We start from the raw sequence: 114,545 nt of genomic DNA on the forward strand, positions 1-114,545 counted from the left end.
ACCTAATCAGTTCAGTGGGAAAGAAGGACAGTTTGTTTAAAGTGGCAGCCTGTCTGAAGAAAGCAGTAGCACTAACAGCTAGGCCTGGTTAGGCCAACGTGCCCAGACCTGAAGTTTCACCTTTGGCTGTTTGTTCATGGAACGTTTGGTTCACAAAAGTACATCTGAAGGGAAGGGAAGGGCGTCTTCCTGAAATATGTTGTTGTCCATCTCCTTTGTCAGCTGTGCAAGAGGGGAAAAAGCAAATAATTTGAAACATAGCTCAGTAGGCAGCTGAGAGGGTTAGTGTGCCTTAAAACCGCTTTGGGCAAAGGCCTGCCTGGCAAAAACAGGCTGAGCATGTCTTTAAAGCACAAACGCAGGTGTCAACAAACCCATGTGGACAAGCTGAGAGCCTAGTGACCCTTTTGGCCTTCCACCATCTAACTGCCCTCCCAGATGGCTTTGCACACTAATTCATTGTAATAGGTGCCTGCAAGCTGAACGAGGGATGTTGCAGACCACGGCTTTATCAAATTCCCAGTCATCGCTCTCCTGCTCCGTGAATCCAACCTGCTGTTGCCTGGTCTCTGGCTAGGTGCATAACTTCCTGTTGCACATCCCTGCCTTTGCAGCCCCATCTGAAAAAGTAAATCTGCTGTACCTGTTCCACTGGAAGACGACCAAGCTTCCTCGCATGGTGACAATACCTACAGAACCCAGCCCTTTCCTGGATTTGTGGTTTCTAGAACAAATGTGTTTCAAGTCAAGAGGAAAATGCACTTACTGCAATATAGCTTCCTGAAACTTTGTACTACAGGGATGTCAGCTAGTGGCCCTCCAGCTCCCCTGTTGATGGGAACTGGAGCCTAAAAACAAAGAAACCAAGCCTTATGAGGAACGGTTTAGGGAATTGGGTATGTTTAACCTGGAAAAGAGGAGACTCAGAGGAGATATGATAGCCATCTTCAAATATCTCAAGCGCTGTCACATGGAAGAGGAAACAGGCTTGTATTCTTCTGCTCTGGAGGGTAGGACCCAAGGGTCCAAGTCACATGAACGGAGATTCTGACTAAGGAAGAATGTTTTGACAGTAAGAGCAGTTCAACAGTGGAACGGGCTCCCTCAAGAGGTGGTGGACTCTCCTTCCTTGGAGGTTTTTAAGCAGAGGTTGGATGGTCATCTGTCATGGATGCTTTGGTTGAGATTCCTACATTGCAGGGGGTTGGATTAGAGGATCCTTGGGGTCTCTTCCAACTCATTTTATGATTCTGTGAACATCTGGAGGGCTCCAGCTCTGCCTTAGCAGGACGTGTGAGAAACAGCCCTTTCCTAGCTGAAGTGGCTACTTGGGTCACTTGGTGGAACCTTCTATCTCCATCAATGAGTCACATAATCAATGGCAACCAACCCTGATGGCTTTGTCCTGCATCTACCATTGGAGGCAGAATGCTCCTGAATACCAGGACCTGCAGGTGTGCAGAGTCCTGTTGTGCTCAGGTCCCATTTGCAGACTTCCTAGAAGAACAGGAAAAGATGGATCGCTGGCCTGATCCCACAGGCTCCTTCTTGTTTCGTATGTCATGCTTCAGCTGCATTTTCCATGGGTTCCCCTCCTCCCAGTCAGAACACAACGAAGCAGAGCACACCCTAAAAGGCAGTGTGCTTTTTGACAAAATCTCTCCCGCTATAAATCTGGAAGCCTTCTTGGTACACGGCACGGCCGTCCACTTGAAAAAGCCACACACGCTTGTTGTGCTGAAATTTTTTAATAGCCCCGCAGTTCTTGCCAGGCCTGTCAGTGAAGCAGCAAGTTTTACAACTCTGTTGCTGTGCAACCAGATAGATGTCAGCTTGCTAGTGTGCTCTGTTTTGTCTGAACCAGAATTCTTGGCAGAGGCTGTCTGGCCGCCCCATCCCAAATTCAGCCTTGAGCGCAGGAAGGACCTCATAGGAAGTGGGGGGATGGGAAGTGCCAGTAAAGAGGTCCAGAGTATCTGGGTTTCCACAAGAGCTGCTCTGTGCCAGCATGTGGAACATCAGCCTAGTCGACATCTGGCCTGCAGGTGCCAGGCACCTCTGAAAACAGAATCACTTGATAAACCAAACAGCTGGAAGTCTCCCTAGAAAAACATCTGCATCTCCAAACACAGTCAGATCTCTCCCCCCTCCCTTAATAGTTATGTTAAAACCCAATTCAAATGCAGCAAAGGAAGTCAGGAATGCAGAAGAGAGAGCATCTCACATTTTTCTTTTAAAAGTTACAAATTCTGTGCCTATAATTCATTGTGCTATGTCATTTGCATACATGTAGTTATCATATAGTTCTTATTCATAATTTGAAGCCACGGGGAAGAATGGGAGGGGGGATGAGGAAACGGATCCCATGTGGAAATATTTTTTTAACTTCTTTCTCAATTGCTTTTCAAGGCTGGAAACTTCCCAAGGCAGTTTTCAATAATAAAAGCAAACATACCATTTCGTAGAATAGTAGAATTGCAGAGTTGGAAGGAATCTCAGCTAAAACAACCATGACAGGTGGGCACCCAACCTCTGCTTATAAAAGCATTCCAAATACCGTATATTGTTGTTATTGCTATATTTAGATTAATACAATATAATACAATGCCAGACACTGAACATTTGAAGTGAAATAGCCTGTTTAAAAGGTAAGGTAGCTACTGAAAAATGCATTTACGAACGTAGCCAAGCCCCCCAAATGTAGGAAGATAGGAAGCTGCCTTACACTGTTGGTTCACCTGTCTCATGATTTTCTACACTGGCTAGAAACCAGAGTTTGAGAAGTCCTGATTGAGATTGACAGGCAACGGCCCTGCAGGGTTTCAGGCAGGGGTCTCTCCTAGTCCTATATGGAGTTAAGTTAAACCAGGATGAACCCAGGAGAAGCATGTGAAATTAACAGCCAGATAAAACAAATAGGTCACAACTGATGGAGCCAGTTGTATAATACCTCTAGATATGACAAATAAAAACAGAACAATAAATGCTTGCAGAAACCTTACAGGACAGACATTACTCAGGGCACATCCTAAGTGATTATGTAGCACAAGTAATGCTTCTGAGCTGGGCATCTCTAAAACTGCCCACAGGAGCAAGAGCAGAGGTATTCCTTTTGCTACAGATGTGTTTACTTTGAGATTTCAAATGGGGGTGTGGTCAACAGACTAAGGACTTGGGAGAGGCACTTTTTTCATGTTGCTTCTTATTCCAAGTTAATGAAAACAAATGTCACCATAATCTAGGGTGTTAGTCATGCAATTGTCGACAGTTTTATTTAGCCCCGATAAGGTTTCAAATTATTTAGGGCCTTCCTGCAACTCAGCTGAATGTCCCGCTCCCCTCAAAAAACACACCAATAGCAAGGCTGATGTCATAAACGTGATGGTCAACCACGTAAGGTTTCAATATGACAAATTCTGGAAAGAAAAAAATAGAATCTTAGAGAGATCTTAGAGATTGTCTAATCTAACGGTCTCCGAGAGCTGGAAATCCACTGCAGCAACATCCCTAAAAGGCAGACATCCAACCTTTGCTTAAAAAAAATCTCTAAAGGCGGTGGCAGTCAGTCCTACTATTGAAGCAGCACATACTGTCAAGAAGTTGTTCTTCGCAGTACTGAAGAGTTGGAAGGGACCCTGTCTAATTCCTTTTTATTGTAAAAGTTACTGCTCACAATGCTGGAAAATTGGGCAGGGTGGGAGTGGGGGAATCCTCATACTGGAAAAGGCCCAAAACAGGCGCTGCACAGGAGATGGTCCATGTTTGTAGCTGCAGGTGGTGGTCTGCTCTGCAGTCCGTGGTCCAAGGAGACAAAACAAGCCAGCTCCACAATGCATTGGGCTGCAGGCTTGCACACAAACCATATGCCTGGCTGCCTGCGGCAGGTAAGGATTCCCCCAGCAAGGATGAGAGGAAACTTTTCGAACCGCTGGCTACTCTTTTCTGGTAATAAAGAGCTAACCCAAGTGGATTGTGTTTTGGTCAAAGGCAAGGTGCCAGTTCCTGAAAACTGAAGGCGTGGGGAGAGGGGTCTTGTACTCAGGTCTTGCTCATGGGTTTTCCACGGGCATCTAGTTGACCACTGTGCGAACAGGCTGCTAGACTAGAAGGGCCACTGGCCTGATCCTGCAAACCTCTTCTTACATTCTTATTTGCAAAGCTACTTGGAGCTATGTAGCATTGAGGGCTTCACATGGGCTGTAGCACACCACTTCAAGGATCCCGTCATGTACCACTAAGCATATGAACATATTATATATAATATTCAAAAGAACTGCAAGATTGAAGTGGGGAATAATTTAATACTACAAGTATTTAAGTATTATACACACACACACACACACACACACTTAAATTGTTGTAACCGGCCCTGGGGCTTTCTGATGAAGGGCAGGTAAGAACTCAAAATAATTATGATTATCAGCCTTCCTGGATCAAGCCGTCTAGTCCAGGACTACATTCCTACAGTAGTCAGCCAGATGCCAATGGGAAACCAGAAAGCAACACGTGAGTGTAACTGTCCTCTCCAGACTTGCGAGTCCGTCAGCAACCGGTATTCAGAGTAAACCACCAATATGAGAAAATACAGTGGACGCTCGGGTTGTGAACATGATCTGTGCGGGAAGCACGTTCGCAACTTGCAGCGCCATGTCTGCGCACGCACGGGTTGCGATTCTGCACAAGCGTCGAAACCCGGAAGTAACCCATTCCGGTACTTCCAGGTTTGGCACAGTGCGCAACCTGAAATCGCGCAATGACTGGATACATGTGTCCCAGGTATTAAGCGTTCTGAGGAACACTGACACAGACTGAGAATTGGTAATTAAAAAGGGAACACTAGACTGCCCATGCTTGAAGATCTGAAGTCTTCCTCCAAAACCATTCCCTATTGGAACTATGTAATGCAATAAAGGAGAGGACTTATTCAGTGGTGGTGACCTGCTTTCCAGCTGCTTCCCCTTATTAATTTCAGTAGTGCAGTTTTAGAGCTTTTCGTTGTTTAGTGCCATGGAATCTATTGAATTTAAAGCATGATATAAAAAAATACAAGCAAAACTGGGAAACGCACTAAACATTGTTTAGCGCCCCCCCCCCAACAATGTTACGAACATCGTAACCCTTGGACTGAAATATGGTCTTCTGCTGACTTTGCTGGTATCTGCTGTTCACACCACACGGTATGAGAAAAATTCCGAACACGGCACATATGCGCTGCTAGACGAGGATGGTTTCTGGTGGAAAAAATCTTAATTTTCTTTCCCTCTCCCCCCAATAAAATACCTTTATTTGTTGCAAAGTTGATTTCTGCCACCTGTGGAGAAAACATTGGCATAAAGGCCAGAGTTCTACTTGTCCTTGGTCAAAGAGACCTTATCCAAAGACTTGCATGTGTGCATGTACTGCTCTCCCCCCCCCCCCAAGCCAATGAGGCTGGGCTGGCTGATTGTACAATATAAAAATGGTGACTGCCAGCAAACAGTTTATAGAATTTGACAAACATGGATATGTAAAATTTGATTGCTTTTTTTATTAAAAAAAGTATTAAACGTCTAAGGATTCTGCATTAGCTGTAAAGGCCTGGTACAAAATTCCTCGTGCCTCTGCATTACGGTATGTTTAAATGTGGAAAAACCAAACAAGACACTGTAAGCGCAAAGTATATATTTATATCATGTAAAACAAAAAAGCAATGGGGGAAAAAAAACGTATTACATAAAAGAAAATGTAACAGAATTTACTATGGTACCTAACAGAGGCATGCTCTATAAAGAAAATATAACATTCATAACTTTATATATATTTGCAAAAGTTGAGTTTCAGAGTTGTCTAATAGAAAACATTTTAAAATATGGAAGTTTTTCACCCTAAAGTGTCGTTTTAGACACACACACGCACACCTGCATCTTGTATAAAAAAAATCCCACTATGATTGCAAGTGAAGTCGTTTTAATATGGATTCTCCAGATGTGCAAAAACTAAGTTACCGTTAATCACTCCAAAATTGTCTTTTCACCTTTTGCATTGCTTGAGCTCCAACACTGATTGGTACAATTTTTGATCCATATGATTTATAGAAACAGTACACATTCCAAAGAAGATATGCTGTCAGACATACACAAGAATTCATAAGCTTCCATTGCAATCTGAACATAACTGTACTTTAAAAAAATCTCGAAGCTATAAAGTTAGGACAGTGATCTGTTTAAATATATACACCAATCAATACAAAATACTACTCATAACACTTTTCTTCCTTCCTTTCTCTTTCTTTCTTTCTTTCTGCATTTCAATACACACACAAAAGCTAAGCCACTCTGTCAAGTGATCAATCTGAATAAAAATCTAGACTGGCTTGTTTTTCTTCTCCTGTTAACGGTACAAATAATCTCTAAGGCACATTTCCCATCGAATGAAGAGGCTTATAAGGTAACTTGCGTTAAGTACTACATAAACGGTTTAGTGTTAAGAGAAATTCAAGAATTCCCAGTTTTATGTCGGTACCTCTCCAGCAGTGCTACTCGAATACAGTATAAGCTGTGTAGTGTATGTACAGCAAGGAAAAAAATAATAATTAAAAAGTTCCAACCTTAAAGCTGTGACCAAGAAAAGCAAACAGAAACTGTTTCTGTGCACTTCTATGCAATACCCAGGATAGGAATTCAGCAATTTCTACTTGAGGCTCAAAACAGATATGAGTGGTCCTCCAATATCTGGATATAAATGAGCTCACCGAAAAGCAGGAACGCTCAATGTCCAACTTCTCTTCATTTATACAACTGCTAAAGTCCAATTATATTTTGTGTCAGTTTGCCTTTTGAAAGGATCTTTGGAAAAATGTGGGGAGACTAGGAATAAAGGAATCCTCTTAATGGGAGTGTGATGTGTTCTTACAACTATGTCACAAGTAATGACTTGGGAGTTAACATGATGTTGCGGAAGGGAGCCATTGAGCCTCTTGGCCAAAGCTTCGCTTTTAGGTTTCATCCCACACGTCAGCTAGGGAGTGGGGTATAATGAACCTAGGAGATATTGCTGACATTAAAACTTAACACGCAAAGTTTCAGCCTGAACGGTCTTTTGATGGCCAGGTTATAAACCCTTGAAAATAAGGACAATGAATGAATGGGAATGTTGAAAGATCCAGATGGTACTAGCTGGTGCCAACGCATTACGGAAAAAACCAAAACTTCATAGCTTATACTGTAACATTGATTCATGCTCATTTTGTTCACTTAAAAATACTCTTTGGAAAACGTCACAATTCCTACAATCAACTTCGAGGACAATCATTTATGGTAAAAATAGTTCATGGTTTCAAGATGTACTCGGCTCCTCGACTTCAGTGCTAATCTCTACTACTAAGATACACTACTACTTGCTCACGTTACAATCTAACACATATCTTTACAATCTTCTATATGCACCATGGGCTTATTCGTCAGTATGCTTCTGAATGCACCTTAACTTTTAGTGTTCATGTTGCTAGTGTTGTAAACTCAAGATGACAGTGCAGGTGATATCATAAAACTAACTATACGAAAGCATCTCAGTTTTTATCCATCAGGGACTTTAGAATCTCAAGCCACCAATTTCATCAATATTTTAAAAAGGTCTCTCAAAAATGGCAAGAGCTGTCCCGTGATGAAGAACCATAGTATACTTTTTTTTTGCTGTGTTTAAAACTCATGATATAAAAGCCATACAGGTTGGTCACTTTTAAGCGGTAGTCCTAAAAACATTTTGATGGATGTAAATTCCTCTGAAATTATTGGCATGAATAAGCGTATTTAGGAATAGTGTTCAGTAGGAGTTCCAACTTTTAAAATTTGCTTTGAATTCTGGTACAGGCACAAAAGATAAGCCACCGGTCCTTTAGTCTAATAATACATTCAAAGCTATCTTTTAAAAAGTTATAAGCAAAACATAGAACTATAGATATTCACTGGCTATCTGGCTATACTAGTTAGGTATAAAAAAAAAGTCAACCATTTCAGACTTAAATAAGACTAGGTGAAGTCAGGAAATTTAGTTTTCATTATTTAAAAATATGAAACAAAAACCACAAAACTGAAAACAGTTAACTTCTTAACCTACTGCTATATATATATATTTAAAAAGAAGGCCTAGAATTTGAAAAAAAAGCTAAAATAAGAGGCAACAATCAAGATTCTAATGATTTTTTGTGTAAAATGAATCAATTATGGTGCCATAAAATGTGAACAAGCTAATAAAGAGAACTTTTAAGTAGATAATGATGGGCTTAATCCAATAGAAAAATCACTGCTGTGCATATTTCATTCCTTTCAACGTTGATCAAGCAGCCATAGTGTCTGATGGACTGTGCCCAATAGTAAGATCTCGGCCTTCTTCTGATCCTTATCTCCAAATCCGTATTGACTTCTATTCCATCAGATACATCATTTTTGGCTTACTGGACCAGTAAGTCATTTTTTTTATTTTTTTTTGCAGCTTGCCACAGGCAAAAGAGCAAAACTCCAAGCAAAGCATAGCCAGCTACAAGAAGGGATGTGCAGAGTTGAATTCATAAAACATCTGCATTATTAGATAAAAGGGCATACAAAACAGATAGCAGGACAAAAGGAATGGCAGTCATCATCCAAAACAGGGCCCTCGCCACTTTCCCATCCTTCCCTCTCTCCATTATGACTATGTGGAACAGTAGTTGCAACAGCAAAAAAAAAAAAAGGATAAAACAAAACATCTAATTCTTCAGAGTCAACTGTGAAAGAGGTCAGCAGTAAAACAGCAGCGTTTGGACAAGGAGGAACAAAACATTGGATGAAAAAGAATCTGGAGTATTTTGTTCATTTACTTGTTTTCCTCTCTGATCATAAGCCAAGAAGCCGTTGCCGTACAGGCTTGTTTTCAACATCAGGTACGTGTCTTATCTCCTTAGATCCTTCCAAGATTTCAAACTCCATCTCCCTGAGGCCCCTATAACCAGGTAAGAAAACTTTCTTTATCTAGCTTGGTGGCTGCCAATACGGATTCCATGTCATTAAGGATGTCAGAACTCAAAGCCTCCTGTAGGCTTGGCATCAGTTCCTCTCCTTCTATATTCATTGCATCTCCTTCCAGCGTCCCAAGGTCCACGTTTGTCCCTGGAATGGCTTCAAGGTAATCTGGAAAGCGGTTCTGGTGGGAGGGTATGTTGCTTTGGTTGATAGTGTCACCTGGATGCAGAACGAATGCAAAACAGGAACATCACATTCACCGAAAGAAGAAGAAGAAGAGAAGAGGTTGGATTTGATATCCCGCTTTATCACTAGCCGAAGGAGTCTCAAAGCAGCTAACATTCTCCTTTCCCTTCCTCCCCCACAACAAACACTCTGTGAGGTGAGTGGGGCTGAGAGACTTCAAAGAAGTGTGACTGGCCCAAGGTCACCCAGCAGCTGCATGTGGAGGAATGGGGAATCAAACCCGGTTCACCAGATTACGAGTCCACCACTCCTAATCACTACACCACACTGGAGATCATCTAACGTCATATGAGCTAGAGAAATTTGAGGACTTGGTCCCAACACGGAAGCCAGCGAGCTGCATCACATCTCCAAAGACTCTTGACTGACCCTTTCTCTTCATTAACCTTTGCACTCGACATATGGGCAACATAGGTTTTAAGAAAGATTAAAAAAAACAACCTCCAGTGGCCAGTCCTGGAGAAAAGGTAGTGGTGGACAACCTTTCCGGAAAGCAGCTTGTAAGAAAAGATTAAACTACAAGACAGCATGCTAATCCAGTACATAAGTGTGTGCCACCCTCCCCTAATTTATTGTGATTTTGCCACTAGTCTACAGCAGTATGTGCGAGTCCACCGCAGCCAGGCCATGGGCCTCCAGGCTGCTGTGGACAAATGCCACACATCCCTGCTATCTTGTAGCACCAAGGGGCAGGCCATCTGCGCATCTGGCAGCAAATGCATAGGACAGATATTTCTCACAGGGATGGTGGGAACCACTCTATGAGTAACAGACTCATATTCACAATTCAAAGAGTCGCATCAACCTTAATATTAAATTATATATGATGCATTGCTTAAAAAATATTTTAAAAATATTTAAGCAAACAAAAGCTAGAAGCAAGATTACCTACTGTAAACCTCCAGCAAAGGGTCAACCCACCTCCCTCCAAGGCAACTGCTAATTAATTAAACTGCTCTTATCATTAAAAACCTTTACATGTTCAACCGAAGCCCACCCTCCTGTAACTTCAACCCATTGGATCTTGTCCCCTGGAACAGGGCAGGGCAACGGCATAAGAGAATTCTGACATTACCTAGAAGTGCAGTTTTTTTTCTCTCTCTTTCTCTGTTACTAGTCAGGCAAGCTACCAAAATTGGGAAAAAAAATCTCAACATTTCGATTAGAAGGAAAGGATGCAAACCTGTATCCATTTCATCGACACTGTTGAGGAAGTCATCTGGAGTTCTGGGGACGCTGTAACTGCTCATGCTAAGGCCACTGTCTGTGCTCTCATCTCTCGAGTGGTAAGTTCCACTGTAAAGGGGAAATCATCTTAGTTTTAACCAAGAACACTGAAGCACTCATTACCCCAAAGCATAAAGGCAAGTTTAATTCTTCTCACGTTTTTAAAAAAAGACATTAGAAAAACAAAAAAGAAGTTTCTTTGGCTTCTCGGTTCTACACATAATATTCAATCCTGCAACAACAAAAGCACATGTATCCATGCCTAAATCTAACCCTGAGATGGGTTCTTGTTACAGGTAGGTAGCCATGTTGGTCTGCTGCAGTTGAAACAAAATTAAAAAATTCCTTCCGGTGGCACCTTAGAGACCAACTAAGTTTGTTATTGGTATGAGCTTTCGTGTGCATGCACACTTCTTCAGATACACTGAAGCAGAAGTCAGCAGACCCTTATATATAGTGAGAGGGTGGGGAGGGATATTACTCAGAAGGGTGGTGGGAATGGGTGATTGGCTGATAGGTATGGTAAACCTGTTGACGACTGTTAACAACTGCAATTGGTCTTACAGGAAAAAGCAAGGGGTGAGATGGCTAAAAATAGCTTTATCATGTATAATGAGATAAGAATCCAATGTCTCTATTCAGACCAGGTCTCTCCATGGTTTTAAGTTTGTTAATAAGTTGCAATTCAGCAACTTCTCTTTCCAGTCTATTTCTGAAATTCTTTTGTAACAAGGCAGCTACTTTGAGATCTTGTATAGAATGTCCTGGGAGATTGAAGTGTTCTCCTACTAGTTTCTCTGTCTTGTGAATCCTGATGTCAGATTTATGTCCATTTTTCCTTGGGCAGGTTTGGCCTGTTTGTCCAATATAGAGAGCTGAAGGGCACTGTTGGCATTTGATGGCATACACAATGTTAGAAGATGAGCAATTAAATAGTCCTGAGGTGGTATGTTTGATGTAGTTGGAGCCAGTAATGGTGTTGTCCGGGTGTATGTGGCAGCAAAGTTGGCATCTGGGTTTATTGCAGGCTCTGGTACCAGTGTCCATGTTAAGTCTGGTTGTTGTTGTATTGTGGGTGAGGAGTTGTTTAAGATTGGGTGGCTGTCTGTAGGCAATGAAAGGTCTTCCTCCCAGAGAAGGGGAAATGTGGCTGGTAATTGGTGTGGGGACACAGGTCTCTTCCTGGGATCCTTAGGATATGCCAGCGCTTTATGTATTTCCCTAAAAAATAATTGATATTTCACATATTCCAGACCTAAGTAGCACCCCCTCCAATTAAAAAAAAAAAGGTTCCCAAATGTATGTATAACACACTTGAGACATGCGGGACACAGATTTCAAGTAACAAAAAGGCACGTCCCTACAGGCCTGCACCAGACTCTCAGAATGCTCAGGCTTCAGGATGCTGTAGCAGAAGGGAAATGAGACCAAGTCAGTGTGGCTTGGGAGTTATTTAACAAAGTGATTCTACTAGTGCAAGGACTTTAGGCTCCCCTTCCCTCTCATTTCCCATTCTTCCCCTAAATCTGTTCTGGGTTCCTCCCGCTTTCTGGTGCAGATTGGGGGACATGCGCGGAGAAGATGGACGGGAAGTTCTGTTGTGCATCCGAACGTCCTTGCACTGGTGGAAGCATTTGGTCGGATGCCAGCCGAGAAGTGGGGAATGTGCTTGCTTTTGCTGCATAGAGGGGACAGAGAGCCAGTCTGCTGTGATCACCCCCTCCCACGGGACCCTAAGGAACATATTGTGAGGCTGCCGCAACTCAGTGTAGCCCCACTTACAGTGATGGAATGTGAAAAGCTGCCCAAAAGCCAAGCGGGAGAAGGAAGCAGTAGGAGAAAAGCATCCCATTCCCTCCTACATCTCCCAACTCTCAAATCCTTGCTTAGAGCCACCTGACAAGAGGGAGGGAGGGAGGGAAAGGAGGTGGCAGAAAGAGAGAGAGAAAAGGGAAGACTCAACATCTCTTCGTAGAAAAAAAGGTCTGCTATCCCTGAACTAAATAATGCAAAAATGGCTTGTAGACCTTTCAACACACACATGAAATGCTGTAAGCTACAATATCCACATTTATGCTCTGGAGTTATTGACCATAGCAGGAGTACAATGTAACATAGACCAGCGACGGAAAGTCTGCATATTCAGTCGTAATGAATATAATCTGCACATCCTTTGTGTGGGAAGGAAGATTAAGGCAACAATTTACACTGTCCTGGCATCTGGTACTGCCAACGTCCTATAGTCAATGAAATCGATTAGGCTGTTGACACCAGGAAGTTCTACTGAAATATATGCAAATATGGTTATGACTGAGAAAACTTAAATCAGGCCTGTGAATGTCATGTCCTCGGTGTAAGACGTCAGGAGAAAACTTATATACATATATTCCCAGTTTTTCTGAGCTCCTGAAATCTATATATTTACCGTTTTCAAGCATATCTTTGCAACAATGAGGGTTAGGAACATTTTTTAAAAATTAGATGCACAAAACAGTTCACAAGGATCTATCTGAACAGGCTGCACAAATGAATGCCCAAAAAAACCCTGTTAGCCTGTAAGCTCTGCAACTTGATATGTAAAAACCTTATCACTGTTTCCTCTGTAAATGCTACAAAGGATAAAAATAGAACCAGGGCTGCTGCAGAAACTCCTTAAAGTGAGCCCAACGTTAGATCTCATTGCTAAACTTTTGAAAAGCTTTTCTGAGTCAGTAATTCTAAAACGTCTGTTCATCAATTGACTTGCGCCGGGGCAAACATGTTATGACTTTGAAGACGAACCCTTCCTACAAGTCTGAACAGTTGACTTCCTCCCGCAGGAGACAGCTTTTAATCCTCAACTTAAAAAACAAAGCAAAACAAAACAAAATCTGGACTTTCCATTTAAGGAAAGATTCATTTACAGCTGTGGTTCTTGGAAAAGACAGATGTTCCAAACAGACAATTACATGCACCAAACAGAATCTTCTCTCTCTCTCTCTCTCTCTCTCTCTCTCTCTCTCTCTCTCTCTTTTTTTTTGCAAAGCAAAACCACCAATTGTAGTTACAGCTACTAACCTGTTAAGAAAAGGATCCGAACTATTTGTGGTCATTGTTCTCAGTTCTTGAGACATTCCAGGAGAGGACACTGGATTTTGCGGAACTCCATCCTGTTCCATGCTGGGAAGCTGACTGCGAAGAGCCAATTCCTGCCGACCAAGTTGTAGCCGCGTTAGTATATTCTGTGTACAAAGTTCAAAATCCATCGGCACCACTAAAGAACAGGCAAGAACAGGCATCCACACTACGCACAACCAGAAGGGTGCCCATTTCACCTTTGTTTCACATTGTCCCAGCACACATTTTAATGCAAATTCTGCAATAACAATAACAATTATGATTTTATTAATTATATGCCGCCCATCTGACTGGGTTGCCCCAGTCACGCTGGGCATACCTATGTAAGACTACAAATACGATTCCTCCCTCTAGTCTAGAATTCTGCATCTTGTCTCAGAGCTGCATTTGGTTCAGAGCTACACATACATATTCCAAGTAAATCTGATGCAAATTGCCAAGGGAAGGCAAGGAAGGTGAGCCTGAGATGGAACTGTGGAGTCAACAGGTTCGAACGACACGAAATACGGTTTAGCAGTGGAGGCACAGATTCATTGTGATTTATTCACTTCCATAGGCATGTCTGCCTATTTAGCCAATGGCAGGCAGGCAGGCTGCGGCACTAGCACAACCCTTTCCCTTAAAGAGGAGATATTTCCAGGGGGGCTCTGAGTAATTTTTTTCTCTGAAAAAAAATTTGGTAGGCCATGTAAGTTTGAGAACCTCAGCCCTAGCCACTCATTGAACGGCTATGTTATAGGAGCCTGGAAGTTAAAATTGCTGGGGTTCTGGTTTAATAATTCCCACTTGAAACAAACATAGAAAATTTCAAGAGCAGCAGCAGTAGCTTCAGATGTTGCTCAGTGATTTTCTAACACCAATTCCTAATGTGTACAATATCCTCTGTTTTTAGTATTTTCGGGAAGGGGTCAGATCTTAGGCCGCAGTACTCATTATTCTGGGAGAAACTGAACTCAGTGGGGCTTACTTCTGAGTAGACATATATAGAATTGCACTGCTGGGAAATGTATGGTACGTTTTTATTTCAATACAGTACTTCAAAAGCATATTGGAAAGGTTCAGATTTTTGTCCTTGTTTCAAAAATATATACTATTCTATATATAAAAAGAACTGGAAAAAAACCTGGCTGAAAACTATTTTTATTTCTTCATTGCTTAAAAAAAAACAACAACACTATGTCAAACTTTTCTAATGGCCCTTGGGAAAGAAAGAGACTTAACACTCATTGTTAGTACAAAATTCTAATTTTGGATATTGAAAAATGAGCCAAAACAATCCATCAACCCCTTAGAGAAGCTACTCTAAAAATGAGGTTAGCTTTTTGAATACTATCCAGTTGGTCTCTTAAAGGCATTTAGCTGTCTGTTTTCCTCTCTCTAAAGAGTCAGAAGGTCTACATAACTTCACTGCTAGTCCCTAAATGTGAAATCCTTAGCTTGGTTTTAAAAAAGGAGGGGAATCAAGCGTCTTCTAAACATTTCCTTCACTCAAAATTTCATTATCTGGCATTCCACAGTTCTGGCTTCTTGTACATTCATTAATAGATGCTACAAAAATCTGCACAAATGTCACAAGTAAAATACTTCACAGGATCAAATCCCCATGCTTTCCTCAAGCTCAGCCATTAAATAAGCAAGTGTTTGGCAGTGGGCAATGATAAAGCCCCATGTGAGCCACACCAGGAACCAAATTAGAACTCTGGGAAAAAATCTACCCCAACAGCGAAGAAGTGAGCCTTCAAAATATGACTTGCTGTTTGTTTTTGGGGTAGCTGACAAATCCAATTCAAACCCTCCCCCCTTCATATTTGCTTTAAAGGGTGGAATGCATTGCATATATAACAACTGCTATTTTTTTAAAGTACCTATCTTAGTAATTAATATGTGCGATTCCATTAAACTACTGTACTGTATCTTCCTCAGTTTGTTGGTGTCTAGTTTCACTCAGTTTTTCCAGTTCAATTTAATCAAAGGTTTTTCTATAGCCACTTCTGCATAGAAAGAAGGTAGGCGAAGTCAAATTTCCAAATAATGTGTCTGAAAGATTTTGGCTGCTGGAACATTTGCTAAAAGGGTTCTCTATTACAGTAACTCTGGATTCTTTAATGGTGCTGTTGTATATAAACGAACAAATCATTTACAGCGCAGCCAAAAACCAGGATTAACCATTCCCAAAATAGTTTTCCAATATTGGTTGTGCTTTTTACATGCTCCACCACAGGTGGAGAGGAAAAATCACATTGGGCAGCCTGACATTTCCAGCATCAGAAAACAGTGGTATGATGTAGCCTATTAAGTTTTGATGGCATCGGATACCATCTATATAACACTTTTATATTTAACTTCTCTCGTAGTGAAAGAGACATTCTATCCAAAGCATTTATGGCAATGAACACATAATTTATATCATTCCCATAAATGCTCTGGAATCACAATTCTTAAATCTTTGTAGCACTGGATATTAAAAATTACTGCTCATGTTTGCAAATTCATAAACATACTTTCTAGGACTTAAGCAAGCTCCTTACATTTCCATTCCTAGTAACTTTTCACAATGGGGCACTGGACACAACCCATAGTGAGTTTTGCAGGAAGTGATCTCAAAAGCTGGCAGGAACCTCTTATATGGTTCTATTGCCATATTCTCTGCAGGAACAAGGATGCAAAAACCAAATGCAAAACATTTTTCTATCAGCATATAGCAACATATAAATTCTCACCATCAAGACAAATAACAGGTGATATTAGACGGGCTTTAACAATAAGCTGTCTTCGCAAAACTTAATAAAAACATCATCAACAACAATTTCCCTTGCTTATCCTTCACCATAGGGTCCCAGGGCGAGTTACAAAAACAACACAGAAATGCAAGTTTAAAATCAGTTAAAACAATTTACAACCAGAAGGAGAGATCCTAAAATCTCTGTTGTCATAGACCAGGATCAAGTCATGCATCTTAGAATCATGCAACAAAAGCTGTACAATGAAGTTGCCAGACGTACCTTTGAGGGGAGAGATCTCCACTCCTTGTGGGCTTCTACAGAGAATGCCCTGGGCTACCAACCCCTCTACTTCGAGGGAACTCAGCGGAAGAGGTGGTCTTTCAAATATTTGGGAGCTATGTCTTTAGGCTTTGCAACACTAATTAATTTGAGGATGTTGAACTGGACCCAGAAACAAACTGGTAAACTATTATAGATGTTTTGAAACAAATTATAATAACAATAACAATAATTTATTATTTATATCCCGCCCATCTGGCTGGGTTTCCCCAGCCACTCTGGGCGGCTTCCAACAAAATATTAAAAATACAATAAAACATTGGACATTAAAAACTTCCCTAAAGAGTTATGCAAGTTCTAAATGGGGTCCGAGCTCATAATCTCGAATTTTGGATCAGCTGAAATTTCCGAGTCATTGTCCTGGGCAGCCTCAAAGGGAGTGTGCTGCAACAATCTGATGTGGAAGTTGCCATTGCATGGAATACTGTGGCCAAGTCACTTATGTCCAAAGACAACCTAGCTAGTGAACCAGCTGTAGATGGAAATAGGCACCCCCAACTAGTGACAATGTTCGAACGATACAAGTCCCTTCATGCTAGTAGGAACCTGTTCCTTCAAGGGGAGCGCAACCCTATCCAGAACAAGCAGTCTACCCAACCTTTCAGACTCAAGAACGTGGAAAACATAACAACCTCTTCCTTATCAAGATTCAGATTCAATCTGCTCTATTCAATAATTATCCAACCGGTGTGCAGGAAGGGAGCTTTTCCTCTCAGAAATAGCCTCTGCAGAGGGGGGAAAGTGCTGAAAGCCTACTTCTCAACAGGAAGTGATCTAGATTCCACCTTGGTTGAAGGACTGGCCAAATGCGTGTTCTAGAGAAGTTTATACTCTATTTTGTCAAAGGAATCGTGAGATCACACAACAGAATAAAGAAATTGCATATGGAATTGCTTTACAGCTATGTTTATCACGGCATACAGAATGCTAACCAATTCTATAAATAAGCCAACTCTAGGTATGTATCAAACTTTATTTTACTTTTTATGTGTCTGAATGCCGCAAGGAATAGTTGCCAAAAATGAATGGAATCTTCCAAATTACTTTCAGCAGAACTGCAGAAGACTCTCATTTCCCATAGAATTGGATTATTTAAATTTGATCCAAAATAAATTCACCCCACTAATGGCCCTAAATTTCTTTAATGCTTTTTTCTAAGCCAGGCACCCCAAAACTTGGCCCTCCAGATGTTTTGGGACTACAACTCCCATCATCCCTAGCTAACAGGACAGCGGTCAGGGATGATGGGAACTGTAGTCCCAAAACATCTGGAGGGCCGAGTTTGGGAATGCCTGTTCTAAGCAGTGGCTCCTCTCTCATACTGGTGGCCTATTTGCCCTGAAAGCAGCTGAACAGAGTTTCAGGGTTTGTCTGCATTTGAAAACTAGCAGATTATTTCAGAGAAGGACTGAGGTTCAAGATATGAGGCCTGGATTCTACAGGATCATGTTCAGCCACACCCTTTTCCAGCATCACTGGGCTAGTTCCCAAGTCTTAAGACAACAAGCCAGTGATGGGCTAGTGCTAAAAAAACTGCTCATACCAATAGTCTACTCACATGGCCAGTAAAAGCACTTTTCATTTGAAAGAAGCTCTGACCTCACAAGCCAGTTTGCAGCTTCCATGTTTACACACTGCTCATGCCAGGTAGTTTAGCACATGTCAGCCACGGGCATTTTCTCTACATCTTCATCCATGCAGACAGAATGCTAACAACTTCTTGCAAAACTACAATCAGTTGTGAAGTCCTAAGACTTTCTCCTGAAACAAAGAGGGTGACCCACTTCGGTGTCATGGTGCAAATACTTCACAGATGCGGAGTATATACTTGAAGCTAAATTTCCACTTAAACACACAGCTGCTCCCTTGAAGCCCAGTTTTTCATTCAAACAAAAAAAGTGCTCCTGGCTTTTGAAAATATTTTTAATAAATCAAGTGTTTCAGATTTAAACACGAGGGACTGAACATAACTTATGGACAGAAAAATAAAAGAACACGGCAAAAGCTAAAGAATCCCACAACAGTATCAGTTCCTAAATTCTCTTGATTTCATCATACCACATGTATTCAAAACCCTAGACACGTTTCCTCTATGTTTTAATTTACTCCATATCACACACCTTACCTGTTCCATTGTAATTTGTTACTGGCATGTTTCCTGTTTTCCATCACAAGAGAATCAATAAAAAACACATATATGTGAAAAATTAATAGCCACAATAGCTACAACAATTAGGGTGGATTTGCTTTTCCAGTGAAAGCTAACCAAACTCGGAGCTGGTGCAGAATCTCGACTTAGTCATAGCACCAAACTATGTTTATGCTTTGAGGAGCTGAGTGCTCCTTCACGTCCCCCCCTCCTGGCAAACACATAATTCAAGCGTTTAGAAAAAATGCCAACCTATGGTTTGCCTCAAGCCAGGCCAGGAGCACGGAGTCACCACACGCAAGCAAAGGAAGCGTGAGGCTTCTCAAAAGATTGCACACATACCACCAAATTATGGTTTGGCAGCACATGAGAACAATATGAAGCTTGCTTACCCATGAAAATAGCTGCTTATGTGAATGGACTAACATGGCAGGAGGGGATTCATGAAACAGCGCAGCTTCTCTTGAGCAGTTAGAAAATACATTGCCTGCAAATAATTGCTCACACAAGTGATCTGCTCTGTGTGTTTTTCCAGTCATAGGAGGAGGAATAACAATCTACCAGGAGTCTTTCTGTAGTTATACTATTCACATGAATGGACCATTCACATGAAACAGGCCGTAGTTAACTTCTGCCCATTTCACAATGTATACATGCTTGTGTCAGTCAACATCCTGCTTTGAAGCTACCTACATAGGACTCACTTTCTCCCTGGGGGAAAAAGAGAGAAGAGAGCCTTGTTTATTTTTCTGAAGCACTACCTGTACGTAGCCATTTCTCTCTCTCCCTCCAGAAAATAACTTCTTAGTGTTAGATTGCATCAAGCAACTCCTTCATCAGTTCTGAACAGCCTAAAAACTGCTCAGCAACCCGGAATGAATAGTATGTGCTTCTGAGGTCTGGCAAAGGCTTTGAGCCACATTGGGAGAAGATGGAACACCATGACATCTGACTCATAATCACTCACTCACACACTTATTAAAGCTTTATTATTATTATTTCACCGGGAAACTGAACACAGAAGGACTCAGTTTTGAACTGAAGTCCTGAGTGAACACACAACCTCACTATTCACAACACCACATGCAATATATGCAAACACATTGGGTGGAATATGGATAGACTTCAGGTCTGGGCTTTGGCGCATTTGCTCCAGGTCCATGGTTTTAGTAACAAGTAAAATTTGCCTACTCTGCCAGGCCCACAGCCAGATGCAGGCAAGCAAACAGCATTTCAATAAAAAGGTTGTCAGAAAGAAGTCCAAACACTTTAAGATAGATGTCTACCCATACTGGTTTTTACAAATGTGAATTCCTCCTTTCAACTAACCTTGGTTAAAAGCGTCAGCTACTTGACAACAGGAGAGACAAAAGGGAATTACTTTTTCACACAGCACATTAGATTATGAGTGGCTGTGTGTTATGATGATTTTGCTATGAGAGGCAGTTGGTGGGGAACGTGACCAAAATACTACTATTGCACTTGTGGGCTTCCCACAGGCTCCCAAATTGCCACACTAGGAACAGAATGCATGGCTAGACGGGCCTTTGAATTCATCCCAGAACAGCTGTCACCTTCCATTTGAAGCACATTATTACAGGGCAGGCGATGGCGTCAATGTCCTTTAGTCCAAGAGCTAAGCTACATATTATGCAAATCGATGTGGTGGAGTCCTTCCCGGATTGTACTACTATATAGACTGCAGGTAGGATATCGTATTTTACAGCTTTAAATGAGCTGCCGCTGAATTGCCCATTACATCCAAACTGGCCAACTGGTTTATTCTTGGGAGTACATACCAAGATACGAAAAAAGGATCAGGTAGGGTCTGTTGCTGATCTGCATCTCCAGCAATAAACATATTTTAGACCATACACTTTCTTAAAAGTGGTGTGAATTTAACACAACTGTTATATAACACTGGGCAACAATTTTTTACTTTTTGAATGTTGTCTAGATTTCTACAACTGATTTAGGGTATTTTTGCACTGCTGAATCAGGAAATGGCATCCGTTTCTCTCCATCAGGTCAGGTTTTTATGCTATGTTGATTTGAAAAAAATCAGATCTTGTGACAAAATCAATTACATTTTTGTGGCATTATCAGCTGATTTTTGTCAACACATATCATCCTAAATATGTTTTTAAGAGAAAAAAATGTTTTTCCAACAACATATATTGATTACCTGATAGAAACATCGATTCCTGTAAACTGAATGGTGGGCATTCATAAAGGTAAGTACATGTAAATTGCATGTTGCTTCACCATTTTTCAAACTTCAGGGCTTGAATTTCTGTTTCTTGGAACTCCTGGAATGCTCAGCGGCAGGGAGGTCTCTCTTCAGAGTCCAACAGTAGTCAGCCATCATGACTGCGTCCCAGCAACCCTGATACCTGGTCTCCATCTCTTTCATGTCCTGATGGAATCTCTCCCCCTGCTCGTCACTCATTGAACCCAGGTTCTCAGGAAACCGGTCCATATGTGAAAATAGGTAGTGCATCTTGATGCTCATGTTGCAGCCCAGGTTTCTGAAAGCAGTCAGCATGTTGTTGACAATTTCTGCATAGTTTCTGGCCTTATTGTTGCCAAGAAAGTTCTTCACTACCAGAACAAATGCCTTCCACACTTTCAGTTCCACTTCGTTCATTGAGTTTCCAAACTCTGGATCTCTGATGAGCTGACGGATCTGAGGACCGTCAAAGATGCCAGCTTTCAACTTCTCCATGGTCAATCCTCAAAAAGCCTGGCACAAGTAAGTGAAGCAGTCACCATCCTTGTCCAGAGCCTTGGAGAACTGCTTGATTAAGCCGAGCTTGATGTGCAGCGGTGGGAAGAGTATTCTGTCTCTGTCCACCAGAGGGTCGTTGATGGCGTTCCTTTTTCTGCAAGGCACCAATTCCTCCCGCACAGGCCAGTCCTTCTTCGTGTAATGCTGAGCACGGTCCCTACTTTCCCACATGCACAGAAAACATGGGTACTTGGTGAAGCCAGACTGTTGTCCCAACAAAAGGTTCACCATCTTCAGGTCAACACAAATAAACCTCTTATGCTGATCATAACCAATTTTCTCCAGCACATACTTCACCCCTTCATAGTTCTCCTTCAGTGTACTCAAGTGAGCCAGGGGTTTTGATCCCCCAACTTTATGCTGTGCCGCACCAATTTATGGAAGATTTCGAGGTTTTATGACTTCAAACTGATCCCTTTTCGACATAATCACCCAGAACTATCGAACCTGAATACTTCTTGTCATTAAAATAATCATTTCCAATCAAAACAATTATTCGACATGGCATTTTACCCCCACCAACTTCTTCTAAAATGCTCCACACAAGCGTACATGTGAACGAAAATGTAAAAAAAGACATGTGGCCATAACTCAAAAACTTGACCTGATTGAGCAAAACCAATGTGATTTTTGGATTCAGCGCATCAGATTTGACCTAAATCACCTGAAAAAACGCAGACAACAAATTTGTTGTTGACCAGTGTAATCTTTCTGTATTGCATTGTTTTCCTTGATAGCTATTTTCAGTCATATGGAAGAGCCTGTTTTACACACATTATTATTATTCCCCTCCCCAAAAGGACCGTCCTCTTAAGGGCACATTTTAGCCATTTTGTTTCAAGGCTCAGTAGCAAGCACAAAAAGCTGCAAGCAAGGCAGCATGCAAATGTAATAGTATGATAGTAAGCCCTGCTTAGATCCTGATCGCTGCATCACCTTGCTTGTATAGACTGACAAAACACGGACTAAAATGCAATCCCACTGATGATGTACAATCCAGGACAGACTAGCATAGATTAGCAGAATGCATAATGGTCCTCAGCTAATACATTTGGATTCCTCTCAATCCACTGCATGTTACAAGCATTTTAATACGGTAGACTGTAAAAAAAAAGTGGGGGGTGAGGCTTATATTGGAGATAACTTGAGAGCTATTAAGGTAAGCAGGCCAAGCAACTGCAAGTAGAGCACAAAAACTTCAGGTCACTAACCAAACTGATGTAAGGGGCGGGGGCCCTCCTTCAGAGAGGGTGGCAAGGAGTGAGTTTACTTTCACTGTAAAAACAACCACCACTCTACACGATGACTTCCATTTTAAGATTTGATACTGTGTGCTGCAATCCAGATTCTATCCCAGGCAGGTATTTTTACTGGGGTGCAAAACTGACTTCACTCTTCTAGCTGTGGCAGCCCTCAGAGTAAATGTGTGCCAAGCCTACACCAGCCCATTTCCATTCATTTCAGGTCAATGTGCACGAGCCCAATAGCTTAAAAAGGAATACATTTTATTTCTGCAAATTAACGTGGGAGGGGAAGTGAATCACCGATTTTATAACACTAGGCAAGGACAGGCACCATCAAAACAGGCTGCTGCAGAAACTTAAAGCAAAAGAGAGAGGTGGTGCTCTGTTTCAACGTTTTAAAGAATCAGCATTGGGTTATTTTGCTCATCTGCTTGCCCTAAGGTAGGATATCTTACTTACCTAAGCATTCAGCAGACACCTGCCAGCTCAGCCTGTTTTTTCTTTAAAACTTTCAAGGAAAGGTGCTTCCTCCAGCTTACCTGGGCAATTAATTTTGTCGCCGCCCCCACCCAGCTTTTGTTTGAACCTTTAAAAAATCTATCCCCCTACAGTTTCAAAGTTACTTCTTGACCCATACGACCAGTAGAATGGATTAACAGTTGTTTTAGAGTTGTCTAACCTTAAAAAAAAATTTAAACAAACAAACCCTGTCAACATGCTTCTTTAAGACTTCTTTATGGAAAATATTTGCTGGAACTCATAACTTGCCAAAACCTCTGTATGCTGCTTGTGGGTTTCCTCTGCGTTCTTTCAAACAACTTTCTTCGATTAGCCAGAATGGGTCATACAAGAACCAAGTACTTACAGCAGTATTACTTTCCTGTTGATCCAGGTAAGAAGATATAAGGAGCACTAAGAGGGAGAAGGGATTGGACCACTTTGGCTCCCGACATATGAAGCTGGGTAGGGAAACTCATGACTAACTTATTAAAATGGGTAATCATTTGTGTAAGATTACGTACCGTATTTTTTGTCCCATAGGACGCTCCGTCCCATAGGACGCACCTAGTTTTTTTGGGGGGAAATAAAGGGGGAAAAATTTCCCTTTATTTCCCCCCCAAAACCAGGTCGGGGAAACCGAACCAGGACGAGGAACAGTGGGATGGCAGCGCTGCGCCCCCCTGCTGTCCCCCGAGCTTGTGGGGCTGGCCGATGTCTGCCCGGCGCAAGGGGCGCTCTGCTTCAGGGCGCCTCTCGCGCCGGGCGGCAGGCTGCTATCCACAGCATGGGGAGCCCTGCGGGGAACTCTTGCAGGGCTCCCCACGCTGCAGATGTCTGCCCGGCGCGGCAGGCTGCTATCCACAGCGTGGCTGCCTAGGCTGCGGATGTGTTCCCGAAGCGCCGGGCGCTCTGCTTTCAGCGCACCCGGCGCTCCAGGAAGCAGGCTGCGGATGTCTTCCTGATGCCTGGAGACCGAGAGGGGTCGGTGCGCACCGACCCCTCTCGCTCTCCAAGCTTCAGTGAAAGCCTGGGACGCACCCAGATTTCCCCTCATTTTTGGAGGGGGGAAAGTGCGTCCTATAGGGCGAAAAATACGGTAACTTGAGGGGTAGTCATTGTGGTGCCTCCCTTTCCCGATTTTGCTGGACTACAACTCCCATCATCCCTGATGGGACTTATGATCAATCAACACATTGAGGGTTGTCAGAGATTACTTATGCCCAGCCAATAAGATCTCCTGAGACTTGTTCCCACATTGCACCAGTAATGTATGGGGGGGGGGTGTTAGATAACCTAAGTCAGTGGTTTGTGCACACACACCCCTCTGTGGAACACTTGCAAACTGCTAAGCACTTAATGATTTTTCTGCCTGCTGTAGAAAGTGTAATGTAGATGCTGTGTTATTTTTAATTTTATTGCTACATGTATCGCATTTTATTGTATTCCAGAGATTTCAAGATATAATACAATAACAGTGAAAATGCTATTAAAATCATTATATGGATGTGCCATTTCCTGTCTTCAAATTCACAGACACCTGAATGAAGCTTATGGATCACTGGTGGCCCAGGGTTCAAGATTTCAGAACCTCTGACCTATTTTTTCCCCATGCAATATGCTTCCTCCCCTTCCCATGGACAGATGATGAAGACTATCCTGTGACATGAGAACTAGACTTGTTGTGTTGACATAGTAGAAGAGGATGGCTTGACTTGATTTTGTGGCAGTTTGAATAAAGCACACGGCAGAATTCCTACCTTTCCAAGGAAAATATAATATAAGCAGTTAAGTTAAAAAATAAATAAATCTTGGGTTTATGGTAAAGCTTGGATCCAACAGCTTTGATTCTCACACACATTCTGAAAAGGATGCCAAAATGTGCAAACCGCAGGAGTTGAAAGCCCTGACAAATGTATTCGAAGGCAAGCAATTTGCTCATGAAGCCAAACTTGAGAAGATGGAAGAAATTACAGAGCCACTAAAAGGTACAGAAATGAGAATGGAGGTGGCAAGGACAGAACACAGCAGACAACACAGTGTAGTTTTGCTTTGGTTTCTGTCACTTGTCTGTTACACCAAAGAGAGGAATTTATCAAAAGGTTCTCTCAAACAATTTCAAGCTCACCTTTAAATATAAAAGCTGAAAGTTTCATTAGCTAGGACCAATATATGGAACATACAGCCTACTGGGATCAATGTTTCATGTCTTGCAGCTTTAAAAACAACTGCAAATATGAAAGGTATATTTGATATTAAGAGTTCTGCTAAAAAGGAATACTTTGCAGGAGAAAGAACTCACGTGGATCAAATTTTCTTTTCCAATCACGATTTAATCAATCACTCTACGGAGCTAGGAAGTATTTCTTCTCAGATGAGACAATTTTGGATGTTGTGATCTTCCTTTCTTCTATATCACCTTGTTCACAATCTTATCAAGAACTTAGCAGGATTCTAAACATATCTCTAACTTCTGGTACCGCTTACAGCACACAGAGAGATAACCTATCAATTCTATGATTCTATCATGGCCATTATTGCATAGTGGATCTTGTACTAAATAGCTTAATATGTGAATTCCAACAGGAGAGGAAGCTGCGCTTTAGATCTTGAAGTGGCTCTGAAAATGTTAGACCAAAATCTTTTTAAACACAAAATGCTAAATCAACAGGATCTCACTAAAATGTAGAAATTGGAGTCAGCACCACTAAGAATTGGAGTCACAAACAGAAGCAATGCTGAGCAAAACATAGCTCTAAAACCAACAGAAATATTAGGCTGATTCTAATAAAAGCAAAAAACCTGATAAAGGGTATCAGCGTTGCTATGTTTTTATGTGAAACAACTTTGTCCCAATTCTCACAGTGAAAGAAGGAAGAAAATATCGTGCACTTTGCTTAGTGATGCTCCTAAACTTTACAAGAGCCTGCCATAGGAAGTTTAAATTGGCCAAATCCAACAGCTTGCCCTGACAAAGCAAATGAATGACAGTCAGTCATGAGTTTCTGATAGAAGGCAGCTCTGAATGTACAAGCTCTGGTGGTAACAACTTCTAAGCAATAAAGGCCTTGGTAGATTCTCCAGAGCTACCAGATGAATTTATTGAGCCAGATTCAACTATTTACTAGAATCGGATTATTAAAAACAGCATGGGGTGAGTAAAGAATAGTACTGAGGTTGAGTATGTTGTTCTGCACACAGAAAAACAAAACTTCATTGCCTGACGGCAGAGCAAAGCCCATAAACTGATGAGATAAAAACAAACTACTGGGTTGAAGCAGCAAGCCAAACTGAGTTGGAATGCCATGTGATGACACATACAAGTTCATGAAGACAAAACCAGTGTGCTGTAGCAGATGGAATGTTGGCCTGGGCCAAGGAGATCAGAGTTTAAAACCCAGCTCAACTATGAAGCAAAGCAAATGACGTTGGTGAAGCCACTAACTCTCAGCTCCATATTTCTGACAATTTTTTGTTTAAGGGACAACCACATCTATGTCATCCTGAGCTCCTTAGAACGAGGGCACTTCTATGATGAACAGGAACAAAGTTTTCAAGAGTTCAGCTTGCATGATGTTGTGTCACCTTGCTCCTGCTGTAGCCTATAAAAAATAGCTTTACTCAAAGCTCTGCGGCCACCGCAAGAAGGTAAAAGAATCCAGGTCTGCATCAAGCTGATGTTATACCCTTTTCACTGAACAGCTAAATTATGAGGCATCTCAGCTGCCACAAAGGATTTTTGAGAGATATCAGATTTGTATAGCAAATCTAAAAATGAGGGGAAAGGCTGTTAAAATAAAAGCACCTACCAATCTTGATATTTAGTTCAGCTTACTCAATAACTGAAGTTTTATGGCTGTGTGTCAATGTTGAGGTGAAAGGAGCTAGAACACTGTTAGAGGAGGAAGATTTGCAAGACTGACTGGGAGTCATATTGAATAGTACTGATGCAACATAGACTCTTGAAGTTGGAACAGAAATCTTGTCTTTTCTTCCTACTGGAACATTTTAAGAGTGCTGAGGTCTCAAGTACCCAAAAGAGAACTTTACAGCAATACAGCTTTGTTTTCGGCATTATTCCTGGCAGTGAGAAATGCTATCTGGGAATCACAGCATCATGTTTGAGAAAAACACAGAGCAAGCAAGACGGTGTATTTTATTAAGCCAACTAGAGCTCCTTTTTCAGGCATGCTGAGGTTACTGGCAGGCTGTGGTTCATAAAATACAAACAGCTTCATATAGCCCAAGCACCTTGTACAGCTGATCTAAGTTAAAAAATGTTTCTTATCTTGCTGAAACATTTGTTAGGAGCCTACCTGACGTTTTGGAGAATTTGCTGTGCTGGGATTGATATTCCGCAATGCCTAAGAGTAAAAGAAATAAGATGGGTAAGCATTACTCTTTTTTTCTTTTCTTTTCTGCTGAGCGTGGTTGGGGTAGCTAGGCTGATTTGACAAACACATCACTCTCTTAGCATTCTGACGAGGCAAGTTCCTGAGACAGCCAAAGATGACAAAAGGGTAAAGGAGTTAAGAGCTGACAAAAGCTGCTGCATAATGGAACAAGACGCTTAGGGGTGCTTACAGAGCACACGAACACATGTCATTTAACAGATAGGGGACATCAAGGTAGAGAATACGGTCTGGCCTGAAGTTAGTCAACTTCTCAAGAGGAAGTTACCAAAGAAGAAATCCAAAATTAGAAGCCTTATCTAAAAGCATGCTGGCACGGCGGCATATGAATTTGTTTGAGGATTAATAGCAAAGCAGTTATAGGAAAAGCTTAGACTATTTCAGCTGAAAAGACCCTTCTTTTTAACTTGTCCAGAGAAAAGTCATCATCAGTTTTGTTTTTAAGGAAGTGACACACATTCTGCAATAATCCAGTTTACACAAAGTAGTTGTGCCTGCAAATATTCCTTCGGTGCAGAATGTAGTGCGAGAGTTAGACTCCAGAATAAGGTCAGTTAAAGCAAGAGGCGATGAAGTCAGAAGCCTGAGGAAGTGATCTCCCAAGAGCATGAAAATATTTCATGATGCAGGACCCATCACCCAAAGGGGAAAAGAAGTTTAAAGAGGTTAGGATGTCTGCGATGCCCCATAACCTTCACAAAAGGTGATGCCAGACATTTGAGACAAGGAGCTAATCAATAATTAGCAAAAGATCTAGGACAGGAAGCGCTGATTGAGAGCGACAGTTCTAGAAAGTAAGCTTAATTGTCTCTTTGGGGTTCATGCCTCCAGGGTTATTTTTAAAAAAGAAAAGCAAAAGCAGCAATCAGCCTACAACCACATTGGAAAAACCATTAAAAGCTAATTAAAACTGAAGTGAAAACACTCACTTAATCCAGTTTGCTTTTAAGAAAGCTAGGCTTTTGAGAATAGCTTGCAACATACACGTTGCCTAATGTGGATGAATTCTCCCAGCCCATCCTTCTGTCTCGTAAATCACAGCGAAGCTGTACATAATGGGATGCTTGTGTACCATTGGCACACTCACATCAAGAATCTTTATCCAATGCCAAGGTTTAGCAAAATGCTAGTGACAAATTTCACATTTGCTTAGGGGGGCAGGGGTGGCGGGGATGAAGCGGTTGCTCTTAGATGGGTACTGTGAAGTAAATCCATGATGCCCAAATCATGAATCCAGTGACAGAGTTCATAACCTGGAGTTCTCATGAGCGGTTCTGATTTTGTCAAATTGCAACTCATAATTAACTCACCACTACAAGATGTGATGACGGAAACAGGTATAGATGACTTCTTTTTTTACAAAAAGGTGGGGCAAACTCTGAAGACGTGTCTATCAATGGCTATAAGCTACGGGAGCTAAAGGAAACCTCCATGTACAGAGGCACTATACCTCCAAAAACAAGGATGCTAGGGACAGTTAACAAGGCCAGTATCTTCATGCCTTGCCTGCGAACTTTCAGAAGAACTTGGTTGGTTGCTGATGGAAACAAAGCAGTGGACTAAATAGCCCTACAGCCCAACTGCAGTTCATATGTCCTTATGGACCACTTTGTTTTTACAGACACTGTGGGGAGCATTTTAACTACAAAGGAGTTGGGAGGCCTCAGCTCAACAAGGCCAATTCCATTTTACAGGCTCCATCCTCTGTGAAGCTGGAGAACTCGATAGGAACAATTTTTCCATGCAGAGCATTAATAGCTTTTGCAAAGCATCCCAGCAGGTTGCAGTCCATGTGGCAGTGTTTTAAGTGCTGAAAAGAGCGCCAATGCTAGGAAGCATTGCAGGAGAGGTGGGAAGGGGGGAACCCACCTTGCAACACACGTTTTCTGAAGAGGCAATTGACCCTGAGATACATTCACAGCTGTGATGGTCCTGTCTGCTTGCAGCAATGTCACTTTGCTTGGGCAATTTAGTGGAGGAAACATTCCTTAGAGTGCATAGGTCTGAATGCTTACCTTCCACACGAAAACAAGGTACCTCTTCCTTCCTCCAAACTATTGATGCTTGCTGGAACTAGAAGTGGATGAGCACAGCGCCATCCATACATGCACAAGCAGCCATTTATGTTAGAGTGGAAGCGCTTGTCTAACCTGCGGCCTCACCTGCCGAAGCAGTTCTTGGTGTTTCAGCCGCAACCTCTCTTTTTCCATCTGCAGTTGCTGTAGCCTCATCTGCTGCTGTTGATTGGAGTTGCTGCCCCCCAGAACTCCACCAGGCGGACTTTGGGGGGCTATTGGGGGTGGCTGCTTCACGGGAGCACTTTGGCTGATTCTCTGGCTCATAGCTGTGGAGGCAAGAAATAGGGCAGGCGTTTTAAAAAGCAACTTGAAAGTCGCAGTTCAGAAAGCTATCCATTTGTGTTTCCAAATGGATTTAAGGTAGACATCCAAACTCGTACAGTGGTACCTCGGGTCTACGAACAGCCCTGTTAACAAAATATTCAGGAAACGAACTCCACAAAACCAGAAGTAGGTTTTCTGGTTAGCGAACTTTGCCTCGGATGACGAATGGAAGCCGAATGGTGGAAGGGCACCGGCGACGGGAGGCCTCGGTCTAAGAACGCTTTGGTTTAAGAACGGACTTCTGGAACGAATTAAGTTCGTAAACCGAGATACCACTGTACATTATTATGGCCCAAAATGTGATTGTGTAACAGGCTTCATGGATCATTCTGGCATAAAGGTATAAAATAAGTAGTGGCGAGTTTCATTTCAAAATTTCATTTCAAAATGGCAGACGCCACAGGCAAAGATATGGCTCAACTCAAGCTTGTTGCTTATTTCTACTTGAGGCTACTTAGATTCTGAAGAAGTGTGCATGCACACAAAAGCTCATACCAATAACAAACTTAGTTGGTCTCTAAGGTGCTACCGGAATGATTTTTTTTATTTTGTTTCGACTACAGCAGACCAACACAGCTACCTACCTGTTACTAGATTCTGACAATTAGGCTTGACAGGGCTTGCTTCATTACTTTATCTATAAAGTCTCTACCCCTAATTGCTGCCCACGGTTGAATACATTCATGTAGCATCTGTGGTGAGCTCTGATAGAGCAATATTTGCAGTCCCCCTATTCATTCATTCATTTTTGCTTTCTACCCATCTAGTCATTTCTACCCTTTTCTAAATTCCAGTGCTACTGAAAACAGCTGTTGTCAGAAGAGGTCCAGTTATAAACTGCACAAGCAATTTATGTGCAGTTTATTCAGAGTGCGGAACCAGGGTTTTCTTGGTGATAAAAATATTGTAGGAGATCTATCTCAGTCCATAACTTTCCAGTATGCATTTATTGTGGTTTTTTTATATATATAGAGATTTTTCAAGTACACAGTATATATTTATTATATTTCTATATCTCCCCATAACCACTGGGCAGCATACATAAAATGCTAAACATGGTTTAAAAAACTAAAACATTTAATTCTACTACAGAAGAAGTGTTGTGGGCTGTTTTCTATTTTATTTATGCTGTCCATTCTCTGAATGAACTGGCAGGCCACTTAAGACTCTAGATTAACTTTCGTATCTCAGATCTATATAATTGAAGTAAACACTGAAGCACCATTCACGGCATCATCCCAAAAATATCAACCTCATGGTTGATCTAAATCCAAACTTTGAGGAAGGTGTTCAACAGAATGGAGCGTTGTAGTACATTTTCTCATCACATTTAATGTCTGAAGTTTAAAAGGAAGAAGATTTGCAATTATGGGTGGCAAATGGTAAATATAAGATGATTCTGAGATGAAATAATCTGAATTTAAAGCAGCCTCTCACTTGTTAGTATGCATTAACTCAGAGAGCCTCTGTTCTGAACACCTAGACATTGTAACTAGAATGCTTGTGTACCTTTTCCCCTTTTTCATTTTCTTTTGCGTTAAATCATGGGCAAATTGTATACAATTGCTGCGTGCTATAATCACAAGCAGAGGTGGAAATGGAAAAGGACGAAATGTAAAACTTAGGAATCAACAGCACAAAATAAATTCCTGTTTGAAAATACAAATATGTCTTTTTTTAAAAAAGAGAGCGAGAGAGATAGAGATAAAGGAAAAGGAAAAGGAATGCTTTTTGAATGTCACAATGCTGAAGAAAACTCAGTCTTGGGTTGTGTTTTGGGATGCACCCACACCCAGAACTTTTACCAACCAGGGATCACAGAATTGAAGTCTTCTCTTAGCTGATAGAGACCATGGATTTAGATAATCCAGCAAATTCCTCAACAGGAGGCCCTGCACTGCTTGAAAAGCCAATTCTGAAACGAGGGGGAAGTTAAAAACTAGTTGCTCATACTGTACAAAGAGTGGGCTCTTTAAAAATAAAAAATAAGTAAAAGCCTCAATATGCATGTCCAACTTTCCTTATGTGCATCAAAAGCAGTTGTTAAAATCATGGTCATAAGACAGTTTTATTTTGATGTCTTTTAAGTATTTAGTGATCCAAATCTCTCCCTATTGCTGAGAACAACCATATTCCCATATATTTTCAACCAGAACAGTCTAATAAAAGGGGAGAACAAACTGAATTCAGAACAGCGACGGCCTGGAAGACAGAAAGCAGGACGCCGAGATGACAGTTCCTCCCTAGGGAGGCTCACTTCACAATTTGGTTTACATCAAGAGCTCTCAAAGTCAGTTTAAACTAACCAAGCACTTGGGCAGCAAGGCTGCTATTCCGATTACACGTTTTAGCCAACTGGGCTGCTCCTAGGTCATAGAAACAAAATACATTTGACGATAAATATAGGCTCATGTAGAAATTGTGCCAGTTTCCATTTCGGTTGTAAATAGACAGCCATCGGCCAGCTCCACTGGGCTGTAGATCAAACCCAGGCTATTTATAGGCATGTGGCAAAAAATAACCAAACACTTTCAATTCCTTGAACATATTCTCAGCCAGTTCCAAGACGCTCAAATGATTAGCATTTAAGAGCGCAATTCCTCCAGGAAAGATCTCCTACAAGAGGCAAAATAAAAAGCAACAGGGTGAGAGTGGGGGGCTGGAGTGGCCCTGCCACTGTAATTCATAAAATGGAAGGAGGGGGCTGCCATGATTTTATGAAAAAAGGCAATGTCCCCAACACCTTCGTGGTGCAGAAGGGACACGTTGCTTAAAAAAAACAAAACACCCTGAACGAATATATCCAAGCTTATCTGAAATCTACCAGGGTTCAGTCTGAAAATGGAGCACATAAAGAAAAATTATACAGCTAGCCAGGGCTATTAAATAGCTAACCATGGGTCCAGCTTTGGAAAACACTTTTGTTTGTGCTATTAAACATCCTACACTTGGCAAGCAACACTTTTTATTGGGGCAGGGGGATAATCTATGACAATCAAAGGAAGAGATGTTGCACGGCAAAGCCCATACAAATAAAGGCTTAGCTGTGCAACCTTCATAAAGGTAAAGGTAAAGGGACCCCTTACTGTAAGGTCCAGTAGCGGACGACTCTGGGGTTGCAGCGCTCATCTCGCTTTACTGGTTGAGGGAGCCAGCATACAGCTTCCGAGTCATGTGGCCAGCATGACTAAGCCGCTTCTGGCGAACCAGAGCAGCACATGGATACACTGTTTACCTTCCCGCCAGAGTGGTACCTATTTATCTACTTGCACTTCGTGCTTTCGAACTTCTAGGTTGGCAGGAGCAGGGACCGAGCAATGGGAGCTCACCCCGTTGCAGGGATTTGAACCACCGACCTTCTGATCCGCAAGTCCTAGGCTCTGTGGTTTAAACCACAGCACCACCCTATTAAAAACTAATTTCCTGCGTGCCAAGTTTTTACGTACCTTCAACTCCACTTTGGAGGTTCGAGAAAGACATCTAATGATCTTTAAATATTTAGCTCATTTTTAAAGTCTGCCCAGACGGAGAAGGTGGAGGGGGGGGAGGCAAAATGACTTCCTTTATCTGCTGGAGCTAGGATTTAACCAGCTTCCTGTTCCTTACTTTCATGGGTATCAAGGAAGCATTTAACTATGAGGCTCAACACCCACAAATGGGGCAAGTAACAAAGACCTCACAGGCAGACGAGGAACAAAAATGTCTTTATTTCAAAGAGGAAAGAGAGGGATTTAGGAGGAAAGGGGGATTTGGAGCAAGGAATGAGGGGAACAGCATTTTATAACACATACCATTTCGCTACATTGTTTTTCTTAAAGATCACACTTTAGTAAGTTAACATTTTAGGACAGAATACAGTCTCTTCAGTTTTTCTACTCTACATCTGCAACTTGGATGAAGTTTTAAGAATGTTCTATAATCAGTAAGAATCAAGATACTAGGAATACCCCACCCCTTTCTATCTCAAAAGCAAGGACTGTGTCGTTCTTGGTCGTATTGATTGGTTATCTTTACAGAGAGTGGGACAAAGGGAATGCAAACTTTTATTTTATTTATTCAATTCCTATACCGCCCTTTGTCAGAAGATCACCATATTTAAGGCTATTAATATTCTCTGCAATGCAAAATTCAGCAATATCTTGCATTTAATGCAGGCTGCGTTTGCTCCTTTCAAAAATATGGAGCAAACGTAGGCAGGACCCTGGCATTTTTGCTTCTTTTACATAAGGCTCCCACTGTTTGTATAAATCAAGTAAGAACTGGTCCCCTTGTATTCTCCACAAAGGAAGAATAATAGAAGTTATGACTAAGCTGTTTAACTTTGAAGTGTCAGCATAGTACACCAACTTCAATTGGCAAATCTGCAATTTATATTTTGCATTACAAGTATACTATAACTTTCCATTAACTTTGTTTTCATCCTCACATATGAACTGTGCATGGCACCAAGAGCAATTAAAATGGAGGGGAACTCTTTTGTATAGTATTTCTGGGCCTGAAGTTTGCAAGTGCCTTTGTGCATTCATTATGTTTAAACAATACCTTAAACAACATTTTTGCTTTTGAGGGCAAGCCTGACCCAATGCAACTGTTCAATCCTTTGCACTGTGGTAGGAAGCAGCTTGGATGGGTGGAAGTCTCCCTCTGTCTAGCCCCAAACCTTTGTCCATAGAGTACTGCTAGCATCTCTACTCCAGGTGCAAGATGGTGGAGGAAGCAATGATTTCCATCACCTGCCAAAAAGCTCCTGAACAGGGCATTTGGAAGGCAGGGAGGATGCTGATCTGGCCCTGGATCCAGCCAGCCGCACTGGCATAATTTGACAACATTGAACCCAATCCATACCTGATTGCCAGGCCAACACTAGCTTTGGTGCAGCTGAGTAGGGTTTTGCTTCACTTACTTTTCACACCAGCTGATGTGAGCGGCAAGACCAGGATGCAGCGGAGGCTACACCATTCTGCCACACACACACACACACACACGCACACACACACACTCACACTGCTGCCCAGCTGGGATTAGGATTAATACCATGTGACACAGAACTACTTCTTACTTTTGGGAACTTGAAAGCACCCATTTTGTAACTGTCAACTCCCTCTTGCATCCTTTGAACCACCAGCAGTACAGTGGTACCTTGGTTGTCGAACGGAATCCATTCTGGAAGTCCATTCGACTTCTGAAAACCAGGGCATGGCTTCAGATTGGCTGCTGGAGCTTCCTGCACTCGATCGGAAGCCGCAGAAGCAGCGTCGGACGATCAGCTTCCAAAAACACTTGCAAACTGAAACACTCACTTCCGGGTTTGCGGTGTTCAGGAGCCAAAACGGATGAGTACGAAGGCATTCAACAACCAAGGTGCGACTGTACTTTAGAGGTACAGTTCTCTGAATGTGAAGTGCTCCCTGTTGAAAGATGAGGGGTGTTTTCCTGTTCTGAGTACGTGGCTCTAGTCACATGCTGCCAAACACGCATGCTTGCCACTTCCCTATGGTTAGATTCTACTCCAATGCATAGCTGTCAACTTTCAGATTTGAAAATAAGGGATCAGCAGCCTCACCTGTCCCAGGGACAGTCTACGGGATATCTAACAATCCAGGATAGCAGCGGGAAGCAGCAGGAAATGGCGCTGGAATAAGGGAATTTCCCGCAAAAAAAGGGAAGGTTGACAGCTATGCTCCAATAATGTCTTGAGATAGCAACAGACTGATCATGCAGGTACAACTCATGCCCATGTATCCTAGTCACTAACGTTGTGCACGTACCATAAGCATTATTCCTTCCTTCAAGCATTATAGGAGCAGGATGGGATCCAAGACAAAAGGAACTGGCAGTTGTGCTTTTCTGGCAATAAGAGGCCTGGCCTTGCTCCACTCACCTTCTGGGTCCTCAAATTGTCATGAGAATTGAGCAATTGTTACCTCTCATTCACCCTACCTAGTTTTACTTCCAAGAGGCTCACGTCTGCTGCTACTTCACTTGAAGAGGCTTCCTATAAAAACCACATATACTGTAAAATGGAGAGGAAGTACCCAAGACAGGTTGCATCTTTCTCCAGCCAATATGTCAAGAGTTTATAAAGAAGGTCACTAAATTTTGAGCGGTTTATGTAAGACTACCCACCTAAACAGCTGAAAGGGTGAACAGCTGAATGAAAAAGAAGCTGGAATGTGTAAACAAGATGCTTCATTTAATTACCAGTGCTTGTATTCCAGTGAGAACAATACAGGGAAATGAGGACCACTTCGTGATCCCACAAATTGGCAAGGAAGGGAAATTCCTTGGTGGCTGAGTCTCAGTGTGTTTATTTCTTTTGTTCCAAAATGCCTGAACAATTGGGCACATGCTTCTTGCTTTAGTTAGTTAGTTAGTTAGTTAGTTAGTTAGTTAGTTCTACATCTTATGTAGTAATAGAAGCTTCCTGTGGGGGAGGGTTAATTTCTGAGTTTTGCTCAGAAATTACATTTATTTCTCCTCCATGGTGCTTTGTTTTCAGTGTTCACAATGGAAAGCAGACTGCAATGAGAGTCCATCTATTCTTGTGAACAAAGCATTTTGAAGTCTCCTAAATCATTGAGTTGTGTGTTTTTTAAAAAAAATCTACTTTTAACCTAGAGTTGCTAAAAACACATTTCTTAAAAGGGAGAGGGACTGTGAAACAGGGCATTTTGGTACCTCAGATGGAAAACCCACATTCCCCTCAACTTAAACATGGTGCTCAGTTTACGAAGCAATTCATCTGCATGCTCTGAACTGGAAAGAACAACAGATGAACCAACACACATTTCAGCAGGTTTTGTACTGGACATCTATTCTACGTTTACATCTGCAGAACTCCATACCATAGCTCACATCATCCAAGCGTCTCCCAATCACCAGCAGCAGATTATTATTATTTTTGTATGGGTGGGTGGGTGGGATTACCATGGGGAGATCCTGATCTGTGAAAACTGATTCTGTTTGATTTGTGGGAAGGAAAGTTGAGATTCAAACCACTAATTTTGGATTTTCATATGCGCTGTGAGCAGGGGAAGGGAAAAAGGTCAGGCGAGAGAAGGGTGCGAGCAGAACAAATTCCCTTGGCACAGACATTTGAAAACTGAAACGCAGCCATCACTACCACGTAGAACTTAGAACGTTTCAAGGAAGCCTCCTTTCTCTGTTCAATAGCAGGCTGTCTCCCATTTGCCATCGCCCTCAATCAAAGAAGCCCACATGCTTGTGCTTCTCTTTCCCCTTCCCCCTTCAGCCGAGCTCTTTAACTGAAAAGGCCTGGAACAGATTAAAAGTTCAACCACAGAATAATTTATTTTTTTTAAAAAAAATCTTCTGGCGTGTACTCAAGTCTGTCTGCACTATGCATACACACTGGGCCCAAAAAGGGAAACTATGCAGTGAAAAAATAAAACAGCTGTATGCCTCTCTTTTTTGGATGCTGAAGCTTTTAAGTTTAACTGATGCAGCGCTTCACATCTTAGGAAAGGGTGGAATGCTTAAGACAAGTAGTTGCACTGCTTGGAGTGAGGAGACACCACTATTCACAGCAGATGGAGTGTGTTTTTTCCAGCTTGTGACCTTTGCTCTAGGCTCCTTATTCCAGATAGCCTTTAACAACTCTTGCAAGTAAGAGGTGGGGGGCAGGCGGGGAGAGACAGAGATCAATGCATGGGGGAAAGGAGCAAAAAACGACCCCCCCAACCCTTTCCTTCTCAGATCATCAACACATGGCCCAGACATGACACTTTGCAGATCACTCATTCCTGGGAGAAGCAGAGGTTGCCTCGACCCTACCAAACATGGTTTGGTTCTCACAGTAACACAGTTCTAAGAGCTGCAGCTCTAAAATCATTTTGGTATGATCACCAAAAAATATTTCTGAGCTGCCAGTACTCAGTGTAGTGATGGGCAAGTAGCCATTCAGTGTGCCCAAATAGCAACATGCTTGGTCATGATTTCTTCCAGGTAACCAGGCAAGGAAAGTTTTGCAACCTAACAGATGGTTCCTCTTCTACTGCCTTTCAGGTCACTGCTGAGCCACACAGCGTGGACCAATTTAAAATTACAAGGCTATTTAAATCAAATCACAGGGAAAGGGGCCAATTCATATCAAGTTCCCCATCTTTTGATTCATCTATTTCTTGAACAACTATGAATTATAATTGGTTACTAATACAGTTAAAACCTATCTGCTTGCCACTAAACAGAACCTTTTACTACATAGGCGCACTGTTAACAGTTGTTCTGTTACAAAGCCCACTAAAGATATAAATCCATTAAGAGGAGTAATTCTGAAATTACGAGTTTCCGTTTGGCTTTATACACACATCCAGGCACTAAACAAGATCATTTACAGTTAAGTGCTCCAAACTTCCCAGAAGTAATGGCTGGTAATATTTTCATGGTATGGAAAGTGTCCATGCTAGTCTACATTTTTAGTTCACACAATAAATTATTCCACTTTGGAGCTAGCTAATTTAGTGCTTGACCTTAGGACAATTTTTTTTTTTTTTGCCTCAGGTTCATCTTTTGAATAAAAAAAATCAGGCTTTTAACTCAGTGTATCTAGTAAGGCATACTTTCTGCAGGGAAGTGATCTGGGGTGTTGCAGAGTGTAATACAGGCACAGGCAAACTCGGCCCTCCAGATGTTTTGGGACTACAACTCCCGTCATCCCTGACCACTGGTCCTGTTAGCTGGGGATGATGGGAGTTGTAGTCCCAAAACATCTGGAGGACTGAGTTTGCCTATGCCTGGTATAATACCCTGAAGCACAAATGTTGTCATTCGTGAATATAATAAAAGGGGAACAAAGTACAGTACAAAAAAAGCTTTACTGCATCTGTGAGCAAGCACCCTGCTTTTGAAATTAAATAGCTCTGAAAGCTTTTGCAACATACAAAGCTGCCTAAAACTTGACAAGTTATTTCTAATTGCTAGCTGACATTCACTCTTCAAGACATACAGCCAGTTTAACTATAACTGCAATTATTCAACCGGCCTACAAAGACCTTCCAAGTGACACAAGCCAATGGCAGTGGTGGAACAAAAAATGGTTTTCTGACCACTATCTTCATTCCACTTCCATAAACACCCTAACAAACCATCACCAAACAATCACAGGTACAGCAATCAGATTACAGCTCCTCCTATACAGCCATCCTGTGAAATCATAGCATTTCTGGAGAGTGTGATGCTTGGATATGTGAATTCTCAAGGGTATCAGCTTATTTAAAAAGAAAAATGAAAGTCATGTGGCATGAGCCTTCAATGGTTTAAGATTTCCAGCAGGGGTGGTGGACAGAAAAATGCATACCATGATGTTTTTGATACTCTTTCCCCATACTATACAATGCCGTTTCAGGAGTGGAGGGGGCATTAGCACCCTTTTCCCTTCCTTGTTCTCCCCATTTCTTCTATCTGGCAATAAAGCGGTTAGGCTGAGGCTGCCAGGCAATCCTGCACTTGACCTTCAGTAGCGCTGAACTATCTAGAACAGAGCAGGAAGGCTTTGGGTGCGTGGGAAAGGAGAAAGACATCTCTTCTTCCTTCCCTGCTGCTGAATGGTCCTCTTCCCCTAAGTTCTTAGACATCACTGCAATGTTGCTGCTTTATCCTAGCTGGAACATTGTACTATTTCATTGTGGTTCATCACTTTTTCTTAAGTTGCATAGCACCTCAAATTTACTAGCTGTTTTGGCAGTCTGGTGTCAGAATACCTCTCATACTGAACTGGCCCAAGATCTAAAGATGAAGAACAGGAAACAAATAAACAAACAAACAGGGCAGGGCACTAGTATGGTGTCTCACTGACTAACTCTTGAGCTCCCTGATCTTTTGCAATCCTCAGCCTTCTTCCTCTCCACAAACAAAATAGGGCTGTTAAACTTTTTGCCTTAGTTAATTGTATCATGAAGAGTCAGAAGGCTTATTTAGCACTGAAAGGTGCAATTCTAACCCTACTTACTCGGGAGCAAGCCCCATTGAATTCAATGGGACTTACCACTGCGCAGGCATGGTTAGGATTTTGCTGTAGAACATTAACACACAAATACGAGTAGTGAGATCTAATACAGGAAAAACAAGAGCTGTCGAGTCTTCCAGCAGTGTGCACTTGTGAAGTTAATGCACCTCCCTGAAGAGGCCCACAGCTGTTGATAGGTCAAAAGCCCTGTGAAGCTTCAAAGCCTTTTGTACACCTTCAGTCTGACCTACTCAGTGATCTGCACATTATTTTCGTTTCACTGCACTAAGGCCAAGGCAAAACTTCAGAAGCCACAAGTATCTGCTTTCTTGCCAGTATCACGCCTGTTGTGTGGTTCTTTATAAGGACATCTGTACAGGTATAACATTCTAAAATAAAGAACCAACCAACAGAGTTACTGCATTTTTAAAGAGTATCTTAACTTCACATATCCTGCTTTCCTTTACAGAAATACCCAGCAGCTTCCCTAAGATTGCAATATCCCTTCTAAGTACCAATGAGGCAGAGACATGTTCAGCTTTAGCAGTGTGGCATCACCACAAGCCTTCAGAGCATTCACTGGCCCTAGCTGTCTATCACACATTAGTGGTCCTGTGCATGCATATTTAACATTATTTTCTCTTATCCAATATTATTATATCCTTACTAACCAAAAGAAATTAATAAACAGGTACCCAAATAAGCTGCGGTAAAGCCTATATAATATTTCGTGGAGAAGTTTCCATTAAGGCCAAAACAATTGTTTTAAAACACAACATGCCCATTTTTAGCATTCTTTTTTTTGGGGGGGGGTGGAAATATTGTTTATATGAATTCCAACCAATTTCAAAACTGCAATCCTAAATACTTACTAGTGAGTAAATCCCACTGGACACAGTAGGGCTTTCTCCTGAGTAAACACGTGCAAGATTTTTCTGTGTGTAAAACTGAAAAGTTTACTTTCAAGTCATTAGAAACCGCTCCTTCAGGAAGCTGGTTCCAAGTTTTGATTTCCCAATAAGCTACAGGAAGATAGAAAATGAAACCAAAAGGATCACAGACAAATTCTAAAGGAATTGACGTGGGGGGGGGGGGATAGTGGCGCTTTGCCCTGGATCTTAGGCAGGTCAATCGAAAAATCATGTTTTTGTAAGAAAAAGATCAACAACTTTTGGGGTGTCCTGGCTTTTACTTTTTCAAATATGGCAGCTCTATAAATGGCCTATATAAAATTGATCGCCAAAAAGCATGGTTGCAAACATGGTTTGCAGTCCTGTTACCCACCCACTCCCTTCCACTCCCCAGCCCCTGGCAAATAATCCCTTATTCACCAAGTATTTCAGCATCCTTCACAGCTGTTCAGCCACCATGCATTGTAAAAGGGCATAACTGGATCTCTCAACCATGCCAACAGATAAGAAGAGACAACACTCATGTCTTGCTAGATTTGGAACAAACATTACAGTGCACCCAGTTCTTTGCTATAAACAAGTTCCCAAAGCTTTATGCATTATGTATCTGCTAAGGGGTTCTCCTTGATCATTACAGCAAACTATAGTGCAATGTTTATAACAATGCAAGTTATTAAACAAGTCTTGCTGGCATAGCAAAGAAAAAACAATGATGATTTTATATTAATGCAGACAATTATATGGCAAGTACTTCTACTGCCAAGTAAACCCATGAGTGCAACAAAAACTGGCAACCCTTAAGACAAAGATCCTATAAAATCCTGAACCTTGGCATTAAAGCGGTTTGCACCTGTAATCTAACCTTGGATGCAAACCCCTGGCTGAGGCCTGTGACATCACAGAATGTTCACAACAGTCCTACTTGCTGAGAAGGGAGAGTCACGTGCCTGCAATGTTGTTGCTGTGTAAGGAGTGGAAAACCAGCCATGGAAAAGCAAATGCATGCATTGATTAGCATAAGGGACTGAATCAGAGGTGCTTGGAAGAACAAGTCCTGAGAAATTGAGGGGGATTTACTTCAAGGAAAAGTAAAGGCTGAAAAGCTGAGTGGAAAGAGGACTCATGAGGCAGATCAGCTGTCCTTTATCCTTTTAGTGTATAAAGCTAGTGTAGATAGAAGCTTGGAGACCAAGCCATGAACTAGAATAATTCTGGGTCAAATTGTTTCCCTGAACTAAGCAGCCTAAGCCCTCTCTATGGGCATCATTAGGCTAACCTTACAGAATCGTTATAACAATTGTCAGCGTACGTAAAGCATGTCAAACATTGTAAAGATGCAACATATTATTCAAGGAGCCTACAATACAAGAATCTGAGGAAGGGGTGGGGAAGGAGGCTGCAGAAAACTCAAATGTGGTGGGCTGGCGGTGTCAATGAGAGGAGGACACTGGGGGGAAATCTATCCCACTGCCTAGGGACGGGCGTGTTATGTGTTAACAGAAGTGGGCAGAGGCACAAGACAGTTAAAGAGACATGAGGTATGGAGATAGGTGGGGGTGAATTTTAGAAATTAATCTGAAATACTTAGCCAAGTCTTTGGCTACAGGTAGCCAGTAAAAAGGGGAAAAAAATTATGTTATATTTACCTAAGTACAAAGGTGTCTTAAGGGAGGGGAAACAAAAAAAAAGAGAGTCTTAAGTGAGAGGAACTTTTACCAAAGCGTGGGTCAAGCCTTGGATCTAGCCAAGATGTGGTCTTGTTCTTATGGTTTATGTAGTAAATTTCTCCATCCTGGGTCATGGCTTGTTCCCATCCATCAGGGAGCGGGCCTGTAACACAGAAGGAAGCAATTCATAGTAGGCTCTGCTTTGCCCCTACTGAAAAAGTTAGCCAATTTTTCTTAAGAACCCCCAAAAATGATTTACACAGCACACAGCACACATGAAACTAATAGTTTCAGTCTCTAGTAGCTCTGGAGGTGTGGGGGACAGAGAAAGATGCTGTGTTATACTAACACATTCGTTTCGCGCATCTGGAGTGAAAAATCTCAAACTACCCCAGAGTTCACCCTATTTTTTATTTGCTCAAAATTTGCCCTATTCCCAAGATTTAACGCAGGTGGTGGTAAATACACATGCAGGAGACCAGTCTCTGGGCCCAAAGTCCTTATAGTCTGTATGTATAAAGCAAATATTTCTGTCTTTGTTTCTCCTTTATCACCTTTTAGGAGCAGCTGAACATTCAATATTCCAGAAGCGTTTAGCATCTACTTTTGGCTTCCTTTGTGTCCTTGTTTAGTTTTTCTAAATGATTCTCCATATGTTGCACTTCATTTTTAAAGAATGTGAGGTGGCTGGCAATTTGTGGAGTCATTAGGAGGGTTGCAAAAAGTGTTACGACATTGTAGCAGGCAGGCTATTAGCAGCTCCTGTATTTTCTCCTGGACTCAGTGCGGGCCAGTATGGGCCATACTAAGATGGACTTGGGCTGAGTAGACCACAGTCATAGACTCACTAGATAAGATGCCCTGCCAGATACTTTCTCTGTTACTATCTATAGAATGGAAACAGTGATCACCCACTTCTTTCAGGACTGACAGCATAGATGAACTAGAAACCGTGATGCATTTTGTACACTAAAATAACTATGTAGACTGTTAATCATAGAAGCATTTGTTTATTGGCGGGAAACAGCAATGTTCTATTTTTCTTCAGTGTCCCATCTTAATGAGCAGTGAGCTAATGTTCAGCATCAAAACATCACAGAAGCACAACATGCTCCACTTATCTCCAATGCAAATTCCAAATACGCCCATTAATTATGTAAATGTATGCATATGAAGTAGAAAGTGAAGAGGGTTAACTAATAGGCTTTCAGTGTTGCTCATCCACTGAGCAGAGAGAATGAAGTCTTAAGTTAGGAAGGACCACCCAAGATAGCACATATGGAGAGATTTGAAGAGTACGTTAAAGAGGAAAGTTTATTAGTAATACATTACGCTGCCTTTCCACAACACTCAAAAGGAAGGGGGTAAAAATGGTATTTCACAATAACTCAGATACAGCCATGCCCATCATCTTTGCACCTCCAGTTCTTATCCTCCCTCAGCAGCCTGAAGGTTCCCTTCTCTCTTTCCTCTTATTATCCATTGCTGCCTTTTATGCCCTGAAATCCCTCCCAGATTTTCTAGTGTCATCTACTTCCCTTCAAAATCTACATTGTCCGTGAAGCTGTTCTTGACCCTCCATTCACCCAATTTCAACAAAATCTAAGTACCCGTTCTTCCCCATGTTCTACTGTCAAGAAACATCTGGATGAGAGGATCCAGTAGGCATGTCAAATTGGAAGGCTGTAGGAAATGGGGTTCTGCAAGGAACTCCACTGGGACCAGTGCTTTCTAACTTGCTTTAAAAAGGATTCGGAATTAGGAGTTTGCTGTGAAGTAATCAAGTTTGATGATGATGCTATGGCTTTGTACTACTACTTCCATCATTGGAAGCGGTATGCCTCTGAAAGCCAACTGCTAGGAATTGTAAGTGAGAAAAGTGCTGTTGCTGTCATGTCCTGCTTGTGGGCCTCCCATAGGCCTCTGAACACCAGGCTATCACACTCATATACCACTTGTTGGCTTTCCATGGGCATCTGGTTAGACACTGGGAGAAAAGAATTCGGAAGTGAATTAGCTCTTGGTCTAATTCAGCTGGCTCTTCTTATATCCCCCTGTTCTCTTTCAGCTGTCAACTCTTGGATTGAAAGCCACCAGGGCCAGCACCTATTTTAGCTCATGCTGCAAAGCACTATGTACATGGACAGGAGGTATTCTAGCAATCAGGATTTCTCATTATTTTTATTTTTAAAAGATAATGGCCAGCCCAAGATTACTTAATAAGTTGCATTGCTAAGGATGAATTCGAACACATCCAGTATTTTATCCTGGACACTCCACTAAGATGTCCACAGTGCATACATTGTAAAAACTCCCACCTTCTTCAAAAAATGCATAGGTGTGTAATAAAAGAAGGCACAGGAAAACAGAAACGTAGCAGAAACATAGTTTGCTCCTGTTCCACTTTCAAAGCAGCATAAATCTATTGCATAAATAGTGTAGGGCTGTAGGCAAAGCAGAAAGTATGCCACGAAATTTGAAAACAAGTTATATTTATGCCAGCTTTTACTAGACCAGACCCAATGGTGGGTGTCTACCAACAGGAGTTTGCAAGTGCAGGAGGTATCACTGGCTGCTGTAATATTGCCCATTTTTGCCACAAATTCTGCTCGTTGCAAGTGGAGACGCAGAATCACACTGCACAAAATGAGTGGACTACATTTTGTCACTGTGGTTGTAGCTACATCTGGGGTAGTTTAACACTGTTACGACTCCTATCCCCTCCCATTCACCCCAATACCCATGTGTCATGCTCTTTCCATGTTCTTTGATACTTGTAAGTATCTCACTCCAGGCAAACCACTTAGTAGCTATCATTATTAACCCAAGGAATTAGCAATATGCATTACTTGTACACACACACACTCAGACTCAAGACTACAATGAAGCCTTTTAGCCTTTGATCTTTTGTTGTGGCTGCAAATGTGCCTCCCCTCCCACCACACAATCAAACACAGTACCAAATGTGAACCTCTCCTCTTTTCTAACAGATCCATGGAGTCATTGCAGTAGTCCTCCCCCCCAAAAAAATTTCCAGTTTCTCTCTCATCCATGCCCAACTTCCCACTTCAATCATCATATGAAAAGTTGCAACCACCATTATTACTTTTGGTAAACTACAAAAATTAAAGCTGCAGAAAGTGACAATTCCTACATAACCTGAGCTCTTAAAAGTCACCATCCAATGTTATGTGATCCATTTGTAATCTTTATTAAAGCCATGCAATTTCACATCCGAGAAGCCAGGTGTTCAAGTTCTAAAAATGCAGTTGTGTAACTCAATAATATACAAAATAATAGGTAGCACAGAATTCAGAGCTACAGTACCCGAGAGCTTGTTTAGATTAGGGATGGCGAACCTAAGGCCCTCCAAATATTGCTGGACTACAACTCTCAGTGTTTCTGTCTATTGGCTTGCTCAGTGGGTCTGATGGGAACTGGAGTCCAACAACATCTAGAGGCCAATTGGTTTCCCATGCCTAGTTTAGATAAAGCAAGAAGTGGGTATACAATAAGAAAAGCAATAGCTTTGCTCTGTCTTTCCAACAAAGAATCAGCATGGCACAGGGAACTCATCTTAACACTGCACCTATGTGCAATCACCACAACTGTTCCCCATCTGGCATTCAGACAGCTGAAGGACTAGCATAGGTTAAGGGCATGGCACATGCATGGCACATGTCTCAAGAGTTTAGAGCAGGTTCCCCACTTCAGTGAACCTCCATGAATTGGAAAGTGACAGAAACTGCAACAGGAGGGAGCCAGACCTGGCATTTTAATTAGTGCCATGTTTTAAAGTAATGCCTGTAGAGGAGGACCATTGGCTTTTTTTGAATGAGAGATCGAATGTCATAGGCAAGAATGGGTTGTGCAGTTACTGAGCCACTTCCCAAAAAAGGGATTGAACAAAGCAGTGTTGACTTTTTCAAAAGGTTTTGCATGAGCCAAATGTTAGGAAAAACACCATGAAATCACACCAGATAGGAGAGAAATACATCATGATTGTAACAAAAATGAAGGCAGAAAAAGGCAGAAAGGATTTAAGAGGACGAGAGAGAAAAACAAGAGAAGGGGTTATGTTGACTAACATGTAGTAACTAGAGCAGCATATGAACTTTGATACTGTTTAAAAGCAGACTTGAATATTTCAAAAGAAACAGTTGCATCTCACGTCTCTATCTTGGAAGTACAGTGGGTCCCTTGTTAATTATACAAATCTGTATTATTTTTAATTGGGTGTTCTACCTCCTCGGTGGAAGAACCAGTATATAGCCATTATATGGGACATAAACTATTTAGGAATTGAAGTATAAGTAGTAATAACAGACTGCAATTCAGCAATGCATAACTTTTCACTGTGAAATACTAAACTGCTTGACGCAACTTCATTGAAGATTTTGTTGATTTCTCCTTACCAGTTGCTGAATTCATGATGCTCTGTTGCACCGGAGGACTTGTGGGAGCTGTAACATTCATCTGAGAAAGGAGGGCCTTCCTTGGATCCTGCCATGTTGTTGTCTGATCAATGTGACTGAGACAAAACAGAACGAGGAATTTAGACAACATGCTATTGCAATACTCAAGGTTACAAGTGACTGGAAAAGCAAGCACCAAAACATGAGGCCACACAAAAGGAGTATCAGATGATTTGTTCTTCACAAAGAATAGCCCCAATCATTGGAGGCATGGGCTAGCATCTAAAAAAACTGCATAGTTCAACATACCCAACAGGCGTTTGGCTTAAGTGCTTCACCAACAGCAGGTTCCCATGGCATATAATGAACTGTTTTTGAAACAGGAGCATCTTGTAATACAAATTTGTGGTATGGCATGGGAGGGTCTGCTGTTTAAAGGCCAGAAACAATCTCACCGGAAAGTCTGCAAGAGGGGCATGTCTAAAGTGGCTCTTCGGACCTCCACCATATCATGCTGGTCTGCTTTCAAACAATACAGGTTCCAGCTGCTTTGGCGTAAGGACAAAAATTGTCAGGGGAGTCGGCTAAAACTAGAGGGCTACACAGGAGACAGGATCAATTCTGAATGCAGTCAGCTGAGGGTTGACCATCTTTGACATGTTTCCATGCTTCCAATGGTAACTGGGGGTATAATTAGCATTCTTATATAAAAAGATTTTTCCAAATATAAATTTAACCTTGATGGAGGGGGGGCAAGTAACTGTTTATAGATATGTGTCCAAAAAGAACAGTATTATTTCAGATGGCACAAAAAACTAACTGTTTTCACTGTGGCGGGGGGTAACATTTCACCTAAATATTAGTAATGTTTTGTTGTTATGCAACTGCCCAATTACAATGAATCTGCTACCAACAAGGCAAGCTAACTCATGCATAAAAGTAGCTTTCTCCCAACCCGCCTTTAAAGTGTGTTTTTACTACCTGCTTCATTTCCACTTCCTCAAATCTGCCTACTCAGAATTCCCGGAACACAAACAGCAGAGAAATGCACTTGGGATTAGATATCAGACTGCTCTAATGAGCCAGTTGTCATTCTTTGGAACATGTGTGTGCCTGTTGCATCACAGGCAATCCGCCTGAGAAGGCCAGGAAAAGATGACACCAGTGTACACAGACACAAACTAAGTTTCATTTCCTTGCCTCCATTCTCTACACACACACACACACACACACACACACACTTTTTTTTTTCTTTTGCCCAATCAGCTTAAGCTTTCTTTCACCAAATGCTTTTGAGCCAATAGTAATGCTGCTGCAACCCACAGCCCTCTGTTCCATTTAGTTCATTTGTGATTTTTAGCCATTTTGGGCACACATTTTAAGCAAGCCCCACAGGACTGGAAACAAGACAGCATGGTTCTTCTTGAACTTTTCTTGTGCTTTAGATAACCATTTTAGTTTGTAGTGGTTTGCAGACAAGCACATTTATTTATATCATTGGTTTTCAGCCAGTATGCCATGGCACTTTGGGGTGCCTGAATGGTGGTCAGGGGTGCCGCGGTAAACACTGGCCTCTGTCCCTCTTTCTTTCCTTCCCTCCCTTCTCTGATGCCCTCTTTAGTCTCTGCCTCCCAAAGGCTTGCATGGCTGTTTGTTGCAGCAGCCCTGGCTACAAGCTCCCCAGGCCTCTGGGGCTGGCCAGGGGGTGCTTCCCAGGCCCCTGTGAGGCAATGTGAGGAGACACCTCTCTTTGGTGTGGGGGGGCAGCTCAGAGACCAGGGGCGGCAGCTGCGGCTGCCCAGAGGACTCCCAAGGAGAGGGGAGAGGAGGCTGAGGCAACACTCCACAAAAGAGGGTGTTCGAAAAAGGGTGAGGGGCTGCCAGCTCTGGAGGCAAGGGGTGACATAACTGGGCTTCTGAGCCCCACAGGGATGCTGCAGAAAGAATGTAGATTGTCAAGGGAGCCGTGAACTCAAAAAGGTTGAAAAGCTCCGATTTATATTATTACTGCCACAGAAAGGCCACTCAAAAGTTGTTCATGTATTGAACACACTGATAAACAAAAAGTGCAAGCACAATTAGGTAGGGTAGTGGGCATGTTTGTGCACATCTGGCAACAGATAGATTTGTCAGACAAGTCACTGCTATTCAGAGCCAAAAACTATCCTGGCCAAAACTTTCAGATTTACTTATTTATTTAGCTATTTCAACATGGTCATGCAGACTTCTGAGTGCACAATGATCTTTCTTAGTTCAGCTTTAGATAATTTCATGTTTAAGTCTTCATGAAAAGGGAGTGCCGAAAGTTTTAGATTATTTTTCCAATCCTCTTTTAATAAACATCCATTAAAATAACAACTAATCCCTGCCCGCCCTTCTCTCTCACACACACAGTGGAAAAAGAAGCTCAGATCACAATAAAACTTTTGAAAAAATAATACTAAAAAGTTAGAGCAACTGATGAAGCTAATGTACATTTGTGGCAAAACGTATCAGCAATTTCTCCCTGATCCCTTTAGAGCCAAATTAAATATTTTGGACTGCCTGCTTTGTGCTGTTTACAAAGAGTTTGGCTCCCACTCCTTTAGTAAAGACTGTTCTTCAGAGGCAAATCTCTGGCTCCCTACTCGGCTTATGTCTCATGTTACAGTTTCCATAACCAACTTCTTTTAGAGAGGAAAGAACAGAGCATTGAGAGGTTAAGAAGTTTCATGACTTTTGAAACAACACGTTTATTCAGAAATAAGTGCTAGGTAGTGGGCCTTAAAACACACTCGGAAGAGATGACAAGAAATGCATAGGGAGAAAAGCAGGCATATACTGTACTCAAGCTATCGTTTACCACTATTTCTAACAACTGAAGAGTCTTGTGGAACCTTGAAGACTAACCAATTGTTTTTGGCATAAGGTTCCATGGACTCAAACCCACTTCATCAGATACAGGCTTGAGTCCATGAAAGCTTATGCTATAATAAATAAAAAGGTAAAGGGACCCCTGACCATTAGGTCCAGTCGTGGGGGTTGCTGCGCTCATCTCGCTTTATTGGCTGAGGGAGCCAGCGTAAAGCTTCTGGGTCATGTGGCCAGCATGACTAAGCCGCTTCTGGCGAACCGGAGCAGTGCACGGAAACACCATTTACCTTCCCGCCGGAGTGGTACCTATTTATCTACTTGCACTTTGATGTGCTTTCGAACTGCTAGATTGGCAGGAGCAGGGACCGAGCAACGGGAGCTCACCCCGTCGCGGGGATTCGAACCGCCAACCTTCTGATTGGCAAGTCCTAGTACTCTGTGGTTTAACCCACAGCTCCACCCGCGTCCCTTCGCTATAATAAACAGGTTAGTCTTTAAGGGGTGACATTAGAGTTTTTATTGTTTTTGCTACAAGAGACTCCCAGATAAGTTGTAGGGGTACCTCTGCAGCTAACTGCACAGGCTGCTCCCCTTTACAATGCTTTGTTGGGAAAATCAGGGTTCAGGAAACAGCATGGAGGTCAACTACGAAACAGTACAAGTAGCTATGCTCAAAATATTGACCAGATTAACTGGGTTCTCTAGTTCCTGAATAGTAACCATCTCTTATCAAAACGAGGGACGCGGGTGGTGCTGTGGTCTAAACCACTGAGCCTCTTGGGCTTGCCGATCGGTCAGCGGTTCGAATCCCCGTGACGGGGTGAGCTCCGGTTGCTCGGTCACAGCTCCTGCCAACCTAGCAGTTCGAAAGTGCTAGTAGATAAATAGGTACCGCTCTGGCAGGAAGGTAAACAGCGTTTCCGTGCGCTGCTCTGGTTTCACCAGAAGCAGCTTAGTCATGCTGGCCACATGACCAGGAAAAACTGTCTGCGGACAAACGTCGGCTCCCTTGACCAGTAAAGTGAGATGAGCACCACAACCCCAGAGTCGTTCGCGACCAGACTTAAGTGTCAGGGGTCCTTTACCTTTACCTTATCTAAAGGTCCATTCTCAACTGACCTTTATTTCAACCATATTACTATTTTTATTATTATTATTATTATTGGTAACATCGTTTTTATTCATTTTCATCTTTAAACTATCAACACGGATACACACACACAAAACCACACACATTAGAGTGTTTGACATGCAACAAGTACCATATATACTCAAGTATAAGCTGACCCGAATACAAGCCAAGGAACCTAATTTTAGCACAAAAAACTGAGAAAACCTATCGACTCGAGTATAAGCTAGTTCACCACACCACAAACCTGGTGGTGGCAGCAGCGGAGGAGGAACAACAAGCAGCCCAAAAGGGCTGCATTCGGGCTGCTCATTCCGCCGCCGCCCACCTCGTCCCTCCACCGCTGCCTCTGCCTCTCGCAAGAGCAGGCATAGGAAGAGGCACAGCGCAGCACAGCGCCTCTACCAACCGCGGCTCCTGTGCCTGCTCCTTTTGGGCCACTCGTCCCTCTGCCGCCGCCCGCCTCACTCGAGTATAAGCTGAGGGGGGCTTTTTCAGCATAAAAAATGTGCTGAAAAAGTCAGCTTGTGTACATGAGTATATACGGTACATAGAATTAAAAACAAAAATGAAGCAAGAACACTCAGATAAACATTTCTGAATACATCAACAAAGTTGTGTCAGAAGTGTAGATAACCAAAATTATTAGTCACTACATACAGTGGTACCTTGGGTTGCAAACACCTCGGGTTACAAACACCTCGGGTTACAGACTCCGCTAACCCAGAAGTAGTACCTCGGGTTAAGAACTTTGCCCCAGGATTAGAACTGAAACCACGTGGTGGCAGCGCGGTAGCAGCACAGCGACAGGCCCCATTAGCTAAAGAGGTACCTCAGGTTAAGAACAGTTTCAGGTTAAGAACAGACCTCCAGAACGAATTAAGTTCGTAACCAGATGTACCACTGTACAGTATTTGAAATGATGTTTTGTAATATGTATTGCTTAGCTTGGTGACCATAAGTAAAAGTTATTTTGTATCAGTAACAATGAGAATTTATAGGAAGAAGAAGAAGAAGAGTTTGGACTTGATATCCCGCTTTATCACTACCCTAAGGAGTCTTAAAGCGGCTAACAATCTCCTTTTCCCTTCCTCCCCCACAACAAACACTCTGTGAGGTGAGTGGGGCTGAGAGACTTCAGAGAAGTGTGACTGGCCCAAGGTCACCCAGCAGCTGCATGTGGAGGAGGGGAGACTCGAACCCGGTTCCCCAGATTACGTGACTACCGCTCTTAACCACTACACCACACTGGGGAGGGTACTGTTTTACCATATCCCTTGTTATTTGTATAATCAATAGTCACAGCAGCCTACATAAAAATGGCCGTGTTTCTTTTGGCCTCTTGCTACGTTAATTTTTGTTTTGTTTTTTGCTGCTACAGCCAGCAAACAAAGAGATACGGGGGGGGGGGGCGAGGAGGAGAAAAGCTTGGGGCGCATGCTGATGATAAGCACCCACTCCCCACCTCTGCACACTGTGTTCACCTCTGGTCTGTCATTAACAAAAAATTTAAATAAAGAGACTAACTCACTGAGATGATTTTTCATCTCCTATTCCAGCTCCTCCTAGTCCTCTCTCTCTCTCTCTCTCTCTCTCTCTCTCTCTCTCTCTCACACACACACACACACACACACACACACACACACACTGTTTAGGCAAGGCCGTAACAAAATTATGCAAGTGTAAAAGCAAGCTGCAGCCTGACTCTCACTCACTTTCTTAAAAAAAATGTGCAAAGGACTGGAAAACGCTGCAACTTGAATTGGTTGGGGGCACTGATTATCTCTTTGCTAAACTTTTGTGACCTTCTGAATGTTAACAATTGGTGGAGGAAGGAGAGAAAGGATTAGCAGAGGAGTGTAGCTCCAAGCAAGTCGACTACAGTATTTTTTCCCCTGGTTGTCCTGCCACGCCTCTCCCTCCCCCCCCCCCACCGCTGCCAGAGGTGGGACTTAGCAACACACACCCTGATGGCTCTTTGAATGCTTATTGGCCAGAATCTAAAAACTGGTTCCAGAGATACAGAGCTGATTTTATCAATGAACCTGTGAGGTAGTGGAGGCAGGGGAATTAGCAAGAGTGTTGCTTCTGGCTGGCAGACTAGCCAGTCTTGTTTGATGTAAAGATTCACTTACCCTGAGAGTGAAAAAAATAAACAAGGGTGGGCGAGAGGCAGGAGGGACTGAGCTCTTCTGTCCTTGGGGTTCTGGGATTTCAGGGGTAGCTGTGCCCACTTGCCCAAGCTGAGCAGCCATCCTTGGCCAGAAGAATGCCATCTCCGCACTTTCTTCCGACCACAATACTGGAGAAAACCAGAGGATGCTGACTCCCCTTCCTTGGAGGTTTTTAAGCAGAGGTTGGGTGGCCATCTGTCATGGATGCTCTAGCTGAGATTCCTGCATTGCCGGGGGCTGGACTAGATGACCCTTGGGGCCCCTTCCAACTCTACATTTCTATGATTCCATGATTGTAGGAAGCCTTTCTCTGAGTCTCCCTCTGCCCACCTATATGTGTGACAGAGTATCATTTCTTTTCATATCCCGATTGATTTCTTCATAAATGCTTACCCCTTTGTATTCCTCCTCTTGCTTGGAGCAGAAAATTCTGGGGAAGATTAGGGCACACAACCACTTCTACAATCAAAGTTGCATTGCTGTGTCAGGGGAGATATGCCACCTGTTGCATTCCACAGCCCGGCAGTTCTTTTTCCTGTATATGAATCCTTTGTATTGTGGGTTTTTGTTTTTAACCCAATGACCCCATTTCCCTTCATGGAAACAAGCAAGCCGTATAGGCTGAATCCATGAAGCAGAACGATGCAAAAGATGGCTTTGACAACAGAATAGTTTTTTAGCTCAACTCCGGCTCTCCTTAATTTTCTCACCAGCAGTCAATTCAAAATAATGCAATGGCAAGGCTGGTATTTAAAATGCTCAGCAGGCTGACTGCTCAGATTTATGGCCCACTTACCAAGCCTATGTTTGTTGTGAAATTGTTATTTATAAAGTCACATGCTAGGGCTTGTTCCCAAGCTTGCTAAACCTACACGCTTAATTGACTCTCCGGACAATGCTTTATTGTCAGCTAATCTTTCCACAGTTCCTCACACAAAAATGTATGATCTCTTGTTTGGGTTACGCTGTTTGCATGTTCACTCTTGTCTATTTTCAGAATTGTCAACACAAAGTTGCAACTCATTACAGTGAAAATATATGAATGAAAGACTACAATTATTAATGCCACAGCCAATAGGCAGGAAGTCAGTTTTTATCACACTACCAAATGTAGCAAAATAGACATTGAGGAATTCTCAACCGAAAGTTCATTGACGTATTGATAAGCACACCCCTCTATCTGGAGTTGTGAATATCTGGAAGCAAAGATTAAACAATTACACTTTAAATATTTACTATGCCTAGAACAGGAAAGGCATCGCCTTTAAAATAGCTTGGAAATCATTAGCCTATTTATAACCAGGGTAGTAAACCTAGGTTCACAAGGGCAAAATGAAGAAACTTATCTATGGCACAATTCCAACTAAAGTTAAGCATTAATGGGCTCTTTTCCCTCTCCAAGAACTAATGATTAACAAGTTGCATATTTATTACTTCATTGTTATTGGGGTTTTTTTTAAAAAAAATAAAAGTTCATTTCCCCCCAAACTACATTAGAACAAACATGCCATTTTTGTAAAAATAATAATTGGAAATAACAAGAATTTAAACTGTTGTTGTTGTCACTGGGTGGGGGCATCTCAATAACTCAGAAAGACTGTACATTCACAGCTCCTGGGATGGCCTTGGGACCTTAAATGTAATTCTGCCTTTCTTTACCAAGAGTTCAGTGAATGTCGATACCTGCAGCACACACAGCTAGGGATAGATAAACTGTATTTGCAGGATCACGGGCAGCGCTGATACACTTGGCAGAGAACAGGAACAAGGCAGTCTACTATAGCGAAGTCATAGCAGTTTGCAGCCAACTGGGGGTCAAGCCAGGAAAAAGAGAGATGAGAAGGGGAGAAATGAGAGCAAAGGAGAATAGTGACTGGGCTGCAGGAATGAACACAAATGTAAGAGAAATAACTGGACTGGTAGAAGGTGTGCTGAGTAAAGCAACCAACAGGTAGATGCAGCACAACAAGGAGAAATCAGAAGTGAGCTTAAAAGGAGAATCCTGCATCAGAGGCCAGAACAATAGGTAGCAATAGCAAGGAGATGATGACTCCTTGAATCAAACTTGAGCACTTGTCTTACTGGTCCACAAGTTTCATAAGAATAGAAAGAAATGCCACAACCACTTCAATTAGTGTATTGCAATAAGTACTTGGGCACAACGTCACCCAGTTTTCCCTGAGTCAGCTTGAGGAACAATGAACAGACATTCTCTTTGCCACCTTCAGGATTGCCCAGTTAATAAGACTTCCTAGCAAGCAATTGATCCTCCCATTTCCCTAGTCAATCTGGACTCAGGGAAGGGACTGAGATTTCTGGGACATGGTGATACGTGATGGATTTCCAAGGCACAACCTGCATCAGGGAATCCTAGTGTCTCCATATACTCCTTCTTCAGGGTATCACTGCCCCGAAAGAGGAAGGAATTGATGCCGCACAGGACCTCCCAACTCCAGCAGGCATAGAATGCTGGATGCATGCAATATGATGAATTAGTTCTGGAAATGGGACAGGGGAAACTGCTTTAAATGATTTTTTAAAAAACAAACTTACACCACAGTTACCATTAAGGCACTTCAATTAAACAAAATTCATTGCAAGTCAGGTTACATGCATACCCATTAACCCCACACATAGATGAAGCCATGAATTGTCAGACAATTTTGCTTTTTCATACAAGAGAAAGAAGGGTAGAGCAAAATGTTTCTTGACTAATGGCAGATCCACGCCAAGGGCCAAATAAGGGAAGCACATCCCTGTTGGGTCTGCTGGACTCCTCAGTAGAGTTTAATACAATTGACCATGGTAACCCTCTGAATCACTCGGGCTAGGATAAGCTTCAGGCACAACATTATTCAGTTCTAGTACTTCCTTGCAGGTCTTTTCCAGGGCATGCTGCTGGAGGGGTCCCGTTTGATGCCACTGACACCCCACAAGGACCAGTTCTGTTCCTCATGCTTCTTAACATTCCCAGTGGAGAAGACTTGTACAGGGATCTGGGCTGTGTTATCAAAGTGCGAATAACACCTGGGCAAGGCTTTTTTCCGCCAGAACTCACCGGAACTGAGTTCTGGCACCTCTTTGGTGTGTTCCGGCACCCCGTCGCTGGGGGCTGCGTGCCATAAGAGGCGGGCAGCATGGTGCTCTGTGTTGAACAATGGAGGCTGCAGTCATCAAGGCACTTTGTGTTGTGCGGAGGATGCTGCAGGAGGCATGGCGATCATTGCGGCATTGCTGAGGTGGCACAAGCAGGCAAAGAAGAGAAGCTTTTTTAGGGGCGATCTCAACAACTTTGGCACCTCTTTTTCTAAGGAAAAAAAAAGCCCTGCTCCTCAGAGAGTTGTCAGTAGAGCATGAGACTCTTAATCTCAGGGCCATGTGTTGAAGCCCCACATTGGGCAAATGATTCCTGCACTGCAAGGGTTTGGACTGAATGACCCTTACGGTCCCTTCCAACTGTATACAAGTCTACGACATGCACCTCTTTTTCTCCATCAGATATCAGGGAACCTGCCAAAGGCCATCTGGAGGTGGTAACAGTCTCAAGGTGGAGTGAAGTTTAATCCAGAAAAGGTGCTCCATTTGAAGACAAATGCAAGACTTTGGAATAAGGATTCAGCCTGTTTTGGATGGGGCAGCACTCCCCTTGGAAAACAAAGGAGTCGGGCTTGCAATTTGTGGACACTCCTGAATCTAACTTTGCATCTTTATGCTATGTTCATGGAAACTGAGATATGAAAGCTAGGATATAAATGGCACCTTAAACCTAGGTTATGGGCACTGCAACAGAGTATGTAGGCGCACTTTTTTATAACAAGAATACAAAGCTGAAAACGAATGAACTGCAGCTAAAATCTTATGTTCATTTTTCACATGGTATAGTCCTTATCTGAAGACTGCAAAAAAATATAACCATATTTCACCTGCCTGCCCCCCTAATATTCTTTGGGGGGGGGGTGTCCCTTCTCCAGTCTTCAGAGAGTGGCTGGAAGTGGGAAGGCAGTCACAGTTTTAATCTGAAATCTTATGTGCAGTACTGCATTCAGAGCTCAGAAGTTGCTCACATTAATGAAATTCCTGTCACAAAACACACCTAGAACAATGGGAGTTTCGAACACTGTTCATGGACGCCTTTGCACAGCTTAGATTGTGCCTGTTCCTGAGAAAAATCAGTAACGTGCCTTATTTAAATTCAGATTGCAGTGAATTTTACTTGAAGAGTCTTCAGAAACTTCCAGTTAGTCAAGAACATTAGTGGATGCTCACTGATGGGATAATAATATATCTGTCCTGCAGCAGATGTGCCGGATGCCATTTTGTTTGCCAGGACCATACAATTAAAATCTTATTACCTATAAAGATCTAGATGGCTTAGAACCAAGAAAACTATCATCCTGTCCACTTCCTATGATCTACAGAAGAGGCCCATCTCCATATACAGCGGTACCTCGGGTTACAGACGCTTCAGGTTACAGATGCTTCAGGTTACAGACTCCGCTAACCCAGTAATAGTACCTCGGGTTAAGAGCTTTGCTTCAGAATGAGAACAGAAATCGTGCGGCGGCAGCGGGAGGCCCTATTAGCTAAAGTGGTACCTCAGGTTAAGAACAGGTTCAGGTTAAGAACGGACCTCCAAAACGAATCTGGGGCATACTTTGAGTCTCAGAGACTGTTCCCAGAGTCTGGAATATCTGACCCTGGAAGATCCATTTGGTTTCCCTCGAATTGGTTTTTACCAACAGGTTAAAAAGTTGGCAAGCATTGGTCGTACTAGACCGTTTTACGTGGTAGGTTTAAATTTGAGAATTGTTTTTATGCTCATTTTTTTAAAAAAATAAATAGGACAGTTATTGTTATAAACCACCATGAGCTATGCAAATGCATTGTAAGGGTGAGGTATAAATTTTCAAAATAAAGCATTATGGGGATCAAACCTGCAACCTTGGTGTTGTCATCAGCCCCAGGCTCTAACCAACCGCTATCCAGTTCAATAGTGTATTTACTGTGGGCTTCCTACTGAAGCCAGCAGTGAGCAAGCTCCAGCCTGACAATATCCTTCGCTTAAGGACAGAACCACTCATGCAGTTTAACAAAGGCCTAAAGCTATATTGGCTGTGAGTCTAGGACAGTGTTTCCCAACCGGTGTTCCGCGGCACACTAGTGTGCCGCGAGACCTTGCCTGGTGTGCCGCGAGTCGGGCGGCGAGAGGCGGGGCGGCGGCGGCGAGGATCCGCGTCGAGCCGGGGGCGGCTCCGCGGTGGTGGTGCCGAGGTTTCTCTCTCCATTCTCCCCTCACACACACACACAGGAAATAACACAGGATCAGCTGACAGGACCCGGCCAATGGGGCGGCGGCGGGGCAGCGCGCGCAAAAGGGAGGAGCGCGAGACAGCGGACGAGGAGGAGGCCGGCATGTCCGGGCAGCAGCAGCAACAACAGCAGCAGCAACTCCCGGCGACGGCTCCTCAAGCCCCGGGCAACCCTACTCCCTCACCGGCCTCGGCCGCCCTCCTGCTCCACCCGCCGCCGCCTCCCCCGCCGCCGCCGGCCACCTCGGCCCCGCCGCCGCCCCCTCCTCCGCCCGCTATCGCTGCCACCACCACAACAGCCGCCGCCGCCTCAGCTGGGCCCATGCCTGCTGGGAGCGGCGGCGGCAGCAGCAGCGCCCCGGCGCCCTTCCTTCACGGCGGCGACCCGGCCCTCCTGGTTCGGGAGGCGGGCGCGAGAGCCCCACCCCTCGGCGCTCGCCAGCTCCGCGCGCGTCCTTGCCTGGGCGAAGGTGCTTCTTGGACGGGAGGCTGCAGCGACCAAAGACCCCGGCGGCTGTCAGGAGGAAGCGGAGGAGGAGCGGGAGGCTGACCCCGAACTCGTGGGAGGAGGCGAGAGAGAGAAGGCGCTTGGGCAGCCACCCCAAGCCGGCGCACGGGGGCGCCCCTTTGGAGCTGCCCACCTGAGCGCACGGGACAGGAGCGGCGATTTGATTCGCGCCAGGCCACGCTTGCTGCGGAGGGAGGAGGAGAGCGGCGCCTTCCAGCCTCGTCTCGCTTCGTGACAGCGCCGACCGAGCCTGAGAGGGAGCAGATCCGAGGGGGATCTTCCCCACCCAGCCACCCCCTCGCCGCCCGCCCTGCTCCTGTCGTGGCAGCAGACGAGCCGACTCGCCCTGACCTGCGGGGTCCCCCACGCCGCCTCCGCTCACGGCGGCGACCCGGCCCTGAACGAGCAGGAGAAGGAGCTCAAGCGGCGCCTCAAGCGGCTCTACCCGGCCGTGGACGAGCAGGAGGAGGAGTTGGAGGAGTCCCTCAGTCCCTCGCTTTGCTGCCTCCTCCCCCCCCACCCCCAAAGCTTGGAGGTTCCCCGGCAAGGGGGAGGGGAAAAAATTGAAACTTACACTTTCGTGCGTCCCTCCCGGCGTGACGCTGCGCGCTGACGTCACGGGGCTGTAATGGTGGTGTGCCTCGAGATTTTTTTCATCAATCAAGTGTGCCTTTGCCCAAAAAAGGTTGGGAAACACTGGTCTAGGAAGACCTGCTCCATGCCTTGCAGTCCTTTTTCTACCTTCCCTGGGAGGGCAGAGCCCTGATTGACTCCAGCTACAAAAGCTGAGGCTGCTGAAGAGGCCATAAACCATCTTGGCTGTCTCTTAGCGCAGACCCGGGTCATTGAGACTGAGATTCCACAGCTGCCACCCACCATAAACCACCATTGGGCAGCACTAGCAGCAACAACAGCAGTTATGTTCTGTACTTTGGACCCTCCAGATACAAATTAAATTTATTCCGGGGGTCTGTACTCAACTTGAAAAATCCATAACTGGAGGCGCCGCTTCTGTGCACACACGCATTACGATAGAGCACTTCTGTGCATGCAACCCGAAAGTTACGTATCCAGAGTGGTACATAACTCAAGGGTCTACTGTACTTACAATATTTTGATCTCTTGTTATGTTGTTTTTACATTTGACTTCCTTTACTGGTGTTTTCTTTTGAAATGTTTAAGATTTTTTTTTGTTAACGTTGCTGTGTTAAATGTACATTCTGTAGCTGATCCTCTGCGAATGTCTGCCTTGTCTAGAAGCACAAACCGCTCCGCACGCATGCACAAACGCAGCGCTTTGCCCTGCTTCCTTTTCGGCTAGCGGCCAGGGCTCCGGAATGGATCCCGGCTGCAAAACAAGGTACGACTGTAATAAGAATTTGAAATTGAAATAATTATGTTATTAAAGTATTGCTCAGTTGTATTAATTTTTGAACTGGCGTCTTATGGATGCAGATAAGCCAAATGCTTAGTTTACTTCACTCTAAACTAATCAGCAGGCAATACATACTGCTATGATATTGGTAGTTTGCTAGCTTTTTGTCACACCTCAAACATGAATGGCTAAGACAAGGTGGGTTTTCCTGTATCATTTTAGGCCATGCGGCTGCAAAGACTAACATTCATATTTCAAAAATAAAGTTGATAAAATCAAGGACACGAGGGAAAATATGGGGTTACAACTGCTAGAAAGATTCCATCAATGGTGTCTCTAAAAAAGTTGCACATCACTTGGGAAGACAGGCGAACTAATATCAGTGTACTGGAAGAAGCAAAGATCACCAGTGTCGAAGCAATGATTCTTCAACATCAACTTCGTTGGACTGGTCATGTTGTGCGGATGCCTGATGATTGCCTTCCAAAGCAACTATTCTATTCTGAACTTAAAAATGGAAAGCGTAATGCTGGTGGTCAACAAAAGAGGTTTAAAGACTGTCTTCAAGGCAAATCTTTAAAAATGTAGTATAAACACTGACAACTGGGGAACACTGGCCTGCGAGAGCTCCAGTTGGGGAACAGCCTTTACCAAAGGTGTCATGGGCTTTGAAGACACTCAAACTCAGGACGCAAGGGAGAAATGTGCTAAGAGGAAGGCACGACTGGCAAATCCACACTATGATCAACTCCTGCCCAGAAACCAATGTCCCCACTGTGGAAGGACGTGTGGATCCAGAATTGGCCTCCACAGTCACTTACAGACTCATTGTTAAAACTGTGTTTATGGAAGACAATCTTACTCAGCTAAGAGTGATCGTCAAAGAAGAAGATGTATGTTTGAATCTTGACAGTATGCAGAACCAAATACCACACCAAAACATGGTTTGGCATCACAAAAAAGGAGATGCAGGCCTAAGGTCCTTGTACTCCCCCTTCCTTCATGAGCCAAACTTTGGGTGGCAATTTATCGCAAACCATGGCCAACCACTTCAACTGAACCTGGCAGACTATAGTATTTATATTAGTATTTATATATAGTGCCAAACCACACACAGAATCACAGAAGCATACAGCTGGAAGGGACCCTGAGGATTACCGTATATTTTCCTCTATAAGACTCACTTTTTCCCTCCTAAAAAGTAAGGGGAAATGTGTGTGCGTCTTATGGAGCGAATGCAGGCTGTGCAGCTATTCCAGAAGCCAGAACAGCAAGAGCGATGGCTGCTTTCACTGCGCAGCGATCCCTCTTACTGTTCTGGCTTCTGAGATTCAGAATATATTTTTTCTTGTTTTCCTCCTCCAAAAACTAGGTGCGTCTTGTGGTCTGGTGCGTCTTAAAGAGCGAAAAATACGGTATCTTGTTCAACCCCCTGCAATGCAGGAATATGCAGCTGTCCCATATGGGGATTGAACCTGCAACCTTGGAGTTATCAGCACCATGCTCTAACCAACTGAGCTATGTTCCTTGTTTTACAATGTTAAGTGAAGATAGGCTCCCACCCAAACGAAGCTTATATAACAAAATGTGATGAGGACACAGGAAAAAGAGGCACATTAGTCTGATGCTTGCATCTGCTCATTTTTGTAATGCCAGAACAAATGTGTGGAATGTGTGGCAAGTGGGTGCCTTGAAGAGAGAAACTGTTCATGCATGCTTATCCCTGCCAAACTTCCTGAAAGTAGTAGCAACAGCATGATGGGAAACCCATTACACTCTGCTCAGAGAAGAAACATCTCCTGCTTTGCAACCACATAGTCACAAATTACCACACCAAAATTTACTTTAGCTTTTCAAAGTTCAGCAATTAAATAAGCAAGGTTAACTAGAGAAAGTGGTCATGCACATCCTTATTTGGACAAGCCCAACAGTAACATTTGACTTATTAAGATCATTGGGTCAATTGACAAGTATGACCAGTCATGAATACTGCTGTACAAAAGACAAAATCCAACACCCTTCAGCTCAGTAAGCCTGGTTTGTGTTGCATATTTGTTTCAGAAGGTATATTCGGACACACACAGCTACATGCAATGCCCATGTAAAAGATTGTGTGTACTCTATGTGTTTGCCGAAACAGCTAAATCTTGCCTACACATACACACTTCAACATGCACATGCCCCTTAATGTTCTGTTCTTTAACCTCAGAATTGGTGGTAAATATTGCAGAAGTTAGGTATGTAGGAGTAGATATATTTACATGTAACAGCAAAGCGCAGGGAGACAATACCACTTCCACTGCCTCAGATTCAACGTAAACAGTTTATAGTTTATGTGCCTACTCTACAGAAGTTAATAAGCAACACCATGAAGCTGTGTGCGCGCACATAGACACTGCAAAAAGCTACAAACTGCAAGGTTTACTGAATTTAAATATTTAGTTTGCTTTTCATATAGTAAAAATGGAATGTAAACTTTGTGTTTTGTTTAGTCTTTCTAGAACAAGAGCACCATTAATTCAGCCTAACCTTTTTGGGGAAGCGCATATATATATATATATATATATATATATATATATATGTAGTAACTTGCAGAGTGGAAAGAAAGCAACTTATGATAATTAGGATGCATTTATATTATTGTAAAACAACCTGAAAACTTTGTTATTAGCCTACATGTAAATACTGTAAATATTTTTTAACTTGATGTAACTGATACGGTTGCTCCTCCAATAGGAAGAGTTCTAGTAAGATGCCAGAGCGTTGGGCAGTTTACCATCCCCTTATGAAAATTCAATTCTCAAGGTTCGTTGGAGCAGCAGAGACGGAGAATTGTATCCAACACTGGCCATTCCCAAGAGTAGACTGACTGCAACTGATGAATGTGACTCACTTGGATCCAATAAGTCTAATCTGAGTACAACTTAGTAGTTGGATATAGCTAGCAGGAATTTATGTCTATTTGCATTTGCCTTTGCAGTAGGGTACTTCTCATGATCTGAGTCACAATCAATTATATTCTGTACTCAGAAGTACCAGCATTCTCCAAGCAAGATGTTTGAACGCAATAGTAGGAGCATTCTTCATAAATAACATGTTAAAAAATTAAAGTAACGATGATGTATTAGTGAAGGAACACCCACCTAAAAACCGCTCCAACCAGTTTGTCTTTATGTTGGAATCTCTTCCTTCTTCTTAAGCAACTTAATGCTCTAAATTCTGTGGCCTCTGGCAAAGACACCATGCATTAACTCAGACCCTAACTCCCAACACGCACACACAAAATATTCCAAAATTAATCTCAAGATGAATAGAATTTTATAGGAGTTCAGATCTAGGCCAATATGGCTGCTGGGTATTAAGTTTCATACTCCCTCAGGTTACTAGAACAAAGGCGGGGTGGGGGGAGAGTATTTCTGAGGTCAGCCATAACAGATCAATTGAAATATCTGCTGGGGGAAAACACTAAGCTGTGGCTCAAAATGAATAAAAAAGCAATCCTCTGAAGCCCTTTGTACAACATGATGTATGATTTTCTATTTGGGTTTCCTAGCATATCCCTTACCTGATGCAAACGTAAAAGCTGGGGCGGGGAATGCTTAAAGAGACTGAATTGCTCTTTCCTCAACTCTGCCCACGTGACCTCTCTAGTTATTATTTCAGCTAAGTTAACTTGCTTTGAAAGTTATTAACCTATTCCTCCCTACTTTTTGCTGGGAAAGCAAAGAACCGGAAGCCATTTTAAGAGAGCAAAGTTTACACAGCAAAAGTTTTGAACTCTTCTTTCAGCAGAACTAAAGGGTGGAGGAATCAATTAAGATTGCAAGTCAATCTCCACCTTGCTCAGCAGCTCTGCATAAACAGGATTCAGGTTGCAGCCCCGAGGAAAGAAATGTAGAAGAAGAAAAAACCTTTAAGGTACTAATTGATTGTTAACAGTAAAAGCTAAAGAACTGTCAACGCTGCTTTAGAAGATTAATTTCAGCATGGATTCCTACAGATGGGAGATACTTGCATGTTTAAAACATTTTAGTCAGCTCTGATGACGAGCCAAAACTGCTAGCTTCCAGTTTTTACCCCTCTCCCATCAAAAGTTGAAAGGCCTTGCCATTAGTTGACGCACCTCAGGCAGCAGTGTCATTAGATAGACCTGACCCCAAGAAGCAAAACCCAGCAGAAAGCACTCCTCCAAAATGAACAGAATCTGTATGAGAACATAAATCAAGAGACGGTTCTGCTCAAGTTAATGGGGAATATGAAGATGCTGCAATATGGATTTTCCACCTCAGGTATCAAATCTATTAAGGTAAATGATGTTCAAACAGAGTACTATAAAGACCTTGCAACTTGCATAGGGTCAACGACATCCCAGAGTAGAACTGTCAAGCTTGTTTATATTTGATAATTGGGGAGGGGGGGGAATACTCTTTGCCATTTTCATCATTTTACTTCCAGTGTGTAGCCTTCAGTAACTTGGGTACCAATCACTCCAGATTCCCATTTGTAACCTTAACACAATGTATAGGTTTTGGAATCCTATGCTACAGGATGTGATGATGGCCATATATTTAGATGTCATGATTAGATAAGTTCACGAATAAGTCTATTGGTCATGACTATGGAGCCTCTATTTCAAAGGGTGTATATCATCGAATCAAAGTTTCCAGGCAAAAAGGGTGGAGCTGTTGCTTGTGGCTCCCAGAGGCACCTGGTTGACCACTGTACAAAGCAGGATGCTGAAGTAGGTGGAGCTTTGACGTAATAAGAAGAGTGCCACCCGATAAGACCACCCCTTCCTCAACAATCCTCATGGCCTGCTGTGTGTTCAACAGTGCTAGTCACACCAAGAAAGTCATGAATGGTGGTGGCACAAGAGTTCTATTGGCTGTTCTCCAACGCTCTTCCTCCCAGGTGTTTGCCAAAGCTCAAGCGGGAATGTTTTCTAGAGGCAATGTTTATTCTGGCAGGCATCTTACGTCCAGGGATGGGCATGGGGTTATCAGCAGTGTTTTCCGTGATTTACAAATGCTTTTATTTTCAAATGTAGTAATCTACCTTTACCTTATCAGATTGAATTCCTGTGTTTTCTTTCCCACTGTCTCCTCTTACCCGACACTCATACTCAAACTATACCAAACAAGTTTGCAGCTGATGCAATATTAATGGTCTGCATGCCTTCTTCCCCACCAAACATGCACAACTTTATCCAATAGAAGATCTCAAGATTTTATCAACTTTAGTTATATCTCAACTTAATAACCTTGCCGTTGTCATACTATTAGCTTGTCCAATCCTCTTAAGAATTTTAATGGCTATGCTTTTCCGAAAGACCACAATTAAATTCAAGTTTATTTGCCAAAGGCAAGTGGTATGAATACCAATCTGAAGGGCCAACAACTTTCCTAAGGTCTCTTAAATGTATTAAACTGCAAAGTTCAGTGAACAATTTGGTTTTGTAGGAGGTGCCAGACAGCTTAAAATGAAACCCAATACTGTATGGTGGTTAGAGGGTTGGACCACAGAAGTTCAGATTTGGATCCAGTTAGCCTTTTATTGACATTCTCATCCAGTTTATAGTGGGGAAGGATGGACTGAGACGTAGCAATGAGATGAGGACTTGATTTGTCAATGCTTTTGCCCATCTCAAAGTAGCTTTCCAATAAAAGCTAGCTTCTGACTAGGTCATTCCCAAGGCAATACAAAGACATAAATTCCAGTATGTGTCTCCAGGATCCAAAACTCTCACCATTTCCACTGGGACAACCTTTGAAAAGCAGCATTCTAGTTATTTGGTAAGTGGTTTCCCTCAATTTGAAAGGCTTCTGTGTATCTATTGTTACTGTATTTTATGGCTGAGCGTTATTATTGTATTTATATAATGAACTGCCATGAAAACACTAAAGATACAGGTTAGTAATTTAATACAGTACATTTACTTTTTCCGAAGTACTGAAAACTGGACAGTGCAATTACTTTTAAAAGAACTTTTACAGCACAGGTGAATGAAATGCTGTTTTCTCTTGGGGCAAACCAAGTCCTGGACATGCCTGAACTATATCTTTCAGTACAGCCAAAGCATAAATGTTTTAGGTGCTTATTTCAGATAAATGGATGGGCTCTTAAGTACGCCAAGGGAGAGCCCTAGACTATAGCAGTGCCTAGTTCTATACCACGACTAGGACAGACAGAGGCATTGCACACTTGGAGGTCTCTGTTCCTCAAGAAAGGAAGATGCGATGAAGGAACAAGAAGCATAACAGCTCCTCCCTTTTGGCATTTCAATGGTTGTTTGGAGAAGAGCAGGAAGAGGAGTCATATGTGGCTGTCAGGTAGGAAAACCCAGCTCTGCCAAAACACACCAAGGGAGCCCTGCCTCTCTTTTTGGAAAATCTGGTTCTGTGCGCACACCTGCATTAATTCCTGTTCTTCAGAAAACAAATTCCTGTTATTCCTGAAAGATGAAAGACATTTCCTTTAACAAAATGTTTTAAATGAGTCTTCATTTAATCAGCCACTTGCAATTAGATTAAATGGTTGCCAATTGTGAAATCAATGCAGGACAGGAAATGTTTTAAACAAAACTTGTACTGGTCAGTATAGCTGAAGCAGTCAATTTCTATTTAGGATATAGCAAGTCTTCAATTTACGTGGGGGTAAATTCTGGGGGCCCTATCTGAAGCCAAAATCAATGTATAATCAGAACACACTGGGTGCAATGGCAGTTGGCATTGCCAAAGTGTTTTTTTAATGCCCCCTTTTTAATGTTGCTAAACAAGTTTTGCCAATTATGTAAAGCTAAATGTGTGTAAGTTGTGAGCTTACTGTATTAAGGTTTCCTGTGCGAAAATAGAGGGCGAAATTATCATTATCACTATCTAAAACAGCAGGCATGTCAGCTTCAATAAATTAAAGGACCAATGAGACAATAAATTAGCTCCATTTCTGTGCTATATCCATCTCTTTCTAAGATGCCCCTGACAAGGGAACTTATCCAAAATGCACTGGGCTTTTAAATAAATTGTTTGTGGTGCTCCTGAGAACTCACCTCTTTGGGGTTTCACCAAACAGCTGAAACCTCTATTTTCCATCTAGTTGAAAAATATTTTGCAAAATTCAGATCCTTTGCTTTTGGAAAATTAAGTCTTCAGGTAAGTGACCTTGATTTGCTGCTATACAAGGATCCAAGCAGATTTGTCTCATCTTTACAAAGACATAATGTTCCAAATTTATATAAAAGTTCTATTTAGTTCTGTAAATGACAGTTCCTTACACCAGGGACCCCCAAATTTTGCCCGGTCTTTATAGCCTAGTCAACATTTTTGGTCCCTGGAGTCCCTTCACTTCTGCACAATTCTACGTATGTTTACTTAGAGGCAAGACTCACTTCATTCAATGGGGATTACTCCCAACATATTGGAGCATACTGTTTTGTTTCCAGCTTCACACAGCGAAACACAGTGCAAGTTCAAGAACTTGCAAAATAAGTTTGCATAGCATGAATTTGAAAAGGACATTTATTTAAATATTTTCCTTTGGTAATTTAAGATGTACCGTGAGACATCACATTGCTCATAAAACCATAAACCAGATGAGAACTAACTGGTTTAACTACTCTTGCTCTCTAGCTACGTTGGGGGAGGGGTTGGAGAAGAAAATAATGAGACAGCAGGGTGAGGGGTTAGAGGAGCAAGTGCCATGATTTATAACCAACTCTTGTTTGCCTCTTGGGGAGGTCAAGACCTGAGCAAATAAAGGTGCTTCCATGGCAGCCGTATAAAGTTGCTAGAAAGCCCTCTGCTATAGTATTTGGGCAGCCAGAGACATGAACAAACAATTTCCGTTCTTTAAAGGAACAACATCCTGTTTCACAGTTGGAAGTTTTGATTTTCCTGTACAGTGGCCTTAGGGCCAAAGTACATGAGTCGGCAACAGACTTGGGTGGGATATCATTTTTTATAGCAAAAGGGAAATGTGCAGAGAAGGGGGTGAGCCCTCCCCGCACCTACAATTTAAATCTCTCCAAGTGAATATCAGAGATTCTTTGAGGGGGGAAACCTAATGGCAGTGGTTTTAGCATCCCATCAAACATTATCTCCTTTTGTTTTGGGGCAGGCCTGGGTTTAAGTAAACTCATTTGCAGCAATTGCTTATAGTCTAGCCTTGGAGCAAATGTGAGGAAACTATGGCCCTACAAATGTTGCTGAACTACAACCATCAGCTCCAGCAAACATTTTTCCATGTACAAGACATCCCCATGTATAGGACAACCCCTATTTTTTTAACCCTAAATTAAGAAATGGGGCCAGAGCCAAAGCCTGAACTCGAACCTGGGCCACCCGTGCCAGAGCCCAAACCCAGACCACCAGTGCCAGAACCAGAACCAAAGCCAGGGCTGCCCGCACCAGAGCTAGAACCCAAACCCTGTGCATTCACCATCCATGTAGAAGACAACCCCCAATTTTTGACTTTTTGTTTTTAGCAAAAAAACAAAACACTGTCTTACACACGGAAAAATATGGTACACCTTTGTCCTGCTGCAGTGACTATTTTATCAGTTTGTTTTATATCAGTTTGTTTGTGTTTTAAATACAATGCAAACTGCCTTGAGAACTTTTAATTAGTAGGTGGGTAGAAATACTCCTAAATAAATAACTAAAATCATCGTAACCACTACCTTAATGAAACAACTCTTTAGCATGTATTTATTTTCACTTATCAGCCACCTTGGAGACCTGTTATCAAACAGGAAGGTAGAGTTTATTTTAAATGAACAGAAGTACACCACCACACGCTGCCATTGACAGAAAAATCAACGCTTGTTTCCTAGGACTGCCCAACTTTGAACTATGATATATTATGTTTTTGTGTTTCACCATGTGACCTATATGCTCATAGGTTTATCTGCTTAAAATCCCTCCTTTCCAATCTTCTTTTTCCAGCAGCTCTGCACGTAGCAGAGCACTCACTCCAAGGATGTTATCAGTGTTTTGTTTTTTAAGCTGCAGTGCGGTATTTAGCATGTCACTCTTGCCTTCAATGCCCACCCACCAAGCTGCCAGCGCTCCCTTTCTCTCATAGCTTTGCCTCAAGAAGGGTAAGGCAAATAGGCAGACACTCCCCCAAGCTCCCTAGATAGGACAGTTATTTTGCAAAGCTGCATTTTCCACACCAGCATTTCAACACCGATTTCTTTCAGCAAAATTTAAGTTTTCGGATTACAAATATATTTTGCTCTATTTGTATCCAACAAGAACTTTAAAACACAAACATTTGCCTGGTGCCTGCTGATTTAAAAATGTTTGTGATTATTTGGCAACTGCTACACAGTCGTACCTTGGAAGTGGAATGGAATCCATTCCGGAAGTCAGTTAGACTTCCAAAACGTTTGGAAACCAAAGCGCAGCTTCTGGTTGGCTGCAGGAACCTCCTGCAGCCAATTGGAAACCGCGAAAGCCCCGTTGGACTTTCGGCTTCCAAAAATAGTTTGCAAACTGGAACAGTCACATCTGGGTTTGCGGCGTTTGGGAGCCAAAACGTCCGAGAACTAAGCTGTTCAAAAACCAAGGTACGACTGTATTCTTGCCATCAGAACTGAAAATACCAGTAAATCAAAGTCTCATTGTGTCAAATAGATCCTTGGTAGCAGGACTATGCCACAAATATTATTCTGGATCTCCAAGTAGTATACCAACTCTGTGGCAACTGGGACCCCTTGGATCCCCAATTTTGTACTTCACTTCAGGAATCTCAAGGCAGTGAACATTGGAATTCCCAAATAATATCCTATCCAGGCCTTTGACAAATTATTGTCTCAGCCCAGCCAACCTCACAGAAACATTACACAGCTGAAACACAGCTCCTTATTTGCCCCCCTGAGCACCTTGGAAGAAAGGTGGCAAACACAAAAGCAGTCCTTTTTTGGGGGGGAGGGTACTCATGGGTACGCAGTACCAGCACACCTTTTTGTTCTTGTTAAAAAGTGTGGCACTTACTCTAACTTCATGGTGAGTACCTACACCTGTTTTTTCTAGAAAAAAAAGCACTGCACAGATGCGTATGTGCACCCTCATGTTGCATCCGGACAGAATAGGAGTGTGATCATAAGAGCAATATGACATGATTTACGCTCCCCACAGAGAGGTGATGTTTAGAAGCCACATGAGAATTTACCAGTATCACCAAGACACTAGGTTTGGTGGCACAGTCAGAGCTCAATGCACTTTGCATACAGTCTATACCAGTACTCATCTTCTGCTTTCACACAATCCAGTACTACGTACAAGTAAAGCACAACAGAGAAGTCACACTAGAGAATTTCAACCAAGTGTGCAAGAAATAAAAGGAAAGGCAAAAAACAGGGTAGATGTGCAAGCTGCCCAATAATTGCCCATAATACGCACACACACACACGATGAAATGGCAACAGTTGACACAAGACCAATTAGCAACACATTAGTACTGAATATATGGGAAAGTCTGTCCATTTTGAGAACCAAATGAATCTATGTGGTCAATACACCCATAACAAAAACAGGAGCAATGCTAAAAGTGCAATTCATCTGCCTATATCTTCAGAAGTTGGCACACATGCCTTCAGAATGAATGGGATTTGCAACAGAAAAAAACATTCAGGATCGGATTGGTCTATGAACACCATACCAACTCAACTGAGCTCAGTTTTTAAACCGAGTTGCCAAATAAAGTTTTCCTCTGGTCACTTTTAATACAGTCAAGTCTGTACATTTGTACTCATCATAATTCTACAGTATGGTCAGCTCAATTTAAATTTTTTACTTGTATGGTTATTGAAGCAGTAGCGTAGCGTGGGGGGTGCAGGGGGGCCGGCCGCACCGGGCGCAACATCTGGGGGTTAGGGGGCACAAATCCACGGGTTAGAGGGTGCAAATCCATGGGTTAGGGGGTGCAAATTACTTGCCTTGCCCCGGGTGCTGACAACCCACGCTACGCCACTGTATTGAAGTAAGGCACAAGGGCAATAACTAGTGGACAACATTGGTTGCTTTGGAAGGAAGGGCAGGATATAAATTTAACAATTAAATGAAAATGCATGGTCAGTGTAGTACCTGACTCCTTTCTGAATTAGCAGAAGCAGGACTGTGTGAAATAGTAAAGTCTGAAAAATGAATAAATCATTAGTTTGCTCAGGTAAGAGAATCAACAATGTCTGGTTGGTCCAAGGCATCTTCCCATTTGTTCCTCTAGTCCAGAAATGTTTATTCGACCTGACAGTTATTTTCCATGGACTTTTGAACCACCTAATCCTTTTCATAGGAGGATACCATTACCCGAGTTACTCTAATACAAATTTCCGATTTATGTACATAGCATAAACTGCCCCCAGTGACAATCTTCTGTCCTTTTCAGATACAAACCTACAATTTTTGCATTTTGATTTTATGAAGTTCTTGTGCAACAAGCCATTCTGTTTCCTTAAAGGGGCGATTATCACACATTTTGCCTTTGGCTTGCCCAGTTCATACACTGAAGGCATAACACACCTAGCAACCTCATCCGAGTTAAGTTTTAACACTCGGGTTGTGTCAACATCCCCAACAGCACCCACAGATACAAATTGAAAACTTGTGGCAAGTTCATTCAGGAAGCTATACAACAGCTGAAAGAGAAAATAGGAAGTTGTTGACAAACTCCTTGGAAGAGCAGTTTCCTGCAGAGAAAGTTAACTACAGAAGACAGCTGGGGTGATCAGTAACAGTTTCCTCAGCATGCGGCATGATTAATGAGTGTTGCAAGAGTCTGTACAGGGATTAGATGCATGAGTCTATGACGTCAAACCATCCAACTTGCTTCTACTCTAGAAGACACCAGCAAAAGCACACCTGGGGAAAAAGCAACCTCTTCAAGATATGGGTCTGCAAATCATCATCTGCTGCTAATTAGAGCTTGCTTTTTTGTCTTAAAAGATGAAGCCAAACCCCCACTTCATAGTTCACTGCAATGTCAACTTACAGCTGGCCAACAGGAAGCATTTCAAAAGCAACACAGATGTCTGTTCTGCTTGCCATTTGCATGGTACACGGGCCCATTCCAAACACTCTTCTGCCAACACCCAGACACTAGAGGTACAAACCCCACCAAAACGAACGTGAGCTCAGCAGGACAACATTTCATGGAGTGCACTCTTAACTACCAAATAGTGAGCCTTGGTTAGCCATTCCCGCTTTTAATTGAACCGTAGTTGCGACCACAAAAGCAGTTCTCAAGAAGGTTCGCTACCAAGTCTAAGCCAAAACTGTCCAAGGCTCCTTAAGCCTAAGAGCCTCAGGCAGGCAAGGGTTTGTGGCGTCAACAGAAAGCAGCCAAGCGCCTTGCTCTTCCTGTTCGACCACAACTCCATCCTGTCTGAATTAAAACTTTCAAAGCTTTGGCATTCATGGGATGTACACACTGACCTACATCAGCATACTGGAAAGATGAAAAAAAGATACAATACGTGAGGCTGTACCGTGGAGGAACAGGAAGCTTCCTGTTGTAACTGCAACACCCAGTAGTAGCTCTCAGAAATAAACGCTAACACCTTGCAACATTTGCTCATCAACAAATACAGTGGTACCTCGGGTTAAGTACTTAATTCGTTCCAGAGGTCTGTACTTAACCTGAAACTGTTCTTAACCTGAAGCACCACTTTGGCTAATGGGGCCCCCGCTGCTGGAGCACGATTTCTGTTCTCATCCTGAAGCAAAGTTCTTAACCCGAGGTACTATTTCTGGGTTAGCGGAGTCTGTAACCTGAAGCGTATGTAACCCGAGGTACCACTGTATGTCAAAAAAAGGAAAGGTGAAGCTGGTGAAGTTTCACAGACACGTGATATACCCCCCCCCCCAAAGGCTGGCCCTTAAGGAAAGGGGATAAGTTTGCTACATGGCACTCCCCCACTAGGACCAGCCAATACAATGGCTAAAATATGCAGCCTTCCATTTTGCACTGTTTCCTGGTGCAGTCAAGGCACACAAACACATCCGACTTTCTTCTAGCAGCTCTCTGGCCCTACCTTAACTTTGAGGAACTCTGATACAAAAGCCACATCTGCATACTGGAGGCAAAAATAGCAAACAATAAACCAAAAGATGCCTTGGGGAGCATGGAAATTTGAGCAGAGAAGCAGCTGAAAGAGGGGCTACCCTAAACTCTTTAGGCATTTTCACACAATGCAATTTATCCCTCTGAACTACTTTTCTACCCACAGGGGGAAAGATACTGTGCAGCTACTCTGCTGAGAGCAAAGCATCCAGGCACTAATTGAAAACGATGGCCAGGAGTTATTTTATTTCTCTCCAGTAGTGTCATGTCATGGCAAGATTCACTCTCTCTCTCATCATTTATTAAATGTTTTAGACTAATGTGGGATTAACTGAATGACATTAAGGAATTCATATTTAGAATTCATAACGAATGATACTGAGTTGACGGATGTTTTGAGTTATACAAGTTAAGAACTAACTGAACAAAAAAATAGAATCACAGAACAGAATCATAGAATTGTAGAGTTGGGAGGGACCCTGAGAGTCATCTCAACTAAAGCATTCTTCTATGGAAACATTTTTAAATTATCCTAATTATCTAACTAAGTGAGATAAACCTATTATCTATCAGGTTAGTCAAAATATGAGGTGCAATCTACTGCAAAGCTGTCCGGCACACTCCCCATTAAAATAAATGATAAACCAAACATGGCATTCCAATGGGAGTGTACAAAAAGGAACGTTCCAATGGGTAGTGCTAAGCTCTTATAATCGAAGAAAACTGTTTTGAATGTGTAGCATCCTATGCATATTGAGAGGTTATTAGCCCTGAGAATCTAGTTGTTTCAAATCAAATAATTGCTTTAAATCAGTGTTCATTAATTCAAAGAGTTTTATTCCCCCCAGACCTTACAATTCACGCTGTAAGGTTCTGATTCTTTTGACAACAATTTCCAAGAGTCATTTAAAGCACTATCAACATCATGATAGCTGGCTGAATACAGTAGTATTAACAGAGATTGTCACATAAGAAGTATTTTGAAAAAAGTTTAAAGAATCCCACTGAACCTGATACAATATTCTTTTTTCAGTAGTAATACAGTAACATGTTGTTTTACACATAAGTAACACATCAGACACAGGTTGGACCCATTGAAATGAATGACTAAATTAGTAAAGTCCACAATGGGCTACTCTGAACAACCACAAGTTACAGCATGTTTAATTGGGAGCCATGCATTAAAATTTTAAGACTTTTCACATTATTAATAGGTTTGTTTATATTAAACATGTTTTAACCCATATTTTGGGATCAGTAGGTCTGCTGTCATTAAACACATTTTAAACCATATTACTGGGATTGCAAACATTTTCTCTCAACTTGTCTGGAAATATTTCTGTATAGATTATTTGCATGCCATCTCTTAACATAAAGTTACTTGTGTGATTTACCGTAAGATGCTTCAGCTAGAAAGATAATTGTGGTGCTATTTCTAACAAGAGAATTAACTTTGTACATGATTAAGTACTGTCACCTGCCTGTTCGTTCATGTGCCATCACTGTTTGTCATGAGCAAACAAACAAATAGTTAATTACACCACTGTTTCTGGATTTCATTTCAGATGCAAAGTGACAATATCTATAGCCCATTTTTCTTCCAAGATGGAACCAAAGACAGGATACCCTTATCCAGCTACTAACCAGTCTCAGACTTGCTTATCTTCAGCAAGTCTTGTACATCTTCAAAATCATGCCCTAGGACCAAAACCACCATGTATCAACAATTAAAAACTGGATACCATGTGTTACCTGTCTCTAGTACAGATGATCATCACCAGTTATGACACTGCATTGGCAGACAAGCAATACTCCACGCTAACTGTTCATTTACTTACAACTTAACAGCATTTACAAACACACAAACTGCATTGATTTCTGTTCTGCCAGAACAAATGAAACAGGCTGTTAGGTAGATTAATATGGTGCAGTAGCAGCTAGGCCAAATTGTACCAAAAACTGGAGATTATTTCTAAACAGTTGCTTTCCATTTTCCATTTTACCTTTCGTCTGTCCAGCCAGCAATCAGGTCTCATTAATTCTGACGGTCTTTTTAAAAAGCTACTAATGCTGAACTTGTACCGATTAACATTCACCAAAAATCAAGGCTAGAGCCATGCATTGCAGGTGTTCCCAATCTTGAGAAGAAACAGTACTTTTTCTAAACAGTACTTTTTCTATCCCGCACTGACTTACATTAGGCAATACTGTTTTTTCAAAGCACACCTCTACCCAAACACTTTTTTCCAGTGGGAAAGCTACACACTTCTTCCTGAACTGTGCATGCTTTTTTCAAGCAGTGCACAGGGAGCAGCAATGAACTATTGCTGGATCTTCCAGTAGCAATGCAATATTAAACCGCTCTTGGTCAAATGTGAATCCTGAAGACAGAACAGGAAGCCAAGTGTCCATGAAGAGCGCCCACAACTAAGTTTCAAGTGGAGTAACAGAAAATAAAAGGAACCTCCATATAACATATTATTTGTCTGCTTGCTTCGTCAGAGAAGCCATTTTCTCCAGTAAAGAGGGCACGCAACCCAGTGTGGGAGAGCCAAACATGTTGGTATCATAGTGCTGCTTCTGGACAGAACTGCAAAAGCTGTACACACAGCTCTGTCACTTTCTCTAACATTAAGGACTATCCTGTGCTAAACACCAATTTGTGCAGACTTCCACTACCAATCCTAATTGATTTGGCACCAGCGACAATCTCATGGTCAGAATTTGGAAGAGGTGGAAGTATGAAGGAACAAGGAGAAGGAAAGGCAAAGCCTCTAACTCACGTGATTGAGAGGCTGATTGTCAAGATTAAAAAGACTTGCTGTAGTTTAATGTGAGCGAATATTAATTTTAAAGTGCTCACATGTGCACATTCTCTCTTTATATATATTCTGTGTTGCAGACAATGAGAATATTATCAGTTGCATTTCTATCAGCTGTGGTTTTTAAAAAAAATACTACAGCTTTAAGATGACTTCATGCATTTATTTCTGCTAAAAACAGAACTTTCAAAACAAGTTATTCTTTAAACTTAGGTAACCTAGGTTACAAAGTAATAAGAAATCGTTTTACACAGAACAGCGGGTCTGGTACATCTCCACAAAACACAAAATCTATATAGGAGTGTCCATGTTGTTGTTCTTCGGGCCTAAGCAGAACTTTCAGAACTGTCCTCAGATTCTCCCAAACCACAGCAGCACCCAAGGAAAAGCAGAAAGAAAAACAATTTATTAAGCTGTTTAAAATCTCCCCAGATCAGCATGTGACCCAGCAGGGAGAGGTTCAAAAAAAAGCACAGCCTTTATTTTTCTTCCTAACAACCTGGTTTGTTTCTACTCTTTCCCCCCTTCAAGACACATCCTTCACAGCTAGCAACTCTTTCAATCATTTACTTTGGATGTCTGCTTGAGAACAAATGATCTTGCTCATGCAGATGAGTTTGCCAGACTTGTGTGTACTTTCCAGTCTCAGGCTCTTTATTGTCCTTATGGAAACCTGACCCTTTGAAACAGATACCAAGAAAAGACCAGTGAGAGAGGGAGGAGATCACTCATAGGAGCAGGAAGACTTTTGTGTAGCAATAATAAAACTGTCAAAAAAAATGGCCATGATCAAACTGTTCCTCTGCTTTCACCTAAATCTGCATAGGTTGGAAAACCAGTTACACAAAGGCTTACGTTCATTTTTCTCCTCTTTTTAGAGGCAGCTCATTTTTAAAAAAGGAATTTTGCTGAACTGTCTACTACAATATGCAGTTTCCAAGTCCTATATTCTTGAACTGAATTAGATAAATGGGGTGGAAATCAACACTACTTCTACTCAGGGTAAATTGACTGAAGTTAGATATGACTAACTTATGACTAGTTTGGTTAATTTAAAAGTGTCTGCTCTGAGTAGGACTTGGCTGAAAAGAACCCATAGACTGCAACCCTAAGGGAGAAGATCCATAGGAAGATCTGCTAGATGCTTGGGGGTAAGGATCCAGTGGATTTCTGTCTGAACTGGGAGGCAGCCAGGCTACACCGCTGTAACTTCCCCAACCTCAGTTCAGCTGGGGGATACATTGGTTTGTCTCCCCACATACGGGCAGCCTGGTAAGCCCTGGAAAGGGGCCATGATTGGGGCAGGACCAGAGAGGGGAAACTCAAGAGCGAATACTAAGCACATTCAGTTTGGTCACGTGACCTGCCACCCCAGCAAAAAGTGGGGTGTAACCGAAACCCCATTTTAAAGGCTTCTTTTCCTTCTGCCAGGCTTAGCAGAAGTCCCACTCCTGAATGGAATTTGGTACTTTTCACTGGCTTGCTGTACACCAGCATCTTGTGCATTTGCTTCCAAAATGCAGTTTAGTTGAAAATAATTACTGCTAAAATAATATGAATTGAGAGGATGCCTTATACCTTATACTTATTATGTTTTTGTGTACCCGACCCTTAGACCATTTGCTATAGGTAGTGATAGATAGATGATAGATAGATAGATAGATAGATAGATAGATAGATAGATAGATGATAGATAGATAGATATAGATGATAGATATAGATAGATAGATAGATAGATGATATAGATAGATATAGATAGATAGATAGATAGATAGATAGATAGATAGATAGATAGATATAGATAGATAGATAGATAGATAGATAGATGATAGATAGATAGATGATAAAGCCAGCCAGCCAAATCAGACCATTGCTCCATCTAACTCAGTATGATCTTCCCTAATCGGCAGCAGCTACTTGGGGTTTTTATGCAATACTGTCTCTCAGACCTAACTGCAGGTTCCAAAGATTCAAGCTGGAACTTTTTCTGCTACAGCCTTGCCCCATGGATCCAACAATGCGATCTTATTTTAAATACTTCAAAATCTATATGCCACCTTTCTTCCTTACGGCAGATGTCTAAGGAGGCCAACAAGAAGAATTAACGACTACAATCCTTAATTTTTCTTAAGGAAAGGGAATGGAAAATCTGATGAGATGATGCTGTAAAATGCCCACACGGTCTTAAAACACAGGGCTGTTATTAACGTGCACTAGATCCATGCACCGACTTACTCTTTACTCCCTTGAACACTGTCATTTTCCCCAATAACTACCTGGTGTTTTTATATTGCTTACTGCACAACAGCTTCACATTCATTATCTCAGCATGCCTCACAAGTACCCTGCAAAGCAAGTCAGTTTCATTTCCATATTATGAGCCAAGGCTTGCTGAAGGTCACCAGACAAGTACAGGCTAAGGAAAGATTTTTCGCCCGGTTCCTGTGCTTCACAGTTCACTTTCTTAACCACCATGACATTTTACAATCGGTATGGCTGTCACAATAAACCATTGTTTATCGTGAAAAGAATGAACTGCATTAGACAGGTGGGATAGAAATTTCTATATAATTAAATATGTTTATGGGACTAGTAATGTTAAAATGATAGGGTCTGTTCAGGACAGATTAGTTGTGCATGACAAGACATGCGTTAATGGAACTTTCAGAACCAGGCATCCATGAGGTCCCATCTTGTCCTACATTCTAGAGGTATAGAAAGTATGCAGAGTCAGCCTACAATCAAGTGAATATATGAACTTAAAAAGTAGGGATGGGCAGACCTATGGCCCATAAATAGTTAAACATATCTACAAAATCATAGCTTTTTTTTAAAAAAAGTGCTCTTCATTATTCCAGAGAAGTTGTGGTGACAAAAATACTGAGTTTTAACGAGGGGATGAACCTGCCCCCCAACTCACACTTTTGCTGTTCCTAGTTCTATATGAAAGCATGAAACTACCTTATCAGCCCACTGTTACTGTCTCTATTGACTTGCAGTGACTCTTCAAGATCTCTCACCTCTGCAACCCCAAGGTCCTTTCTAACAGAGACTCTGGAACCTTTCCATTGTGAAACATGTAACAGAGTTACAACCATTCCCATACACTATCAAAAGTCTTTAAATACTATGCGTTTATTAGTGATATGCAAATTGCTTAATTGCATAAAGTTAAAGGTACACAATTATTTTAAAACTGACAATTTTCAGCATGACCCCACACTGTCAAACAAGGATATGGCCTTCAGATGAAGCACAAGGTATTAATTCTACCAGTTGTTGTTTTTTAAGCCCAAAGATTTGTCGCCGCCGCCACCTCCCCTTTCCCGGTAATTGTACTTACTTCAAAAAATATCTCTGGCCAGAAGGTGTCTTTGCCATCTCCCAACCTGGTGGTAGGGGCACATCATCAGGGATTTCAAAGGATGACTGGCGGAGATGTTGAGAAGAAGGTGCCGCTCCAGGAACTATGCCGGAAGGGGTAAGACCCCCTGGAGAAACGGTTCCCAACTGCAACGATGCTGGAGAGGAGTGGGCACGGACATGCTGAGGTGTCAGAGCTCCTGCTGTCCCTGCATCTGTGCTGGCCTGCAGAGTTAAACAATTCCTTAAGTCTGTGGTGTAGCCAGGTATGTCAGCAGCATGCTCGAGAACCCCCACTTTTCATCTAGAAACAGTTAATCTGCCCTAAGGACAGATGAACGCACAGGGCAATGAGGCTTCCAACACGTAGGGTAATAACCAAAGCTAATGTTGAAATGGGCATAAGACAAAAACTGAATTTTATTATTTCATACACAGGTTGTTTTTGTAAGTCTGTGACTGCAGATGCAGTATTGGAATTGGACCAATATATTTTGTGGTGGAGGAAGCTTTATAACCAGGTGAGGAACTTGGTGTCCAGCAACAACTGGAGTAATATAACTCCCATCAGCCCCCAAAAGTCCATCAGTTGAAGAGTCGCAGGCTTCTCATCCCTGCTTTATAAGAACGTTTCTACTGAATGGTTTTGTTTACATGTACATCTTTTAGAATTTTCAGGTATCCCTCATCTCTTTCTAATACCAAGTTCTTGCTTCTGTCTGCTCTGTACTCTACCACCGCCCCACCGCCTCCATTGCTGTCCCACATCTTTATCAAGGGCTTCAGAGACAGCTGTGAAAGCTGTTTAAATGGTCTTACAAAATGGGACAAATGAGGTCCACATTGCAAACAGTAATACATGTCTGGTTTTGCTAAAATGTGTTCCAGATGACAAAAGATTTTTTTGGGGGGGGGAGAAAGCATGATTTAAAGCAGGGCAGGGCAAATCACTCTTTTTCTCCAGACTAACTTTTCTCCTATTACTGTATCTCCAAGGCAGAACTTCTCAATGCTGCCATTTTAGAATACAGCTGGAGATACAATCCTCACATCCCTTCTGCAATGTGATAGGATTCTACTATAAGTTGAACAGAATGGTGTCTCTTAAACTGCCAAGATACACACACACAAAAACAACAACAGAGGGCGAGCCAATGAAGTCGTACCCACTGAAATCCACACACTTCATTAACTATCAATTCCAATCGGTTGACACTGAGCATGACTAAGGTGGATATTGCCCAGAATGGTATTCAGTGGTCATTGCGTGTTGTTAAGGAACTTTGCATTGCATTGCAGGCGGGCTGGACAAGATGACACCTGAGGTCCCTTTCAACTCTACAATTCTATGATTCTATTATTTAGGACATTGGCTGCAGCTTGGGAAACTGGAGACTGGAGTAGAACAGGTAAAAAATATGGATGATTAGTTTGGGCCGGGCTTCTAGTATTTCAGCCAGGCCTGATCAATTCTGAAGTTTCCTACTGAATCACAGGCTGATGTTGCAGATCCCTAATCCCTTCTGCACCTTAGGAAGGCTATGAATCCTGAATTTGCACAACTCATGAGAGTTTATTAACCTAGGCCCCAGCCTTAGACTGTAATCCACACCCAGCAACTGCCAAGTCCTTTACCATCAGCCTAAGTAATTCTCAGTTTGTGTTAATATGCTGAATTACTGTCCACCAAGATCTGAACACATAGTCATGAAGCTTTTGACAACCACAGACACCTAGACACACAGATAGCTTTTATGCATTTATATAGATGTATATCTGCAGAGCTTTAAGGCCCAAGGCATGGAATTAAGTACGCAGTTCAATGTGAAACTGTTTAGGCAAGTATTTTAGCCTTTTGTATTCAAGCAGCACACATGGATTACACTATACAGCTATCTCCATATGGGAGGCAGCTCAAACGCAGATTAATGCCAGTTTGCAAATAAGTAAACCATGATAAAAACCACTCTCGTACTTGAAGCTAAAGATGGTTTCGGTACATAGCTAATAACTTTTCTTCTGCAATTGTCAAGGGAGTTTGAGATATTGGACCTACATGGAAAGTATGTGATAAGCCTGTACTACGTTAAAGTTCAAAGGCAGCAAAGCAATCATCTCTACTTGCAACTCTACAACTTCAAGTCTAGGCTTTTTTCCATTTAATATCTGTCAAGTGAATTAATGTTTGGGTAAGAGCTGTATGCCAAGGTTCAAGCAGACTTTTTTTTTAAGCCACACATAAAGCCAAGCCCCTTTTTAAGAGAGGTTTAATAATGGAAAAGCTGACATAATTGGTCACAGAAATATCAGAAGCAGTTGCAAAATAGTCACTTCTGCTGGCTGAATAGATGACAATAGCTTATGATGAAGATTCAAAATATATTTCTCATATAAAAAATATTTAAGAAAAAGAACCAATTCCAACTCTCAAAAAAACACACAAAAAAACACACAGGTTTTAACTTCCATCTTGTCTGTTCTAATATTTAAATAATTATCCATAGGCTGAACTTATTCAGAACCCAACATCTCCTTTTCAGACAGCTTTTCTCTGAAAGTGCTTATGGTCTGCAAGACTATGGCCTCAACACCTGGATTCAAGCTTCAAGACAGCAAACACTCCACATTACAGACATCAAAGTGTCAACAGTACAATGGCAATACATCCAAGCCCTGACATTAGGAAGGTTCATGCTAATGTCATAGGAATATGCTGCAATCTAATGTTCTTAAGGCACAAAACTGACACAGTTCTACATTTAGAAGTTTTGGGACACTCACACAACTCCCCCCCCCCCTCAGTACACTAATCAATAGCAATTACAAGATCAATGTCCATTTGCTTTTCTGAGTGATTATTTTCCAATATCATTTCAGAGGCTTTAAGCCTTCTTCTTGCAGCAAAGGCAAGAACTCTGCTTAGGCGACAGCTAAAAATATTGGTGTGGCGAAAACAGGCCTTGGAATGATATGGGGGGGGGGTGCCTTATCTAGAAAGCGCAAAATTCAAGGCTTCCATAGCTCCAACTCCTTCTCCTAGCTCAGAGAGAAATGACAGACTTTCCACAATCCTGGGAAGAGGGAATGGGGGGATAAGTGTGGTGTGGTGATTAGGGGAGTCCATCAGGACCCGGAAGACCAGGGTTCAAATCCTCCCTCAGCCATGAAGTTCAGGGGGTAACCTTTGGCCAGTTACTTGTCTCTTAACCCAACTTACTTCACAGGGGCAGGGGGGAAATGAGGAGGAAAGAACCATCTGCACAACCTTGAATTCCATGGAGAAAATGTGTGCTATAAATGTAACAGTAAATATAAATCATTAAAAAGACAAAGTGCAGGGAATGCAATATGAAAGTGGGCAAGACAGGGGAGTTAAAGCCCCCTCCCCTACAAATTCCCTTAAGTTAAGGAATAGCAAAAAAAAGGAGTTGCCGCAAGCATCTTAGAAGGCCTTAGAGCAGGGGTCAGCAATCTTTTTCAGCCGTGGGCCGGTCCACCATCCCTCAGACCATGTGGTGGGCCAGACTATATTGGGGGGGGGGGATGAACAAATTCCTATGCCCCAGAAATAACCCAGAGATGCATTCTAAATAAAAGGACACATTCTACTCATGTAAAAACACGCTGATTCCCAGACCGTCTGTGGGCCGGATTAAGAAGGTGATTGGGCCAAATCCGGCCCACAGGCCTTAGGTTGCCTACCCCTGTCTTAAAGGATGGCATAGTTCCTCCCTATTGGGATAAGGATTAAAGGTAGCTCAAAGGAAGGGATAGGAGAGAACTTCTGCCATCACTCCCACCTCCCCCATTCACAAACAAGTGGCCAGGAAAACAAGCAAACAAAAAAAACAGATTAGAGGTGAAGAAGAGGGAAGCTGGCCTGAACAGCTCCATCCAGGGATTTATGAGAGTGTAAAATCGGAAGGTAGGTCAACACTTCTTCACAAGCAAAGACAAAATGGAGGGGTGTGAAGGGGCATTTCTACTACTGCAGAAGCAGGTCTATAATAGGCAAAAGTGAAAATTTTCCTCATAATGAAGAACTCTGGAAGAGGAATGGAGGTGGGATAAAGAGGATAATTATATGCTGGGAAGTGCTGTGGAGAGGAAGGGGGCCACCACCGAAAGGACTTCAGAGCGTAAAAAGAGGTTTCCGAGCTCTTCTAGAAAGGAAATTATCTTCCATCTCCTAACGCAAGGGACGGAGAGAAGGAAGTTTAAGCACTGCCGAACCACTGCACATCATTCTCCTAAATCCAACACTGTCTACTTGAAAATTTAGGATCATTAACAACTGCACTCCACCACCACAAGCTCAGAAGAACTGTGGAGGAAAGGCAAATGAAAAAAATGATCACTTTATAACAAGAACCAAAAGCAAGGGAACAATATCCACCTATATAAGCACCAAGGCCAAGCACAGATTCAAGAGGAAGATGAAAGTTGCATTTTGTGCTGCAGAAACCCAAGAAGGGGACTGAAGTTTAGGATCCCAAAATGAAAGCAGAAGTGCAGGGGAGAAAGCAAGATTCTACCCTATCTTTCCTCCTCCTCTCACAAAAGTGTCAAACTAAAACTGGGGAAATCCAGGTTCAAACCCCCACTTGGAAATGACACTCTCACTGCCCAAACCTGGTCAAGTTACTGGCTTGGTCCTTGCCTAATATTAACCCATGGCTTAAACAAACTCGGGTTTCTTTGAATGTGCATGTTCAGCAGGTTAACCATCATTTGATTTCTAACAGCGAACAAAGCTGTGGTTGGCTTACCTTTTAACCCATGTTTGAACCCAACCACCATGGTTTGTTTGGCCAGCCCACGCCAGACACTCATGATGCTACACTGGCATGTGGAAACAGCCGCTGGAAAACAAGCTCTTCTGGGCTCCTTTGGGAGGAAGAGCAGGATATAAATTTAATAGCTAAAATACAAACCAAGCTTTGGAGGACAAGCAATGGTTTGTCTGTGAGAGGACTCACATTTGGCTGTACAAACCGTGCTTTAGCAATTATGTGCAAACTGTAATCACTCTCTTTTGGCTTAACTACTTCACTAGGTTGATGCAAGGAAAATGTTGTGGTTGGGTAGAAAACCATGTATGCCATCTTGAGTTCCTTGGAGTGTAACAAAGTAATACAGTGGTACCTCTGGTTACGAACTTAATTTGTTCTGAAGGTCCGTTCTTAACCTAAAACCGTTCTTAACCTGAGGTACCACTTTAGCTAATGGGGCCTCCTGCTGCTGCCATGCCACAATTTCTGTTCTCATCCTGGGGCAAAGTTCTTAACCCGAGGTACTACTTCCGGGTTAGCGGAGTCTGTAACCCGAAGTGTTTGTAACTCGAGGTACCACTGTAAATCCCTACAAGAAGCCACAGGCTTCTAGCATAATTATGAGACAAATTCTTCTCCTCTTTCCTGAAAAACTAGGAACGGGTGTTGAATACCTCAGACAACTGCAAGGAAACAGAAAACTATGAAGTGCTTTTCATGTAATAAATAAATAAATCAGTAACTGAAAGAATACACACACAAACTCTGTGTGTATGTAGGCAACTTCCCAACTAGCAAAATAGTCATAGGCGGGTATTTACGTCTTTAAGTGTCAGATACACAGGATCAAGCTGCCTGGAAGTCACACCCTCTGACCTGGAAACCCTTTTCCTCAAGGCTGCCTCACCCACAGCATTTTTGTACACTCAAGTAGGAAAAGCAAACACCTGGATATACGGTTGCACATGGGAAGCATACAAATGTTCGTTTTGCTACAGAAGCGCCGTCTCTTCAAACCTTCTTAAGCAGGCCCTGAAAACCTATTTGTTTACTGTGGCTTTATGGTAATGAGATTGTGAAATATGTGGCGCTAGTTTACTGTGGCTGTACTGTAGTTTTAAGGTTTTACTGGGGACGATGACTGTAGTTGTAAGACCACTTACTGTGTACTTTTGTCTACTTGCTACTTTCATTTATTAATTTTGCTGTGTATGCTTTACAAATTATTGTTCTATATCTGTTGGGTGGACCCATGTACCTTGTACGTTGCCTAGTGAGTTTATTTTTTAAAAAAGCAAGATACAAATCTAATAAATCAATACATACCTGCACCCATCTATTTAGCAATATATGGCAGCTTCCTAATGTGTACACATGGCAAAAATCCAGGTAAACATCATGCAAGTGTTCAGTTCTGAATAACCCCTCCCCCACACACAAGAAATACAAGAAAAGTGTGTGTAAAGGCTGTCATCAGCCATGAAGAGGAGGCAAGGCTACACTTGTTTTTACCTGAAAAGCAGTATGTAACTGCATCTGCCCATGATTCTTCTCCTGACATCCTTAACTCTGGTTTTCCTTTCCTCCCTTTATTTACCCTGTTGTGTCATCCTCTGTCAGCATTTAGACTGCAAGCTCCTTGGGGCAAAGACCTGCCTTTTTTCATCCATCTTACCCAACGAAACATCACTTGCAAATGTTAGATGATGATGATGATGATGATGAAGAGGATCACAGGTGGCAAGAAACAATGATTTATTTATTTTTTAATCATACTCCTACCAGTATGGTGCAAGACAATCTGCACTGAACTCTGAAACACAGTATATCATTAACTTTGATTCATGATTTCGTACACCCCAATGAAACACAGAACTCGGGTCATGGGCAAGGTTTCTCTACCCCCTTCCCTTCAGGTAGCTTGACCCTACTGAAACTGAGATTTACTTCTGAGTAGACCCCTAACAGTGTTACACTGTAACAAAAAAACTTTTCCCTATCTGGAGTTCATGGTGAGGTGCGAAGAAGGGGGAGAGAGAGAGAGAGAGAGAGGGAGAAAGAGAGCATGTTGCTACTATTGTTCTTAACCACTTTATTCTTAAAATACAGCCTTTTCCATGCAGCCCATTCAAAGGCAGCCGACAAAAGTTTATGGAAAGTGAGATTGGGGGGTGGGGTGTTTCAAGAAGTGCTGTGTGAGCAGAAGACAGTCCTTTCTCTACAAATAAATATAGATAATACAGCTTTTAATCCTACCCATGTTTGCTCGCTTTTAAATGATTCCCACCCATTCCCCGCCGCTGTTTTTAAGACAGATTTTTGTAAGCCGCCTTGAGTCCTTTTGGGGGGGGGGAGGGAAAGGCGGGGCACAAACAAATCAAACTATTAATAAATGAAAACAAGAACTTTTAAGAATATCATAATTAACCCCCCCCCCAAAAAAAAAACCACCCACACCCAAACAGGAAAGTTTCTCTCTCTCCCACCCCCAACCTCGCTCACCTGGCGGGAGTGGGCCTTGGGCTCGGGCGGCTTGAAGAAAGAGTCGGGCAGCTTCCGGAGCCTCATGGGCAGCGTGTGGGGGACGTTGGCGCCCTTGGGGTTCATGACGGCGTTGAAGAGAGCCTCCAGGTCCGTCTCCGAGTCGCCGCGGACGTGCACGATCTGGTGGCCGGCCGGGGGTGGGCCGGAGACGGCGGCACCGCCGCCGGGCTGCTGAGGCGGCGGCGCCTGAGGAGGGGGCTGCCCCGAAGAATTGGGGGGCGGAGGAGGCTGCTGCTGCCCCGGTTGCTGGGAGGCCGACTGCGGGGGCTGCCCGGCGGCGTCCATGGCGGCGGCGGCGGGCTCCCGTCCCCCCCGACTCCCCTCTCGCTCGGTCGGTCTCTTCCCTCAAGCGGCCGCAGCTCCGCGCTCTCCGTCCCGCATCCCCCGCCGCCGGTTCTGGCTGCCCGCCCGCCCGCCTCCTCCTCCTCCTCCTTTAAAAAGTTCCTGCGAGTTTGAGCCTCCTCCACACGCAGAAGCGCGACGCAGCCCCTCAAACCAACACGGCGAGGAGGAGGAGAAGGAGAAGGAGAACTTTTTATATATATCTCTATATATGTTTCGGAGGAATCTCGTCCCGCGCGCCGCCGCCGGATCCGCGCACAAACACCGCCAAACAAAAGTTCTGAGACGCGCCCGCCCGAGCCAGCTCCGCCCAGCGAGAGCCCGCCCGCGCCGAATCCGGCGGGACTTTAACGCAGCCCAGCCGTCGAGGGTGGAGGGATGGATCCTCCTCCTCCTCCTCCTCCCGCTGCTGGACTTCTCGCGCCCGGCCGCGCTGGATTTTAGAGAGAGGGCATTCTTTCTCCCCCCCGCCCCTTCCAGTTTTTTCTCTTCTTCCCCGCCCTCACTCCACTTTTTACTCTACGTCTCCCCCCACCCGCACAAACACACAGCACCCCCGGCGTGGTCGGTGCGTTTTCTCGGTTTCCCGCGCCCGCCCGCGCGGCTGTTTCCCGTCGCGAATGTTGTCCGGCAACCGCGGGTTTTTACAGGACTTCGCTTTAAAAGAAAGAGGTTTTCCATCCCTCCCACGGAGACGGGGAGGAGGGGAAGTTGGGGGTGGTTGGGTTTCCCCCTCCCTCTCCCGCACCAGAACGGGTGAGGGGGATGGATGAGGGAAGGAAACGAGACCCTAATCACAGCACAGGCTCCAAACCCCACACTTTTGTGGGGGGAGTGAGAAATCAGGGCGCCCCTTCTTCCCTTGACAGCGGTGCAAGCTGCTGCAACGCCTCCCCGTCTCCCAAAATGGGCTGCAGAAAAAGGCCAGAGCTCTTCTTACTTTAGCCCCCACCAGAACCAGAGTCACAAGCACACACACACACACACACTCCTTGACACGGGAGCTGGTGGGGGGGGGACAAGTGCAAGGGAAAGTTTCAGCCCACACGCAGACAGCACTGCAAGCCTCTTGTCTCCTGCGACGGTCCGAAACTTCAGGTGCATCTGTTTTCGCTTTGGTTTCTTTCTTTTTCTGATAGCAGAGATTGAAGCCCTTCGGACCAAAGGCAGATGGCCAGAGGCGAAGAAAGAGCCCTAGGCTCTTGTGCGTTTGTGTTTGGTTAAAAACAAGGTTCTGGTGCAGTCCGATTTAAAAAAAAAAACACAAGTTAGAAAAGGTAAAATAGTATGCCACTAAGTTTTTTCTTTTCTTTTAGAGTAGACCCCCTGAAATTAATGAGTGTAATTTAAGTTGGGTCTGTTAACGTCAATGGATCTACTCTGAGTAAAACTTAGCTTTAAGCAAAGTGGTACTGTACTTCAAGTTAACAGATACTTGTACTACACTTGACTACACAGGCATTTGCTCACAAATCCATCGCATTACAAATATGGCAATTATAAATATGACGTTATGAATCAGCTTTGATTTATACAAAGTGATTTTTTTAAATGGTCCACTGAAACGCCTGTAATTTTCAAGTAGTCTGCAGGGGGCAGGAGTGTGAGAACCTCTGCTGCATTCTTGTCTAATTTACTGCCTGTAGTCCAAAATTTAGAATATGAAGCTGTGGTATACTTCAGACCATCTAGCTCAGAGTACTCTCTATTGGCAGTAACTCTCTTGGGTTTCAAATGGGGCATTTCCAGTCCCAGCCGGAGATTATGGGGATACAGCCGGAGACTTTATTATTTATAAATAATAAACAATGCATCCATAAAATGACTGGCTACTTGAGAAGCATTTTAGACAACATAGGCTTTCTGCAGCCAAAGCAGCAACAGGCTGTAGAAGCTGTATAACCTGCAAGCTATATTAAACTGATCGCATCCGAAGACTTGGGAATCTGCCATGTCATCACATGCAAATACATTGCAACTGGAGAGTGATGAGCTATTGATCAGAGAGGCCTGCTACAATCAGAAGATTTTTTATCTATGTCATTTTTAAGTTGTGATTGATATGAATGCTGCATTCTTAGTTTTAGATTTTATGATTTATGTGGAAATTGTTTTCTATTTGGTTGTGTACTTTTTGATGTGTTTTATCTATTGCTTATGACTTTTGTTATGTTGGTAATTATGTAAATCTTGAGCATTGTTTTAACTATGGAAAGGCGGCATACAAATAAAATGATGATGATGTGAGTCCCTCCTAGTTGGGTGACATCAAGCCACTTACCCCACTCCTGGGCAATTATATCTTGCAAATAAAACATATTTGCAATTAATTATAAAATGGGGTTACGAAACCATCTGAACTCGCTCTTGGCCATCAATAGTGTCAGCAAAGCCATACAAGAAATCTTCCAAAAGGAAATTCCCATTGTTTACAAGCAAATGGCGAAAAGTTTCTTTAAGGAGTGTGGGTGGGAGGAGAAACTGCCTGAGAAGTAGGTCACAAACTAAAGCACCAAAATAAAGTTGTAATAAAAGAAGTACCATTGAAATCAGTGGAGCTTACTTCAGCATATAAACATTGTGAGTTACTACAGGCTATCCTGCCTTCAGTGTCCTTAAAGGGAGGGGTCTTTTCATACAGAGAAACAATACTAAATAGTTTTAAGAAAATTACTACAGATCGTGCAAGCCTGAACTATCTCATCCTACTCTCTTCGGTGAAGTTACCTACCTTACGGAGTTGTAAGGATTGCAACTAGAAAATGCTTCTGAAGCACTTTGAGCACTTGAAAGTGCTATACAAAAGCTACGTACTGCTATTGTTATTATTATTGTTATTATTTATAATGATTAAAGGCCATAAGGTTTTTATTTTCAATACAGTATTTATAGGCCACTTTTAACACCACACATGCTCACAAAGCAGTTTATACATCAGTCAAAAAGCAAGTTAAAGTAATATGATGGTTAACACCCCCCCCCAAAAAAGCTCAGTAAATAGGCTACAGCACAACTAGAGATGGGAAGGCTGGGGGGGGGGGGACTGGAAAAAATTGGCAGTTTTTTGTTTTGTTGGTTTTTTAATTTTTCCCAGAGCCGTTTTTTTTCCCCCAGGGGTGGAAATGAGGGGGAAAGTGTGTGGAATATTCAAACTATATCAAACTGTTGTTTTTTTAAATTTTCAAAAAAAACCCACGGCTTTGGAAAAAAACAGAAAAAACCTGGTCCCCTCCCCCCAATTTTCCCACGCCTTCCCATCTCTAAGCACAACACAGCCTTTTGATCCAGAGCGGGTTAACCAAACCCATCATACGCCTGGGTAAACAGAAATGTCTTGAGCTAGCTACATTCCTGATGAGTCTGAGTTGCCTTCTGTGTCTCCAAAGCAGGCTTCCTCAAACTTGGCCCTCCAGATGTTTTTGGCCTACAACTCCCATGATCCCTAGCTAGCATGACCAGTGGTCAAGGATGATGGGAATTGTAGTCTCAAAACATATGGAGGGCTGGGTTTGACAAAGCCTACTCCAAAGGAAGGAGTTCCACATCTGGGGCCAACCACAGAGAAGGTCCTAACCTTCATCTCCACATGGAGCAGCACTCCATGGGATAGTGAGAAAGCACTCCTCTTCCAAACTCAAAGCCTGGGCCGACTGGTATGGAAAGAGGTGCTCCATCAAGTGCCTAAGTACCAAGACATTCTCGGCTTTGTATTTTAACATCCATACCTTGAATTGGACATACTACAATATAGGCAGCCAGTGCAGATCCTGTAGAACAGGTTTTAAATGGCTGTGCCAATCAGTACCCTCATACCACCATTTTGTGCTAGCTGCAGTTTCCATACAGTCTTCAAGGGTGCGTTAAGAGTAGTCAAGAAAAGTCATCAAAGCTTGCAAATTGGACTGACAGAATCACAATATCCCTTTAAAAGTGCATCCTTTTATCTCAAAATAAGAGACTTCTTTCTCACAGGAATACGAGTTTGGAAATGTTACACCTCTTAATAGTTAGAAAAATATAGGAGGACATTCTGTAACCCAAAACATGTTTAGGAAATAACACAGGCTCTTTTTTTCAATCAGTAATTTATTAAGCTAGTTTTTTAAAAAAATATAAAATAAATAAAGTTAAAATGTATCAATGCAACAACCTAGTTTTAAAAAGAAAACTTTGTAACAGCAGAATATTAGTCAATACAGGAGCACCAAAACATTTTAGAGAATATATTCTGCAAGTATTGGTATGGCCTTACAGTTTTCAACAATAATACAAATAGCATGTGTGCAAAATCAATATCAGTGCCCAATGTCTAGATAAATATATTTCACTATAAATAACAGAATCTTGACAAGTTATTATTATTTATTAAATATTAATATAATTCATTAAAGCTACACTTAAAAAACAACAACCCCTCTAATAATCAAATATATCTGAGAAGAGAGTCAATTATAAAAACAAGCTTCACCAAAAGAGTGGTACAAAACATAGATGTGTCTTTTCAAAGGATTCACAATCAAATAGGCAAAATTCTGTTCATGGATGTTGGATGATGGGTAACAAAGGCCATGAGCATCCTAGAAGACAAAATATTTAGCATTAATATAAGGTACTAATGTCTGATACAAATTCATCCTGAATACTACAAAGCCTGACTTAAATGGGATTAAGCATGCACAGCTCTTTGGCTTGTTTCAGTAAACCACATGCGGGAGATCAGATACTATTGGGGCTCATCACATCAGCTCTGCACTGCAGGTAACCTGAAAAGATTATCAGCACAACCGGGCTGGAAGTGGCTTGGACTGGAAGTGGTCAGTTGTGGTCACATTTCCCCTGCCCTCATTTCTGCTACATAGGGAACAGAGGCAGCTGAGGAGGAAAGAGAGGAGAGACAAGAGACTGCAGTTAATGGGAGAGTGCTGGCAGAACTAAGTCCAAAGCCAGAGCTGTCTCCATCTCTTAGCAAGAACTGCTGCATGAAAGGGGACCATGGAAGCATCTTTTCCAGGCAAATATCACCCAGTGGAGAGCCAGAAATATTGCAGGTGAAGGTGCTGTACTGTCAGTTGTGGGACTAGAAGGAGCGCTACTACAGCACTGATTAATGTCTTTCAACAGCAGGGGCAAAAATACGGAATTGGCATGAATATTTCCTATTCCTAATATTTCATATTGGCATGAACTTTCCCCCCAAATTCCGACCGTGAAAAGGTAAAGCGCAGCTTACGCTTTGCAGCCAGGAACACGGGGCAAACAGTGCCAGGAGCGCGGCAAAGCGGCGCCCACCCTGTGTGTTGTCCCCCGTCCTCTCCCACAAGGCCAGGAAGGGAGAGAGTGAGGAAGGGGGAAGGTTGCCGGCAACACAGCGTGGCTCCCCCTGTCAGGAGGTGCTACACACGAGTAGGAATCCGGCTGGCATGTTCTCTCCCTCCTGGTCGGTCATTCGGGAGTCTCAAAGACTTTCTCCAGCCCAAACATCACAGAGACTGATGCCTCAGAGGCATCAGCACACTTCAGGAACAGCCGTGTATGGGCAGTCAGCGTAACAGACTCAGTAGCACAGCATTTTGGCTAAACTACTTTATTTACATATAATACACTCAGAGCATTCTAACTCCACTCCTTCCTCATCAGCATCAAACAAGAAAAAGAGAGACAAAGGACAAGCGTCCTACATCACGGAACACAATAATACAAACATCCTGTTTCCGTCACTTCCCACTATGTGGAATGAAAACATACGCTGTCATGTGATAAAAACAATCCCATGACTGCAAGCACAGGGAATGAATCCTAACACACACAGAGTATGCAGCCAGGAGCAGTGAGGAATGGAGTGGTTTATATTCGGGCCAATACAGTAAATTAGTTTTTAGGAGGGGAATCAGGGAGAGCAACAGTGCTGATCTGGATTTCTTGACTTTGCAGGTAAGACCAAGAAGGATGCAGTGCCTCTTTGAGTGTCAAAATCTTTTTAGGCCCGACTGGTCAAAGGAACATTCTAAACAGATTGCTAGGTTGCTCCTAATTATGGGTTTTCTGAATCTAACTCTACTACTATACTAACAAATCTGAGTAAGTTTTTGCTACATACTATAATTATTCCTGGGACGCAGGTGGCGCTGTGGGTTAAAGCCTCAGCGCCTAGGACTTGCCGATTGAAAGGTCGGCGGTTCGAATCCCTGCGGCGGGGTGCGCTCCCGCTGCTCGGTCCCAGCGCCTGCCAACCTAGCAGTTCGAAAGCACCTCCGGGTGCAAGTAGATAAATAGGGACCGCTTACCAGCGGGAAGGTAAACGGCGTTTCCATGTGCAGCTCTGGCTCACCAAATGCAGCTTTGTCACGCTGGCCACGTGACCCGGAAGTGTCTCCGGACAGCGCTGGCCCCTGGCCTCTTAAGTGAGATGGGCGCACAACCCCAGAGTCTGTCAAGACTGGCCCGTACGGGCAGGGGTACCTTTACCTTTTACCTTTATAATTATTCCTGATTATTTGGGAGAAAACTGCTGCCTATTTACATCAGTTTCTTATTTCCCCACCTCCCACCCCCATGCACGTGTGTGCACGCGCGCACACACACACTTTAAAATAGAAATGGCTACAGCATATTATATTAAATACAGTAGTATAAAAATAAGTGGAGGGTGCAGCGTTGGGTAAGGACATTGTGTCATGAGAAATAATAGTAGAAATACGACTGATCCTCTTATGGTGTTTTGCTGGACGGCAAAGGTCATCCTCTTTAGAGATGCCTTTCTACAACTCTTTTGGTAGCTCTATTAAGGATACTCATCTGTTGCCATTTTGATTAATAATGCTGCTGCTATTTTCATGGCCTTGTCCTATTATTATAGCTTATGTTTAATCTCATGGCTTTTATACCTTTTACACATTTTGCAATAGAAGGTTCTGATATCTTATTATCAGGTTTGCTAGTTGCATTGGACCTTTTGGTAGAGACAGAGTAAATTAAATTAAAACTGAACTTCAAATCTGCAAGCTGTCCACATGGAAAATGCTGGTTCTTCAGGCACACTGGGTGCTGATTTTAGCAGTATCAAAATCAAAGTTTTGCTTAGGGAAATGCAAAATCTATAGCTGTAGAGGTACTCTGTTTTTGCAAAACCAAACCTCAAATACTAGTGTTATCTTCTAACCCTCATATCAACTGAATCTGGAAACCCAGCCAGATGGGTGGGGTATAAATAAATAAATTATTATTATTATTATTATTATTATTAGTTATATTATCATCATTATTATTATTATCATTATTATCTCTTACTGAATCTAACTTAAGAGTTTTACAGTGTCTCACAATTTCTAAAGTTGTTCTTAAGTTGTTCTTAAGTTGTTCTTAAGTTTTTCTTAGATGTATAACCATTAAGGTGTGCAACTCCGTTTTCTTATCTTATTGACATGCAAACTACAAATAAGTGACTATCATTCTCTTTCCTTAGGGAAGTAAACTAAGGGCATTTTCACATGCTACTTAGAAAGGCAAATGCTAGTCCTTAAAAAAGGAGAAGTTGTTTCATTGAATGGGTTTTCTTTATCAGATTGGCAGCATTTAAAATTCTATAGGTTTGCATTTTATTTGAGGCTACCTATATTGAAATCCAGTTTGACATGGAAGCCATAAAAATACCTTGCTCTTCCCCATAGCGGAATACTTTTAAAACCATAGGTTAAAATGAAATTCTTTGTCTGATTTGCCTTTTTGAGAAATGTGTTCAGTCTATGTAAAGTCCTTGATATTCTGGTATCTGAAGATGTTTGTGGCCAGGCAAAATAGAATTTCCCCCCTACTTACTGCATTGTCTATTGCCCAAGGAAGAAAGAGGGCAAAAATTGGAAACGGGTGTGCACAAAATTTGCATATTCTAATTTATATGTATAAATGCAAAGTTAGAAATATTGGGTTGGGTCCATCTAATTCTACTCAGAGCAGACCCACTGAAATTATTTTCAATATGTCTGCTCTGACTAGGACTATCATTGAAGACGCCCAATATAATTTAAACAGAGGCACCATCTGCACGATACATTTAATGCAGTATTATACCACTTTAAAGAGTCATGGCTTCCTCCAAAAAAAATACTGGGAACTATAGTTAAGGTTGCTGATAATTGTTAGACCTCTACTCCCCTCACGGAGCTATAATTTCCAGAGTTTGCTGGGAAGAGATATTGACTGTTCAACCACTCTGGGAATTTTAGCTTTGTGAGGGGAATGGAGTGCTCTGCATGCAACAGGTACCAACTTTAATCCCCTGGCATCTGTACGCACAGCTAGGAAAGACCCCCCTCTCTCTAGAAAGCCACTGTACGGCACTATATGGATTGATGGTCTGTGTTAGTATAAAGCAGCGTCATATGTACTTAAAGCTCACAGTACTATAAATGATAATAATGTTCACAGTGGATTGAAATCTTAAGAAATGGGTTGGGTTGATGATTAACAGAATGATGAGCCAAACATCATTATATAGCTATTATACAGTCCTATTCATCAAAGTTTCCATTGAATTATAAAAGAATCTATCATTTTAAACAGACAACCTTTTATCATCCTCTTTGACTGCAAGTGGGTGGTCAAACATTTGTTACATGATTTGCACTCTGGGACTAAGGTTAGATTCTCAGCTGCTGTTAAAAAATCACATAGCAAGAGTGACCAAGACAGCTTTCTTTCACCTGTGTCTTATGACTAGAATATTTGTCATTTTCTATTTCTCATTTTTGGATGCAGACTTAGATACAATGACTCATGGCTGGGTTCCCACAAGCACTTAATGACATTGAAGAGAAATTAATTGAAGAACAACTCCAAAACAGAAGCAGAACAGGACAGAAATGCAACTGTATCCTTAAATAGATTTTCTGATCATAAACAGAATACCCAGTTTAACTTGGAAGATTGTTGTGTAAATAGAAAAGGTTACATCCAAATCTGCAACATTCATTTATACAATCACATCAAGATGGTCCTCAGATTTACAAAAGTAAGTTGCAGTAATGGATGCAATCAAATGCTGTAATATATTGGATGCCAACATAGCTAAAAGTACAAATACCCATCGTAGTTCTCATTCTTAAAGTGTTATGTAAAAACTGAGGAAAACATAATTTTAAAATCTTGCAGAAAAATTCTCATGGTTCAGCAAAAGTTATGCACTTTTATGTCTCATTGGTGTTGATGGGAGTGATCCTAGCACATGTTTACCTCTCCCATTTTGGCCATAAGAAGTTTGTTTCAATGTCTAAACTAACATGTTAACAAGATTTAAAGGGGGGAAAACAATATAACAATAATTTCTAATAAATTTTATGTCTTTTTTTGACAATGAGAAGAAACATGGTTTGTCACCCAAGTCAAATTGTGGTTTTGAAATGTTCTAAAAAATTGAACTAAAGTAGTCAATAGATGCACAATTTTGTTGGATGACTTCTCAGCTATTTGTAAAGATTTTTGTTCATTATTTTATCTTCAACAGGTCTTTGAAAGATTATTGTTATCGAAAGTTGCATTGTTTTGTGTATAACTTTTCCTGTGATTTTTTTTCTTAAGTGCTTAGTGTTATAACAACAATTTCACCCAACAAAATCAATGGGATGTAAAAGTACTTTGCTGTGGCTTGATCATGCCCAAACAGTGTTTGCTTGACTGTCTTTTTTCATAATTTGCTTGAAATTTATATCTGAAAATATTTTTGGTTACATGATTAGTACCCCTCTTCTTAATGAAATACTTACATAAGCGCAGACTTTAAAAATGGTAGATATTATTTTTATTTCCTTAGTTTCAGAATCCTTTTGAACACTGAAATTCAAAAAAGTATAAACTGCTTTAATAATGACATCTGGAACAGTCAGAACTTAAAGTCCAAGATAGACTGTGTGGATTGGCAGCTAAAGAGTTACCAGAACACAAGATCATATGATCAAAGGAGGAGCAGTAGAACAACAAGTAAAAACATGAAACATAATAGAAAAAGAGAAAGGAAAGCTTCCAGAAGAGAGTGGCTAGCAAGTGGGTGGGAAAATATTGAAAAATGTCATGGCAGCCAAGAGTGAACGCTGTCTTCCTAAGGGTGTTACAGCTTTAAGCTGTGTTGGGAGATCTGAGTGGAAAAATGGAGGAAAAGGTGGAATTAAGAAATGAAAAGGAAAGGGAGGAAAAGGACTCCAGAAGATTTTTAGAGTATGTTGTGAACCCCTTATTCCCAAGCTTCTTTTTGGACTGGTGCTCCAACTAGCCATGGCAAGGGTGGGAGTGGAATTCTGTATGTTGCTGCTCAATTTGTAGGTTGCTAGAATAGGATCACACTCATAAACCTTATTGGGTATGCTTTCTACCTGGGAGCCAGCTTCTACCCATATCTTCTGTGGACAAGGTTGTTCCTTATAAGATGACTAGGAATAGACTAGGCATTTATACTAGCATTGCAAACTTGTTTCCTGCCCAGCCCTGCTTAGATTATATATATGATGCCATTGCAAAGCTGAAACCTGCCCCAGAGCACCTTCCATGATCACACCAACAAGTAAAACAAGTAAGTAAATCAGATTCACATTAAAAGAGCAAAAACATAGTCACCTCACAAGTTCTTTATATAAAGCCTTTGTGGTTTCTAAGTATGGACCAAGTTCATCTTCATATTGACAAAGAGCTCCTCCAAGGCAAAGATGCTTAAAAAGACAGAAGAGAAATTCCTCCCGGTCTAAATGGCTAAATAAGTCATAGTGGTCTGAATATTCCAGTAGAAGTACCTATCATGAGACAAGGAGGAAAGACAGTGTAATATGGATTATGTTTTATATATTATATTGCAAAAAGACACTATTTTGGTAATTAATTTGTGTATAGTTAAAAAAGAAAAGTATGCAGTGCTGCAGCAGGGAATCTAGACCACAATCTGGCCCAATCACTGACCAAACTGCACAGCTTTATCACGATGAGCTTTTTTTGGACATAGAAACACTTCCTGAACCTCAAGCAGGTTTTGACACTGCGGAGGCAAAAAGGAACTGAGCAAGTGAATTTCTTGTTCTGCACCACAATTGGTCAAAGGGAGGAGTAGGAGTACGCTCCAAGCATAAAAGGCTTGTATATTTCGCAATATGTAATAAAACTGGCTGCAAAATGCAGTTCTCTGAAACTACACGCTGACATCAGAAGATGATAGCAAAATTGAAAGAAAATTGAGAAAAAACACTTTAGTGCTGTTTATGAACACACAATCCATATGGAGGCTATCAATATTAGCTGTGATAACTATGTGGTTGCCCTGGCAAGAAAAAGTGACTAATAAATGATAATTAAACTATAAAATAATAATAGACAGAAGACAGATGTTAACTACACTTGTACTAACCTTTCTTAACTCATCAGCAATGAGAATATCATCGTGATATTCATCAAAACACTTTACAATACTTCCACTTTCTCGAACAACCCCTTTACAGTATAATCGGTCAAAAAATGACATGGAAACTTGCTTGCACAGAATATTCTTGACATCAATTTTTCTCACACTGGTATCTGAAACATATGGCAGAAATCAAATGAACAATCACAATAGCATTTACAAATCTCCAAGATTATATTTTCATATCTGAACAAAGTGGCTTAATACTATCAAGGTTACATTTTAATTTGGAACATTTTAAACCTGTTGAAATGTTTCCCAACTTACTACATAAGAAAAATATGACTACCTTTAGACCCAGTGTGGTGGAATAGGGATAGAGTTTGGTTAAGAGAAAGCAAGATAAATTCCAAGACAATTACAAGCAGGTCACAAAGCATACAAAAGTTGGCAAAACTCCCAACTTGGTGTAGAATTCTTCCCTCTTCCCTATTGTCTAGGCCAGCACACAGTGAAGATATTTTAATGTGAAGCAGCCAATGAAATGGTGCAGGCATGATGAAATGTGAAATGTTGTGACGTGAGGACACAGGGTAGGTGGAACTAGACACTTTGGGATGGAAGGGGGGTTACACGGATACACCATTTTCAACAGCATTCTCATGTTCTTTTTAAGTACTGTAGTTCCATTCCCAGTAGGGTGGCCTTTGTAGATCACTTATCTCACAGGCTAAAATGTTGCCCTGAGGAAGAGCAGTATGCAAATGTAACAAGCACACATTGGGCATGATCCGCTTAGAACTTCTTAGAACTTCTGTTCAGTGGACTGGAATGAACAGGAAATATGCAAGTGTTCTCTTGCCCAATTTTCAATTATGAAATAATAAAGAACAGCTCATATAAAATTATTTATTCAGTAGTATCAAAGCTGAGGAAACCACAAAAAGGAAGTAATAAAGATGTCAATGCAGAAAGAGGTACTTTTACTCAGTCTCCAAAAAAACCCTTAAAGGCTATCTTAAAAATAAATAGATCAGGAACTCTTTTGAAGAGACTAAGATGAAAGGGAAACAGCTGACAATGCATTAATGTCTGCAAATGCAAACGATAATGTTCATCATATAAATTTAATACATTTTACATCACCTTTCAACGGTAAACAGATCAAGAAATGTTTTAACAGACCACAAGCAACAGTAGGGATTTAAATAAAAGTTTGAATATTGTTACTTAATATTTAACAATCTTTTAATATTGTTCATTGTCATTTTATGAATATATCTTCATGCTATTTTGGTATAAGCTGTGTTGGAAGGATCTGTATCCTGACAAGCAATATATAAATAACCGCTACCAATCACACCATCATTAGAATCAGCAAGTCATTTTGCAGAGGAAAAGGAATTATCACACTGAAAACGGATTTGAAAGAGAAGTTGTCCCAAAGTTGTTATTTTTACCTAATGTAGTCCATTGTCCAGAAGGGGAAATCAATTTCAAATTGCTGTTAACATCTGGATGATTAAAAAAGGCCTGGAAGTAGAGTCAATAGCAATTGGCAGTTAAGCAGATTCTATTATCCAATTTGATACATGTATCAAATAAGGTGGCTTTGGCTTGATTTAAGACCATAAAGAGATTTAAGACCAGAGGACCACCAGTCCTATATTTCCCACTAGCCAAACATATGTCTATAGGAAGCCCCCAAGTAGAACATGAGGAAACAGCCCCTTTCTGTTGTTGTTCATCAGTGATGTGCTGCCTCTGACATAGTCATAATAACTAGTAACCACTGACAGTTTCATCCTTGGTAAATTTGTCTAATCCTCTCCAAATGTCTGAAATTCAAGACTGCTGACCAAATTAGGGTTTTCATTCATGAAACTACTGCTGCAAGTCACTCCACAGATAAACGTCTGGAACGTGAGAAGGATTTATACCCATGTCTATTTATAAATGAGACAGGTCTGCCCAGCTGCTTCTGAGCAAACAAAATCACAGTTTGGAAGTTCACATAGAGGTATAGTTCTTCCCCTTAACACACACACACACACACACACACACACACACACACACACACACTATGGGAATGACCTGTAGAAGCACTCTTGTGAACAAAAAAATAAGTATTGTGGGAAATGAGAAACAAGCTTTCTAAAAAATAAATAAATAAACATGTTGTCTTACTTAATATAATAGAAATCACTAAGTAGCATACATAAAAACAAGAAAAACACAATCACATTCAATAAAATATCCTAAAAACTGAAATTTAAAACTGCAAATGTATATCACAAATTAAACTGATCAGTCTACAAAACCAGGGTTGGAAACATGGTTGTATTTAAAATAATGCATGCTGCTGTTTTGCCCTGTTGTGCTTCTAGCCATTTGATATTTTAATGCTGCTTCCGTTTTAGTAATATTTATTACACACCACTTTGAACATTTTAATCAAAATTCCAAAGTGGCCTATAAATCTACAGACTACCTCAAAAACTGGTGGACTCTCTCATTCACTGGAGGTTTTCAGGGGCGCCGACTTATAAAAAATATTGGGGGGGCCCATACTGGGGTCCTGCCCCGGGAAGTTTTATAAGATCCGCTCCCGGCCCGTTGCTGCTGCTGCCGCCCGCCTCGTGGCCCCCTCGCCAGCTGAGGGAGGGAGAGAGACCGAGAAGGAGAGAGATGCGTGGTGGGCAAGGCAAGTGCCCGTCGCGCCTCGCCTCCCACCGCCCCTCGTGACGGCTGCCCCCTCCCCTCCCTTCCCCGCGCGCGCGCGCGCTCGCTCGCCCTCCTCACCCCAGCTCTTGGCCGTTCGCCCCAGGAACTCGCCGCTGTTGGGGTTGTAGATGAACCTCCGCCACTCGGCCATAGACTGGCTGAAGGGCTTCTCCTCCTCCTTGGCCATAGCGAGAGAGAGAGAGAGAGAGAGAGAGAGAGAGAGAGAGAGAGGCTGGAAAGAGAGAGGGAGCTCGGCGGTTCGCGGGCGGCGGTTTTTCCCCTGCCGAAACAACAGCGGCTCCTCAGAACCGCTAAGTAACTCTCCCTCAGGCGCCCGGCGGGAGAGCAGAAGAGAGGAAAAGGAAAGAGGGGCTGGGCCAGTCACACGCACCGAGCAAAACTACTTGCGCCGCCTCTTTTACTACCGTAATAATTATTTGTTTTAACTCATTACTGAATGTATTTTAAAAGGTAACTATCATCAAACAAGGAAAAGAAAAAATACCAACATAATTTTGTGATTTTACAAAGCATAATATAACTACCATATTTTTCGCTCTATAACACGCACCTGACCATAACACGCACATCGTTTTTAGAGGAGGAAAACAAGGGAAAAAAACATTCTGAATGAAACTGTGGATATATCATTTTTGTGCTTCATGCTGTGGCCACAGACATGTGATCTGATGGTGAATTTGGGGTGACCCAATGCAAAAATCCTGAGGATCCATGTGGATCCATGTTTTGTAACCACGTTTTTGCACCATTGCAGCCCCAGGCAACAGTGGGTGCGTGATTTTGGGGGGGCAGGCTGTAGCCATGGACATGCTATGTGCTCTGATGGTGAATTTGGGCTGACCCAATGCAAAGATCCTGAGGATCCATGTGGATCCATGCTTTTTAACCACATTTTTGCACCATTGCAGCCCCAGGCAACAGTGGGTGCGTGATTTTTGGGGGGCAGGCTGTAGCCATGGACATGCTATGTGATCTGATGGTGAATTTGGGCTGACCCAATGCAAAGATCCTGAGGATCCATGTGGATCCATGCTTTTTAACCACATTTTAAGTGGGGAGGGAAGGAAAAACACAGAAGGGACACGGAGCAGGAGAGGGGTGTGCAGAGAAGCAGCTGGCTAAGAATGCAGGAGAGGGGTATAACAGGAGGAGGGAGGAAAGGAAGGCAAAAGTTTTCCCTCACCTACCCACCCAAGTCAGCCAGCTCGCGCGCTCTCTCTCGCTCTCTCTCTCTCCCTCCTGCACGGAGCACAGAGACACACTCTGCTTTCCCTCTGCCTGGAGGGGAGGGGCTTTCCCTGCTCTTTGTTCCGTTTGAGCAAACACAGCAAGGAAACAGAGCAGGGTGGGCAGTAAGACCCTGAGGCAGAATGCCGGAAAAATACGGTAATAATTTTCTTAAATTATTGGGGGGGCGGAGCCCCCCCAAACGAATTTTTGAGGGGGCTCGGGCCCCCTCAGGCCCCATGGAGTCGGCGCCTATGGAGGTTTTTAAACAAGAGGTTGGATGTCTATCTGTCTTGGATGCAACAGCTGCGATTCCTGGGGTCGGCCTAGATGACCCTTAGGTGTCCCTCCCAACTCCACGAAACCCACTTTTAAACTAATAAACCAGATTAGGTTAACTACCATAATGAAATCATCCCTCTGGTAGCCTTTGAAGTTCTGATCAAAGCTGAATGCCTGTGCAGCGATTCTGCCATCCATGGACCTGCGGAATGTAGAAAAAGAAGTCCGTCAGGCTTGTATTCTTCATGTAATAATAATAGGCATGAGGGGATTCTGCACTGGAAAAAATGATGATAAAAGAATCTTTAACGTGGAATTTTATTTTATTTTTTGAAAAGTGATTTAAGTTCTGGAGCAGAGGTGGATGCCAGCAACGATTTGCTGAAAGATTTCCAATTACAGCAGTGAAGCCTCTCGATTAAATCCTGATCCTGAAACGCACCTTGCCCTCCCACAGTCCTAAGGGCACCTCTAGCCAGAAGACTGACCCCCATTTTGCATTTCACCCCACTTTTCCCTCCCCCTTTCCTCCCCCCCCCCCCCCCGCCTGAGAAACCGCAGGAGGAATGGCCGCTTCTCCCCACCACTTGAGGAGGCGGTCTCGGGTGTCCCTGCTCTCCAGCACTGGGAAGCTTTTTTGCGGGAGGTGATGGAAAGCGTAGCGGGGCTCCCCGCCTTCCTCCCCGTAGGCGGCCATTGCTGCTTCTGCAGGACGCGGGCGGTTCCCATGGCAACGCGCTCTCGCTAGCCGCTCAGCGTTGCACCTTTTTTTTAGTCCCCCCCCCCCCAGGAAACAAGCAGCCCGGTGACAACGGTTCCGCTTCTGCAACGCAGGAGATTTAACATCTGCAATCAGCTGCTGTGGGGGTAGGGAGCGGGGCGGCTGAGCTATTTTCTCCATATTTAAGTGGATGGATATACTTCGCCTTTTAGGAAGTTTTGGTCGCTCTCTCTCAATGTATATATGTGTGTGCGTATTTGTGTGTTCCTGTGTTTTCATTAGTCTTTAAGATATATATACACACACGCCTGTTTTGGTTCGTCATTGTTATATATGTTTTACACAGCGAATAACAAACACATTTATTATGTCTGTGTATGTCTATTATGCTCACAATAGCACATGATGGGCACACTATGCCACTTCCATTGGTGGAATTGGCGCTGCTACAGGTGTGACACGGAAAGTTAGAAAGTTGAGGTAATTTTAATCTGCATGAGTGTTTTACCTTTTGTATGTTTTGAAGCAAAAAATTCTGAGAGTTGTCAGAAGAAGGAACAGTTTAGGGAGTTGGGTATGTTTAGCCTGGAAAAGAGGAGACTGAGAAGAGATATGATAGTTATTTTGAAACATCTAAAGGGCCGTCACATGGAAGATGGAGCAAGCTTGTTTGCTCCTGCTCTGGAGGGTACGACCCAAACCAATGACTCCAAGTTACCAGAAAGAAGATTCCAGCTAAACACCAGGAATAACTCTCTGACAGTAAGAGCTGTTCGACAGTGGAATGGATTCCCTCCAAAAGTGGTGGACTCGGCTTCCTTGGAGGTTTTAAAGCAGAGTTTGGGTATCCATCTGTCAGTCATATGTGAGAGTCCTGCATTGCAAGGGGGGTGGTCTCAATGACTCTTGGGACCCTGTGGTTTTTTCCCTTGATCTTACTGTTTTATCTTTTGTAAACCGCTTTGAGGTTGTTTGTTGTCTTTACAATCAAGTGGTGTATCCGTTTTATGAAACAAACAAAATAATATACATAACGATTCGTCACTATGAAAATCACACACACTATGAAAGCAATTCAGCACGCACAAATTAAATAACTATCGTACGAGTCTTCCTGATGAGTGTTAGTAAACAGTGGCAGAAGCATCATTATTATATGCAGAGTCATCAATGTGGAAGTGTTTCAGCACTTTCTGCATACACCATCACCTGTAGCCTATTCCACCCCGCCACACGTTCCTGATCATTACTACTAAAGGTGTATGCCACCGCCCTCTACCAAGCCCACTGCGCTCATCCCTGTCATTCATAACCTGTTCTGAATGAGGCAACAAACTTTGTTGGTTTCTTTGTATGTACTCTTTACCCCAGTTTTGTTTCACTAACACATACAGCCTGACTCAGTATTTCTCTCTCCCCATCTCCTCCTCCTTCCAAGGGATTGGTAACATTTTAACTGGATTGATTTGGGCTGATGCTCAGTGGTATCAGTCATGCTAGCAAAGTAAGCAAAATGCCAGCATGACTAAGGGTTTTTTAAGGCAGCAATCCAATGCATGCTTCTTTGAAAGCATGCCTCACTGTAGGGATGCGGGTGGCACTGTAGTCTAAACCACTGAGCCTCTTGGGCTTGCTGATTGGAAGGTCAGCAGTTCGAATCCCCGTGACGGGGTGAGCTCCCGTTGCTCTGACCCAGCTCCTGCCAATCTAGCAGTTTGAAAGCACACCAGTGCAAGTAGATAAATAGGTATCGCTGTGGCGGGAAGGTAAATGGTATTTCCGTGTGCTCTGGTTTCTGTCACGGTGTTCCGTTGTGCCAGAAGCGGTTTAGTCAGGCATAGGCAAACTTGGCCCTCTAGATGTTTTGGGACTACAACTCCCATCATCCCTGACCACTGGTCCTGTTAGCTAGGGATGATGGGAGCTGTTGTCCCAAAACATCTGGAGGGCCGAGTTTGGCTATGCCTGGGTTTAGCCATGCTGGCCACATGACCCAGAAGGCTGTCTGTGAATAAACGCCGGCTCCCTCGGCCTGAAAGTGAGATGAGTGCCGCAACCCCATAGTCGCCTTTGACTGGACTTAATTGTCCAGGGGTCCTTTACCTTTTACTTCTGAGTAATAGGTAGTGGGATGATCTGGTGGTATAAACGTTAAGCACAGTTAGGAACAGATTGATTAGAATCTCAGCTTTTTCCTGTGAGGTTGCTGGTATAGTTATGGCCATCAATCTGCTCATCCCACGTAAGTATGGTCATCATGGATTCAAGCATCATCAGAGTGGCACTGGAAGCAGTTGCAGCTGAAACTGGCTTCCAGCAGTTACTTTCTTGCACAGAAAGGAGTTGGAACATTGTGTTCTATAAGAATAATGTATGGGAACAGATATTGTAGAGCTTTGGAGATATAGATCAGATGCAAGAGGCTTCGCCCACTCAAGTCATTGTGTCAGCTGCCTGATCAGCCATTGAGTCAGGGTGTGTTCACTTCTCCAGCTGGTTGTTCCAGATCCTTAGGAGGTGAAAGGCCAAGGAAGGGCACGTGTAGGATGTTGGCAGGAAGCACAGGTGAGTCTACACCTGTTCTTGCAGGTGTAGCCTGCAAGGTGGGATTCAAGGAAACAGGATATCAGTTTTTAATAGGGATGCAGGTGGCGCTATGGGTTAAACCACAGAGCCTAGGGCTTGCTGATCAGGAGGTTGGCAGTTTGAATCCCTGCAAAGGGGTGAGCTCCCATTGCTCAGTCCCTGCTCCTGCCAACCTAGCAGTTCGAAAGCACGAAGTGCAAGTTGATAAATAGGTACTGCTCCAGTGTGAAGGTAAACGGCGTTTCCATGCACTGTTCTGATTCGCCAGAAGCAGCTTAGTCATGCTGGCCACATGACCCGGAAGCTGTACGCCGGCTCTCTCGGCCAGTAAAGCAAGATGAGCGCCGCAACCCCAGAGTTGTCCGCGACTGGACCTAATGATCAGGGGTCCCTTTACCTTTATTTATTTGGTTTTATTATAATTGTTGTAAACTGTATTGGGAAGGGTGGTTGAGAAATGAATGAAATAAATTAAAACATCTTTTTTCTGCAGAAGCTGTTCGATCTGTACACTTCAAAACTCACCTGAGTTTCTGTCCTCCATCACTTACTTTCAGATATGCCGACCCTGAGTTTACACCAGTGGCTATTATACCTTGCTTTGTCAGATAGAAGGGTGGCACAGAAAGTACCCCTACGCCTTATTGGCTGTGACCAACTGCCATTTGGCTCCTTCCCTCTCCAAATTGCCCCCATAATTAGCTACTCCGCCTAGTCATGGTGCTTAGGCAACCCCCACTTACACCTTAAAATTACAAGTGAGAGTCAAGGGATGGCATTAAGTAGACCCCCCCCACCACCACATCTGATATGCATTCTAACCACATACACTGTCAGCCTTAATGTGATGGGCTCTTCCATGAAAGGGTCCTAGGTCATTCAGATCTCCATGACTTCAGAGCTACCCTTGACCTTGTTAACACCAGGGCTCTGTTGCTTCCCTGTTGTGCGTCTTCTGCAGTTGTGGTGGAGGACATTTTGTCGCTTCTGGTCACTGCCTGCTTTGTGCTGACCCATGGCAGGGACTTCTCAGGGGTGGCCCCCCATTTATGAACTGTCCACCCTAGTAATGTGCACCTATCTCCCTCGTTATTAACATTCAGGAGAAATTCAAACATGTTCACTCAAAAGATGATGGCTGGAAGAGATTGTTTCCAGCAACCTCAACAGTATTCTCTGGGCGGATATGTGGCTGTATTAAAATGCTTTTAGATGCTCTTAATGGTCTTTAACTGTTTTTATTTGTTTTATTGTTAATTCCACTGTTTGGCTGCTTTGCCACCCTGGGCTTCTGTGGGAGGAAGAATAGGGTGAGATAATAATGATAATAAGAATAATACTCTTCTTACACTCACACTTACTTGCAGATTTCACAGCTAACTCTTTGGACTAGTGGGGAATTGGGGTGGGGTGGGTCACCTGAACTATGGGGATAAGAGGATCCTGCAAGCAAAGGGGAGGGACATGGTTTAATGATAAATGCATGCAGAAGGCCCCAGATTTAATCCCTTGCGTCTCCAGCTACTGCTGAGAAAGTCCCATGCTTGAAACTCTGAGCTGCTTCCAGTCAGTGTAGATGATACTGAACTAGATGAGCCAATGGCCTGACTTAGTACACAGAGGCCTTCTACGTTCCTGTGTTCCAAAGCGTGTTCCTACTGCTTCTTTTAACTGCTGAGCAGGAAGCCCTGCAGTTTCTTTGTCCAGCTTTTCCAAAAATAGCTTTTATTGCAAAATCCTGTTTTCTTTGTCTGTTGTTTACACTGGTTCAAATAAAGTTTATGAAGTGTTATAAAACAGAGGGAACGAAATGTCATCGTCTGCTCAGTCTGCTAGGTCTTCTCAGCTCCACATGCTTTTTAGGGAGGAGCTATAGCTCCGGGTGGCGCTGTGGGTTAAACCACAGAGCCTAGGACTTGCCGATCAGAAGGTCGGTGGTTCGATTCCCCGCAATGGGGTGAGCTCCCGTTGCTTGGTCCCTGCTCCTGCCAACCTAGCAGTTTGAAAGCAACGCAAAGTGCAAGTGGATAAATAGGTACCACTCCAGTGGGGAGGTAAATGGTGTTTCTGTACGCTGCTCTGGTTTGCCAGAAGCGGCTTAGTCATGCTGGCCACATGACCCGGAAGCTGTACGTTGGCTCCCTCGGCCAGTAAAGCGAGATGAGCACCGCAACCCCAGAGTTGTCCGCGACTGGCACTAATGGTCAGGGGTTCCTTTACCTTTACCATTGGTATGTGTTGCCCTCCACCCCAGGGTTGGTCAAAGGTGAATGCAGCCCTCATGCTAAAGAGACTTAGCTATCCCTGTTCTAAGAGGCTGTTGAAGGAATAGTAAGAAAACCCTTTGAAATGCTTTGTATTTTTCTAATGAGAAAAAATCATTCCTTGCAAAATAATGATTTTCCCTGGAGCCAGTTGAATACCAGGAAAATGACACACCTTCCTTCTGGAAGCTTCTCTTCTTCCAAAGTCAGTCTTTGAGAATCGGGTTTTGCAAGATACTTAGGTCCAATACATGTTGTGTGTGTTTTAAGAAAGGCCTTTTACCCAGTTCCCTCCATTTAACCCAGGATAAGACCTTGAAATGCGGAGAGTGCAAAGAGATTTAATTGAACCATTTAAAAATAAACCCTCAAGCAAGTTGGCAGCCATTTAGGCCCTTGGAATGAATGAAGGTGTAATAAATAATATGTTCCAATCAGGTATCAGAATCTCAGTGCAGACATCAGCTAAAAATATATGTTCTAGCTCATGACTGATTTATTCTTCCTCTGCTATTCCATTTAAAAGGCATTAGATTGATGCCCTGAAAGTGACAAAAGTGTTGACTGAAAGATTCATATCACAATCAGACGAGAGATTAAAAACTCTGAAATCTAGGAACCTAGGAATAACCTGAGGGTTCTGAATAACCCTGACGCAAAAGTAGTAAGAACATAAAAAGAGCTTGCTGGATAAGGCCAGTGGTCCATCTGATTCTGCATCCTGTTCTCACATTGACCAATCAGATCATACCAATGGGAAGGATGTAAGCAGGACTGGAGCAAACAGCACTCTCTCATCCTGCAGTTTCTAGCAACTGGTATTCACAAGCTTACTGGCTTATACTTATACCGCCTGGCCTTTGGCTTGGAGCCAATTTGATTCCCTCCCCCTCTTTCTTTTTTCTTTTCCTTTCTCCTCCTGCGATGAGGCTACATTTTAATATTTAATGTTTCAATATTTTAATGTTGTATTTTAATTTTGTTTTTAAGTTGTATTCATTCAACTTGTTTTTATTATTGCTTGTTAGCTGCCCTGAGCCCGGCCTTGGCTGGGGAGGGCGGGGTATAAATTATTATTATTATTATTATTACTATTACTTCCACTAAAATTAATGGGCCTAAGTCATGCTTGGTTACCTTCATTGGGCTTTGCCTTGAATTATTTTGATTTTCTTATGTTGTACAGTGATACCTCGGGTTACGTACGCTTCAGGTTACATACGCTTCAGGTTACAGACTCCACTAACCCAGAAATAGTGCTTCAGGTTAAGAACTTTGTTTCAGGATAAGAACAGAAATCGGGCTCCAGCTGTGCGGCGGCAGCAGGAGGCCCCATTAGCTAAAGTGGTACCTCAGGTTAAGCACAGTTTCAGGTTAAGAACGGACCTCCGGAATGAATTAAGTACTTAACCTGAGGTACCACTGTATTGTGCATTTCTACTGAATGCCTTTAGGGTTGCCATACATATCCGAAATACTGCAGTGTCCGGGCGGAAATTGGTAAAACTCTAGAATAGCTCATTTGGTTAGAGTGTGGTGCTGATATTGCCAGTGTTGCAGGTTTGATCTCTGAATGGGACAGCTGCATATTTGACTAGATCAGGCATGTCCAAAGTCCATCCTGGGAGCCTAATCCGGCCCACCGTTCAATTTAATCCGGCCCCTGTGGCAGTATATGCCCTGGGGTAAAATTCTAAAAAAAAAGCTCAGCAACTTCAATCCTAAAAAAAGCTCAACTTTGGTCGGCCCTCATGCATGTTCACTTCAGCAACTCTGGCCCTCTTTGAAAAAAGTTTGGACACCCCGGGACTAGATGATCCTCAGGGTCCCTTCTAACTCTACAGTTCTAAGATTCTATTATTTTGCTGTTATTTGTAAGTAGATAAGCTTGTGTAAAGCAACAAATAAACTTGATGATTATGAAGTCAGTTTGCAATAAAGAAGGTTTAGAATTGGGCTAGAAGGTGCTGCATCACATTGTAGAAGCATAAACTTGAGTTCTGTGTCAATTTGCTTGATCAGCAATACAAAATGTAAGCTGAGAAGCCAACGTAAGAAACACAATGGGGACAAAGCTTTTATTTGAGAGATATATCTCGGAAAGAATTATAATCTGCCCAGACATGAAGCATTTTTTTTTCCTGGAGCAAAACTAAAACCTATGCAGCGAATGTTGCATTGTAAAACCAACAACAAAATAAATGATAAGCTTTCAATCTATTTTCCCCTCAGAAAACTGCTGAAATACAAGAACATGAAATAATGGCATTAGCAGAGGAAAGTCCAGAAATGTTGAAGAAACAAAAAGCTGTAATATTTTTCACGTCTCGGACAATTTTCTCAGAGAGCAAACTATAAGGTCTCTTCACTGAATATGACAATAAGAAAAAAGTGTTATAAATTGATGCAGTGCTTTTTTCAGGGGGGATGCGTGGGTGCGCATACTCCTAAACATTTTGTGAATCTTTGTACTTTGGTTCATTTACTGCATTTATTTTCCCCGATTTGAACTCTAAAATGGTGATTTTCTTGAGTCAAAAGAAGAGTACTCCTAAATATTATTTTTAGGAAAAAAGCACAAGTAGGTTGCAGAATACAAAAAAAGCAGCAAGAACTATTCAGTGAAGATGCTGGAAGTGTGGTAAAGACTAGCGAATTCTGGCAAATTGACTTATATGGCGAAAAAAGACAAATATGAGATTTTTTCATGAGAAAAGGGGAAACGTTTGTTCTGTTTCTCACTCTTTTGAGTTGCAGACTGGAGAAAGGATAGTTACAGATAGGTAGCCGTGTTGGTCTGCCATAGTCAAAACAAAAAAAAATTTTCTTCCAGTATGATGCGTTGTACTGTCCATATATGGACTCTGTTCTGAAACCATATGCCATCAGTGCTCCCAGCTATGTACGTGACACCACAGATTTTCTGAGGAAAATACAATCTTTAAATAATCTTCCCAACAATACTATACTAGCTACTATGGATGTGGAATCTCTGTATACCAACATCCCACACAACGATGGTTTACAAGCTATAAGGAACACCATTTCAGATAAAACCACAGCGGACTTTGCCACCAAACTCTGCCAATTTGTCCTTACCCACAACAACTTAAAATTCGGTGATGACCTGTTCCTTCAGATCAGCGGCACAGCAATGGGCACCCGCATGGCCCCACAGTATGCCAACATCTTCATGGCAGATTTAGAACAACGTTTCCTAAGCTCCTACCCACTCAAACCTCTCTTGTACCTGCGATACATTGACGATATTTTTATCATCTGGACACATGGTCAACAGACCCTGGACACCTTCCACCAGAAATTCAATGATTTTCACCCCACAATCAACCTAACAATGAATCAATCTATGCAAGAAATACATTTTTTGGACACTACTATAAAAATAAAGGATGGGCGTATAGACACCACCTTATACCGTAAACCAACTGACCGACAAACATATCTACATGCCTCTAGCTACCATCCCAAACATACCAAACAGTCCATTGTATATAGCCAGGCACTACGTTACAGCCGCATCTGTTCCAATTCTACAGACAGAGACTCTCACCTAAGAGATCTACAGCAAACCTTTTTAGAACTAAAATACCCAGCAGATGAAGTTAGACAACAGATCAACAGAGCCAGACTGATACCCAGAGAGAACTTGCTGCAAGACAGACCCAAAAAAGAAAATAACAGAACACCTCTAGTCATCACATACAGCTCCCAAGTTAAAACAGTACAATGCATCATCAGAGATCTACAACCTCTCCTGGACAATGACAGTTCTCTTTCCCAAGCTCTGGGAGGAAGACCTTTCATTGCCTACAGACAGCCACCCAATCTTAAACAACTCCTAACCCACAATAATACTACAACCAGACCTAACACGGACACTGGCACCAGAGCCTGCAATAAACCCAGATGCCAACTTTGCTGCCACATACACCCGGACAACACCATTACTGGCCCCAACAACATCACACATACCATCTTGGGACTATTTAATTGCTCATCGTCTAACATTGTGTATGCCATCAAATGCCAACAGTGTCCTTCAGCTCTCTATATTAGACAAACAGGCCAGACCTTACGCCAAAGAATAAACGGACATAAATCGGACATCAGGAATCACAAGACAGAGAAACCAGTAGGAGAACACTTCAATCTCCCAGGACATTCTATACAAGATCTCAAAATAGCTGTTTTACTACAAAGGAATTTCAGAAATAGACTGGAAAGAGAAGCTGCTGAATTGCAACTTATCACCAAACTTAAAACCATGGAGAGACCTGGTCTGAACAAAGACATTGGATTCTTATCTCATTATACATGACAAAGCCATTTTTCACCTTCTCACCCCTTGCTTTTTCCTGTAAGACCTATTGCAGTCGTTAAGAGTCGTCAACAGGCTCATCACAGCTATCTGCCAATCACCCATTCCCACCACCCTTCTGAGTAATACCCCTCCCCACCTTCTCACTATATAGAAGGGTCTGGAAACTTCTGTTTCAGTGTATCTGAAGAAGTGTGCATGCACTCGAAAGCTCATACCAAGAACTAACTTAGTTGGTCTTTAAGGTGCTACTGGAAGAAAAAAAAAATGTTTTGGAGAAAGGATAATAATTGATCATCTGAGAAGGTATCTGTTTTTCCTACTAGGAGACAACAATTGTACAGAACTGTGTTGTATTTGGAACGTATGTTTGCTCTTACATTATGTTGTAAACTATAATGTCATACTTGTAGTCTATCTGCCTCCTTATTTTGCTTGGACACACGGTTAGCAACAGCACCAGACATTCTTGGGCAGCTGCAGGGGGTTGCCTGACCTATGGTATCCTTGAATTTGTTTTCCTGGTCTAGTGCTCTGAGTGGCTGGGTCCAGTTACTATTTTAATTTTCCCCAATGTATCATCAGCCTGCAGCATTGTAGAAAACTGAGATGGCAGCTGTCAGGTGCTGTTTGAAGCATTGTTACATGACACTGCTGCCAGGACTCACCAATAGATTAGGAGCTCCACAAGAGGGCACTTTGTCCATGGTCTCCTCAAATCTTTCTTGGAAAGCTAGAAATATCCTCCCAATTTGTAAGTCATTTTGGGAGCCTCTCAGGGCTATAAAATGGGATTTACTTAGTCTAAACACACACAAATCCTAAATGGGTGTGGTTCCATTTGTTCTGATTATATCTCACATTGTTTACAGAAGACCAGGACAACCAATCCACATTCCCTCTTAGGAAACTCTTGTATCTTTGAAGATTGCCATCAGTCTCTCCATAGTCTTCAATTGACACAAAAATGCCAGTACTTTCATGAAAACCCTTAAGCCGTCAGGGCTTCTCACTTTGTCATGCAGAGTCCTGGATTTCCAATTGCAATCCTTTCCTGTATTGGGATAAAACCTCACACACACTGGTACATCCATTCTGACTCTACAATATATGTTTGTTTCATTCAGGAATATAAAGGTAAAGGTACCCCTGCCTGTACGGGCCAGGTGTGTCCGACTCTAGGGTTGTGTGCTCATCTCACTTAAGAGGCCGGGAGCCAGCGCTCTCTGCAGACACTTCCGAGTCACGTGGCCAGCGTGACGAAGCTGCTCTGGCAGGCCAGCACCAGTGCAGCACACGGAAACGCCGTTTACCTTCCCGCTATAAAGTGGTACCTATTTATCTACTTGCACTTAGGGGTGCTTTCGAACTGCTAGGTGGGTAGGAGCTGAGACCAAAACACGGGAGTTCACCCCGCCGCGGGGATTCGAACCGCCGACCATACGATCGGCAAGTCCTAGGCACTGAGGTTTTATTCACAGCGCCACCCGCGTCCCTATTCAGGAATATACCTACATGTAAAAAATGGAATGTCAAAATAAAAACAAGTTTTAAGAAGTGATTGAAAATGTAGGGTAAATTTCAGCAGTAAAATTTATGGGAGTTAACTCTCAGTGGTTTTGTACAGCAACTGGATAAAAGATGTCATGTTCCAAAACCCTTCACCATTTTTCAGTTATC

The 114,545-nt window shown here is 42.5% G+C and overlaps 2 protein-coding genes and 1 long non-coding RNA gene across 10 annotated transcripts; 1 reads left to right on the forward strand and 2 right to left on the reverse strand.

Annotated features, from left to right (window-relative positions):
- Nucleotides 1–5,644: 5,644 nt before the first annotated feature.
- On the reverse strand, nt 5,645–87,755 carry YAP1 (Yes1 associated transcriptional regulator). Of its 8 annotated transcripts, none has more exons than XM_083736879.1 (9): nt 86,944–87,751; nt 79,650–79,894; nt 47,078–47,193; nt 42,712–42,825; nt 29,869–30,062; nt 27,623–27,670; nt 13,506–13,636; nt 10,405–10,517; nt 5,645–9,194 (listed from the first exon to the last, which is right to left on the reverse strand). In XM_083736879.1, exons 1-9 carry the CDS (start codon nt 87,268–87,270, stop codon nt 8,956–8,958), a joined length of 1,527 nt encoding a protein of 508 aa, XP_083593005.1. In that variant the 5' UTR covers nt 87,271–87,751; the 3' UTR covers nt 5,645–8,955. The 8 variants fall into 8 exon arrangements, with proteins under 8 accessions (XP_083593005.1, XP_083593006.1, XP_083593009.1 ...); XM_083736880.1 differs by having other exon boundaries at nt 29,881–30,062; nt 86,944–87,742; XM_083736883.1 differs by lacking the exon at nt 42,712–42,825 and having other exon boundaries at nt 86,944–87,755.
- A 3,681-nt stretch (nt 87,756–91,436) lies between these two features.
- On the reverse strand, nt 91,437–103,706 carry CFAP300 (cilia and flagella associated protein 300). The gene is made up of 7 exons (XM_083737362.1): nt 103,540–103,706; nt 103,076–103,157; nt 100,162–100,234; nt 98,708–98,874; nt 97,930–98,102; nt 97,086–97,152; nt 91,437–91,904 (listed from the first exon to the last, which is right to left on the reverse strand). The coding sequence occupies exons 1-7, from the start codon at nt 103,650–103,652 to the stop codon at nt 91,773–91,775; spliced, it is 807 nt and encodes a 268-aa protein (XP_083593488.1). The 5' UTR covers nt 103,653–103,706; the 3' UTR covers nt 91,437–91,772.
- LOC310843883 lies at nt 92,017–97,079 on the forward strand. Its single transcript, XR_014563739.1, has 3 exons — nt 92,017–92,375; nt 93,259–93,405; nt 96,082–97,079. It is a non-coding gene; the product is annotated as an uncharacterized lncRNA (long non-coding RNA).
- Nucleotides 103,707–114,545: the final 10,839 nt, after the last annotated feature.

Source organism: Podarcis gaigeae (assembly GCF_964106915.1).
Source record: "Podarcis gaigeae genome assembly, chromosome: 4".
NCBI lineage: Eukaryota > Metazoa > Chordata > Lepidosauria > Squamata > Lacertidae > Podarcis > Podarcis gaigeae.

Excerpts from the sequence above, each read along its gene's own strand:
- YAP1 (XM_083736879.1), bottom strand. The coding sequence starts at position 87,270 with ATGGACGCCGCCGGGCAGCCCCCGCAGTCGGCCTCCCAGCAACCGGGG. Across the intron at positions 47,194-79,649 it reads GGCCAGAGATATTTTTTGAA|TCACATTGATCAGACAACAA; the intron begins GTAAGTACAATT and ends GTTTTGTCTCAG. Across the intron at positions 10,518-13,505 it reads TCGGATCCTTTTCTTAACAG|TGGAACTTACCACTCGAGAG; the intron begins GTTAGTAGCTGT and ends TCCCCTTTACAG.
- CFAP300 (XM_083737362.1), bottom strand. The coding sequence starts at position 103,652 with ATGGCCGCCTACGGGGAGGAAGGCGGGGAGCCCCGCTACGCTTTCCAT. Across the intron at positions 100,235-103,075 it reads AGAGGGATGATTTCATTATG|GCCTTTTTTAATCATCCAGA; the intron begins GTAGTTAACCTA and ends CTCTACTTCCAG. Across the intron at positions 98,103-98,707 it reads TTGCTGATGAGTTAAGAAAG|GTACTTCTACTGGAATATTC; the intron begins GTTAGTACAAGT and ends GTCTCATGATAG.